At 35.5% G+C, this 144179-nt stretch overlaps 2 long non-coding RNA genes and 1 pseudogene across 2 annotated transcripts; 2 read left to right on the top strand and 1 right to left on the bottom strand.

Annotated features, from left to right (window-relative positions):
* The first annotated feature begins 30897 nt into the window (after positions 1-30897).
* Positions 30898-31687, top strand: LOC134758357 (small ribosomal subunit protein eS1-like; annotated as a pseudogene).
* A 9983-nt stretch (positions 31688-41670) lies between these two features.
* Positions 41671-57445, top strand: LOC129529506 (uncharacterized). Its single transcript, XR_010133468.1, has 3 exons — positions 41671-41778; positions 53758-53820; positions 56980-57445. It is a non-coding gene; the product is annotated as an uncharacterized lncRNA (long non-coding RNA).
* LOC129529507 (uncharacterized) lies at positions 52350-67356 on the bottom strand. The gene is made up of 3 exons (XR_008675049.2): positions 67217-67356; positions 54233-54324; positions 52350-52394 (listed from the first exon to the last, which is right to left on the bottom strand). It is a non-coding gene; the product is annotated as an uncharacterized lncRNA (long non-coding RNA).
* Between the last annotated feature and the right edge of the window lie 76823 nt (positions 67357-144179).

The raw sequence follows: 144179 nt of genomic DNA, 5'->3' as shown, positions 1-144179 counted from the left end.
TGGTCTCGAACTCCTGACTTCAGGTGATCCACGTGCCTCGGCCTGCCAAAGTGCTGGGATTACAAAAGACATATAGATGTAAACAAATGGTGGCATGAGCCACCGCGCCCAGCCGACAGTGATTCTTGATTGCTCCCTCAATAATCATTCTTCCCTTTTTCTATGCCAACAAAATGTTTAGCTGGACACCTGACTATCTAGAATAAATGCTAAACTTTCCATTCCTTGTTTATTTTATATATATATATATATATATATTTTTAAATTAGCTCTTATGAATGAGTATGTAATCATATCACCATTTTGTGAGGTTTCCAGGTTGGAACACAATCAAAGTGAAATTAGAGGTCTGGGAGAAAATCGTGCTCTCTAATAACCATTTCGCATAGCAAGGGTGGGTCTGTTGGGCTGTGTGTGTCCCTTACCTACTCACAAAGGCAGGGTAATGGAATTCCGCAGAATCCTGTAACAACTCATAGAGATATGAGATGGTTTTTTGGTTCAATTTCTAGCATAGCTGGCCAGTCTACCCTGAATATTAGCTGGAAATCTAAGCCAAGTATTTACCATCTTAAAAAATATTTTGAACTATCTGTCTCAGTATTGATTGATGGAATGGAAGATAAAGAGAGAGAATGGTGAAACCAAAAAGCTATTCAAATTCTGAATAATCATACATTTTATACATGTGGCTTTGAAATGTTCATTATAAAACAAATAAACATCTTTCTTTAGACTTAAAAAAAAAAAACCTGGGACATTCTGGCATTAAAGAACGGGTTCCTAGTCTGATGGGAATTAAGGTGTAGTTTTACAAAAGGGAGTATAAACAAAATCTAGAGGAGGAAGAGAGTGCATTTACGCTGGGTCACGACAAGACCCTCCAGATAGTAGTGTTTTAGCTACAGTGTTTCTCCACTCATTATTTGCTTTCCCTCATTGAATCAAATAGATGGTGCTTCAAGAAACAGAACACTAGTTACAATAATTATGAGCTCGCTGTTATGCTTTGAACATCAAATTATTATTTTAGTTTGTATGGGATAATAATATTAAAATTGGGTTTTGCAATGAATGCAGAAGGTAGTTCTACATATATTGATTTCCTTTACATGTCTTGTAAACTCAGATCGTAGAATCTTTCTATGACTTGTGGAGGAAGAGAAGTAAGGATACAGTCGCTTCTACTGCATGGAGCCCATAACATGGGTAGTCAGGACTAAGGAAGGAGAAAGAAGAATGAAAAGAGATATTTCTCTGTGTAAAGAGGAAGTCATAATTTGCCAGTTTTTTCCATTTGTTTACATTTATGTCTTTTATTTGAAAAACAAGGACTTAGAAAAACAGCATTAGTTTTAGATCTTTATTTTAAAGCATGTTATTTTTAGCTTATCTGAGAAACATTTACAGACCAGTAATAAAACGAAGGAACAAGAAATCATTAATGCACAATTATATCAGCTGGTGCAGGAAATAAGCAATTAGAACGCGCATGAAGAAAAATCAATACCCACATTTAACTTTTTCCAACAACAAATTTCAAAGCAATGAAAGTAAGGGCTTACTTTACTAATGAAAGTTAGATAACCAAAGTTGACATATTCAATAGCATAAGATAAGAACAATTCCTGGCTGTTAAACAATAACTAGAGAATTTAGGTAGATATATGCTGGTTTAAAGCAGTTATATTTAAACTAATTTTTATTGAATCCATATAAATGTAATATAAACTATATTCTTTAAGCATATTTTATAATTTTCATGTAATATATTTTGATTAAATTAAATGCTAGTAAGTTCTTGGTTCAGTGTTCTTTGAACTTTAAAAATAAATTTTACGTTACGACAAAATCTAAAAATAGAATTACCATTCAATTCAGCAATCCCAGTATTGGGTATCTACTCAAATGAAAAGAAATCAATGTATTTCTCAATAATACTAAAAAGAACTAAAAAGAATACAAATTGAGAGATTAATCAGTCTTCACAAATAGAAAGATTCACAATTGTTAATATGTCATTTTATTCCAATATTTATCTCAAAATTCTAGCAGTCTACTTGCAGAAATTGGCAAGCTGTGTTTGAAATTTATCTTATACTTAAAGAACATTAGTCATTCTTGAAAAAAATAAGTCAAGCAGAGAGATTATACCAGTTGATTGTAAGACATCATAGTTTTATAATTATCAAGAGACTATAGTGTTAACATAACAAAAGAAAAATGCAGAAGCCATTTATATGTTCAGACACTTACCTGGTCAATAATATTATAAACATCATGCCAGAGCTATTTAAATGAAAAAGGAAAATCCTTGAAATAAATTGTTAGATAGTTACACAGATATTAGCAGCTTGGAGGGAGTGAGAGAAGAAAGCACAAGGGCTGTCCAAAGACAGGCCCTGGACCACCTAAGTTCAGCCCCAAGACCACGCTAACTCTGCCCTAATGGATGGAGTTTGTGGTAAAGTCTGTGCCCAGCACATCCTGGAAGATGAAAACTTGGGGCACAGATGAAAATCCACTGAAGTGGCACATGCCCAGTCCATCTAGGCTGTAACCTCGGGTAACCCCATCCTCCTTATACAGGCATTATAATAAAATTTACATGCAGTTTTGCCTCCTGAATAGGCTTTTTAATGAATTATGGGTAAAATACATGTGGAGTTTAACTTCAGTTATAAAACCATAAACTGCCAATCAACTGACATTATCCTGTCACTCAAACACAGCCCAAGCCTCAACTCCTCCCCACCAACCCCATAAAAGCACCTTGTGCTCTGTTAAGGGGAGCTGATTTCACTTCTCAGAAATCAACCCGCTCTCCTGCTGAGAGTGTATTGCTGTGCTTCAATAAAATTTGCTTTGAGCTTGCATTTTGGTGTTAGTTTGCAATTCTTTGCTCATTGTCACAAGAACTGAGATTGCTGGTCCAGAGCTCTGGCTCTGTTGATCTCAGTTAAAGGATCCATTGCAACACAGGACTCCTATAAACATCTTTGGGGCCTTGACTCGGATGCTTTCAGGTATGTCTCGTTATTTGGAATTACAAGCTTCTTTACCTACTTCCCCTTCTGTTTTTGACTGCTGCATTGCCACCTCTCTGTCTGGCTTTATTGAGTTCCTCTTACAATTCTTCCACCATTGTTTAGCATGCCAAATAAAAGGTGGTTGTTTTTATGCCAATGCAGGAACACTTCACCCCAACTATTTCTGTCCCCAGATGGGCACCTATTTCTGCCCCAATCCAAATTCCCCTCTCCAGACCCTTCTTGCCTAACTCCTGGCAGTGTATGGGAGTCTCAGGTAAATGAAACACCAAGTCTTTTACTCCTCCTGTATATTGCTACTGGGAAGGTTAGACATTTACTCATTCCTTTTTTGGTCACACCAGAATGCCCCCGCCCACTCCTGGGAAGGGACATGAATAAGTTGGGAACTCGCCTAGTCTTGGGAATCAAGCTGTCTCCCTGCTCTAGCTTTTAATACTAGAAACTCCTCCCATATCAGATAATCAAGCCTTAATCAAGTTGCCTGTTAATCCCCAGGCCTGGGCTTATGGAATGTCAAGCAAGGCCATTACGGCTACCCCTGCACTGTTCTCTTTAAATGACCCAACTTCCTTCCCTAATAAAAGGCACTGCTTGATCCCTTCAGAAGTTAAAAGGGAACTTCACCCCCTAGTTTCTCTAAGTTTTTAAAACATAGGCTTCTCATTCCCTATATTTCCCTTGTAAACTCCCATTCTGCCTGTTTAAAAGCCTAACAGGGAATATAGGTTAGCATAAAATTGGACAATTACTAATGAGGCCATAGTACCTCTCCACCCAGTAGTTCCAAATCATTATAGCCTACTGGGAAACAATCCTGGTACACCCTCCTGGTTTACTGTTTTAGACTTAAAAGATGCATTCTTTAACATTTCTTGAATCCTCAGGCCTACTTCTCGTTGCCTTTGAATGGCATGAGGAAGGGGGTGAAGGACAACATCTTACTTGGACTGTCCTGCCCCAAGGGTTCCAGAACAACCCCCACCATTTTGGCCCAGCACTGGGCCAAGAGTTACATCCAGAGGAAAGGACTATTCTCTAATATATAGATGATTTCCTTATCTGTTCACTCACCCAGGAAAAGGCACTAACCCATGCCACAGAGACCCTAAACTTCCTGGCCGAAGGGAATATAAAGTCTCCACATCAATGGTTCAACTAGCTCAGCAAGAAGTCAATAACCTTGGAGTTGTTTGCTCCCCTGGAGAATGAAGAATTTCCCCTGACAGAGTCCAGGGAATTCTAGACCTGCCTGAGCCAACTACCCAGAAGAAACTTCAAGCTATTTTAGGTCTCACTGGGTATTACAGACTTTGGATCCCCAATTACAGCTTAAGGACTCAGCCATTTCTACAAGGCTTTAAAAGTTCATTTTGACTCTGAGCCTTTAATTTGGGGTCCACATCAAATACAAGCCTTTCAACAGCTAATGGCTCTGCTATCCCAGGCTCCAGCCTTAGGAATCCCTAAGGTCAATTGGCCTTTTCAACTCCACATAGCAGCAAAGCAAGGAATTGCTCTTGGGGCATACTTGCAAGAACTAAGACTCCTCCAAAGACTTGTTGGATACCTGTCAAAGAGGCTGGACCTAGTGCCACAATGATGGCCTAGTTGTCTAAGGGCTATTGTGGCTCTCTCCCTGCTAATAGAAGAAGCCTCTAAGCTTATTTTAACATAGCTTCTCACTGTATACATTTCTGATCAGGTCACTTCCCTTCTAGAAGGAAAAGGCCATTTCTGGCTAACGGGCAGCAGAACCCTTAAATACCAAGCTCTGCTCTTAGAAAATCCAGATCTAAAAGTTTCAGTTTGCCCTTCCTTAAATCCCTCTACTCTGCTCCCACTCCCTGAGGAAGACTAGACTGTCCACTTGTCTGAGGACACAGTATCACAGTTCACAATGCCTCAACCAGACTTAACTGACATACCTTTACAGAACCTTGAAGAAATCTGGTTTTCAGATAGGAGCAGTTTTCTTTATGAGGGCACTAGAAAGACTGGCTATGTTGTGGTCTCTCTAACACAGGTCATTGATGCCCTAGCTCTTCCTCCAGGAACTTCAGCCCATTTAGCTAAAATAATTGCTCTAGCCCAATCCTTAACTGTGGCTGAAAACAAGTTGCTTAATGTTTATACTGACTCCAAGTTTCCTTTTTTTTACATGCCTGTGCTGCCATTTGGAAGGAACATGGCTACCTAAATGCCTACAACAGCCCCATAAAGTATGGGCCTCAAATTCTCTCTCTTTTAAGAGGCAATTCTTAAGCCCTCCCTAGTGACTGTAGTACACTACCAAGGCCACCAGAGGGGAATGAATGAGGTGGCTAAGAGAAACCAGTCTGTGGACCAGACTGCTCGCCAAGTGTCCTTGCAGTCTCTGGTTCTCCAAAGTACCCTGGTCTCCTCTCTCCAGCCCCTTCCTCCACCTGTCTACTTTCCAGATGAAATCAAGTGAGCTATTGCCCATGGGTTTCACCCAGATCCAGATGGATGGTACCACAACAATTCTTTAACTCACCTGGCACAGTCTTGTTAATGGAAATTTATCAAGTCTCCTCAGGAAGCCAGCTGCATGGGGAGAGATGCCTTATTTCAAATGGTTACACCAATCTTCTTGGAAAAGGACTATACCGTGTTGTCAGTAGGGTAGTTTCCTTGTGCCCTGTGTGTATAACCAACAATCCCCATGGAAACAAAACACCTTCTTTAACTAGTTCCACTCAAAAACATGGGTCCTACCCTGGGGAAGACTGGCAAATGGATTTTACTATGGTACCTCCATACCAAGGACATAAATATATCTTAATGTTTGTGCATACTTTTACTGGCTGGGTTGAGGCCTTCCCTTCATGAACTGAGAGGGCCTCAGAGGTTGCTCAGAAACTTCTATCAGATATTTTTCTCAGGTTTGGACTTTTATTGTTCCTTGAAAGTGACAACACACCTGCTTTTGTTTCCTGTGTTGTTCAACAAATCTCCAAAACCTTGGGGATTAAATACCACCTCCATTTTGCTTGGAGGCCTCAATCCTCAGAAAAGTAGAGAAAGCCAATCAATACTTTAAAAATACCCTAAGAAACATAACTCAGGAAACTTCCCAAAATTGGAAGGAAGCTCTCCCCATAGCCCTCCTTAGAGTCAGGATGGCTCCAAAGGCCACTCTCAACCTTGGCCACTATGAAATGCTTTATGGCAGGCTATTCCTGCAAGGATATCATCTTGTTGACATTGATACTTCCTCCATTGTCACATATGTCACTTCCCTTGAACAGTTTCAGCAGGCCTTACAGGAATACGGAATAAAAAAAATCTTCCTTCCCCAAGGCCTGCTCTTAATTTTTATGCCCAGGAACTTCAGTACTTACCAAAACCTGGAGATATGGTTCTCCTGCTTCCCAATTCCAACATGCTTGGAAAAGACCATATCCTGTTTTACTTTCTTCTCCCACAGCTATTAAAGTGCCAGAGATTGCCAGCTGGATCCATCACTCCTGCGTAAAACCATGGATGGCTGCCAAAACTGATGATGCCTCCACAGACGAATACACTTGTGAGCCTTTAGAGGATCTTAAGCATCTATATAAAGACAGCCAAAAGATAAGTAATGCCCTCTGAATTTCTCTGGTGCCTTTTTGCATAAAGCCTCTGAGCTGGATTGTTATGATTATTTTCACATATTTGCAATTCAATTGCCTCCTTTCAAGTGGGTGGAATCACTTTTTTAATGCTAAAATGGCTCTTTTAAAATCAGTAACCAATACTTTTGCTCTCTTAACTATATTAACCCTTACAATCATTCTAACATCTTTTCCCAACACTCATACTGACCTACCATCCAAGAGATTTTAAACAGACTACAAAACCTCACAAATATTCTTGAGTCTGCACTAACACCTCCCCTAGTGAAGTTTATTAACCATTCCCATTCCTGCTTCTGAATGGAGTCAGTTAGAAACCTTCCCAGCCCCCACTTATTTTGACCCACCAGGATGGGCTATCAATCCCAAGGTCAAGGCCACAGTCAATCACATACTCCTCAATAGTCTACCAACAAAACCATTACTACCTCCAAGGACCTGTATTCTCATCTGTAATGCTTGCAGGACAAGCACTTTTTTGTCTCATATCTTCGTCGATCCATCACTTGGATCTTTTCCTAATATTTCTCAGGCTTGTGATCATACTTTTGCCCTATCCTCCACCTGACTATGGGTCAACTTAATCATTGATATAAAAGAATATGGACATACTTACTATTCTGAATCTGCTTTCTATTTTATTCATTTCCCCAATCCCCCTAACATAACCAACCATAGAGAAACAAGCCAGCTACTTTGGTACTACTATTTGCCCCAAACCCTAACCAGAATGTCCTTTTAGACATCACAACTTCTGATTTCAGCCACATAATTCCAGGTGAAATAATAATTGCAAAAAACTCAGCTCCCCAAAATTTCAAGTTAGTGGCTGGGATGCCACCATTCCTTCTTTTAGTTGGGTCTTCAAGTCCTCTCTCATCCCATCAAGTCCTGCCTGTTTTTCCCCATTACCTGGCATGGCCTTGGCTTCCACTTTTGAGGGTATTGAAGCTGACTCACACAGCATGGTGTGTGAGTCACACTTCAATATCACTGTTGATGTTGTCTTAACCTGGCAAATCCCATTTACTTTCTGTGTGGAGACAGGGCATATCTCTGCTTACCTGCTCGCTGGACAGGAACCTGCACCCTAGTTTACCCAAATTCACTGTCATCAACAATAGCATTCCCTTCCCTGTACACACTCAATAGCTAGAGCCAAAAGGGACATTTTAACAGCACTGACTGCAATTGGCGTTCTGGATGGTATGGGAACAGGAGCTGGAGTCCTCAACTCCATTTTTACTGCCCCAAACTCTGTAGAAATTATTCAATGAATCATTTATCTAGCTGGCCAAATCAATATCATTCAAGAACAGATCACTTCATTAGCAGGCATAGTCTTACAAAACCAATGAGCTTTAGATTCTTTCATGACCAATCAAGAGGTAATTTGCATAATGCTTAATGAAGACTACTGGTTTTTGGCAACCAATCAGGTAAAGTACAAACCAACTTAAAAACCATTACAGACAAGGTCAAAAATTTGTGGAGGAATGATTTTTGGGAAGCTTTGACTGATGAAACTTCAACATCTGGTCCTCATTTTGCTAGTTAACCCCTTTTCTCAGTCCTATAGTAGTCTTTTTACTACTTGTAGTTTTTAGGCCATACTTATTTAATATATGAATTTGTTTTGTTTCTTCCCGTCTAGAATCCAAAAAACTCCAAATACTCCTACAAGGTTACCATGAAGTTCCAGTCATGTCTCATGGCCCCTTGGACCATCATCACACTCCTCTGCCCAACCTCCCAGCAGAAAGAAAGCAAGAGGAGGGACCCTGTCAAACCACTGCCTCCCTGCCAGGTTGAAGTAGCCAGAGTAGTCATCATTCATATACACAAAGAATTTGGTCTCTTTTCTCTTGAGGGGGAAATATTAAGTAGTTAGACAGACATCAGCAGCTGGGAAGGTGTGAGAGAAGAAAGCAGAGGGGCCGTCACTAAGACAGGCCCAGCATCACCTAAGTTCAGCCGCAAGACCACCTTAACCCCAACCTAATGGATGGAGTTTGTGGTAACATCTGTGGCCAGCACATCCTGGACAATGAAAACCTGGGGCAAAGATGAAAATCCACTAAAATGGCACATGTCCAGTCCATCTAGGCTGTAACCTCAGGTAACCCCATCCTCATTATACAGTCATTATATGCAATTTATATGCAATTTTTGCCCCCTGAATAGGCTTTTCTTAAGGAATTATGGACAAAAACATGCACAGTTTAACTTCAGTTATATAATCATAAACTCCCAATCAAATGACTTCATTCTGTCACTCAAACACAGTCCAAGCCTCAACTCCTCTCCTCAAAGCCCATAAAAGCACCCTGAGCTCTATAAAGAGGGGCTGATTTCACTTCAGCCTGCTCTCCTACTGAGAGTTTATTGCTGTGCTTCAATAAACTTTGTTTTGAGCTTGCATTTTGGTGTTAGTTTGCAGTTCTTTGCTCACTTTAAAAAGAACTGAGATTGCCAGTCCACAGCTCTAGCTCTTGATCTCCTTGGTTAAAGGATCCATTTCAATGCAGAACTTCCAGTAACAAAATTACCAGAAAAATGTATTACATAAAGAAAAAAAAAATTGAACCTCATTCTTTACTTCACACCATATAACAAAAACTAACGTAAAATGAATTATTGAGCTAAATATAAATATAAGTATTATAAAGCTTTCAGAAGAAAATAGAGAACAATAGCTTCCAAAACTTGTGGTGGCCAATTTTCTTAAATTGGACCCGAAAGCAAAAACTATGGATAGCATAAATTTTCCACGAAAATTAAAATATTATGTTCACCAAAGGATATTTTTAAAAGACATAGGCAAAACACATATAAGGGAGTATATGTATTATATATATATCTGTTAACACCATCATCTTGGACCTGTAGCCTTCAGAAGTCTAAGAAATAAATTTATGTTTTTTTTAAATCACCTAGACTGTGGCATTTTACCATAACCAACTATATATATGTTTATCTCTATACACAGAGATAAACTTCTCTCTATATAACATATATTTTATATAGAAGTCTTTCTTTCTCTAAATATACGCTTTCTAGATATTGAGATCCCTCTCTCTCTCTATATATATATATATATAGAATTACTTTATATATATATACTTTTTTCCAAAGCATATAAATATATTTAGATACCCTAGAAATGAAAAATGAGACAAACAATCCCAATAAAATGGAATAAGCACTGACAAAAATTTTTGACGAGAATGTGGAACAAGAGGCTGGGTGTGGTCGCTCATGGCTATAATCCCGGCACTTTGGGAGGCAGAAGCAGGTGGATCACCGGAGGTCAGGATTTCAAGACCAGCCTAGCCAACATGGTGAAACAGCATGTCACGTGAATATACAAAAACAAAAAAACAACAAAAAAAATTACCTGGGTGCGGTGGCAGGTGCCTGTAATCCCAGCTACCTCGGGAGGCTGAGGCAGGAGAATTGCTTGAAACTGGAAGCAGAGGTTGCAGTGAGCCGAAATCCTGTCATTGCACTCCAGCCTGGGTGATAAGAGTGAAACTGTGTCTCAAAAAAAAAAAAAAAAAAGAAAAGAAAAGATGTGGAAGAAGAAATCTCCAAACATGCTAACAGAAGTATAAAGTAGAAAAATTACTTTAGAAAAAAAACTGACATTCAGTGCCTTATGTACTTTTAGCAAAATAACCCTATGACAGCATTTCCACTCCTAAGAATGTACACAGGACAAATGAAAACAGAAATCCTAAGGCATGTACATTTAAAGCACTTTTTAATGTAATAGCCTTAAATTGAAAACTATCTTAATACTGATTCACCAAAAGAGGATAATCAAATTGTGATATATGATGTAAGAATAAATAAATACATTACTGATTCATGAAGCAATGTGAATGAATATCCTGATTATTATGAGGAATGAAAGAAGCAAATACAAATGAGTACACGCAGTAGAATTCCATCCTTGTAAAATACTAGAATGTGTCAAACCAATCCATTTTGATAGAAATCAATATAGTAGAAGTCTTTATAAGTGATGAAATGGAAGGAATGTTCATGAAGAATCTTTTTAGGCCAATGGGTGTTTTCTATATTTTGATAGCAGTGTGGTTTACATAGTTGTAAGAATGTATTTAAAAGCATTACAGAGGATATCAAATACATGTGTATTTTTACTTTATGTAAAATATTTATCAATAAAAATTAAAATACAAGTACATGAGTAATTACTACTTAATAAAAAGTGAAGTGTTACTGTTAGAATTCAGTGTAATGAAAGAAAATGCTCAACTTAGAATTTGCACTACAACCAAGCAATGACTAACTTACCCAAATACCAATTTCAGTTTATCAACTGTCTTCTATCAAAAAAGATGAACAAAACAAAATGTTGGACAGAACCAACTGTGTGTCTTCATCACTGACCTATTCAGTGCTAATTAAGACATTTTCACAGCATCTGTACATTTACTTTCCAATATTGCCTCCACACTCTCCAGCAATTTAATTTCGCTAAGCTTATCAACTATCTCCCGTCATAGATCCAAGTCCCTCCACCTCAATTTCATTTTTTACATAAATATGAATAGTGATTAATAAAGCTTTCATATTTTCAAAGAAAAAGTTTTTTAAAAAGGAAAGGTTCTTTGGGGGCAGAGTTTTTATTGGTTTTATTTTATTTTATTTTATTCAGTTTCCTGCTACTAAATATGCAAAACACAGGTACAGTACTTGAAGCCATTCTTTCCTAATTCTTTTTGATTACGGTGTAACAAGATTCTCTTCTCCTAAATTCATTGTAACCATCTGTGCTTTTATTCATATCCAGTCTTTTTCAGCCACCTAAACATTTCAATGAGCTTCTTTTCCACTTATGGTTACACACATTTCCCTTTATTGACTTTTTTCCCTCAGTATCCCTGCCGACACCAGGCTCTTCTATTCTTCTTCTAACAACCAAATTTCTTTGAAAAGTGTTTACATTTACTCTTTTTCCCTGTCCTCAGCTACCTCAAAGCATCTCATTACATCCTCACGTTCATTCTCTTTATTTAAACAAAGCTAGTTTTATTAAATCCATGACAAGGAATTCAATGGACAATTTTCAATTATTACAAATTTCACCCCCTCAAAATGTTAGAACTGTTGACATCTTTCTTCTGAAAACATTTATTTCTTTGTGTCCCGTGAAATACCTTAACCTGGTTTTCCATCTGTCTCTCTGGCTGCGTATCACACACTCTTCATTTGCTTACTGGTTAATGTTGAGGAATTATTAGGACTACAATTAAGGCCTTCTAATTTTCACTCATCAGAGCTTCCACAGATGAAGGCACCTACTCTCAAGTAACCTATTGTCATCTCATACCGAGGTCACCCAGATCTACTTCTATAGTCCAGATCTAGTTCTTGAGACACACACCCTTATATTTAACTATTTCTCAGAACTTGACACTTAAGTGTTCACTAGCACCTCAAATAGAAGTTGTACCAAATGAAACTCTTTGTTCTAATTTTATGCAGCCATTCTTTCATTCAGGTTTATAAGCTCTCAATCTTGTTTTTTTTAAAAATAAATCATGTCTTCACTAATGTCCACACTTTCGGGATTTTGTACTTTCCTCCTAACCCCTACAAAGGTTTAGGTCTCCTATGTTATATCCCAGAAAGCCTCCGGTTCTTCCCTCTTTATAAGGTATATTATTTTTCACTTATTTAACCTATAACTATATATTCTAACTTTAACATAAACTTAATGTGGATTCAGTATCCACTTTAGCCACTTCTCTAGCCTCAGTTCTCTTTCAAGTCCATATCCCATAGCAGGAATTCAATGCTATATATTGAATTAATTAATTAAAAACTTGTTAATCACCTACTACATAAGAGCCTAGGAGGAAATAGAATCCAATATGCGTACTAACTTGATGTTTGTTGAATTCTGTTTGGGGAAGGTGGCAATTTGTTTTGCCTTCTGCATTTTAGCAATAAAATACAGAGAATTGTTAGTTAATAATAGCATTGCAACACTGACAGTTTGTGGAAGAGCAGATTAAATATAATAACAGCAAAATCCATGTTGCATGGTGTTAAAGTGTGTGGTTCATAAAGCAATGAAAGCAATTGGTAGTTATGTTATTTTGAGAAATATGATGATGAAAGCATAGACAAACCCAAGATAGCAATTTGAATAGAAGACCAAGGAAGGTATTCATTGAAAACATATTTTTTGCTTATACTATGTTTCACACATTTTACTTTGTGCTGGTAATATAATGATGAGAAAGACACGGTATCACCTCCTATGAATTCCTTGTCTACATGTGTAAAAGACAAGTGAATTGGCAATTTTAATACCATGACACAAGGGGTAAGCTAAGGTAAATAAACAATTGCAAGATTCTCACAGAATATTATTTCAGAAGGAGAAAATGCCAGGGACAATGAGAATAGTAATGAAAAAATCTGCAGCAATTCAAAAGAGGGATAATAATGACTTAAAATAGATAGAAACAATTATAATAGAAATAGTCTTTGGTAGGGAATGAGGAATACGCAAGACAAAGAAAGACTATTCCAGGGTTGGCAAAAACAAACAAACAAACAAAACAGAGGTATCTGGAGCCATAGGCCAAGGGAAGAGAGCACTGGAGACTGAAGGATAAATCAATAGAAACTTATCTTGAAGATGTCATCTAAAGATTCAAATTTGAGTGCATTATTTGACAAGGATGTGATTATTGATAATGCAATTAGAAGACATAAAAAAAATTTTAAAAAAAATGTTTTTCCCTTTAAAAAGAAGATCCTATTAGTAAATTAGAGATCGGATAAAAATGTGAGAATACAAATGTAATGGAGTTGTGGAGCAGTTAAGAGCGACAGTATAAAGAACTCCAAGTGATCTAAAAATGAAGAATATTTCTAAAAATTGACCAGGGGATGTACAGATAGACTAATGTGTAACTTACAAAATAAGTAATTCATGCATAAATTATCAGACGCTGAGTACCTTAAAATTTTATTTCATCTAATAGTATTTTGAGATTCGTACAATGATTTTCCCTATGGGAAGGGGGGAAGCAAACAACTTCAATATAAGCAAAGGATTTCTGTTACTGCAGTCACTTTATTGAACACTAAATAGAAACATGATAGAAACATGAGAAGTATTAGAAAGGTCACAGGAATTATATCAGTGTCAAGATATATTGACTAAGAATCACAATGATGATGCTATATGCATACATAAAGGAATAACTTTACCCCAGAACAAAAAGTTGAATTTTTTTCTAAGTTAAAACAGGCAGAACTTGTACTAAAAATAATACAGAGTTTTACTTTTTTTTAATTTAAGTCATTTAATTCTTACTTTCACATCAGCAACCACACAACTGTATACAAAATAATATAAGCAGACAAGATGGGACTGCCCAATAAATGATTGTAGCATCATTTTTAAAATGTTCTTTTAAGAATTTTTCACATGTTCCTGTTATCAATATGAAACCTTTGCTAGATAAGGACATACATATCAAATAATCTAATAAATTATAAATTTATTTAATACACCATTTAAGAAAAGACAAGCTAACATTCAGAAATTTAATTGCTATTCAGTAATGTGACTTCACGATTTTTCTATTTTTACATTTATTTAAACATTTACAAAATATTAAACCTTACTTGTAATTACATGGCAAAAACACAGCTGAGGATCTAAACATATAAATTGGTTCTGTCATATGCACAAATATATGCAGCTTTAAATACCCAGAGCATACACAGAATGCTCATGTAGTATAAACAAAAAAGTAATGAATCTGCCTGAAACTACTGTAAATATTATGATATTCAATTTCATTTTTAATTTAACTAGAATATACCAACAATAATTTGCATCTCTCAGTGCTGTTTATATTATGTATAGTTAAAAAATCATTTTACTATAGCTCTGCTTTCTAGTTTTTGCTTTTGTTTCTAAGAATTTAATTATAAACTTTCTTGGGTATAGAAAAATAAGAATCTACCTGACAAATCAGTGTTACAGGTTTTTCAAGAATACCAAACAATCTGACCATTAATAGGCACGTTTTTCTAACATAAATTATATTTCTGTAAAATTGAAATCAAGTATAAAATGCTTTATTATCTTCCACAGTGATCTTAAAAACAGTCAAGTTTATTTTTACTGCCCTATAAATATGTGGATTTAATAATATATATAACAATATGAAACTGATAGGTTTTATTTGATTAAGGCAATATATTTGTATATTACACTGTGTTCTTCAATGTGCTTTTGTGTATCCACATGCAGTATTCTTCAGAAGTATAGGTATAATTAATAAAAGTTTGTGTATATAATTTAAGCACTATATATGCAAATGTTGGGTAAATGGAAGCAAAGCATTCAGCTTCAAAGTAAAATTCCAGTACACATTTAGGTGAATAAATTTGTTAAAATTATTATTGAATTAGTGCTTTTGCATTATTAGTAGAAGACTGAGAATTATGATATGATAATGAGAATTTGTTAACAAAAAACACATCAATATTTAGATGAACAAATGTGATTTTCACAATATTATAGCAATTTATGATAAGGTTTGGATAGATACAAAAAGAGACAAATGGAAGTAAATTATATGTGCTGTCCTAGAAATCCTAGGCATTATTATAGTAGTCAGTCACCCCTCATCTACGGTTTTGTTTTCCACCATTGCCGTTACCTACAGTCAACCATGGTTTAAAAATATTAAATAGAAAAATCCAGAAATAAACAATCGTAAGTTTGAAATTTTGTGCCATTCTCAGTAGCATGATTAAATCTCACACTGCCCCACTCTCTCCCATCTGGGACATGAACCATCCCTTTGTCAAGCATATCTATGCTACATATGCTACCAGCCCCTTAGTTCCACATAGGTTATCAGATAGAATGTAGCAAATATTGCAGTGAGTGCTAGTCTTCAAATAACCCTTATTTTACCTAGTATCTCCAAAGTGCAAGAGTAGTGATGCTGGCATATTGTTATAATCGTTCTATTTTATTATTGGTGTTGTTAATCTGTTACCCTGCCTAATTTATAAATTAAACATTATCACAGGCGTGTATACATTAAGAAAAACAAGTATATGGAGAATGTAGTACCATCCCTAGTTTCAGACATCCACTGACAGTCTCAGAATGTATCCCCCATGGATAAGGAGGGACTATTATAATTGTTTCTGTTTCTGTAAGGCAAAAATACATTATACGTGATGACTCTAGATTTTCAATTATAGATAGAAAACATTATAGGAACATTAACAAAAAACGTTTTTCTGGATAGCATAATTTATCCTAATTTTTCTTAGAATTTGTTGGTATAAGCTATTTGTGTTTAAGAAGTGTTATTTTTACTTTTGTCTAATCACATAATATTAGATTTTGGCATTTTTTCTGTGGAGAATTCAATGGAAATCTCTGTAAGTATTTTGTTTTTGATAGATTTTGGCTAATTGTAGGATATGTTTTTGATTCTATATTTAGTATAGTTTGCTCTTTAGACAGTCAAGAGTTGGTGCCATGTTGTGTGTTCTATATTAATCGATAATTTCTTGCAACTATAATTTTGAGAATATTTTAAGAGCCTGAGTAATCAGTATTGATCGCTTACTTCTACAGATTTAAAATTGCTTGGCAAAAACTGGAAAAGAAACTTAAATACAGTAATACATAATGTAGGTGCATCATGAAGATAATATAATACTTTGATGTTACCTGGCCAACTATTTAGTGAAAGAGATAGACATGTAAACAAAACACATTACAAAACTACTATAGCTTGCTGTAACTGATAAGGTGACTATAGTCAACAAAAATTTATTGTAGATTTTAAAATAACTGAAATAGTGTAATGGGATTGTTTATAACACAAAGAAGGAGAAATATTTGAGGTGATGGATACCTCCTTTACCCTGATGTTATTATTATGCATCGCAAGCCTATATCAAAATATCTCATGTGTCCCAGAAATATATATACCTACTATGTACACATAAAAATTATAAATAGAAATAAAATTCTATATTATTACAAAATAAAATATATTTTATAATATATATTTTATCGTATATAACATATTATTATATATTATATATACCTATTATATATATTATATATATATCTATACCTATAATTTTTCCTGTTCCTAAAAGGCAAAAATGTGTTATATGTGATGACTCTAGATTTTCAATCATAGATAGACAACATTTTTCTGGATAACATAATTAATTCTAATCTATATATATACCTGATAAGGGACACAATTTTTTAGAACAGTTTGGGAGAGTTTTACTCCACTAGATTGACATAATTTTGAATTGGCTAATTCATGTCAGTAAGATATTTATAATTTTACAATTACATTGTGTTGTGCCCAGAAAATGCAGGTGGTAAGAAAGCTAAAAACCCCAGATAAACTCCTTGCAGTGAATAGATGCAATAACTAAATGGTATAACCATAAGAATGGCTCATACATTTATAAGATATCATTGAGCTCTGGATTTGCATTCTGATTGCTGGCTTGGCAGAAAACATTAGAAAACAAACTAAGAGCATTTGGATTACTCTGTTTTAAAAAAGAGAAAAGTAAAGCTTTGGGGAAAAATTAAGAAGAGTTATTTTACCTAGCATCTAATTCAGCCAAAAAAGAACTTAACTTTTCTTGCAGAGTAAACTTTGAGTAAGTTTATAAGGATAAATTTGACTTTATCAGGTTTTGCTCAAGTGAATTTCAGGCAAAATATTTTTTCATAGCTCTTCTCTTACACACACATACACACACACACACTCACACATACACAAATCACCTCTCCTAGAAACTAATGACCATTTAAATCATACAGTACTGTGTTTATTTTCAGATTTTTCTTTCCCACAAATTGTGGGTTCCTTTTTATATTCACTTTTGCCTCTCATCTAACTCTCTTTTAGACCACAGTATTGGCAACTGGTTATTTCTTTAAGAACTCTTGATATAATATTATTGATTTAAACTAAGGCATCTGTTTTCTCCACAACCTCCCCAACACTTATTATCTTTCATATTTTTGATAGTAATAATTTCAATAATAACTTTTGTGAGGTTATGTCTCATTGTGGTTTTAATTTGGATTTCACTAACAATGAGCGATATTGACCATTTGTTTCATATATCTGTTCACCTTTTTTTTAAGTAAAAGCAAGTTTATTAGGAAAGCAAAGGAATAAAAGAATGACTACTCCATACACACAGCAGCATTGTTTGCTATTTGCATGTTTCCTTTTGCGAAATGTCTATTCAGGTCCTTTGCCCATTTTTAATAGGTTTTTTTGTTTCTGTTTTTGTGCTATTGCATTGTTTGAGTTTCTTATATATTTGGGATACTAACCCTTTACAAGATATTCAGCTTACTAATGTTTTCTTCCATTCTGTAGATTGCCTCACATTCTGTTTTGTTGTGGTTGTTTGTTTATTTTATGAAATCCCACTTTTCTATATTTGATTTTCTTGCCTTAACTTTTAGGATCAAATCCAAATAAAAATAAAAATTATTGCCTGGACCAATGTTGTAGTTTTTCCCTATGATTTCTTCCAGTGATTTCATTTTGTTAAGTCTTCCATTTAAGTATTAGATGCATTTTGAGTTGATTCTAGTATGTGGTATGAGATAGGGGTCTAATTTCATTCTTCTACATATGGATATCCCAGTTGTCCTAACATCCTTTCCTGAAAAGACTGCTCTTTTGCCTTTGTACATTCTTGACACCTTTGTCAAAAATCAACTGTCTATAAACGAGTGAGTGCACTTCCAGTCTCTTTGTTCGGTACCATTGGTCTACGTGTCTGTGGCAAGGATGTGGAGAAAAGGGAATCCTTGTTCACCGATCTTTGGCAACATGGATAAACGTGAAGGGTATTATGTTAAGTGAAACAAACCAGGCATAGAAGAACAAAAGCTGCATGATCTCACTCATATGTGGAATCTAAAATGATCAAACACATAGAAATAGAAATCAGAATGGTGTATACCAGAGATTGGGAAGTGGGGGAAATGGGGAGATGTTGGTCAAAAGGTAGAATGTTTCACTTAGACAGGAGGAATAAATGATAAGTATTTAAAGTGATGGACAGGTTTATTAGCTTGATTCAAACATTGTACATTGTACATTGTACATATATATATATTTGCATCAATTTGTTCCCCATAAATATATACAATTATCATTTGCCAATATCTAAAAAAAATAATAAAAATAAAGTAAGATAGCTGGCATTCTTTATAACCACATTTCATTCTGTGGTTTATATTAAGATCCAACTTTTCATCTTCTATTTTACAATACAGAAAATAGGGAATCAATCAGAATATTTTAAAGTCATATTCAACACAAGAGTATAATCAGCCTATTTCAGAAGCAAAGCTTTTCCTGAGATTTATTATAAATCACATTGTGTGCTTTATTACAATAATATGTAAATACACACATACTTCAGAACATTCTTGATGTTTGTGATAAAATAAGAGTAAATATTTTACTAAAACTTTCATAATCATATTTGTACAAGGTGTGAATATATTTAATAAGGAAAATAGGATATGTTTAGAATTTGACGGGTCGTCTAAAAGCAAATATATGTGAAATATGTTTTTGCAGTTTGAACAGTTCCTACAAATGAATTTCACATATTCCTTGCTTCCTTTGAGATCCAATACTTCTAATTAAACTGTAAGTATATGTCTTTCAGAGGTGTACTGAACTAAAGATAAGCAAATTCAGGTGATGAGTCTGCAGTTCTGGGAACTGAAGTCATTATTTCATGTTAGACATTTTGTAGTGAATAGTTTGCTCTGCATACCCACTACAAAGTAAAAAGTAAATAAATAAATAAGTTGCATAAATACATTATATCATTTGGATTTAAATTTTAATGTGTATACATTTAGTAAAATGCTAGTAATAGCCTATTTAGTTTAAAAGGTTAGTTCACAAATATTTATTAAATTCTAACTTATTCTAGAAAATGTGTTAAGCATTGTAAACTAAAAAAATAAATTTTATAAATATTTCTAATAAGCAAGACCAACTTTTAAATATGCATACAGTAAAACTTCTTGTATGCATACAAAAACAAATGTACACAATAAAATTTGTGTAATTATTAAAATAATGTCTTGAATGCAGAGAGAAGAACACTTACTCTGGCCTCAGAAGACTCCTAGACAAATGTGTGGACTGACTCATGGAGGCTGAGTAGGGGTCAGTTGGGTGAAGATGGGCTGAAGAGCGTGCCAGGCAAAGTGACCAGAGTGACTAGAGACATGGAAATGTGACTTAGATTGATGTAGGGGCTTACTATAAGCTACAAAATAATACTTTAACATAAATTAGAGATCTGAAAGTTAAGAGCTAAGTCTGATTCATGGATAGCCTTTATGACATGCTAACTCTGTAGGAATTTATCAGTGGTTCTGAAACTTTAGTATGGGTAAGAGTGACCTGGGATACCTATTAAAATATAGAGTCCCATGATCTACTCTCAGACATTTTAATGTGTTCTAACGTAAGTCTGAGGTGCAGTTTAGAAATTTCTATCTCTGTCTGGTAAGCAAGATGATTCTTAATTATGCGGTTTTGACAATCGGTCATCAAAGGATTTTAAACAGGAGAAGTGACATTTAGAAAGATTGTTCTCATTGTAATGTGAAAAATGGATATGAGATAAACAAAATTGTAGTAGAGAAATTAGTTGCAATGTAATACAATAATTCCGATGAGACATAAAGCATTACATTATGGCAGTAGGGCAGAAACAAACAGGAGAAATGGTTTCTAAAATAATTGAGAAATTTATATTTATGAAACATAAGGATTGCATTTTTCAATTTAAGAGATGAAGAGAAAAAGGTTGAGAATGGCTGCTAGTTTTCTGGCTCATGTGATTGGGTAGGTAGTCATCACATTACATTAAATAAGGCAAATGGCAAATTTCTGGGATTAAGTTGGTGGATTAGTCATATGTTTCTCTCTTCTTCCCATACGAAATTCAAGATAAAATTTTTATTTAAGTAAGTAAATAAATAAATCTAGCAAAACTCAAACATTTAGGCAAACTATCCATAAATTAAAAAGTGGAGAAATTTTCTGAAAGGCAAACTGCAGGCAAAGAACAACAACCAGACATATGTAGAGGAGGTTTTCTTCTATGCGATGGGAACAGCATTGATAAGTTCCAAGGACATATACAGAAGAAACTGGGAGGTGAATGTGTGTATATGGCAAACACCAGACTAACTAGTTGATGTACATACTTCATTTCCAGTGACAGAGTTCAATCCAGATAAAGACCTCTTCTGTCACCCTGAACCTCTACATCTTATACAGCAGCATTCCCCAAACTTTTTGATACTAGGGCCCAGTTTTGTGGAAGATAATTTTTCCATGGACTGGGGCAGGGAGGGGTCGGGGGACGGTTTGGGAATGATTCAAGCTCATTATATTCATTGCACAGTTTATTTTTATTATTATTACATTGTAACACATAATGAAATAATTATACAACTCACCATATGTAGAATGAGTGGGAGCCCTGAGCTTGTTTTCCAGCAACTAGAAGGTCCCATCTGAGGGCAACGGGAAATAGTGACACCCAAAGTGTGTTGCTGTGTCCAGTCTACTCCATAATCTTGTTTTGGTTGCTGTCACCGCAGAAACCCCTCCTTCACAAAGACAGGAAGGTGGAAATAGAAGCAGACTTTTCAGTGCTTCTGTGGCAATCACAGAGTATTTCTCCTTGACTTTAATCCAGGATGTATGGAGATTTAAAATCTCAAATATACTTTTGAGGTCGCTGTCATCTGTGATCTCAAGCAATTGATCCTTTTCTAGAATACAAAGTCCATTCACCTGGCTTATTCACAAATGATTAGTGCATCCATTCCTCCCCAGTTTGGGAGTCTTTTGTGGTTAGAAAATAATGCTCAAATTCTTCCGAAAGCTGAGATAGGTGATCATGCACCTGCTAGGAGAAAGAAGGCCCTGGTTCAGTCTCTCAAAATCTCTGCTAATGTTTGAATCATGTCAAAAATCCCAATGTTCACTCATCATCCCCATAATTCCAATTTGGATTGGAATGCGGCCACTTTATCTGCCGACTTGAACACAGTTGTTCTCTCCCATAGTGACAGATTGAGTTCATTGAGCAGGTTGAATGTGTCACACAAACAAGCAAGTTTTGCAACCATTCTGTGTCACTGAAATATGCTGTTAGTAGTGACTCTTTTTCTAAAAGAAATCTCTGGAGTGGCCCTTGTAACTCGAAAACCCATGCCAGTGATCGACCTTTAGAAAGTCATCTCACTCCTGTGTATAAGAGAAATGTGTGTGCTCTGCATTCATCTCCTCATGGAGCTGCACAAACAGATGCGAGTTAAGGGCATGTATAATACTTTAATATGGTTAATAATTGTAATCATATCCTGTCAAACGTTATTAAGTTCTGGTGACATTTTTAGACTAGCCAACACTTCTCTATAGATGACAGTGTGTAGACCCACATTCAGAAGTGACCTCTTTAACCCCAGTAGTGAAAGCAGAAAGCTGTTCAGTCATGGCAGCTGCTCCATCTGTGCATATACTGACAGAAAATGACCAGTCCTGTTTTCCTGATATGTAATTATTCAAAGACATGAATGGTTCTGCAGCTGTGGTGTTGGTTGCCAACAAAAGTGCACATAACATCTTCATGAACATCCTTTAGAAAAATATATCAAACAAAACAAACATTGTTGCCTTGTTGTCAACATTGGTAGGCTCATCAATCTGAATTGTGTATTACAGTAACTCATTTAATCTTCTCTTTTTAATCTTAAGCACCATTGTGCTTAAGATTAACTCATTTAATCTTAAGCACCATTGTGCTTCAATATCCTCTCCTATTTCATCAATTCACTTAGTTTTTGTGCTAGCCAAAATAGGAACACGTGCCACCCTTTGAAGTGCAGCCTCTCCAAAATTTCATGGCAAATGTCCTTAGCAGCAGGCAGGATCACCTCTTCACCAATAGTAAAGGGCTTCTTATCTTTAGCAATGCAGTTAGCCACTAAGAATGATGCTTTCCATGCAGACACATTTAATGAAGCGGTGGCCTTCAATAATTGCTTCTGTTCTTCATGTTCAAGTTTCTTTTCTTTGAAAAACTCCAAAGCCTTGTCTTTTACTGCAAGGTGTTTGTCTTCTTGCAGAGCAACAGGTGGTGAAGCAGTTTTGAAGCTTTCATGGCTTAATTGGATAGCCAGTCACCACATATTATAGAGATAGGGCCCGGAGAATGTGAATCGCATGTTGGTATTTTCTTTTAAGTGCAACTTTCTTTTTGTTGGCAGTCTTAGAGTCTTCTGCTGTCTCATTATTGGGTCTTTTCCTCTTTTTAAAGAAGCTCTCCAGTGATATTTGTTTTTCACTCATTTGGGATAAGGTTAGCTTGTGGGCTTACCAAAACTGTGACTGAGACAATTGCATAGTGTGGGAAAGAGGCATAGATGGAAGTGGTAAATAAAATAATGAGTGGGCAACACATGGACTGAAATAAGTGTTGGATTCTGACTTAAAGCCTGCCACCAGATGCAGCTGTACAATTGAAGTACATCAACTCACTGGCCACTATAAAGCCTGCCACCAGATGCAGCTTGTCACTTGCCACTCACTGATAAGAGTTTTGATATGAGTCTGCAAGAAGTCGATTTATCATTGTCTCTGTGCAGTCAAACCTCTCTGCTAATGTTAATCTGTATTAGCATCACTGCCTCTGCTCCACCTCAGATCATCAGGCATTAGATTCTCATTAGGAGCATGCAACTGAGATCCCTTGCATGCACAGTTTGCAATAGGGATCATGCTCCTATGAATATCTTATGTTGCCACGGGTCTGACAGGTGGTAATGCAAGCAGTGGAGAATGGCTGTAAATAAAGATGACAAACTTTGCTCACTCACCCACCACTCACCTCCTGCTGTGTGGCCTGATTCCTAATGGGCCACAGACCAGTACAGGTCTGTGTCCTAGGTGTTGGGGATCCTTGTTACACAGGACACAGTAATTCATAGGTTTTTGTGTGGGATAGAGAAGTAGATGTGTGCTCTGGAGGCAAGGATATACAGGGAAATTCAATAACCAGGTAATTACTCACTAAAGTAACCTCCCCTATGGTTACTTTAGCATGGCATATTACCTAACTCCACACTTGGGAAATACAGAAGGATATGCTATTGTTTGGACATATACCTGAATAAGCAGAAGCAAAATATTTATCAAATATGAGTGCAAAATAAAGATAGTACATACATGAGTAAAAGTAACACCTTATAAGATAAGTAGGGGATTCAAGAGGAGGAACACATCTTAGAGATAAAATGGAGTTAAAAATTTCATTTTGGGTATGTCATTTCAGGTGAATGTAGAAGATTTGTAAAAGTATTATAAAAGGTTGTCCAGCGAAATAATATATAAGTTTCAATCTCAAGAAAGCGAATAGATCTTAATATATTAATTTTAAAGAAATATTCATGTAGTTGATGGATATATGTATTGATATTCATGTAAATGATAGATTATTGGTGAAACTGTCAAGGAATAATACATATTAGGAAAGAACGGTGGATCCAAGTAAAATCTGGAGTAGTCCTGGATATAGCATCTATCTTTCCACCTCATAATTTTGATCACATATCTGAATTTGTAATTTTCCAGTAAAGCCTGCCTGATACAAGGATTTGAGAACAAAGAGTGTATTTGCGGACTGAGCCCAGACTACACCAGCAGTGAAGTCGCAGTCTGAGAGGGAAGCCAGTGTTGTGTTATCAGAGGAGTCTTCCCAACAGCAGCTTGATCTAGAGGAACTCTGGAAGATTCAGTATTTATGCAACAACTGCAATGGATAAAATTTTGAGAAATTTTTTAACATAAATATTTTGCTATATCAAATCTAGATATAGATTAGAGAACTTCTCATAATTTCATGACATGGATAATGAAGTAACAAGTGAGTGTAACTTTTCTAAAGATAACTACTTATAACATTTTAATGCATGTATATACACATGTACATACACATATATACACATATATATATATGTAAGTGCATGTATTTACCTAATTATATGTAGTCATGTTTTTATTGTTCTATTGAAGTATTTTTGGAACAGTCATCTGTGTTCATAAATATTCTTTATAATAATTATTAAAAGCAAAATTGAAACTTTATTTAATTTTAATAAGCTGTGTTTTACAAAATTGAATTTTATTTGCTTTTAATAAGCTGAACTACATCATAGTGTTTACTTATCCATTTCCCTTTTGTTGACTATTTTGTTTTATTTTTCTTCCAAGTGTTAACAAACAGCATCACAATAAACATTCTTAAGTATAATTCCTTATTCTTATCTCTCTTTATTCTCTTGAATATATTCCTAAATGAGAGGTATGGATTATTATGTAGACGGTTATACAGATATTTTAAGGTAGTTTGATTCCATAATGTACTTCTAACAGCAGTCTATTAAAACACATATCAGATCTTTGTACTTCTTTATATCAGATGAGCAGCAAACATTTTTGATATATAACCTGTTAAGCAGGATGCTTTGATCAACTATAGTTATTTAAAATTATATACATTTATTACTATATGAACATAATGTATAAATCATAATATAGTACATAAAAATGAAGACATTAATATAAAATTAACATGAGAATCATAGTATTTTCCTAAACATTTTTGTTATTATCTTAGACCCTATCTTTTCCACATTTTTTATTTCCACTATTGGTACTCACTTTCATCTATAAGTCTTAGAATTTATGTAATGGGGCACAAGAAAAGTTAGCAAATGGGAATGTCAATTTAGGGGCAACTATTCATAGGTTTGACATGATGATATTAATTATCATAAGAAATCTTTGTTTAATGTTTCATAGTTTACAATGTATTTTTACACAAAACATCTGATTTATTCTTCACATGTACTTTACAATCTTAACAGAAAAGTAAGTATTATCATCCCCCTTTGCAAATTAATACAATTAAGATCACAAAGCCCTATGTCTTTCTTGGCCATACAGCCAATAATAATATACCCTGTTTTCATAATAAGATCTTTCAAGTACTGGGTGTTTGTCTGAAATCAGGGCTTAGAATCAGAGTTCCCTGGGTGATAGAAGCAGGATGAAAAGGGCTGTTAAATCCAAGCACAAAATTGTGCTGAATGTGGTCAAGAACATGGAGCTTAAAACTAGGGGTTGCAGTGGACCTAGGTCAAGAAGTGGATCTGGAGCAAAGGCGATGAAACAGCGGATCAGGACACAGGCAACATTGAAAGGCAATGCAGAGTAACAAACCAAGTACAGAACTCCTATGTGAGTGGTTGTTAAAAGTGTGTGTGTGTGTATGTGTGTGTGTTTATAGGAAACACACAATCTCTGGATCAGAAAACAAACAGTTTATCGATCATGGAAAATCAGAGTGCTTTTTCCCTCAAACCCTGATTCTCTCTCACGGAGTGACACAGTGAGAGCCAAATGTCCAGTTGTTCGTGCGTCACAGGAACCCTGCTGTTATGTGAGTCAGACCTCACAGATGGCAGCTGGTGTGTGGGCCCAACCTCCCCTTAACTGAAAGAAAGGTGCCTAGATTTTTACTGCCCTGGGATATGAGCAAACGGCTCTAGGGCAGGTGAGTTTTTTTGTCTCTGTGGAGTAATACTCTATCAATTGCTAAGGCAATCATTCTTTAATCAAGCTTGCCAGTGCTTTTTTGGTCAGAAAGCCCAGGCCTTGAAGGAACAAAAATATTTACAAAGAATTGTCCCCTAAAACTGGTAACCACAGGAGCAAGGAAGGAGAATGCATCTTGACCAAAGCCTCCAGGTTTGAGATTTGTCAGATATTTCCTAGATTGCTTATTAAGCTCTTTAGCTACAAAAAAGTCCTTGTTTCAGTCCATTCTTGTAACATTTTTATTAACTTTATCATTTCCTCTCAATTATGTCTTTATTCAATTGCATTTCCACAAAATATTCATTTTACCTGCTGCGAAGATTTTTTTAGACAAGGTCACCACATTGAAAATGTACGTTCACTTCGTATTGTTTGAGCCCAACTACTGGCTGCTCATTTCCAGGTATTCTTTTTTTAAAATTTATTTTACTTTAAGTTCTAGGGTACATGTGCACAATGTGCATGTTTATTACCTATGTGTACATGTGCCATATTGGTGTGCTGCACCCGTTAACTAGTCATTTACATTAGGTATATCTCCTAATGCTATCCCTCCCCCCTCCCCCCACTCCCCGGCAGGCCCCAGTGTGTGATGTTCCCCACCCTGTGTCCATGTGTTCTCATTGTTCAATTCCCACCTATGAGTGAGAACATGTGGCGTTTGGTTTTCTGTCCTTGCGATAGTTTGCTCAGAATTATGGTTTCCAGCTTCATCCATGTCCCTATAAAGGACATGAACTCATCCTTTTATATGGCTGCATTGAATTCCATGGTGTATATGTGCCACATTTTCTTAATCCAGTCTATGATTGATGGCCATTTGGGTTCGTTATTTCCAGGTACTCTTAAAGGGACAACAACAATGAGACCACCTGTGAGATCTGTGGTCTGGATTTCCGATGTAACACAGGAACAAGGGAAAGAATAAGGAAGGGGTCATGCAGTCGGTCCCATCACCATGGTGGGGGGCAGGGGGCTAAGCATTTTGATGCTCTATTTGATCCAAAGCATCTTTTTCTTCCCCTTTAATAAGTTTTGATAACTTACAATAGCTCAAAATATTATGGGCATCTATGCACCTTAAAAACACTAAACTGTCAATGAATATGCTGAGTCAGTTAAAAGCTCAAGCCTGCAAATCATTACTATTTAAAAATTACAAAGCGTATCATATTTTTAAATACAGGACTATTTTTTTTTTTGAGATGGAGTTTCACTCTTGTCGCCCAGGCTGGAGTGAAATACAAGACTATTATTAAGCAATATTAACAAAAGTACTATTTTGCTTATCAGAGTTGAGTGAAGTAGTTTTAACAAGTTAGTTTCTGTGAAAGCTTCAACAAGATGAAAGGACTTACAACACTGTCAGATACAGCTAAGAAAAACTTAAAAATAACTGACAAAAAAGGAGGCCCAAGAGACTTTATCCATTCATCCTTACCACCGCAAATACTGTCTGACAGCACATCTAGTTTCTCTGATGTTCAGTACAAGAGATTACATATCTGAAACTGGATTTTTATAGGTAAATACAAGAGTTTCTTGTTATAAAATGGTCTCTTAAGAAGTTTACAATACCTAGGTGTCGCTTTCAAGTAGAAACAAAGCCTCAAAAATTTAACTAACTGCAACCGTATACATTTTACCACTCTCCTACCTCTTACTATGAAATTTGTAACAACTAAAATACAGGATGCATTTTATTCCCTTATGGTTGTTTATAGCTTTATGTATATAATAATACTAGGTAAAATGTTAATGGATCCCATGGTTGAATGAAAATAGATGTAGTTATTAACCAAATAAAATTTTAGATAAACTATTCTTAATATGTGAACAAACAAGAATAAACTCATTCAATATGCTTTCTTTTGCTTAGTGTATTAGAAATACCTTGATTTCATACATTTTTACAAGATGGAAAGTAGATGAATTTGATTGAGTTTACCATGCAAAAAAATGCTATTTGTTTGTTAATTTTGTTAGTTCACTAACCAAATTATTTTTCATATTGTATAAAGCATAAAAGCTTTCTAGAAAGTTGTAAGGATTTTGCTTCTCATTTACGTAATCCTTAGCACATAGAAATTTTAAAATAAATGTTAGTTATTATACTCATTGCTATATTATTTCTTCCACTAATGCTCTGCATCTCATGCACTCCTCCATTTTCAGAAAACATTGTTTATATTTTTATTTTCTTATTCTCTATTGCTTCCATTTCATTAGTATTAGTATTTACTAAGGATCAATTTTTGCAATGAAATGATTGACACATTCCCAACTCAAATGTTTGTGACTCCCCACTGCCCCTCCTGGTGCCATTCTCCTATGTCACATAAAGTTGCTCTGCTCATTTCTAGGACAGCTCGAAAGTGCAAGGGATTTACCCTATTCATGAGACTTCTCAATACGAGAGGGAAGAGAGAGCATAGATCAATGTCCAAGCTTTCCTCTCCCTCAGTCAGACCATTATGAGGCATGATCTCCATGATATCTCAGAGGCCCCCTTGCTGGATGAAGCCCTCATTGCCCACAATGATAATCCACGCCTTAACCCACACATTAGTGGTATTTCTCCTTTTCGGATTATACTTTCTTTTTTCTAACTAGAAATTGCTTGAATCCCTATTCAAATATACTATTTGCCCCCCACCTCCTTATTTCTGGGTCAGCTTTTAAGAGGAATCCAATCTAAAAGAATCTCCATGACACTAAATTCAATATATACACTTTGACTTTTACTTTGCTTTTCCTTTGAGTTATGTTTGATATATTTGACAATTTCTGCATTTGAAGAACACTATTTTCTTTTGTTTCATTGACACCACATCCCCCTGCTTTTCCTTCTGTAACTTGGATCAGTTTATTTCCTGTCAGCCTTTTACCTGTAGGGTTCTGTACTGTGGACTTTTCTCTTTTTATGGTTCACTCTTTATGACCTTCTTATTCTGAATCTTCAAATACTATCTCTAGATATGTCATTATCAACTGTCTTCTTTCACACTACACATCTCTTGTAGATTCTTTTTATTTATTTATTTGTATTTATTTATTTATTTATTTATTTACTTACTTACTTACTTATTTTGAGACGGAGTCTCGCTCTGTCACCCAGGCTGGAGTGCAGTGGCGCGATTTCTGCTCACTTCAAGCTCCGCCTCCCGGGTTCACGCCATTCTCCTGCCTCAGCCTCCCGAGTAGCTGGGACTACAGGCGCCCGCCACGATGCCCAGCTAATTTTTTGTATTTTTAGTAGAGACGGGGTTTCACCATGTTAGCCAGGATGGTCTCGATTTCCTCACCTCGTGATCCGCCCGCCTTGGTCTCCCAAAGTGCTGGGATTACAGGCGTGAGCCACCGTACCCAGCCCTCTTTTAGGTTCTTTACCCAAATTATCAGCATATTTTAGAAAATCATTCATAACAGAATTTTGAGATGTTTATTGCCTGCAATCTTACTGTCTTCTAGTACTTATTTTTCTCTACATCAAAACATAGCACCACCACGCACCCCTTCACTCTCAACAGCAAAATGATAGGCATTGCTATTGCCTCCTTCTCATTCACATCCCACATTTAATCAATTATCAAATCCTACTTAGTAAAGGTTCTATATGTGGTTTATGTGTGTGTGAGTGTGTTTCCACTTTTTTTAGGTTTTATGTTTTTAATTGATATGGAATAATTAGAGATTATACATATCTATGGAGTACATTGTGATGCCTCACATTAAGTAGATGCTGTTATCATCCGTATAACAACGTTTGCCAGTTCCAGAGTATGAATTGAGAATGTGGGAAAGAATTTCTTCAGCACATAGTAATGTGATTAGGGTTGTTCTCTTTTTTTTATAACAGCAGCAATTTTGATATAGAGAGATAATACTAAATATTATATGTAGATACAATCTCAGGATATTTACTTTCTTTTCTAAAATTTAACTAAACTATGTTGTCTACATTGTAAAATCATATAGTTGGCCATAAATACACTTGAAAATGATGGCCTGTGTTTTTCTGGCACCAGTAGAAAAGTATCAAGGGATGAAGACTTGGCCATGCCTAAAAGCCCTAGTTTATTTCTGCAACTCAGTAATGGTGTTTACTCCTGAAGCATACCACATTGCTGCTTGTTGCTTTGAAAAAGCACAGGTAGTGTGTACATAATATGCATAATGAAAATATTTAATTTTTTACTTTCCTATGCTTTCTTACTCCTTTTTAACTTTTTAAATTTTTTACAAATTTAGGAGGAACATGTAAAAGTTTGTTACATGTATGTAACGAGTAGTGATTAAGCCAGGACATATAGGGTTTTCATACCCTGTGTACAATATATTTTGGTTAACTATATTCACACTACTTTACTATCAAATATCGGTTTTAGCCTTTCTGGCTCTCTGAGTGGCATCATGGTGGTTGGCAAAAACAACCACCTCACAAAAGGTGGCAAAAAGGAGCCAAGGAGGAAGTGGTTGATTCATTTGCTAAGAAAAATGGTGTGACGTAAAAGCACCTGCTATGTTCAATATAAGAAATATTGGAAAGACACTAGTCACCAGGGCTCAAGTAAATAAAACTGCATGTCACAGCATCAAGGGTCATGTGTTTGAAGTGAATCTTGCTGATCTGCAGAATAATGAAGTTGAATTTGGAAAATTCAAGCTGATTCCTGAAGATGTTCATGTCAAAAACTTCCAAACTTCCATGGCAAGAATCTTACCAGTGATAAAATGTGTTCCACAGTAAAAAAGGGAAGACCATGATTAAAGTTTCTTTCGATGTGAAAGCTATTGATGTTAATTTATTTTGTCTGTTCTGTATTGGTTTTACTAAAAAAATGCAAAAAATTAGTTATAGAGATGTCTTACGCTCAGCACCAATGGGTCCACCAAGTCCAGAAAAAGGTGATAGAAATCATGACCTGAGAAGTGCAAACAAATGACTTGAAAGAAGTGGCCAGTAAATTTATTTCATACATAATTGGAAATGGCATTAAAAAAAACCTTGTCAATCTATTTATCCTTGCCATGATGTCTTTTTTAGAAAAGTAAAAATGCTGAAGGAGCCCAAGTTTGAATTGGGAAACTCATGGAGTTTCATGGTGAAGGTAGTAGTTCTGAAAAAGCTACTGGGGATGAGATAGTTGCTAAAGTTTAACAAGTTTATGGGTATGAACAACTCGTCCAAGAATCTGTTTAAAGTTCAGACTTTTAATATGGTAAATAAAAAGTCCCATTTGTGATAAAAACAACACATGGACCTTAATTTTTCTATCTAACTGTATGTTTTTATACCCTTTAACCTACTTCTCTTTAGTCCCCTTTCTACCCTCAACTCACCCTTCTCAGTCTGTTATCTATTCTGTTATCTTTCCACTCCTTACCTGTATGTGATCATATTTTTAACTCATAAGTGAGAATATGCAACATTTTTTTTTGTGCCTGGCTTATTTCACTTAGGATGATGACCTCCAGTTCCATCCACGTTGCTGCAAATGACATGAATTTGCTCTTTTTTATGGCCAAGTACCATTTCATTATGTATATGTACCACATTTTCTTTATCCATTCATCTGTTGATAGACACTCAGGTTGATTGTGTATTTGGTATTTTGAGTAGTGCTGCAATAAACATGTGAGTGCAGGCATCACTTTGATTTATTAGTTTATTTTCCTCTGGGTTGATACCTAGTAGTGGCATTGCTGTATCAAATGGTAATTCTAGTTTTAGAATTCTAGAAAATTCCATACTATTCTTCCTAGTGACTGTACTGATTTACATTCCCACAAATGGTGTTTGAGAATTCCCTTTTCTCCACATTCTCACCATCATCTGTTATTTTTTGGTCTTTTTAGATGCCTAATAGACATTCTGACTGGGATAAGAGGATATCTCATTTTGTTTTTCATTTGCATTTCTCCGATGATTAGTGATGTGAAGCTTTTTTTTGTATACCTGTTGATCATTTGTATGTCTTCTTTTCAGAAATGTCTATTCATGTCCTCTGCACACTTTTTAACAGGATTGGGGTTGTTTTTTTGTAATTTATTGAGATGTTTGAGTTCCTCAAATACAAATATTAGCGCCCTGTCAGAGTAATAGTGTGCAGATATTTTCTCACATTCAACATATAGTTTCTTCACTCTCGGTTATTTATTTTGCTTTGCAGAACCTATTTAGTTTAATTAAGTCCTTTCTATTTGTCTATCTTTGTTTTTGTTGCCTGTGCTTTTGAGGTCTTAGTAAAAAATCCTTTGCCTAGATCAATGTCCAGAAGAGTTTTGCTTTAGTTATCTACTAGTATTTTTATACTTTCAGGTCTTATATTTAAATCTTTAATTTATTTTGAGTTAATGTCTATATGATGAGAGATAAGAGTTCAGTTTTATACTTCTGTAGCCAATTTTCTTAGCAAATTTATTGAAGAGAGTGTATTTTCCCCGGTGTAAGTTCTTGTCGGATTTGCCAAAGATTAGTTGGCTGTAAATATGTGGCCTTATTTCAGTGTTCTCTATACTGTTCCATTGGTCTATCTATCTATTATTATACCAATACTATGCTGCTTTGGTTACAATGGCCTTGTAACATATTTTGAAGTTAGGTAATATGATGCCTCCAGATTTGTCCATTTTGCTCAGGAATGCTTTGGTTATTTGGGCTCTTTTTTGTTTTGTTTCGTTTTATATTAGTTCTAGTTTTTTTTAATCTTTGTGTAAAAGAATGAGAGCATTTTTATAGAGATTGAATTAAACCTGTAGATTGCTTTGAGAAATATGATCATTTTAGTGACATTAATTCTGCTCCATGACCATAAGATGCTTTTCTATTTTTTGGTGTTCCCTTCAATTTCTTTAATCAGCATTTTGTTTATTTTCCTAATAAAGCTATTTTTACCTCCTTTGTTAATTTTATTGCTAGGAATATTTTTGGCAGCTTTTACAAATGAGATTAGCTTATTGATTCTTTCAGCTACATTATTACTAATATATAGAAATGCTACTGATCTGACCAGTCGAGGTGGCTCACAACTGTAATCCCAGCACTTCGGGAGGCCGAGGTGGGCACATCACTTGAGATCAACATGGTGAAACCACATCTCTACTAAAAGAAAAATACAAAATCAGCCCGGCGTAGTGGCACGTGCCTGTAATCCCAGCTACACAGGAGGCTGAGGCAGGAGAATAATTTAAACCTGGGAGGCAGAATTTGCAGTGAGCTGCAATGCTAAGATTGTGCCCTTTCAAGTAAGAGAAGAGAAGAGAAGAAAAGAAAAGAAGGAAGAGAGAGAGAAAAAGAAAGAAAGAAAGAAAGAAAGAAAGAAAGAAAGAAAGAAAGAAAGAAAGAAAGAAAGAAAGAAAGAGAGAAAGAAAGAGAGAAATGCTATTGGCTTTTGCAGGTTGACTTTCTATCCTGCAACTTTACTGAATTCATTCATCAAATATAAGATATTTTTGGTGGAGTCTTTAGGTTTTTCTAGATATAACATCATATCATCAGCAAAGAGGGACAATTTGACTTTCTCTTTTTCTATTTGGATATCCTTTATTCTTCTTTTTTTTTCTCTCTTGAGATGGAGTCTTGCTCTGTCGCCTAGGCTGGAGTGTAGTGGCACCATCTTGGCTCGCTGCAACCTCTGCCACCCAGGCTCAAGCAATTCTCCTGCCTCAGCCTCCTGAGTAGCTGGGATTACAGGCATGCACCACCATGGCCAGCTAAATTTTGTATTTTTAGTAAAGATGGGGTTTCGCCATGTTGGCCAGGCTGGTCTTGAACTCCTGACCTCAGGTGATCCACCTGCCTCAGCCTCCCAAAGTGCTCAGATTACAGGCGTGAGCCACCATGCCCGGCCGCCCTTTATTTTTCTTTCACCTGATTTCTCTGGCTAGGACTTTAAGTGCTTTGCTGAATATGAATCCTGAAAGTGGCCATCCTTGTCTTGTTCTAGTTCTTAGATGAAAGGCTGTCGACATTTCCCCATTTCATATGATGTTAGCTGTTGGTTTGATATACATGGCTTTTATTATTTTGAAGTATTTTTCCTTCTAGGCATAGTTTGTTGAGAGGTTTTGTCATGAAGTTATGCTGAATTTTGTCAAATGCTTTTTGTGCATCTATTGAGATGATCATATGGTCTTTTTCCTTCATTCTGTTGACATGATATTGATTCGTGTATGTTGTACCATCCTTGCATCCCTACCCATAAACCCTATGTCATTATGGTTTATTATCTTTTTCATGTGCGGTTGGATTTATTTAGCGAGTATTTTACTGGTTATTTTTTTAGTCTGTTTTCATCAGGAATATTGACCTATAGTTTCGTTCTTTGTTGAGTCCTTGTCTGGTGTTGGTATCAGGGTAAAGCCGGTCTCACAGAATTAGGAAGAATTTCCTCCTCTTTAAGTTTTTTTGAAATAAAAATCCTCTTTTTTTTGTTGTTGTTGTTTTTGTTTGTTCCTTTCAAGAGGATTGGTATTAGTTCTTTGTACATTTGGTAGAATTATTATTGGGAGACATTTTATTATAGATTCAAACTTGCTATTTATTGGTCTGTTCAGGTTTTCTATTTCTTCCTAATTCAATCTTGGTAGATCTTATATTTTCTGTAACTTATCCATTTTCTCTAGGTTTTTCAGTTTATCAGTGTGTAGTTGTTTATAGTTGTCTCTTGTGACCTTTTCTAGTTCTGTGGTATCAGTTGCAATGTCTTCATTTTCATTTCTGATTTTATTTATGTCTTCTGTCTTCTTGGTTAGTCAAGCTAGTGATTAACCAGTTTAGTTTATCTTTCTGAAGAACCAATTTTCTATTTTGTTGATCCGTTGTAATTTTTTAGTGTCTGTTTCATTTAGTTCTGTTCTAAGTTTTATTGTTATTTTCTTCAGCTAATTTTAGGTTTGGTTTGTCCTTTCTTTTCTCATTCCTTAAAGTACATTGTTAGACTGTTAATTTGTAATCTTTCTACTTTTTTAATGTTGCAAACTTTTCTCTTAGCACTCCTGTTGCTGTATCACATAGGTTTTGCTATGTTGTGTTTTCATTTTCCTTTGTTTCAATAAATTTTTTACATTTCCTTCTTAATTTCTTTGTTAGCCCAGTGGTCATTTGGATGTATATTTTTTAATTTCCATGTATCTGTATAATTTTCAAGATTCCTTTTGGTTGTGATTTCTAGTTTTATTTCATTGTGGACTCAGAACATAGTAGATATGATTTTGAATTTGTTGAGACTTTTCTGGAATCTAACATATGGTCTATCCTGGAAAATGTTCCATGTTCTGATAAAAATAATATACATTCTCAATTGTTGGATAGAATGTTCTGTAAATGTCTGTTAGGTCCATTTAATCTATAGTCCAGTATAAAGTCAATATTTCTTCACTGATTTTCTATCTAGATGATCTATGTAATGGTGAGAGTGGGGTGTTAAATTCTCCCACCATTGCTAGATTCAGTGTATCTCTTTCTATAAATCTCATAATAGTTGCTGTATGAATCTGAATGCTAAGTTTCTGGGGACATATATAATTGTTATATCTTAGAACTATATTTATCTCTTTATTATTATATAGCGACATATTTTGTCTTTTTGATACTGTTTTGATTTTAAGAGTGTTTTATCTGATATAAGTACAGCTACTTCTGCTTGCTTTTGTTTTATATTTGAATGGAATATTGTTTTCTATCCCTTTAACTTTAGTCTGTATGTATCTTTACTGATAAGGTTCATTTCTTATAAGTAGCCCGTAGTTGGATCATTTTTTTATCCTTTCAGCAATTATTTCCTTTAACTGAATAATTTAATTCATTTGCATTCAAGGTCATTATTTGCATGTGGGGCTTTGTTGCTGTAATATTGTTAATTATTTTCCGATTGTTTTATATATTATTTATTTATTTTTCTTCTATTGTTTCTCATTTAGGTTTGGTGGATTTCTGCAATGAGTCATTTCTCTTCCTTTTTGTGTGATTACTTTACCAGCGAGTTTTATACTTTCATGTTTGTTCATGATGGTAAATGTTATCCTTTAACGTCTAGGTTTAAGACCCCCTTAGATATTTCTTTTAAGACCTGTCAAAATGGTAACAAGTTCCCTCAGCATTTGCTTGTCTGGAAAATATTTTATTTATCTTTCATTTATGAAGGATAATATTGTTGGATATAATCTTCTTAGCTGGAAGCTTGTTTTTTTTTCAGTACTTTTAATATATAATTCCATTCTCTTCTAGCCTGTAAAGTTGCTGCTGAGAGATTTGATATTAGTCTCCCCGAGGTGACTCAACATCTTTGTCTTTCTGTTTTTAGTATTTGCTCTTTATCTTTGACTTCATACATCTGCTTATAATGTTCCATGGAGAAGAAATTTTTGCATTGTATCTGCTTGGGGATCACTGAGCCATTTTCATGTATTATTTTATTCAATAAGTTTTCTAATTTTTTTGTTATCTCTATGTCTTTGGTGATTCTGACAATTTTAATATTCAATTGCTTTATGCTGTCTTAAATATCACAGAGGCTTTGCTCATTCTTTTATATTATATTTTCTTTATTTTTGTCTGACTGGGTTATATCAAAAGACCTGTCTTCAAGTTCTGAGATTCTTTTTTTCTGCTTAGTCAAGTCCATTATTGAAACTTTCAAATGTAAATGTAATTTGTATTTTCTTTAATAAATTCTTCATTTCCAGAATTTCCATTTGATTATTATAAAAACATATTGTAAATATATATTCTAAAATATATATTTTAAAAATATCTATTATTTTTGAAAAAATACATCTTTGGTAAGTTTCTCATTTAGATCCTGATTTTTAAAATATTTTATCTGTAATTTATAGAATTCTCTTTATCTAACTAAGTTTCTTTACAGAATTTTTTGAATTATTTATCTATTATTTTGAGAATTTCCGTTTGGCTAAGGTTTATAGTTGGATAATTATTGGGTTCCTTTGGAGGCATCATATTTCCTTTTTTCATGAGTCTTGTGTCCTCACATTGACATCTGCACATCTGGTGTAACAGTCACTTTTTCCTATTTTTAAATTTACTTTCATAGGAGAAAACTTTTTCCTGAAGATGTATCTATAATGTGGGTTGGATAGGGCATTTGGCTATGATTCGGGATACTTGCAGTAGTGTAGTCTCTTTATGATTTCTTTGACTGTAAACAATTTTCATAATGTTTGTGATTTCCTCAGTGGCTTGGGGTAAACTTATCAGTGAAGATTATGGCAAAGTCGTGCTGGGGACTAGAATGTCAGAAGTGCCAGTATTCAAGGACTAGTGATTGCACCTGTGGGTTTAGCATGCCTATTTTTGTGCTGCAGGGCAATATACATTGGCATCTGTGTTGGTAGTTACCAGTGAGCCAATTCTTGGGCTTTCAAATTGTTTGCTTGGATGGTGGTTGTGGCAGAGATGGACTGAGTGGGTGGGTGGGTTATAGGTCCCTAAGCAGCCAGAGTAGTAGAGGAGATGGTGATAGCAGTGGCAAGACAAGTCTCTGAGTCCCAAGTGGTGTGCATTGGTAGTGGTGGTGGCTGTGATGGTCTGGACAGCCTAGTCTTCAGGATTGCAGATGGTGCTTGCATTGCAGATAGGTGCCAGCTGGGTTGGTAGCAACCAGATGTTTAGATTCAACCTCAGGCCCTCTGGAGGAGTTTTCAGATGCTGCAGTGGTGGATTAAATTGGGCAATTCCCAAAACCCTGGCTATGTGATCTGTCTTGGAAGGATGGGTAAAAGCCAAGTGGGAGGGCTTGTGCTCAGGCCCAACCAGTGGTGAGAGAAGGCACCAGTCATGATGGGTCGGGGCAGAGTGAATCTCAGGCCCCAAGCGGAGTGCTCAAGTAAGGAGTGGTTGCGGCTGTGCCGAGACCCTGCCACTGGAGTGGATGGCGCAGGTTTCACTGGACACACCCTGGGTCAATGTTGGGGCAATATTCGTCCCTCTCATGCCATAGTCCCAGTGGGGTTCAACTGTCAGTCCTGGCGAGAATAGCACATGCCTAGTTCACACCTCAACCCAGCTGTAGGAACTGCCTGCCCAGTTTGCAATTCAGTCCTAGCAGCAAGTTCTACCCCATTCGCATCCTAGTATCAGTCACTATGGAGCTCACTTACCAGAACCAGCAGCTGCAGTCTGTGCCTCATTCAATTATCAGCTCCAAATGTGTGAGTTTGTTCCCAGATCACAACCCAGTTCCTGCAGCAACATCCCAAGCTTTCCTAACACCTCAGTGTCAGTGCCACTGAGCTCCAGGGCAGAAAGCTAGGATTTAAATTGGCACTTGGCTATAACTATTTACGTCAGAGAAAGGGTGTGGGACCAAGCACAAACTCCGTCCTCGAGCAATTCTTTCTCACAGTCTCCTGGAAGCTCCCTGTGTTAGTTTCAAGGCTTCACAGGGTCAAAGGGCCTTCTGTGGCAAGATTCCATGGTGGGAATGCGGACTACCTCAATTCTCTCATTTACACTTTCTCCATGTGGGGAAGACACTCCTGTCTCCCAGCCAATCCCAGCCAAGCACACTGGCTCTTTCTGTCTCTTCTCCTTCCTTGATTTCAATGTTTCCTGTCACTTTTCTGTTGCATTCCAGTGTTCTTTCTTATATAATGTATTCAATGTGATTGTCTACATACTATTTTCGTTCTTCTGAGTAAAGGAAGCAAGCATGAAATTCTTCTAGCCATCTTGAAGCCCCTCCTTGTGTGTTTTTTAAAATATCACTTCTCTTTGCCACTTCTGCTTTCTCATGTTTAGAGTTAAAAGCAACATGGTCTTAATTGACATACTGAAAATCCTAAATTGTAGTCCATGATTGTTGCTCTTAAAATAATACCTGTCACTGGGTAATTTATAAATAAACAAAATGTATTTCTTACAGTTCTGGAGGCTGGAAAATCCAGGGTTAAGGGAGTGCACCTGGTGGGAACTCTACAGAGTCCCAAGGTAGTACAGGATGTTATATGAGGAGGGGCCTGGGGATGCCAGCTCAGGTCTCTCTTTTACCCTATATAAAGCCACTAATGCCAATCCCATAATAACCCATTAATTCATTAGCCCATGAATCTATTCATCTGTGAGTGAATTAAGTCATTAAAGACAGCAGGACTCCCATGACACAGTTATCTGTTTAATACCTCGCCTCTCAATACTGCCATATTGAGGATTAAATTTCAACATGCATTTTGGAAGGGACAAATGTTTAAACCATAGCATTCCGCCCATGGTCCCTCAAGACTCATGTCCTTTTCATATTCACCTAATCTCGTTGCCCCAAAGTCTTAACTCGTTCCAGTATCAAGTCAAAAGTCTAAAGTTCAGAGTCTCCTTCTGTAAACCTGTGAAATCAAAATAAGTTAGCTACTTCAAAGACACAATGATAGTACAAGCCTGACATACGTATTCCTATTTCAAATGTAGGAAATCGGCAAAAGAAAGGAGGAACAGTCCCCAAGCAAGACAGACATTAAATCTTAAAAGAGGAGAACAATTTCTTTTGACTCTATGTGCCATTTCCTGGACAGACTGGGGGTCAGGTCCCCAAGGCCTCAAGCAACCCTGTCCCTATGGCTTTACTGGGTGCAGCCAACACAGCTGCTCAAACAGGCTAGAGTCAAGTACCTGAAGATTTCCCAGGCAAGTATTGCGTATTGCCAGTGACTCCACAGTTCAGAGGTCCTGGTGGCAATCCTACTGTCATGGCTCCACTAGGCACTGCCGTAGTGGTAAGTCTCTGACCCTGCCTTTCCACTCTGTTTCACTTTATTTGGGTCTCTCTATGGTAACTCTGCCTCTGTGACAAATCTCAGGCTTGGCTCCCAGACTTTCAGTGACATCCTTTGAAATCTGCATAGAAGTTGGCTAACCTCCATAGCCCTTGCTTTCCGTAAGCCTGAATAATTAACACCATGTAGGTGTCCCAAGGCTTATGGCTTGTATCTTCTTGAGTGAAGGGTAGTATCAGTCTCTACCTGGACTTACTTATGTAACTGCAGGTTTGGCCAAGAAGCGCTGGGTGGGATTTCAGGAAGCAGAATCTGAAAGTGGCTCTGGAAAGTGAGCCTATGGAGCAAGACTTGGACCTATGCCCCAAACCATCCTACCCTCCTAGGCTTCTGAGACTGTGATGAGAGGGGAAGCCTCAGAGTTTTCTGAAATGCTTTTGGGTCTTTCATTGTCTCTAGAAATTGCAGCTGGCTCCCTTCTTTTTTTTAAATTATTGATTCAAGGAGCACATAGTCTTCTTAGTTACATGGGCATTATATGTGTAACGGTGGAGGTTGGGCTTGTAGTGTACCCATCACCCAAATATTGAACACTGTACCCAATAGAAACATTTTCAGTGCACACATCCTTCCTACTCTCCCCCCTTTTGGAGGGAGTCCCCATAGCTTATACCCTTCATTTTTGTGTCCCTGGGCTAATCCCATTACCAAATGATCCCTGGGCCACATCCTTGGTTTCCTCTCCTGAACACAGTTTTCACTATTTACATGACCAAGCTGAGAGTTTTCTAAACCTTTTGTTCTGCTTCTATTTCAGATTATAAATCTATCTTTAAATTGTTTATTTGCTGCTGAATCAGTGCAAGCAGCCAAAAGTAAACTTGCAACTCCTTCTAAACTTTGCTTAGTAATTTATTCTGCTAGATATGTTAGTATTCATCTCTCTCAAGTTCGTCCTTCCACAAAGCCCTTATGAACATAGTTCAGACAAGTTATTTGCCAATTTATAACAACATAAAGCTGCTCTTTACTCCAGCTTCCAATACCTTGGTTCCTCAGTTCTATCTGAGACCTGGTTGGAATGGACTATAGTGCCTATATTTTTATCAGATTTTTGGTCACAACTAATTAACCAATCTTTATGAAATTTCAAACTTTCTCTAGTCATTTTGTTATTTTTTGATCCCTCACCAGAGTTACCCTTAATATACTGTTTAAGCCAATGCAGGGTTTTTCTAGCCTGATCTTCTAAGCTCTTCTAACCTTTACCCATTATCCTATTCCAAAGCTATACCACATTTTCAGATATTCTTTAATAGCAACGGCCCCATTATCAGCACCAATTTTGTGTCTTAATCCATTTTACTGTTGCCTATAACAGAGCACCTGAAACTAAGAAATCAATAAAGAAATTAAATTTGTTTCTTACAGTTATGTAGGGTGAGAACTCTGAAGTTGAGAGACCACATCTGGAAAGATTCTTCTGGGTTGTGAGGACTTTCTGCAGCGTCCTGAGGTGGTACAGTGCATCACATGGTAAGAGGAGTTATACAGCAAATTCAGGTATCTTTCTCCTCTTATAAAACCACTATGGCCACTCCTGTAATAACCCATTAGTAAACTAAGCCACCAATCCATGAATGGATCAATTCACTCATGAGAATGCTTCTCTTATCACCCAATTACTTTTTAATGGCCCTACAACTCTATATAGCCTCACTGGGGGTAAAATTTCAACATGAGTTTTGGAGCAGACAAATATATAAAATATAGAATTTTTTTTTCAGTATTGCTCTATCTACACCCATTATTTCTGTTTTGAAAAAAAAAAACAAAATGTTTCATATGGTTGCCTATTATCACTTTTCCATTTCCATGCCATTTCATCCATAATTTGATTAGTATTTGGATGATCAAAAGATCATCCTTTCTGTAGTCCCTTGAACATCCTGTGCTCCACACTTCACTGGGAATTTTCTCATTTTCTCACTTTGCCTAGAATATTCCCACCCAATTTCTCTTTATTTTGGCCAACAGAAGGTTTCATATAATATTATTTCTTCAGAAAGGATTTCTTTTTGTTTCATAGATACCTCTCTCGTATAGGTTGACTTAGCATCCTGCAATCTTCCTTTCATATTACTCTTCAATGTTAACATTTCTCAATAACTTCTTGTTACATTAGGCTATACATTTGATAAGAGCAAAAGCCATATTCATATTGTTCATCACTTTATCTCAAAGGACTAGAAAGTGACTAGTCTAATAGGAATGGATTTTTAAGTCCATAAGTTATAAATCTAAAAGTTTGGATTTAAAACTTTGGAGATTGAGTGACATTAGGCAATTAGAAAACAAAAGTCCTACATAAAGAATAAACTGTCTCAGTTCACTTTTTGCTGTTATAACAGAATACCACAGATTGAATGATTTATACACAATACGTTTATTTGGCTTGCAGTTCTGGAGGCTGGAAAGTCCAAGATCAAGAGGCCAATTCTGGTGAAGATCTTCATTCCCTATCACCTGTGGGAAAAAGGGGATGAATTCCTGAGACCACTGACCCACTCCCATGATAACTGCATTAATGCATTAAGGAGAAAGTATCTAATCACCTCTTAATGATCCCATCTCTTAATACTGTCCCAATATCAATTAAATTTAAACCCGAGTTTTAGAGAGAACATTCAAACCATAGTAGTGACTGAAGGTATATGAATCTGACATTTTGGATTAAAAATTTGAACGTAATGAAACTTCCATTGAGACTAATAAAAATATAAAAGAGAGAGAGATGAAGAAAAAGGCACTTATACACAGTATCATAAGTAAATCACTCAATATTTAGCCAATCAAAAATGAAATTTAAACAACAAACTATTCACTTATCAGCATGAATAAATCTTAAAAATATATAATTCATCAAAAAATTTACCCTAAGTAATTATGTTTAGAAACATATAGAACTTAATATTATTCATAAATGTTTAAAATCTTTTTATTTTTGAGACATGATCCCACTATGTTTCCCAGGTTGCAGTACAGTCATATAGGGTAATCATAGCACACTGCCTCTAGAGGAGCCAGAATTATAGGTATGCGCCACCACACCGAGTAAATCCATAAATTTTAAATCGTGCACTGTTCTGAGTAGCTTGATAAAAATCTCAGTTACTGCTGCATCATTTCCTGTAGGTGAATCATCCCTTTGTGTAACTTATCCATGTTACGTGCTACCAGCCCCTTAGTCACTTAGTCATCATCCAGGTTATCAGATTTATTGTTGCAGTACTGCAGTGCTTGTGTTCAGGTAACCTTTATTTTACTTAATGATGACCCCAAAGCACGAGAATAGTGATGCTGACAATTTTGCTATGCTACAGAGAAGCCATAATGTATATTTCCTTTAACTGAAAAGGCGAAAGCTCTTGACTTAATAAGGAAAATAAAAAAATATATGCTGAGGTTGATAAGATCTGTGGAAAAAACAAACCTTCTATCTGTGAAATTTTTAAAAAGGTAAAATAAATTTCTGCACAATATATATAGGGTTCAGTACTATTTGCAGTTTCAGGCATCCACTGGGGATCTTTGAACGTATCTTTGGTGAACAAAGGGGGACTACTGTATAATAAATATGTATATATAAATATAGAAAAACACATATTACCTATTTATGGGAACGGTAAACACTAAGTGTGCTGCCGCTGCGAATTAAGGAAAAAAATTACAGAGAGGTGCCGAACAGAATTCAACTGTATCTTTAATGTTTTATGTATTAAAACAAAAGAAAACATGGATTTTAAGTATATAAGGCTTAATATTAGCAGTTGTAAAATGATTGGATAGTTTATGGTGTCATTCACATTATTCTCTATAATAGTCTAAATATTTGAAATATTTTACATTTTTAAAATTAGATAAAACTACACTTCCAAGAAGATGCATTAGATATATTTTCCCCTGTTCTTCCTGATATGTGCTGCTGAAAACTCTTGGTATTATGTATAAAATATAAGAAGACCCTGAAAGCTAAAAAGAAGTCAGACTGCTTAGGGGTCTCAGAACAAAAAATTTGGATACACAGTAAGCTTCCTGAGCATTATTTTTGCCTTATATATTTCATGCAGGATGCTGGAGAAGCCTAGAAGCAGAATTGTCAATGGACGCAGACAAAATAAGCCCCTCAAAAGCCTGTTCCTTTGACACAAATAAATAGGAAGGGGAAAGCCTAAGGAAACAAAGGTTTGAGAAAGTAACCTTTCTGTTACCACCAAACACCACCAACAATTGTCGAGTTAGTGTCCTAGACTTTCACCTTTGCCAGGTTATAAAAAGATGTCCCAACTCCCCTGCTGGGGAGGTTTTGGAGGGGGCTGCATAGGGAACTGGAACTCTATCTCCACCAGGTAATAGCCAGCTCCAGTACTACCTCTTCCATGATGGCAATGGAAACCATGCAGAGAGCCTGGACTTTCACCCCCACCAGCATTAACAAGGACCCCTTCTCGGTCCCCAGTGTAGAGTCAGAGGAGGTATTGGATAGAGTCAATACTTTCACCATCACCAGAGGGTAATAACACCATTCCCACTGCAGTGTCAGTGGAGACTACTTAGGGAGCAGTGACAAGACACTTCCACCCCTCTTAAGCAGCAAAGCATCATTGGATACCTGGTAGGGAACAGGAACTCCCATCACTGTCTAAGGTAACAAGGCATCATTCCCTTTGGTCTCAATGGAAACCCATTGGAGAGTCTGAGTTGCTATCGTCATCTAGTTATAATAAGGTGGCTCCTCTTCCCCAGCTGAAGGCATGTCAAATTATACAGCTAAAAAGAAAATATGCAAATAAGATTGAGAGTCTCATAACACAACACAAAAATGTCTTGGGTTTAATAAAAAAAATCTGGTGTTATACAAAGAATTAGAAATATCTCAAACTGAATGGAAAAAGACAAGCATGGCAAATGCCAAAGTGACAGAGATATTAGAACTATCTGACACAGAGTTTTAAAGCAGAAATCATAAAATGCTTCAATGAGCAACTACAAATGTACTTCACCCAACTGAGAAAAAAAATAGAATGTGTTATCAGAATAAAAATGGACACGCTTGTGTTAAAAAACCTAACAAATGGAGGTGGAGAAGGCTGCGAGGGGAGGGTTTTCGTGCATGCATCCATAATAACAAGAACTATCACAAAAGACTGCAAACACCACAACCTTGCATAAAGGCCATCACGGCCTTACACACAAATAATACTTCTGTGAGGATATCTGCTTGGCAACTCCTGTGCAGCCTCAGCCTGGTGCTATCCTTGCTATTAACCCTATAATTATCTCAAAATAATTATATAACCCTTCCCACTTTCTCTTTAAAAACCTTTGTCTTCCTTTACCTCCCTGAATATGCTTATTATTTACTATGACATGTATACTCTCATTGCAATATTCACTCTCAAATAAAAATAATTTCCTTTATAGAGGCTCTCTCTGTTCATTATCGAGGCTTTGACAAAAGCCTAAAATAACTCTTAGATCCATACAAGAATTGACATCACAGAGCAAACAGCTGCCAAGAAAACTGAAGAGAGCGGAAAATACATTGTAGTGTTTGTGGGGAGAGTAGGAGGAGAAGCCTGCTGCTGTAGTATAAGTGCTAGAACCAAAGTGAGGACTACCTGGAGAGTTAAAAACTCCCAGGACTCATTCCTGGTCTGGGGTGGGAGTGAATCCTATATTTTTTAAAGTTTTTTCCTCTGGGACCTTCACCAGGTTCTCATTGTGAGGATCAGAGGAAAACTTTGTCATGCTTTGAGTACAAGAAAAAAAAAGTACCACCAGAGGCTTTGGTCTACTGGGAAACACACATACACGTACACACACACACACACACACACACACACACACACACACAGAGAAAACCCCCTCTAAAGACTTAGTCATATTATTGTAGAACACTTCTCCTCCCCAGTATCTTACCACTACAACAACAGAGCTCCAGGATAATAACAGTGAACCACAATTGAACAAGCTGCAAGACACAAAATCCATTTATGAAATCTCCAGGGAAACTCAAAGTTAACAGTGGAGAAAAAGCAAGGACACTAGATACTATTGAAGACTGATATCTACAGGTATAACAAACACTAAACACTTTCTAACTCCTAGTTAGATAAACATAAAATTTCACACTAAAGGATTGTTTATCTCAGTTCCCACTACTTGATGTCACATGTCTGGCTTTCAATAAAAAATTAAACACAAGACATGGTAAAAGACAAGAAAAAAACACAATCTGAAGAGAGGAAGCGAAGCAAGCATCAGAACCAGATTCAGATACAGCGGAGACATGAGGGTAAAAAGAACCAGGAATTTAAAATAACCATAATTAATATGTTGATGGTTCTAAAGAAAAATAAAACAGATGACATGAAAGAACAGGTAGGTAAGGTAAGCAAGGAGATTGAAACTCTAAGAAAGAATAAAAAGAAAATCCTAGAGGCTAGATGAGGTGGCTCACGCCTGTGGAGGCCAAGGCAGGCAGATCAACTGAGGTCAGGAGATCGAGACCATCCTGGCTAACATGGTGAAACCCTGTTTCTGCTAAAAATACAAAAAATTAGCCGGGCGTGGTGTCGCGTGCCTGTACTCCCAGCTACTCAGGAGGCTGAGATAGGAGAATCACTTGAACCTGGGAGGCAGAGGTTGCAGTGGGCCAAGATTGTGCCATTGCACTCCAGCTTTGGCAACAAGAGCGAAACTCCATCTCAAAAAAACAAAACAACAACAACAACAAAAAACCCCACAAAAATTAGCGGGGTGTGCTGGCAGGGGCCTGTAGCCTCAGCTAACTGGGAGACCGAGGCATGAGAATCACTGGAACCAGGGAGGCAGAGGTTGCAGTGAGCCAAGATTGCAACACTGCACTCCAACCTGGGTGACAGAGCAAGACTTTGTCTCAAAAATAAAAATAAAAAATATAATACAATGCTAGAAATTAAAAAAGAATTGCACAGAAATAAATAATTCCTTTGATGACTCACCTGTAAATCAGACATGGCCAAGGAAAGAATCAGTGGGCTTAAAGATATCTTGATAGAAACCTCCAGTACTGAAATGCAGAGAGAAAAAATAATGAATAAAGCAATTGAGCCAAATAGTCAAGAATTGTTGGATGTTGATAAAACATAAAACATGAAATGGAAGTATCAGATGGGTCAGAAATAGAAAAATGAGCAAAACAAATATTGAATTATTTGAAATATTAATTGCTGATAATTTTCCAAAATTAATGACACACTGAAAACCACAGATTTAGGAATTTCATAAAATACCAAGTATGAAAAACCTCAAAAAACTGATGCCTAGGCATATCATATTTATTACAAAACAGAAGACAGAGAAAACGTTGTGAAAAGCCGGTGGTGTGGAGTGGGGTCATGTGAAACTTTATATTTAGAGAAACTAAGAATTACATTAGACATCCCTTCAGAAACCATACAAGCAAGAATAGAGTGCAGTGAAATATTTAAAGTGTTTGAAGAAAAACCAAGCAATCTAGAATTTTGTATGAAGTTACATTACCCTTAGTATTGAAGAAAAATTAAAGTCTTTTTCAGACAAACCGAAGGCATTTGTTGGCAGTAGATACAACTTGCAATGTGTCAAAAGGTATTCTTCAGAGAGAAAGAAAATAATATAGGTCAGTTTTTCATGAAGAAAGGAAGCACATCAGAGAAGGAAGAAATGAAGATTTTCAGTGCAATGCTGAATAGAAGTGTTGAGAATGGATGCCCTAGCGTTTTTCCTGAACTTATTGGGAAGGATTTAATGTTTTATCTGTAAATATTACATTAACAGAAGCCATTTTGAGGATGTCCTTTGTCATATTGAAGTTTCCTTCTATTCATACTTTTCTGGGTGTTTTCAATAATAGATGGATGTTGAACTTTGCCAAATGAGTTATCTGCATATATTAAGATATCATATTATTTTTCTCTTTTATACTCTTAATACAGTAAATTACACTAATGGATTTTTTAATGCTAAGCCAATCGTGCATTGTTGAAACAAACCCCACTTAGTAGCAAGTTATATTTATTTATATAGATTGCTTTGGATTATTTTGCCTCTTTTTTCAGGAATATTGAATCTATTGTAATAATACATCACTTTGTTTACTTGTAATACTTTGGTCTGTATATCAGTTTCTTAGGGCTGCCATAACAAAATATTACAGACAAAATGATATCCAACAACATAAATTTATTGTCCCACAGGTCTGTAAGCTAGAAGTCCAAAATTAAGGTGTCACCAGGACCATGCTCTCTCTGAAATTGGGGATAGAATCCTTCTTTTTCTCTTACTAGCTTCTGGTAGTTTGCCTGCTATCTTTTATTACTTTGGATCTCAGGCGCAGCATTTTTATCCTGCTTCTCTATTCACATATCAGTATCTTTTCATGCGTGTGTCTCCTGTTTTTATAAGGACACCACTTCTACTGGATTATGGGCAATCCTAATTCGGTATGACCTCATTTTAACTTGATTACATCTGCAAATATCCTGAATCCACATAAAGTCACATGCACGGGTACTAAAGATTAGTATCTCAGTATGTCTTTTTGGGAGATATTCTACCCACAGTACTGTTTTTGTATTAGCATTATGCTGGCTTTATAAAATGTAGTGGGGATTTTTCTTTTATTCTAATTTGTGAAATATATGGTATATAAATGCTGTTAATTTTTCTACAAATATTTAAGATAACTCAGCTGTGAAAGCATATGGCTGTTGAGTTTTCTTTATGGTAATGTTTCTGATAATGAATTTTTAATTGACACAATGACATTATTTTATCATCAAAATTGCTAGAATATTCTATGTTGTTTTGGTAATAAGGTGGTTTGGTAGGCGGCATAAATCTATGAATATCTTTACTTATATGGCAAAAAGGACTTTGCAGGTAAAATTAATTATCTAGAGATGGAAAGATTATTTTGCATTATCCTGGTGGCCTAATGTAATTATGAGGCTCCTTACAAGACAGAGTCAGGAGAATCAGCATCAATAATAGGAACGTGGACAGCATTTAGAATCTGGAAAAGCTAAAACATGGATTATCTTCTAGAACCTGCAGGATACAGCATTATCAACTCCATGACTGTAACCTAGTGAAACTGATTTTGGACATCTGATTCACAGAGCTGTAAGACAGTACACTTGTACTTGTTTAAGTTACTGAGTTTGTAGTAATTTATTGCACTAGCAATAGGAAACTAACATAAGGTAGATCAAAATCATTTTGACAAACTAAAAAAATAGATTTTCTTCTTATATTGCCATGTCAAAACAGGAAGAATTAATAATAAAAACATTTGAGCTTATGTATTTGTGCATTTGATTTTCTTATTTTTATGAGAGGTTTTACTTTGCTAAAATTTATTTGTTACTTGCTTTCTACTATGCTGTTGTCATTGGGTTTTTAGTCTCAAAGGATTTCATTATAGCAAATATCTTGCCTTTCCTTTAGAGATCTGAAAGAGGTCACTGGATGCTTATACTATGCTGAAGTATCCTTTCTACAATTCTTTTTTCAATTGCTGTTTACTCAACAAGTGAATGTTTGAGCTATTCTGTTGAGTGATGATTTGTTTTGTTAAAGGCATAAGAGAGCAGGATATTCTCCTTTAGGAATACAGCTCAATGTTACACAGACATTACTTTTATAACCCTAATTGCAGTGTGGTTTTCTTTGTGTAATTCTAGATTAGGATCTGACATTTGTAAACTCATTGATCAAAAAAGTAAGCTTTCTTTAGGGAAGGTAGAAGCAATAAGGCAAATAAGGTCTTTATGAAACAGAAAAACCACTTTGATTATTTTCTCATTCAAACAAATATGTAGGAACTATGGAAACTTAATGCAAATATAATAGCAACATTTTCTCTCTTGCATTTCGCTCTTTCAAATAAAACTTGTTTTCAGGCAAAGTCAAATTGTTTAGTGCAGCACTGCTGAGTAACAAGTTAATATAACCAACATATGTAATTCAAATTTTTCTAATAGTCTCATTTAAAAAAAAAGTAAAAATAAGAGGCTAAGATTAATTTTAGTTATACATTTTATTTGGCATGCTGTATCTAAAATATTGTCCTTTCACAACCAATTTATAAAACATAATTGAGCTTTTACATTTTTTCACACAAAATCTTTAAGATCTGATATGTATCTTATATTTACGTGACATCACAATTAAAACAAGCCACATTTTAAGTTCTCAGCATCTAGTTACTACTACAGTGGATGACATGTGTGTATAGGTAAAGTAATCTAGGGAAAAATAATCCATAACCAAATAATTGTAATTAACATACTTAAAAGCCTTAGAGGTTTAAAACAGTCTTAAATACTACTCCACCAAGTATAAAATTCTCCGATTTTTTTCTTATATGTTTCATCATTTTTATCCTAAAGAATATATTAATCATATTTCTTGCAAGGACTTGACGAGATAACATCATTTTGGAGACTATGGGGTTTTAAAGAACATTAAGCACGAGAAATCGTAATATAGATTTGCATAATACAAACAAAGAGATAGGACAAAAAAAAAATCAGGTAATTAGAAGTAGTAGCCTTTCCCCAGTAATAAGTAGTGGCAAATATTTTGCACAGTTAATACAATGACATATTTTTATTCAAATGCTATTATAAGTGTTTTATGGTTAAACATTGAATAATTTCAGAAACAAACAAAAAAAGATAACCTTGTTGGATATAAAAATACTAGAGACCCATAGGCCAAAGCAACTTCACACATTAAAAAAAAGCACATCAAAATTATTTGAAGCATATAAAAACTAATCTGCTGTAACATAGGAGACTATCCTAACTGTAACAGTGTTTGATGTTAGTATTTAGAAATGGTACATAATTTGTCTCTACTGTATTGACAAAAAGATGTTAAATTCATGCTATGGATAAGAACATTTTTACCAAATTTTTATAAATATTTTATATTTTAAAAATATAAACATTTTAAAATTATTTTATAAACATTTTTTACACTTTTGTCGAAAAATCCTTTCTAGAAGAAACTCCATTAAGGCAACTTTATTAATTCTTACTTTATGGACTAATTTTTGACACAAACTTTCCTGTGCCTATGAATCCATTCTTGTACACGCTAAAGAAGTGCGTGAGACTTGGTAATTTATTATATAAAGAAAACTAATCTGTTCTTGCACCGCCATAAAGAAATACCTGAGACTTGGTAATTGGCTCATGGTTGTGCAGGCTGTACATGAAGTATGATGGTAGCATCTGCTTCTGGGGAGGCCTCAGGGAGCTTTTACTCATGGTGGGAGGCAAAGCAGGAGCAGATGTCTTACATGGCAGGAGCAGGACTAAGAGAGAAAGTGGGGAGGTGCTACACACTTTTAAAACAACCAGATCAAATGATAACTCACTCATTCACTGTCATGAGGACAGCAACAAAAGGATGGTGCTAAATCATTCATGGAAACTTCACCTCCATGATCCAATCACCTCCCGGCAGGCCCCACTTTCAACACTGGGGATTACATTTCTACACATGATTTGGTGGGGACACAGAATCAAACCATATCACTTTGTATAAATTAAAATTCAAATTTTCGAATTGATTCTTATTCAATCTATACCTTATTTATGCCTTCTTTTATTATGATTTTTATAGGAGCTATTACCAGGAAGTCTAAATTTGTGAGCAAATTTTGTCAAAAGAATTGATCCTTTATTCAACTAAAAGATTGAGTTTCAACATGTCGATTTATATTGATGTTAATATTAAATAATTTTTGAGATAATATTTATTGTTTAAATGCTACTTCACTAACAGTGACAATTTTAAAAGGTTTATTATAGAAAAACTATATCATAATTAGATAAAAGATATGCAACACAGTCAAAGGATATTACCAAGCCAGGGATCTGGTGACATTAACAGTAGCCTCCTACTGGCCTCCCTCTGTAAGAGCCTTGGCAGAACGCATTTTCTCTCTGAGATCAAATACAATAGATGTGTGTATGGAACACCTGGAAACCAGGAAGATAAAAGAATGGAGTTTCTTCCAGGTGTTTTTATACAGTCCTTCTTATTATTCCTTCTCTGCAATCAGCCTCAACAGCAGGGACCTGGAGGAATGGGGGAAGAGGTGGGAAAAAAGGGAAAAGCTATCTCACAAAAAACAAGCAAAAAATGTCACTTTCACAGTCATCAATAAAAATTCTGATAAGTTGGGACAAACCTCCCCCAACTCTTTATAATTATAGATACACAAACATTTACACAGTATGTTTCGTGCCTTGACCAGGAGTCAGTGCCACAAAGCTTCATTATTTTATTAGCACAGGTCAAGCTGATTCCAAGTCATTTGGAATTAATCCTCGTAGTATAGCCACCACTAAGCCATAATAATTTGGTGAATTAAAAAAATCATGGCCAATTCATTAAAGGCAGGTTTGAACATTGCCAGTTTCTGTTAGTATAGATTTTTAATTAATTAATATTCACTGAAAATTTAATTAAAGTAATAGTTTTTATTTATTTATTGGAGCAAAAAGCAAAGGCCATTAGTAAGCAGATAAATGTTATTGGGTACCTAAATGGATCTAAATATTGGGGTCAAATACCTTAATTTTGAAGTACTATTATTTCTTACTTCAATTTTTACACATCTATTTGTAACCTCTGATGTTATCTCCTTTCATAGTGTAAATTATGCCACTCAATAGTGATTCTTAGTATTGTCATAAACAGATATTATAACTTGGTGATTCCCTAATGTGAACCAGTTATGTAGTCATTTTAGAATGTCATGATAACAGGAAATACTTTGCACAGCGAAGCCTTGAATATAATTCATATTTGTTTTAGGGGTAGATGGAAAGATAGCTGTAGATAGATAGCTCTGGATGGACAGAGACAGACAGAGAGAGAGAGAGAGAGAGAGAGAGAGAGATAATAAATAGATAGAATCCTCCCAAATAGTAATTGCTTCACAAAGCAACAATGTATTTATAATAAATAAAAGTGAATAATGAATATATTTGTACACAACACATTAAACTATTTATAAATAATGAACTAAATTATACTCCAATATTATGCAACATGATATCAAATAGCATTTGCTCTGTTTTTAAATCATAGAGAATGTATTACTAGTAAAGAATTGAGCATGTAGACTGAGCACATAGATTGAGCACATAGACTATGATTTTTGAGACTGAATCATATTTCCCTTTCAAAAAGAACTGTCACACATATTATTTCAAAAACCTAGAAAAATGCTAAATTTATCTAGAAATGATATAGACACATTAATCATAGGAGGCCCTTCAATTCATAATTCCCAAACTAATGTGAATTTAGGAAAAAATTATTAGCATTTCTGTTCCAGAAAGAATATAGTCTTTTATTCTAAAAAATAGTGACATAAAATTACGTATATGTGTGTGTGCGCGTGCGTACATTTGTTTTTCTTTTTTTCCACAGGAGTTGATTTTTATTCAATTTAGAAATACATCTTAGACACTGAGGAATTGATTCCCATATTTGGTATGTAAAATTTTGAGGACAGCAAAAGAGATTTGCATTACATTTATTAGAGTTAAAGAGTTTGCTCTGAAGATTTTGGCAACAAACTCTACCAATTCTTTTACAAAGAAGAGTGAAAAAAATGGCTTTTTCTGGTGAAATTGGTTTCCTTTCCAAGTGATTTTGAAGCAGTGAGATGCTCATGAACAATATTACTCATGAAAATTTGTAATGAGAAAACAGAAACAGAAACTAAAACTAAGCTTACTCTCTCACCATGGCAATAGAAAATACAAATACTCTACAAGAACAACATCGAACATTGACGCAACATTCAATTCATTTCTAAAATTTAAAAACAGTCCAAATATTGGATATAGCTCTTTAGAAACTTAGGTGACAAGGAATGTTCCCATTCTCATGGTTAACTTACTCAAATGATTAATTTCTAACATTAGGATTCTGATGTTGCAGTCCTTCTTTTAGGGGATGTTTGGCTTTTATCGCACAGGTGTTTTGAGGCATCTGAAAATCAGAGGGAATGGAGAGATAATATTAAAGAGATGGAATGTGTTGAGATAGAATATTGCCCTCTTGAATTCATTATTCATATTAACTATTAGAAATAATTATGCTACACCAAAAGTAACCATTTATTAACTGATTTTATTTTTTTTAAATATTGTTATTTCAATAGTGTTTGGGTAACAAGTGGTGTTTGGTTACATGGATAAGTTCTTTAGTGGTGATTTCTGAGATTTTAGTGCACCCATCACCCAAGCAATATACACTGTACTGGATGTATAGTTATTTACCCCTCACCCTCCTCCCACCCTTCCCTCTTAAGTCCCCAAAGTCCATTGTATGATTATTCTGCCTTTGTGTCCTCATAGCTTAGCTCCCACTCATAATAAGAACATATGATGTTTGGTTTTCCATTCCTGAATTACTTCACGCAGAAAAATGGTCTCCAGTTCCATCCAGGTTGCCATTATTTCTTTCCCTTTTATGGCTGAGTAGTATTCTAGGCTGTGTGTGTGTGTGTGTACATCACAATTTCTTAATCCACTTGTTGATTGATGAACATTTGGGATGGTTCCATATTTTTGCAATTGCAAATTGTGCTGCTCTAAACATGGATGTGCAAGTGTTTTTTCGTATAATGACTTCTTTCCTCTGGGTAGATACACAGTAGTGGGATTACTAACAGTCTAAAAGTGTCCCCTTTTTACCACATTCATGCCAACACTTAACTTATTTTTATTTTTTAATTAACAGCCATTCTTGAAGGAGTAAGGTAGTATTGCATTGTGGTTTTGATCTGCATTTCCCTGATAATTAGTGATGTTGAGCATTTTTTCATATGTTTGTTGGCCATTTGTATATCTTCTTTTGAGAATTGTCTATTTGTGTCTTTAGCACACTTTTTGTTGAAATTATTTATTATTTTCTTACTGATTTGTTTGAGCTCCTTGTAGATTCTGGATATTGGTTATTCGTTAAATGCTTAGTTTGTGAAAATGTTCTCCCAATCTGTGGGTTGTCTGTTTACTCTCCTGATAATTTCTTTTGCTACATAAAAGCTTTTTGATTTAATTAAGTCTCATCTCTGTATTTTGGTTTTTGTTGTATTTGCTGTTGGGTTCTTGATCATAAACTCTGCGTAAGCCAATGTCTAGAATACTTTTTCTGATGTTGTCTTCTAGAATGTTTATGGCTTCAGGTTTTAGATTTAAGTCTTTGATCCATGTTAAGTGGCTTTTTATATAAGGTGAGAAATTAGGATTCAACTTCATTCTTCTACATGTGGCTTGCCAATTATCCCAGCACCGTTTGTTGAATACAGTGTCCTTTCACACTTTATGTTTTTGTCTGCTTTCTTGAAGATCAATTGGCTGTAAGTATTTGACTTTACTTCTGGGTTCTTTTCTGTTCCATTGGTCTATGTGCCTATTTTTATACCAGTACCTTGGTGTTGTGGTGACTATAGTCTTGTGGTGTAGTTTGAAGTCGGGGAATGTGATGACTTCAGATTTGTTCTTTTTGCTTAGTCTTGCTTTGGCTATGCCGGCACTTTATGGTTCCATATAAATTTTAGGATTTTTTTTAATTCTGTGAAGAATGATGATGGTAATTTGATGGGAATTGCATTGCATTTGTAGATTGTTTTTGGCAGTATGGTCATTTTCACAATATTGATTCTACCCATCAATGAGCATGGGATGTGTTTCAATTTGTTTGTGTCACTGTGATTTCTTTCAGCCGTGTTTTGTAGTTTTCACTGTAGAGGTCTTTCTCCTCCTTGGTTACATGTATTCCTAAGTATTTTATTTTTATTTGTTTGCAGCTATTGTAAAAGGGATTGAATTATTTATTTGATTCTCAGTTTGGTCGCTGTTGGTGTATAGCAGTGCTACTTATTTGTGTACATTAATTTTGTATTCTGCTACTGGTTTGTTTACATTAATTTTGTATCCTGAAATTTTAAGAATTCATTTATCAGATCTAGGAGCTTTTTGGAAGAGTCTTTAGAGTTTTCTAGGTATGTGAACATATCATCAATGAACAGCCACAGTTTCACTTCCTCTTTGCTGACTTGGATACCCTTTATTCCTTTCTCTTGTTTGATTGCTCTGGCTAGGACTTCTGGTACTATGTTGAACAGAAGTGATGAAAGTGGGCATCCTTGTCTTATTGCAGTTCTCAAGGGTAATGCTTTCAACATTTCTGTGTTCAGTATAATGTTGGCTGTGGGTTTGTCATAGATGGCTCTTATTACCTTTAGATATGTTCGCTTCTATGCCGATTTTGGCGAGGGTGTTAAAAACCAATGCTGGATTTTTCAAATGCTTTTTCTGCATCTATTGAGATAAACATATGATTTTTGTTTTTAATTCTGTTTATGTGGTGTATTATATTTATTGACTTGCATATGTAAAAGCATCCGTGCATCCCTGGTATGAAACACATTTGATCATGTTAGATTATTTTTTTGATACGGTGTTAGTTTCGGTTAGCTAGTATTTTCTTCGGGATTTTTGCATCTATGCTTGTCAGGGATATTGATCTGTAGTTTCCTTTATTTTTTTGTTATGTCCTTTCTTATTTTTGGTATTAGGTTTATACTGCCTTCATGAATGACTTAGAAAGGATTCCCACTTTTTCTATCTTTCGAAATAGTTTCAGTAGGATTGGTACCAATTCTGTCGAGGAACTAGAGAAACAAAAACAAACCAAACCGAAGCCCAGCAGAAGAACATAAATAACAAAGATCAGCGCAGAACCAAATGAAATTGGAACAACAACAAAAATACAAAAGATAAATGAAAGAAAAAGCTGACTCCTTGAAAAGACAAATAAAATTGATAGAACATTAGTGAGATTAACCAAGAAGAGAGAAGATTCAAATAAGCTCTACTAGAAATAAAATGGGAGATATTACAACCGATAACACAGAAATAAGAAAGATTATTCGAGGCTACAATAAATACCTTTACACACAAACTAGAAAACCTCAAGGACATGGATAAATTCCTGGAAATATACAGCCCTCCTAGATGAAACCAGGAAGAAATTGAAACTCTGAATACACCAATAACCAGGAGTGAGATTGAAATGGTAATCAAAAAGCTTGCCAATAAAAAAAAATCCAGCACCAGATGGATCCATAGATGAATTCTATTTGACTTTAATATTTTTAAAAAATTTTTGTTTTATTTATGCAAAATGTTGCTTTAATTCAATATCAAATACAAGATCATACCCAGGAGCGTCATCCTTCCAGGTATATTTATTTATTTATTTATTCCTAATTTTTATTAACACTTTGAACAAGTATGTTAGATAAATACATAGTTGCATGGCTAACTTATGTTCATATCTATCTCATTTATTTCATGTTAATGAATGAATACCAATGTAAAGAGTGAGGCTTGAAAATAATTTAATATTTTTTCCTTTTGAAAACTTTTTTTAATGAAGGAAAGACTGTATTCACTCTACTTTTTTCTCTCTTGTCTCCAAAAACTGAGGTCTTTTAAAAATGTTTTATGGCCACCAAGAGGTACTCACTATAGATTCTCATCCAGGATTCTTTACTCTGTTAATGCTTCATCATGTCTCTGTGTGTGTGTGTGTGTGTGTGTGTGTGTATGTGTTTATGTCCACATGCATACAGGTGTGTGTGTGTTGGGAGGGGGTATGTATCTCATTTGCCATCAAATTTAGCCTTCCTATGTTTTAAATTTTATTTTTACTAGAAGTTATAGTTGATGAATTAATATTATATCATTTATGGCTCGTCACATTTTGAAAAGTGATTTTCTTTTCTAATAAATGATCATCAGGTTCTCATTTCCCCGATTCAAAGGAGTTAAAAATTACAAATCTTGATGCATCCTCACAGGATATTTGAGAAATTTGTCCCTAAATCATCAGTGTCCCTGAAATCATAGTAACTTTTCTACTTAATTCTATATATGACTACTTAGATACTTGAATTCGGCATTCATGCTAATTTTTAAAATAAGTTTTAGAAAGCCAAAGTCAATTTATTAAGCAGCATGTCTATGATAAAAATTCTTTACACTACATCTGTATTTAGAAAAACAAGTATCTTTTCCACTAACCAGGAAATTTGAGTTTAAGGGTGAATTAAACTGATAAACCTGTTTGTATTAATTTTTGTCTAAGTGGCTTAATATTAAGTTCAAGTATTAAAAATGGGAAAATTATATGAATTATATTACATAATGTTAGTTGAAAATATATCCTGTAACAGTAAAAACTATCAGGGATATGGCTGTTTTATATATCATTGGAAACCTTTAATTGGTTTCAATGGGTATAATGCATAATATTTTCAGCAATTTATAAATATATCAGAACTTGTAAAATAAAATGAGGTAGCAATTTTCAAGCTATGGATTGCTTTTCTTTGTGCCTCATTCTTCGTTATACTTATTTTAGAACTCATTAGCAGTGTTTCCACTAGAGAACTATTCAAAAATCATGTTGATATTTTAAAAAATTACCAAGATAAAAATACTGAAACATAAATTTCCTAAAGTTATTTCAATATACAATAAATTACACCAATTAGAAATATTACCAATAACTGGAGTATCATTCAACAGTAGTAGGAAATATGTGTTATGGCTCATAATTTTTTAATGATTATAATATTTAACCATAACTTCTAGAATTGATAACAGTCTCAAAAGTGAGTTACATGAATAATTAAGGCTGTCTATATTATAAGCAAATTAATAAATCTAAATCTATGAAATATTAAAGGCCATAATATACAAGAGTTAATTTATATAGATATATAATAGAAGAATCACATACTATACTTATCAGTAATAATAACCTGTCTTCCTATCTCAGAATCCAAGGAAGCTGAATATTCAAAAGTTTTGTAGTCAAGTAATTTTCATTAAGTAGGAATTTCCAACTTGCAAGATAGTTTTTACGTGGAGCATTATCTCTTTGTAATTTGTTAATTTATCAGGATATTATAGTTATCTTTAATAACATCTATCTTAAAATATCTTACATTAAAACCACATCTTCTAATTTATATGTACATTGTTTTATATTTACTAAAATTTCTAATATGAGGATATTTTCCCTATTTTGTTCTTTTCTCATTTTGCAAAATATAGATTTAATTTCTGTTTGTATCATAATATTTTCATGTTTTAGGTCCTATATTTATCACTCTGTCTTTTCCTTTGCCTACATCCAAAACAAAAGGATATTTCCTTTTACATGTTGCACCTGTCCTTTGATCATAAAACTTTTCCTGGAGACAGTCCTACTCTGTCACCCAGGCTGGAGTGCAGTGGCATGATCTTGGCTCATTGTGACATTCCCCACTGCCCTCAACCCCCATCCGCCAGGTTCAAACAATTCTTGTGCCTTAGCCTCCCAAGTAGCTGGGACTACAGGTGCGTGCTAACACACCCAGCTAATCTTTTGTATTTTTAGTAGAGATGGGGTTTCACCAAGTTAGCCAGGCTGGTCTCGAACTGCTGGCCCTCAAATGATGTGCCTGTCCACCTCATCCTCCCAAAGTGCTGGGATTACAGGCTGAGCCATCATACCCAACATCCTTTGTTTTTTTTTTTTTTTATGTTTTGTTTTCCTATTCAGTACTCTATTATTTCAACCTAACACATATCTATCCTTCCATCCCCGAATACACTGGATTATTTCATTCTGAATCATCACACTATTTCCATTAATTATCAAAACTGGCTGGGCATTCACTCGTGTTCATTTTTCTCTGAATCCCCAGAGTTAAAGCCTGACCACTTTAGTAAGAAGAAAAGAAAAAAGGTGTTGTGGCTCACTAGATGTGAAGATCCTGAAAATGATAATTATACAGTGTTTAAGTAATTGAAGTCACTTCCAAATGGCCTATCTTCAATGAAATTCACATAACACATGCAATAAATTATTAAACTGAATCATATTCTATTCTGGGGGGCTCCCTGGCATATGAAGTATGAATCATATCCTAGCATACCATTTTTCTTATTTTAACAGGACAAGGTCCTGGTAATCAGATTTGACATGCTTGAATAAAATATCAAGTGTCATTTTTCCAAAAAAAAAAAAAAATAGTGAATTTCTATTACTTTTGAAGGAGTCTAAACAACATGAGGAATGAAGTGGCAAACTACCATGAATAAAATGTTCATAAAATATCACTGATCATGATGATAGTTCCTTAATAGAACCCACCTAAGAGGAAAACATTGTTAAAATTGACATCCCCTGACACTTGTAAGATAAACCTATTTGAAAAGAGAGCAGCAACAAAAAGACATCGCTCAGCAGCTGCCTGCATGTCTCAAGTTTTCCCTTTGCCTTTCACAATATATTTTCACCATAGGCTCCTTCATTTGATGTAAAATTGATTTCTTGAAGGTAGTTTCAGACAATTAAATGTGTATTTTTAGATTAGATAATAGATCTTTGCTATGCTAAACTGGAAATTTTTTTTACCAGTCAATCTACCATTTAAAATGATGTCTTAATTCCTTTATGTGCGGTATGAGAATTTAAACTTGGATTGGTAATTTTGAGACATAGTACACAAAATATAGACAAAAATCAACAAATAAGAGTCGTAATTTTGTACCTCAGAAAGACTGGGTTCATTATTTATTTTGAAATTTTATTTTATTATTTATTTCTTTAAATTATTTCAAAATTTTATTACCTAACATGGATGACTCTAACTGAAAATCACTATGACTTCCGTTCTTTCTGCTGTAGGCAGAATAATACGCCACACCCAAATGTCTAGGTCTTATCACTGAAACTTCTAAATATGTCATGTTATATGCTGTGGAGTAATTAAGTGTGCAGATGGAATTAAATTTGCAAATTAGATGAAGATGTGGGAAATTATTATGATTGGACCAATATAAGCACAGGTATCCTTACGAGTGAAAGAGAGAGGTACAACAGTCAGTGTCATAGTGATGAGATGTGACAATAGGACTGGCCATGCTAATTTGGTTCATAAAGTCATTTGTCTATGTCTATCTTTTACTAATTCAATACATAATATAAATAATGTAATCAAACACAATGATCCCACCATAAACCAAACAATTTCATGTATCACTAATTCTAAACTATGTATTTTTTTCTTCCTATTTCCTTAGCTTCCTCTACAGGAACAAGTACCCTTAACTCTTCATTAAATTTATGTGTGCATTTTTATTTATATTCATATTTATGTTCCCATTATTTGTATTCCCTTAGACACATATATCAAATACATCTCTACCTCCATATCTATCATCTTCTCTTTATCTAGATATAAATATAGGTGATATATATTTTTAATATCGCTCTTCATTTTTATACTGCCCTACGCAATATAACCTTCAAATTTTAGTTGCTATCAAAATGTTTTAAAGTATGCTGCTCTGTATTTAGCCTGTAGGTATTTGCTTTGCCACTCAAAAAATTATGTGCATGCTTGTGTAAAAGTTTGTCTGTGTGACTGAAAACAGCAATAGTTCTTTTGTTTGTATTGTTTTATGTTATCCTACTAGTGTTATTATACTCAGATTTATCTATTCACCTAGCAACAGATTTTATGTTTATAATATTATCTTATGAACTACACCAAAATAATAGTCAGAAGCATTTTAAAACATGTAATTATAGAAGACTTCATGCATACTAAATATAATATATAAATATGTAAATAACACAGGTATATAACAATATACTAAAATAAACACCATCACTCACCATAATTTGTAATAGTTTGTTGACTATAGTTATTCCTTCTTTTTGAAAGATTAGTAAATTCACCCCTGAAATAATTTGGCACTGGTGTTTAATTTTGAAAAAAAGTTTAACAAAGCTTTTTAAAAATTTATATCACACATTTTTAATAACACTTAGGCCTCCCATTTTTTGTTTATAGTTTTATTCATATTTTCTTGTATTTTTGTGTCAGTTGTAGGAAGTTATATTTCCTAGAAAATTGTCAATGTCAGGTAAGATTATAATTATTTTGAATAAATTTGTTCACAATTTCCCTTGTTGTATTTAATTTCTGCTGTATCTTTAGCTATGAAATGATTTTCTCTCCCAATATTATTTATTTGTTCCTTATTTGTTTCTACTGAATCCATTTTGCTTCAGATAAACATTTGGGTGTGTTAGTCTTGTCTAATTTTTTTGTGTATTATTTATTAATATCTGCTTTTATGTTTATCATATCCTACTTAGTAATTTCCCAGGAGTTATTCTGATATATTTTCCTCACTTTTGAAGTATTAAATGTATTAAATTTCTTTTCTTTCTTCTTTGCTAGTTAATAATTTAAAAATATATATGTATTTCCCAGTATATAACATTTTTATACCATTATTTTTATATTCATCTATAAATATCTTCTTATTAACATGATATTTCTCTTAGGTTCAATAATAATTCTGTTGTATTTTAATATATCAACCACTTTTAGACAGTTTTGTTGTCAGTGTTGTTGTTTTTGTAGTTGTTGTTTTGCTTTCTAATGTAATTTGCATTATAGTCAGATAATATAAATTTCAGAGTAAAAGTAATTGGTAACTTGTTGAGACAACTTATGGTGCAATGAATTGTAAGTTTTGTATATTATTAGAACTTTCAGGGATGACAACTGTCATTGTTAAGTCTTGTGTTGTAGATATATTCAATAGACTAGTGGTTTTAAAGTATGTCTCATTATTAAAACGTTTAAATATCTCAATGTTTAAAAGCATAAGATGTATTTTTAAAACTAAATCCTACTGATATTCATATGCTTATCTACCACTTCCTGAAAAACGTGTATTAATATCTTCTAATCAATATTCCTTGTTCTGTCCATATTCTCTGTATATTTTTGAAAGGCTTATTTGTATAGACATTTGTAATTATTTTTGTGTTCTTGTTAATTAAAAATTTATTTTCAATATAGCAAACCTTTTTTCTCCTATTTATTTACAACTTTTTAATTTATATTTCCTTTTTATGTTTTAAATGTGTCTCTTGTAGCTAAAATAAAATCATGTTTTAATTTTTTTTTTTTTTTAGAAGGAGTCTTGCTCTGTCACCCAGACTGGGGTGCAATGGTGCAATCTTGGCTCACTGCAACCTCCACCTCCTGGGTTCAAGCGATTCTCCTGCCTCAGCCTCCCGAGTAGCTGGGACTACAGGTGTGCAACACCATGCCTGGCTAATTTTTGTATTTTTCTTAGAGACAGTGTTTTATCATATTAGCCAGGCTGGTCTCAAACTCCTGACCTCGTGATCTGCCCTCCTCGGCCTCCTAAAGTGTCATTTTTTCTTTCATGCTTTCTCTGTGATTGGAACAATTTACCATTAATATATTTTTGGTGATAATATGTCTTATTTATTTCTCTCAAGTTATTCTTTTCTATAATATTCATTTGCTATTTTTTCTGTTTTTACTGAGATTGTATTTTCCTTTATGTTATAAATCTCAATGTTTTTAATTACTTATAGTATTTAATTTAAAATTGATCTTAATAGTATTGTTCTGATCCGTATAGGACTCTTAAATCTGTATAATGCAGAAGTCTCCTTTTCATTTCGTATGATCTTCTCTTTTATTATTATTATTATTTTGAGACAAAGTCTGACTCTGCTGCCAAGGCTGGAAGACAGTGGTGTGATCTTGGCTCACTGCAACCTCCTCCTCCTGGGTTCAAGTGATTCTCCTACCTTAGCTTCCTGAGTAGCTGGGACTACAGGCACTCACCACCACACCCGGCTAATTTTTCTATTTTTGGTAGAGACAGAGTTTCACCATGGTGGCCAGGTTGGTCTCGAACATCTGACTTTAGGTGATCCACCCGCCTCCACCTCCCAAAGTGCTGGGAGTACAGGTGTCATGTTAAGATTTTATGCAGGTCAATCTCTCTGTAGAATTGCCTGTTTATTATATTCTATATTGACATTTCTGCTTGCATCTTGAATTTTCCCTCTATAATAATTTATTCTTGAAATATATATTAATTTTTTTTTTAGAGATGGCATTTTGGAAGTTAATTTCTCTGTGGTGGTTCTTTGAAATATCTTGATTATTAACCCTACAATTGAAAGAGAATGTCTTTAGGTATAGAGTTTTAAACTGACAGTTATTTCATTCTTAGGACCATAATAATAACCAATACACAGTTTTCAACCTTTAATTGTGTTGTTTTGATATCCTACACAAGTTTCAGTTGTTTATTTGGAAATAAGATAGATTTTTCTTATGTCTAATTTTAAGATATTTGCTCTGTCCTTGGTTGAACAATATTTCTCAAAGATATACCAAGAATAGATTTATTTATTTTTTTCTACTTCAAATTTGGTGACTTTGATGGATCTCAGGAATCATGTCTTTTATCAGGTATATGTTAGCAATTATTGGCCTAAGTAGTTGATCTTTCCTTTCTCTCTATTCATTTAAGAACTCCTTTCACAGCTGGGCACAGTGGCTCATGCCTGTAATCCCAGCACTTTGGGTGGCTGAGGTGGGTGGATCACAAGGTCAGGAGTTCGAGACCAGCCTGACCAACATGGTGAAACCCTGTCTCTATTAAAAAAATAAACAAACGAAAATAAAAAATAGCTGAATGTGGTGGTGCATGCCTGTAATCCCAGCTACTCCGGAGGCTAAGGCAGGAGAATAACTTGAACCCGGGAGGCAGAGGTTGCAGTGGGCCAAGATGGCACCACTGCATTCCAGCCTGGGCGACAGAATGAGACTCCGTCTCAGAAAAACAAAACAAAACAAACAAACAAACAAAAAACTCCTTTCGCATATGTCTTATCACTTTTCACTCGATGCTTTTTACCTTTCATTGCTTAGTTTTTATTTCTTTTTCGGAAAGAATTTTAGACAATGTATTAGGCTTTACCTTCAGTCACCAAATCTCTCTTCAGCTGAGTCTAGTATGCTAATCTCATCTCCAGAAATTTTTATTTTTGTTACTTTTTTTCGCGTTTTTTAACTTCAATATTTTATTTCTAAAATTTATATTTTGTTTCCATTTTTTCCAAATATCCATGCCATATTTTATAGTTTTTAGTGCCTTGATTCATTCTCTTATTTATTTTTTAGTTATGATAAACATAAATACACAGCTGATATTTCCAATAAAAGAATTGCTCATTGTTCTGATTCTGTTGTTTAGTTGTTGTTCAGACTCTCAGTCACATTGACTTTCTCATTTTTCATAGAATTTATCGAAGAATTTGTATTCATTGCTGCTTTACATGTTGAATACCATAAGATTTAGTTTGAGGCTTGAATTATTGATAGAGAACTCTGCTTGCTTCAGTCAGACACAGAGGGCACTAAGCCATTTGGCACTACCTTAAATTCATATCTATATTTATAGTTATTTGGATTGTGATATGGAATCCAACCCAAATCCTATGTAAAATCTGGTTGTTATAAATTTGCAAGGATATCTTGTCTTTCAAATGAAGATTTTAGTCTAGTTTATCCTTTCACTGGAGGTAGGGATCTTTGAGGATCTCAGTTTTATACTGAGGTCACTCTGCACTACTGCAGTTTTCCATATTGTATGCTCATGTGTTTGTATATTGTCCACTGACGAATTTTTTTTTAAAAGAAGGAAACAAACAACCTCTGAAATGTCCTGAGATATTCAAGAACCTCATAGTTGCTACTGGCTTTGACTTACTTCCGTTCTATATTTGTCTTCATCTTGCTCATTTGTTGTTTGTAATTTCCTTTTCTGTCTTTCAAATTTACTCCCATATTTTAAAATATATGTATCACCATGTTTTATCATATATTTAAGTACTTTATAGCAAGAAGGTGTATTAGTCAGGATTCTACAGAGGGACAAAACCAATAGGATAGGTGTATATATAAAGGGGAGTTTATTAAGGAGTACTCAATCACAGGATCACAAGGTGAGTTGCCATAATAGGCTGGCTGCAAGCTGAGGAGCAAGGAAGCCAGTCTGAGTCTCAAAGCTGAAGAACCTGGAGTTTGATGTTCGACAGCAGGAAGCATCAAGCATGGGAGAAAGATGTAGGCTAGAAGACAAAACCAGTCTAGTGTTTCTGCAGTTTTCTCCCTGCTTTTATTCTGGCTGTGTTGCCAGCTGATTAAATTGTGCTCACCCAGATTGAAGGTCTGGGAAAAGTCTGCTTTTCCCAGTCAACTGATTCAAATGTTAATATTTGGCAGCACCTTAACAGACACACCCAAGAACAAAACTTTGGATCCTTCAATCCAATCAAGTTGACACTCAATATTAACTGTCACAAGTCCACCCTTTGTCAACTTGAACCCATACACATCTCCTGAAATCATACCTAATCTTCAAATAAAGACAATAATAAGGTCATAATTATGGCTAACATAATACAGCTATTCCTTGTGCAATTGGAAATGTGCCAACCCCCAACCCAATTGCAATTCCATAATGTTAACATTGAAATGCTGATATGAAGTCAATAAATCTTATGTCACATGACAAAAGAAAAAGAAGGAAACAAAATGAAGGTATTTTCTTGGTACAAGTGTATACATGCACAAATATGTTCTTAACAAAATAAGGAGGAGATACTCATGACAATTATACTTCTTGTTTCTGCAACTGGTCATGTGGTAGTAGCTGGTATGGATGACTACCTTCCTCTACTGTGTATGCTATATTCCCTTTGCCTTCAGCAAGCAACTCAGCAGGTGGTGGTTTTTTACCTGCTGAAGTGACCCAAACTTTCATTCTGGAAGTGTCTGGGCCATTTGTAGTCCTGCCTGGATTGGGCTGTTGTAGTCTGTCATTGACCTTAATCACATGGCAGCGTAATGGTAAGAGATGCCCTAATGAATCTCCTGTATTCCACAAATATTCTTCCTTACCTCTATTGTGAAATAGTAGATTGATTTCATCTTGATAATCCAGGTCAATCACCCCAGCTAACACTGTAACTCCCTTCTTAGCTGTTTTACTTAGAGGTAGGAGGAGCCCAAAGTGGCCAGGTGGCAATCTTGACTTCCAGATTTGTTGTGTCTCCTGGCAACAGTGTTCATCCCTCTGGAACTAAGACCTCTAAGCCGGCAGAACTAATGTCATGGAAACAGGAAGCAAAAATTGTGCTAGTGGATCACTAGGAGTGATGGTGAGTGGTGCCACTTCCACTTCCACCCCTTGCTTCCTGGACCCATGAATCCTGGCTATGGGAGAAAGAGTACCATATACTGTATGCTGATTCAAAGCATACACAGCCTTCTGGGGAACTCTGCCCCAGCCCTGCAAAGTATTGTTGCATAGTTGGTATTGTAATTGTGACTTTAAAAGGCCATTACTCTTGTATCAATCCAGCTGCTTCTGGATTGATAGGATGACAGGGAACGTGGTAAGACCAGTGAATTCCATGAGCATAAGCCCCCTGCTGCACTTCTTTAGCTGTAAAATGAGTGCTTTGGTCAGAGGCAATGCCATGTAGAACACCGTGATGGTGGATAAGGCATTCCGTGTGGCCACAGATGGCAGTCTTGACAGAAGCATTGGGTGTAGGATAAGCAAACCCATATCCGGAGCATCTATTCTGGTGAGGACAAACTGCTGCCTTTTCCATGTTGGACGAGGTCCAATATAATCAACCTGCCACTAGGTAGCTGGCTACCTAGTGGATACCTAGTGGATAGCTAGTGGATACCATCACCCTGGAGGATGGTATCATATGGAGGGCACAGTGTTGGTCTCTGCTGCTGGCAAATTGGGCACTCAGCAATGGCTGTAGCCAGGTCAGCCTTGGTGAGTAGAAGTCTATGTTGCTGAGCCCACGTGTAACTTTCATCCCTGCTACCATGACCACTTTTTTCGTGGGCCCATTGAATGATGACAAGGAGGCTGAGGAAAGAGGTTGAGTGGTGTCCACAGAACAGGTCATCCTATCCACTTGATTATTAAAATCCTCCTCTGCTGAGGTCAAACTTTGGTGGGCACTCACATGAGATACAATATCTTCACACTTTGTGATCAATCAGAGTGATCCATCCGCATAAGTCTTTCCCAAATTTCTTTGTCACCAATTTTCCAATCACGCTTCTTCCAAGTCCCTTACCATCTGACCAAACCACTGGCGACAGCCCATGAATCAGTATATAATCGCGCATCTGGCCATTTCTTTTTCCAAGGAAAGTGCACAAAGGGGAGCACTGCTCGAAGTTCTGCCCACTGGGAAGATTTCACTCCACCACTGTTCTTCAGAGATGTCCTAGAAAGGGGCTACAGTGCTGCAGCTGTCCACTTTTGGGTGGTACCTGCATATTGTGCAGAGCCATCTGTAAACCAGGCCCTTGTCTCCTCTTCCTCTGTCAGCTGATCATAGGGAACTCCCTGTGAGGCGATCAGTGCAGGCTGGGGGACAGAAGGCAAGGTGGCAGGAGTGGGGACCATGGGCATTTGAGCCACTTCCTCATGTAACTTACTTGTGCCCTCAGGACCTGCCTGAGCCCAATCACATATATACCGCTTCCATTTGATGATGGAATGCTGCTATTTACTGTATTCGTCTGTTTTTGCGCTGCTGATAAACATGTACCTGAGACTGAGTAATTTATAAAGAAAAAGAGGTTTAATGGACTTACAGTTCTGCGTGGCTGGGGAAGCCTCACAATCACAGCAGAAGGTGAAAGGCAGGTCTTACATGGCAGAAGACAGGAGAGAAATGAGAACCAAGTGGAAGGGGTTTCCCCTTATAAAACCATCAGATCTCATGAGACTTATTCACTACCACGAGAACAGTATGGGGAAATCTGCCCACATGATTCAATTATCTGCCATTGGGTCACTCCCACAACAGGTGGGAATTATGAGAGCTACAATTCAAGATGAGATTTTGGTGGAGACACAGCCAAACTATATCAGTAGGTTTACTGGATAGTCTATAAGATAGGGGAAAATGTGTCAACTGCACTTTACATAAGAAACAAAAACATGTTTAATTTAATGCCTTTAAAAATAGTCAATTACAAATCTCAGGATGCTTTGAGTGAGCATTGTGAGCTGGGACCCACCCACAAAGTTGGGTGTGATATTGAAAATTCTGTTTTGGGATGGATCCTTTAACAAAGGAGATTAACAGAGCCAGAGCTCTGGACCAGCAATCTTGGCTCTTGTGATAGTCAGCAATGCAAATTAATACCACAATGCAAGCTCAAAGCAAAGTTTACTGAAGCATAGCAATACACTCTCAAAGGAGAGTGGGCAGATTTCTGCGAAGCAAAATCAGCTCCTCTTTACAGAGCTCAGGCGCTTTTATGGCATTTTTGAGGAGGAGTTGAGTTTTGGGCTGTGTCTGAGTGACAGGATCATGTTATTTGATTGGCAGTTTATGGTTATATAACTAAAGCTAAACTGTGTGTGTTCCTATCCATAATTCATACAGAAAAGCCCACTCAGGGGCTAGGAGGTAAAACCATCTGTAAGTTTTTCTATAATGATGTATGATGAGTTTGGGGTGGCCTTGAGGATACAATTTTATGTTATTGGGCATTTGTTACTTTAGGGAATTTCCACCTGTGCCCTAGTTTCTCCTTCTACAGGATGTGCTGGCCACAGACTTTTCCACAAACTCCATCCGTTAGAGTGGAGTTAGGGCTGTTTGGCAGCTGAATTTAGGTGGGCTGGGGGCTCTTCATGACAGCTTTTCTGCTCTCCTTTCTCACCCTTTCCTTGCTGCTAATGTCTATCTAACTACCTGACAGGTGAGCTTACCTAGGAAGTTCTGGAGGGTTCTTTTGATGTATCAGCTAAACTCAATAGCAGCAAGAGAGAGTGTTCTTAAAATTCTAGGTGTTCATTCTAGGTCCTTCTGCTCACTACACAAAAAGCCAATCTCTGACACAATGAGTATTGTCAGGGAAGAAGGCTTTAATTGTGTGCTGCAGCCAAGGAAATGAGAGATCAGTCTCAAATCCATCTCCTTGATCAACTAAAATCAGGGGCTTCTATAGCAAGGAAGAAATGTGACTACATGCAGCAAAACAGAAATTAGGGAGGAGAAAGGAAGAGGACTTGGTCAATAGGAAGGACGTAGTCAGTTAGGCAATCATGATGGATGAGGGGTCTGGTGTCTCATTGTCCAGATGTGGTGATCTGGTAAGTTTCAATTCCTTGATACTATCTGTGGAGGCCTGATGGTTGGTTTCCTGAGAAGGGAACCCAGATAAAAAAAAACTGTGACTTTCTCAAACTTTAAGATTGAGAAGATAAATTCCTATGTTTATTCAAATAAACCATAAACATCAGTTCTATGGGAGAGCTGGTTTCAATAGCAAGGCTATGGAAAAAGAATTTTTTAAGCTATCGATCCCATCATGTTGCCTATTATCCCACTGGTCAAGGTAATTAACATAGTTAAGTACAGAGTCTACAGTTAATTAAAAAGACTCCATCCCCTTTAGGAGGAGCTAAACTATCATATTGAAAAAATGCCTCCATACAGATAGGGGAAGAAATCATTGCCAGATTTGCAATTTGCCTCCAAAATGAAATTTCTTTATTATTGATTTATATGTAACATTTCTCTTTACTTGACATTTATGCCACTCTTTAAAATTATTAAAATAATAATTATTAGTCATGTAATGATCTTGAAAGAATAACATAGGCTTGTAAGCTGGTTAAAACTCCGTAAGGATAGATGAATACCATATTGTTAATGTAATATTATTTTAAATGAGGAAATGTTTACATATGTATTTTACAAAACTTTCAATTAAAATAATTTTTTAAAATATATATTACATTCTGTTGTCAAAATTTGGTCAGATTACATATTCTGAAAAGCATACTAATTCTTAAATAAACATATATAATAAACTAAATGAAAATAAAAAATGATAAACAAAATTAAGCATATTCATTAGTTACAAAAAGTGGAATGAAAGGTTCAAATCAGGGATAGACCCAAAGGGACTCCAAATTAATGATAATAATTTGTTGCTTAAGCTGGACAGTCAGTACCTGAGAGCCCATTGTGTGTTTTATGGTAAAATATAACATTGCAGTATTGCGGTATAATAAGACATTGATTTTGTTTTCAATACATGTTACTGAGTCAAATGGGGAGCCACATTGAAAAGTTTGATGCTTTACCCATAGTTCAAATCACATGCAAGACAAACTGTGGTAAAATTGTTAATATGGATATTAAAATAAAATAGTGTTGCTAAGACAAAAATAATATTTTCATGACCTTCAGATAGGTATATTTTATGATCATTTTAATTTGTATTTTCTCTTTCAGTTATTTTTAATGTTTAATTTATATAAATTTGCTTTATTTTGTTTGAGTGTACCTGAGTAGATTTTCTGTTAGCTTCTTACTAGTATTTAGTCATTTCTCATAGTTACTAAATAATAGTGTGTGGAGAGTTGGATGGAATATTATGTCAGAGCAGAAAATTGTAAAGGAATTTCAACAAGCCTCAACTTAAGTCTTACATAAATAAAAGTATATTATGTAACAATATTAAATGCATCTAAGAAAAGGAGAGTTTAGCGATGAAGTCAGAAGAAAAAAATATTGCATTTTAGTAATTCCGACTATAGTTTTGTAATATCTTGAACCAAAATTCTTGATGACTTCAATAATGTTTATACTATCTTCACCTGATCAGAGGCCACATTTTCTTTTTCAGTCTGTTATTAACTTTTACTGCTACTGTTAGCGAATTGTCACAAATTTCATGGCTTAAAGCAACACAAACTTATCCTTCTACAGTTTCAGAGGCCAGAAGCCTGAAATTAGTTCCACTGGGCTAAAATCAAGGTGTTGGCATGCTGGTTCCTTCTGGATCACTAGAGGCAACATGTTTCCATGCTTTCGCCACCTTCTGGAAGCCATCTGTATTCCTTGGCTTGTGTCCCTTTCCTTCGTCTTCCGATTATATAACTCCAATCTCTGCTTCCATTATCACATCACCTCTTCTGACTCCTTTTATGTCTCATATTTTGATTACATCAGGTAAACTTTGATAATCAAGACTATTCCAGGTAACCCATCCAAAGAGCTTTAACATAACAACAAATACAAAGCAGCGTTCATAGAACCAGTGATTAGGACATGGACATCTTTGTGGGGAGGGAGAGCATTATTCAGCCTACTATCTTCAAAAAAAATTATTCTGCATATTGCAAATGAAAAACAAAGAAAAATTTTGTGCGTGTATGTTGGTTTTTAGAGCAGCATTAGTCTTAGTCAAGATTAGTCTCAACATTATGATTTTTAACAAACTAATTATTTAAATAAATATCTGCAATTGTTGTTAAAGCATGTGAAATAATTACCTTGATGTAAGAACCTGGAAATAATTCTGTAAAACTAATCTTAGTTTTTAAATATAATTTCACTTTAATGCTGCAAGCTTATAGATTATCTACTGCCTAAACAAAACTGTGAACAAATAGGCAGAAATAATAAAACAGGAAACAAAAAAGGTGTTACAATGATGGCAAAGAGAATGAAGGATTTGGCTATGAACTGCTCTTTTAGTTGGTGTTTTTCAATCGGATTAAATAGTGACTCCAAGGGCAGCATCCATAAAAGCTATTATTTAAGCATTAAATTATAATTCTACTTCAAAAACATTTTGGGGACTTAAGCAGAAAGAGTGCTGAAGTCTGAAAAAAATTTTATATCAGTGTCAGTTGAGAAACTTAAGGAAAGTTATATCAGCTTTCAAATTTCAACGATTTCACTCACAAATCTCTACTAAATTTAACTACATTTTCAGTTTCTTAATTGCAAGTCTTAATAGAAGGAACTAACACTTCAGAAAATAAGAATCAAAAGTCAGTAAAAATGAATAACCCTGAAATAAATATAAAATATCTAAGTGTTCAGGACCTATGTTTGAACAATTATAAAACCTGTTTCAGGATTTAAAAATACATAAAGGAAATGCAATGTTGTTTAGGATCGGAACACTCAATGTTGTAAAGATTTTATCTCTCTAAATTAACCCATAAATACAAAATATTTTAATTAAAACCGTTATAGGATGTTTTAAAGTTAAGTAAAATATGACCACAATTCATTCAGACAATGAAAAAGTAAGAAGAGGTTAGACAAATACTTTGATGTGACAAAATGTCATTTTAACAGATATTCATACTCAATATCCATCACGTTACACACTTGCAGAAATAGAATGACATATCGAATTAAAAAGAAATTAAAATTCAAACCAGACTCAGGAATACATAGGAATGTAATGCATAATTCCCTATAATTATGTAAATAATTTTATTTGTAATTCTTAATATTTGTAAATTAAAATGATTATGTAGAAAATTAAATACCTGATCGAACAAAAATCCTATGTGATGGTTAATTTTATACATTTACTTAACTGAGCCACCAGGTGCCCAGATATTTAGTTAAATATTATTCTGAGTATGCCTGTGAGAGTGTTAATGGAGGAGATTAACATTGGAATTCGTAGTCTGAGTAAAGTAGATTGCCCTCCCTGATGTTGGTAAGTCTCATCTAAATCATTGAAGGACTGTATACAGCAAAAAATATATAATCAGGTAGAATGTACTACATCAACCTGACTGTGTTCAAGCTGGGACACTGGTCTTTTCCTGCCTTTGAACTCAGGCTTTGGAAATTACAGAACCAGCTATCCTGGAGTTCATTCAGATTCAGACTGTAATTACATCATCAGCTTTCCAGCCTGTGTATTTCTACATCTAAATATAGATAGAGATATATATTTTTTGTTGTTTCTCTGGAAAACCCTGACTTATCCAACCTAAGAACTTTTTTTAGATGCAATTACATCGTTTGTTCATTAAAAAAAAAATACTATTTAAAATACAGTTGACCCTTGAATGAAGCTGCAGTTAGAGGGGGTAACACTTGGTGCAGTTAAAGATCCACATATAAGTTTTGACTCTCTAAAAACTTAACTATGAGTGTCCTATTCTTGACTGAAAGTCTTATTGATAACACAGCTAATTAGTACATATTTTATGTTATATATATTATATACTGTATTCTTACAATAAAGTAAGCTAAAGAAAAGGAAATGTTTTTTTAGAAAATTGCAAGGAAGAGAAAATATATTTTCTATTTATTAAATGGAAGTGAATCATCATAAAGGTCTTTATCCTCATTGTCTTCGTGTTGAGTAGGCTGAGGAGAACTGTGAGGTACCACCTTTTGCTGCTATAAGCAATTTACCTGAGAGAGGAACTTCTTAGGCAGAGATAATTGGCATTTGAAGTAGATATCTACAACACTTGAGCTCACTGCAATAGCAACAATAGGCAGCTATGAAATTTCGACAGTAGCACATTACGTACTACAGTTAATTTTATGCAGTTATGATTTAATATTGAATCTTTACTGTTGTTTACATTTCTCTCCATTCTGAATGGTGCCCATGAAATGTCTGTAAGTATTTGCGGGCAGGTTTTGACAAATTTTAACTTTTTATCATAAATGCATGGTTTTATGGTAGAATAAGACAAAATGGACTTGTACCTCCATATGTCTTATGCCTTATGGCATACCTATTTTTTCTTATTTTTGATATTACTAGGCTACACAATTTGTGAGCTTTTTTCAAATTGTTGCACATCTCCAAAAATTTTTCCAATATATTTATTGAAAAAAAATGTGTGTAAGTGGACCTGTGCATTTCAAACCCACATTGTTCAAGGGTCAACTGCAGTAAAAATAAATAAATAAATAAATAAATAAAAGGTACAATCAACACAGGATTAATGTAATCTCAGCAATGACTACGGCCATCTAAAAACAGAGTAACTATATCTTCTTTTCTTTAAAGTTAACAAAATATATTAAGCTAGAAAAGAGCCATTTTAAAAGATCTCTCATACTAACTAATGTATACCCCTACCCACTCACATTTTATGTATCAAATGCATAGGTGTGTAATTCAAATAAAACCCATCAGTAGTGTAAGATAATTCATTTTACAGTATAGTCTAGTTACCAACATATTTCTAGTGTGGGCTTACCTCTTGATAATAAGCCAAAGAACATCCAGTAAGAACTCACTTTCATTTCAGATTTATATAGCATGACTGAACAAAATACAACCAATATCAATGGGAAAGGAAAAAATTAAAACTGTCCAAGTTACATATACATTTTTATATAAACTATATACAAGCAGAAATGAAAAAGGAAGGAAGGAGAAAAAAGAAAAAGGAAGGTAATCAGATAGATTAGAGTGCTCGCTCACTAAATAGATAGATGAATACAGAGAAGGAAGGAAGATGCTTACATTTTCATCACGGAATGTTTCCACACTCTTCTTTAGCTCTATTAGAGTTACACAGTTGTAACCAGTAAAACAGATAATTTTATTCCCCATGCTGTGGAAAACTAGAATCAATGGAATCAATGTCGAGGCTGTAATAGAACAGCAAGATGTGGGGACCGAACTTTTGTATCTCTATAGTACATACACTTCATACACTTATTTATTTGCTGATCTATATCAGCATTTTTACACCTAAAATTTGGGCTGATTATTATTTTGTGTGGTTCTTAACCTTGTCTACACATTAAAAGGAAGAATAATATATTTTAATATATCAATGTTTGTGCTCTATGCCAGACCAATTAAATCAGAATATCTGGTGAAAAGGCCCTGTCAAGAATATTTTTGAACTTTTAATTGATGTATAATAAATGAATAAACAAGTACACACATCATTCATATAATTGACATTTAATTTAAAATGTATGATAAGGAATTGTTTCAAAATTAACATTAACATTGTTTTTATGGTTAGAGTATAAAGAGAAAGACTGAACTACTTATGTTTTCCTGTCGTTTTCTATTCCCTTAAGATCAATTGAATTGAACATAAAGAGATCAAAATGACTCTAAAAGTTCAAATTAACTATATAGTGATAGTATATGCTAATTTTAATCTCATATTAGTAAAATTTTACATACTCATAGGCACACTAGCATAGAATTTGAAATATGTTCAGCTTTCCATATCCATGGGTTCCACATCCATGAATTCAGCCAACCAACCATGGATTGAAAATATTCAAAAGAAAATTGTATCTTCTCTGAACAGGTACAGACTTTTTCTTGTCATAATTCTCCAAACAATACAATAAAACAACTACTTGCACAGCATTTACATGTGTTAGGTATTATGCACAACCTAGAAATGATTTAAAATTTAAGAGAGGATGTGCATAAGTTATGTACAAATCCTATGCCATTTTATATCAGAGACTTGAGCATCCATGGATGTTTGATATTTTTAAGAGATCTTTGAACGAATTTAGGGATTTTGTTATATAATACATAATACATAATAAGGTTGTAGTGTCTCTTGTGACATACAAAAATAATTTTGTAAGATGATAGGTATGTTATTCTGCTTAACCACAGTAATCATTGTACTATCTATATGTATCTTTATAACTGTATGAATCCCATAACATTATGTTGGAAACTCAAATGTATACAATAAAAGAGTTAAAAAAAAAAAACTAAAACAAAGTTGACAAAAAGGTTAAATATCTTTAAAAATTTACATAATTATTGACTTATAGCATATATATCATGAAGTCCACATTAAAAGGGTACAAATTGTACATGTGTACTAATTGATTATGTATTCTATACATATATACACATATTATTTTTCTTATTAAAGACTACCAGATGAGTACATAGAATATTGAAACCTTCCAAGATACAAGAAGTCTTCAATGTCCACTTCTTAGTCAAAATCCATGAATCAGAATTAACTAGTTTTCTGACTTCTATCACTCTAGATTACACTGTTTCTTTTTTTAAAAAAATCACATAAATTGAATTATATATTGTTTTATACCTGGCTTCTTTTGTTCAATATTATGCTTGTGAAATTTATTCATGAGTTTACATAGATCAACCTATTTTTAATTGTAAGTTATTCCATTATTTGAGTATAATACAATTTGTTTATTCTATCTACTGCTTATGGACATTTCAGTGTCCACGTAAGCCAAGTAAACCAAAATGACACGGCAAAGATTCTGAAAATTAAACTATCATTGGACCCTCAGCCCAGAAACTAGGCCAAGACTCACATGCTGAACCTAAACAGGGTGACTGCCTGATGAAATAAAATATTTAAATCAAATTCAGGGTGTCCTAACATAATAGACCAGATGTCTAAGATATATTTTTTAAAAATAAGCTCACACGTCTTAAAAAGAAATAAGCAAATCACAACTTGCATAAGTAAAGATAATCAACTGATGTTAACACCATGATGAATCAGATGCTGGTATTTTTTGAACAAGAATTTTAAAGTAGAATCTGAGTTTCATAATAAAGGTTAGGAAATTGTCATACTATATAAAACACCAATGAAAAATCCTCAAATTTCTTCCACACATGCATTTTAGCTATTTAATCACTTACAAATTAAAATACATATTTAAAAACTTTATCTGCCTAAAATAATATTATTGGGCTGGGCACGGTGGCTCACGCCTGTAATCTCAGCACTTTGGGAGGTCAAGACAGGTAGATCACAAAGTCAGGAGTTTGAGACCAGCCTGGCCAATATGGTGAAACACTGACCCTACTAAAAATACAGAAAAATTAGCCAGGCATGGTGGCACATGCTTGTAATCCACTTGGGAGGCTGAGGGAGGAGAATTGCTTGAACCTGGGAGGCGGAGGTTGCAGTGAGCCAAGATCGCGCCAGTGTACTCCAGTCTGGGTGACAGAGAGAGACTCGGTCTCAAAAAAAATGAGCAAAGGATCTGAAGAGACATTTCTCAAAAGTTGACATACAAATGACCAAAAGGTACATGGAAAAATGTTTCACATCGTTAATTATCAAAACAATGAAAATTAAAACTACAGTGACATATCATCTCACCCCAGTTCAAATGACTTTTATCCAAAAGACAGATAATGAATTGTGGAGAGGATTTGAAGAAAAGTAAACCCTCTTATGTTGTTGGTGATAATGCAAATTAGTACAGCCACTATGAAGAACAGTATGAAGGTTCCTTAACAGAACTGAAAATGTAAGTATTATATAATTTCAGCAATTCTACTGCTGGCTATGTGTACAAAAGAAAGGATATCAGTATATTAAAGAGAAAGGTGCACTCCCATGTTTACTGTGGGACTATTAGCAATAGCTAAGATATGGAATCTACTTATATATCCATCGATGAAGAAATGGAAAAATAAAATGTGTTACATATACACAATGGAATATTATTCAATAATAAAAAGGAATGAAATTCTGTTATTTACAAGAACATGGGCACTACTGGAAGGCATTATAAGTAAAGCAAGCTTGGCACAGAAAGATGAATATTGCATGTTCTCATTTACATGTAGGACCTAAAGCAAAACAGTGGAACTAAAAACAAAAAATAGAACTCATGGAGGTAGAATGATGGTTACCAGAGGCTGAGAAAGAAGGGAAGCAGTTAAATGGAGGAGATTGTCAGTGGGTACAAAAATACAGTTAGATAGAATGACTAGTGTTAGGTGGCTCAATCTGGTGTCTGTAGTTAATAATTTATTGTACATTTCAAAATAACTATGAGTGAAATTGAAATTTCCTGTCACAATGAAATAATAAACCTTTGAGGTGATGTACACCTCAATTACCTGATTTGATCATTACACATGTTACACTTGAATCAAAAGGTCACATGCAGTCCATAAATACAACAGCTATTATGTATCCAAAATAATTAAAAACAAAAAAAAGAAAATTAACATTTTGGATGAATGTTTAGTGGCAAATTTCAAAATCAGAATTTGAAGCAACTTGCTCTGAAACATAAAATTGCATGCCATCCTAGTTAAGGAACAATAAAGTCTAGTTGGAATGGTTTTTGCAACAAATTTAGAAGACTATTTGGACACCACAAATGCAAGAGGAAGAGGGAAATCGAAATACATTATGTGAGATTTGCAAACAAAATAAATGAAAATAGCAACATTACTATTGTGACTTGTATTAGGGCACTCAACTTCTCCCATATCCATAAAAAAATTTCAACCCTAATTTTAAGATGTTCCTTTCTTTTTTTAACTTTTACTTTAGATTTGGGGTACATGTGAAAGCTTGCTAGATAGGTAAACTTACTTCAGGTAGGTAACCTTATATCAGTGTTTTTTACAGATTATTTCATCACTCAGGTATTAAGCCTAGTACCCAATAGTTATCTTTCCTGCTCCTCTCCCTCCTCCCAAACTCCACCCTCAAGTAGACCGCAGTGTCTGTTGTTTCCTTCTTTGTGTTCATGAATTCTTATCATTTAGCTCCCAGTCTAAGTGAGAACGTGCAGTATTTGGAATGTTTACCTTTCTCATAGGTAATATGAAAATGCTACATCACTGGCTGTGGAATGGCTTCCATAAAACTATCAGTTCAAATATTCCTTTAGAACATGGGCCTGGAGTTTCAAGTAGTTTATTCCATGAAGGACTTCTTGCAAAAAGTATCATATGCAGTCAATTTTCGCCTGTTCACCATTCTCCATTTCTATAACATCTGTATTATTGTCACTGGCAAAGGTTAATCAGTTGATGATAGATTTTAGGCAGATGAGTCCACATTTTCTGTACAGTGCTTTAGCAGTGTCTGTATAGAAGACATTGAATGGAAAGTTTACTAAAGATTCCCCACCTGAGAATTGTGCACATCTTCTAGATACTGAAAGAATCATAGGATAGGAAGACTCCTACACATGACATTTAGATTTACATCAGACGGTCAAAGAAATAGCAGGATGTGACCAGACATTATTCTTGGGTTCAAAATGTTTGCTCTGATTTAGACAGTCATAAAATTGCACAGAAAAAAAAAATGCTTGTATTCAAGGAAAAACAAAAAGACCAGTTCACAAATGGGCTGAAGTTAAATCCAAAATATGCAAATTTATAAGTAAACTGAGGAAAGTATGAATTTTGTATCATCTTTGAAGAAATACAACATCATTCTAGACTCAAGTATTCCTAGGCTCAAGTTATCTCAATTTTTTATACACAATGTCATAGATTAAATTTAAAACAAACAAACATGTATTCACCAAAGCAGATATGAAAATAAATCCAAGAGAAGAAATTTACATTAATAAAAAACCAATAGGAAACCAGGTAAAGGAGTTTTCAAATACGTCAAAATAACTGCATTTAATATATCAAGAAAAACAAAACATGTAAAGAATCAAGGCAGATGACTGGAATCTATATAGCAGAACCAAATGAAAAATCCGAAACTGACAAAACAAATAACAATTTAAGAACTCAAGGGATGGAAGTAAAAACACATTAGACAAAGATGAATAAAGAATTTCTAAACTGGAGAATAAATGAGAAGAAAATCTAGACTGAAATTTTGAGAGAAAAGCTACTCTAATAATAACAACAAAATAGAACAGAAAATCTGAACAACAGTCCAAGTAAAGGGAAGCTTTAAGAGGTCTACAAGTTGACCTATTAAGGTTACAGGAAACCAGCTGAATATAAAATGCTATTTTCAAATCACCAAAAGAAAATTACTGGCAACAGGAGGCCGAGGCAGGCGGATCATGAGGTCAGGAGATTGAGACCATCCTAGCTAACACGGTGAAACCCTGTCTCTACTGAAAATACAAAAAAATCAGCCTGGCATGATGGTGGACGCCTGTAGTCCCAGCTACTTGGGAGGCTGAGGCAGGAGGATGATGTGAACCTGGGAGGTGGAGCTTGCAATGAGCCAAGATAGCACCACTGCACTCCAGACTGGGCGATGGAGTGAGTCTGTCTCAAAAAAAAAAAAAAAAAGAGAAAAGAAAATTACTGGCAATATTGGATACTATTGCAGTACAAGTATTCTTCAAATTATAAGTGAAATGAAGCTATTTTTATTCAAAGTAAATCTGAGAAATTTAATACCAGCAAATGCATAATTAATGAATTACCTGAAAACAGAATATATAAAATTCTCAAATCATTGAGAAAAAAAGACAACTTAACTTAAAGGTGTATAATACTTGAAGCAGCACTTTGCAATTAGGACATCCTCTGGCTAGTGATAAATTCTGTTGAGGAAATTCGTGAAGAACTGACCTGAATAAAGTGGAGTTGGACAGTGGCAGACATTAAACTAAGACAGTTAATACCATGCATTCCACGGCCAAATTATTCAGGCTTTCAGAAAAACCTATAATTAAGTAAGTTTTTTTGTTTGTTTGTTTGTTTTATACTTCTAGTCAGCCTACTCAAGGGCAAATGCCACAATCTTCAATTTTTACATTTTCTTATGTTTTCATCATTATGAACATTTTCTCCCACTCAGAAGGCATAAACCAATTATGTAATCATCATAAGATGTAGCTTAGCACCTATATCTTTTAATCTTTAAAAATGTCCAGATGCAGAAAAAGTAAATAAAATATCACTGAGGAAATTAGATCTGCTGGCAATGTTTTTTGTGAATGTCTTGGGAAAACTTTGGCAAGGAAAGTGCTCCAAAAAGCTGCATTGTGGAAGAAATGCTATTTTTCAAAAATAATAATAAAGAGTTTATCAATTCTTGGCAAAATTCAGAAGCAGTTATCAAAAACGTCATTAACAAAGATGAAAAATCTTTGGCCTTTGAAAAATTAAAAGTAACAAACTTTGGGTGAAAGCGAAAACTACTCAAAATTGCATAAATTTTAAAGGTCATAAAGCTCAAAAATTGTGCCAAACTCTTCACGTGTGCTCTTAAGAATTATTTAACAAGTCTAATTTTGAAACATGTTAACATGTATGCCTATATATTGTTGTTACGCAGATTGCACATTATGCAAACATTAACATTACCCCCTCAATATATGTTGGCACATGGCCAAAATAAATGTGGATCTTTAATGACAATTCAAAGGTTTATATTTTTGCCTGATATGAAACTAATAAAAATGACATTTTGATGAAGGCATTTAATGCATGCATAATGGGGGGTTATAGAAGTCTGAAAATACACAAATATTAAATAATATAAATAATTTCTAAATCATTATTAAATGTCACTATTAGGTTATTAGGTTTACAGGATTACCATTAAAAATACTTCAAATATGTAATGAATAAAATACAATCTTTGAAATTTATTAAAGATTACAGAAAGTCTTTAATATATGTTTTAAAATAAGAGATTGCATGAGTAATATATTAATGATATGATTAACAAAAGAGAAGAAAATGATTTCAGGATCTGGTGGTACCAGTTGTTGAAAAGTTTAATGAGTGAATCATTTAATGCAGATGGTAAAATAGCAGACATAATCTTCTTTGCATTAATGTAGTGTAAACAACATCACAGAAAATAATCATCCAACAGCAATCAGTGTTAAATAAGACAACCCCAGGAGGATTATATTCATTAATAAGAAGCATGCTATTCATCATTAAAGCAGTAAACTTAACATAGTTCAGAGCCTCGAGTAAATATTCCACTAATGTTTGTGAACTTGTGTCCTGAAAAGCATTCAGAAGTTAATAATGCAAATGGTAAGAGGTGAGAAATCCATGTCACATAGACATCATTCAGAATAATTAGACATGCTTAAAAAGACAAGGTTCAAGACAAAGTGTAAAAACAATTTAAATATTGAACTGCCATCTCTTCCTTTAAAAATATTCACTAGTTATTGCCTTAATAACAAGCATGGTGATCAACATAACCCATTAGAGAGTAAATTAACTCTATGTTGTTTCAAATTGCAAAGCTATGACAGGTTTTATTCATACATGAGGTAGAACTAATAATAATAGATTTAGCGGCTTTCTCTCTCCTGAATTTCAAATGTTTGTGTAAACACTGAATGCCCTTTTGCTGTACTATAAGTCAGTTGAAGATGTTTGTTGTGGGACTTAATGGACCTGTATATAACCTTATGTTAACATTATATAGTTTGGTAAAACTTTCGTCACTAGTTGCATTTCCAGGCATAATTATGTGTTAATTCCATGGCTTACCCAACACTCAATTATCTAACATTAAAAATCCTTGGCATTATTTTATATGCTTTTCTTATTGTTTTCCATAATTACTTCTTGACAGGTGTAGAACTATTCTAAAATGTACTCTCTTAGTCTTTTTTAGTTTATTTAAAATACTACTACTTTCATCTTTTTTCTTGAATCTCAAAAATGAAAATAAAGGTCTCACTATTAATTTTATGATCTCCATTTTATGGCACATGTATTTTCCACTTCATAGCCTACATTTTTTCACCATTAAAATGTAGTATTTTAAATGCATATTTTTGTCTGAATGACCCTGGAAATTCCTGTGTAGGAATAAGCAGAAAGACTTTTGCAGGCTTGTTTTTGAAGAGTGAGTGGCAGGCAGGGTTTGTAGGCTAGAAATAGGCTGTTAGAAGTTTGATTACAGTAGTTTCTCTTTAATTGTCATTTTGCTTTCTGCAGTTTCAGTTACCCATTGTCAAGTGTGTTCCAAAAATGTTAAACTACAATATTCCAGAAATCAGCAATTCATAAGTTTTAAATTGCATGCTCTACTTAGTAGCATGATGAAATCTTGTGCCCTCCTGCTCAGTTCCTTTTTAATCACAAAACAGGTGATATGGTTTGGCTCTGTGTCCCCTCCCAAATCCCACGTTTAATTGTTGGAGTATTGGAGGTGAGGCTTGTGGGAGGTGATTGGATCATTGGGGTGGTTAATAACGGTTTAGCACCATTCCCCTAGTGCTGTCTGGTGACAGAGCTTTCACAAGATCTGGTTGTTTAAAAATGTGTAGCACTTCCCCCTTTGCTCTCTCTCTCTCATCTGCTCTGGGCTCTTGAAGACTGACTGCTTCCCCTTCACCTTCTGCTGTTTTCCTGAGGCCTCTCCAGCCATGCTTTCTGTACACCTGTGGAACTGTGAATCAATTAAACCTCTTTTCTTCATAAATGTCCCCGTCTCAGGTATGTCTTTATAGCAGTGTGAGAACAAGCTATTAATACAGACAATTAGTACTGGGAGTTGGGCATTGCAATAAAGATACCTGAAAAATGTGGACTTTCAAACTGGGTAATGGATGGAGGTTTAAACAGTTTGGAGGGCTCAGAAGAAGATAGGGAGATGAGGGAAAGTTGGAACTTCCTGGAGAATTGTTGAGTGGTTGTGACCAAAATGCTGGTAGTGATAGAGACAGTGAAGTCCAGGCTGATGCGGTCTCAGATGTAGATGAGGAACTCATTGGGAACTGGAGCAAAGGTCACCCTTGCAATGCTTTAGCAAAGAGATGGCAGCACTGTGACCCTACTCTAGAGATCTGTGGAACTTTGCACTTGAGAGAGATGATTTAGTTTATCTAACAGAAAAAATTTCTAAGCAGCAAAGCATTCAGGAGGTGATCTGGCTGTTTCTAAAAGTCTGCACTCATCTGCATAAACAAAAAAATGGCCTGTAACTGGAACTTATATTTAAAAGGAAAAAAGAGCACAAAAGTTTGGAAAATTTGCATCCTGACCATGTGGAAGAAAAGAACAAAACCCATTTTATGAAGAGGAATTCAAGGCTGGAGAAATTTGCATAAGTAAAGAACACCCAAATGTTAATAGCCAAATCAACAGGGAAAATGCCTCCAGGGCATTTCAGAGGACTTTCTGGCAACCCTTCCCATCACAAGCCTAGAGGCCTAGGAGACAAAAATGGTTTCGTGTTCCAGACCCAGGGCCCCACTGCTTTGTTCAGTCTTGAGACATGGTGCCCTGCATTCTAGCTGCTCCAGTCCAGTCCTGGCTAAAAGGGCAGAAGGTACAGCTCAGTCCATTGTTTCAGAAAGTACAAGCTCCAGGCCTTAGCTGTTTCCACTAATGTTTGTAAGCTTCTGTCCTAAAGACAATTCAGAAGTTAATAATGCAAATATTAAGAGATGAGAAATCCATGTCACACAGAGATCATTCAAAATAACTAAACATGCTTAACAAGACATAGTTTAAGACAAGGTGTGAAAACAATTTAAATATTGAACTGCCAAACAATTTAAATATTGGACTGCCATAAAATGTTTTAAGCTAAAAATATTTATTAAAGGCATTTTCTTTATAACATTCTTGTCAGCACACATAATTCTAATTGCAATGTTTTTCACCATTCATTCAGATACAGTATAACAATACACAATATAACACAAAATTTTACAAAGATACTAAAAAGTTTCTGACCAATTAAGTCATGAGTTCACAAAGCAGAAACTAAAGATTCAATGCTGAATATTAAGGTGAAGATTACTATACAGATACTTCAGGAAATTCGAAAGAAGTACACTGCCAGGAAAAATCCTTATATGTACATCTATACTACACCAAACTTGACAGCAAAAGTGCTACTTCCCAGAGTGAAATGCCTAACCTTATTTTTACTCTAACTCGTTACTTTGAATTTTATCCTGCTTGTCTCTTTAATCACCTAGCCTTGCTTCTCATGTAAATAAGACTTTCTCCAGCTGGGAAAGCTGGACAAACTGCAATTGACCCCTTAATTTACAAGACACTAAGGGCTCCTTACCCAACCCCCTTCTGTAAGGAGTTGGCCTGTGTAAACGATCCTCAGCATTTCAAAGGAGCCCAATTAACTGATAAGGTACTAACACCAACAATGTATGAAGTTCCCAGGATTTTTCTCAAGCAGATAACAACATAAAACCTTGAGTTCCTGTCTGGCATAGACCCTGTATCTAATTACAATGAAAGATTTAGAAACTTGCACCTGGTACCACTGCTCTTTTTGTAACCATTTGTCTTTTAAAGTGTTTATCTCTCTGTAACCATTTTGCTTCTTTTGATTCTTGCATGTTTTTACTTCTGTAGAATTATTGCATTTGAGTCCCCCTCCCCTTTCTAAACCTAGGTATAAAAGTTAATCAAGCCCCTTCCTTGGGGCTGAGAGAATTCTGAGTGTTAGCCGTCTCTTTGGCCGCCAGCTTAATAAAGGATTCTTAATTTGTCTCAAAGTGTGGCGTTTCTCTAACTCACTTGGGTACAACAAGAGCATTGAGTAGTAAAAATATATATAGAACTTCAGGCCTGCAGGTGCATGGAAAGCAAGAGTTTAGGTTTGGGGGCCTCCACCTAGATTTCTGAGAATGTATAGAAACACCTGGATGTCTAGGCAGAAGTCTGCTGCAGGGGCAGAGCTCTCATGGAGAACCTATCCTAGGACAGTGAAGAATGGAAATGTAGAGTTGGAGCTCCCACATAGAGTCCCCACTGGGGCACTGCCTAGTGGAGCTATGAGAAGAAGGCTATCATCCTCAAGACTCCAGAATGGTAGATCCATCAACAGCTTGCACCATGCACCAGGAAAAGCCACAGACACTCAATGCCAACCCATGAAAACAGCTCTGGGGGCTGTACACTGCAGTCACAGGGGCATACCTGTCCAAGACCTTGGGTGGCCACCCCTTTCATCAGTGTGGCTTGGATATGAGACATGAAGTCAAAGGAAATTATTTTGGAGCTTTAAGATTTAATGACTGCTTCTCTGGGTTTCAGACATGTAAGGGGCTTGTAACCTCTCTGCTTTGGCTAATTCCTCCCTTTTGGAGTGCGAGCATTTACCCAATGCCTGTACCCCTATTGTATCTCGGAAGTAACTAACTTGTTTTAATTTTACAGGCTCATAGGTGAAAGGGGATATGTCTTGTCTCAGATGAAAATTTGGACCATGGACTTTTGAGTTAGTGCCGAGATGAGTTAAGACTTAGTGTACTGTTGAGAAAGGATGATTGTATTTTATAATATGAGAAGGACATGAGATTTGGAGGGGCCAGGGGCAGAATGATATGGTTTGGCTCCATGTCGTCACCCAAATATCATGTTGATTTGTGATCCTGAGTGATGGAGGTGGAGTCTAGTGGAAGGGAGTAGTTTCTAATGGTTTAATACTATCACGCTAGTGTTGTCTCATGAAAGAGTTCTCATAAGATCTGGTTAGATAAAAGTGTGTAGCACTTCCCCCTCCTCTCCCTTTTTCTACTGCTCTGGCCATGTGAAAACCATGCCTGCTTCCCCTTTGCCTTCCTCCATGATTGTAATTTTCCTAAGGCCTCCCCAGCCATGCCTCTTGTGTAGCCTGTGGAACTGAGTCAATTAAATCTTTTTTTTTTTTTTCATAAATTACCCAGTCTCAAGAAATGACTTTATAGTAGTGGGAGAATGGATTAATACATAAGGTGAGTACAGTACAATAATACATTTGGAGAGAAAGAAAGAGAGAAGGAAAGACCATATACACCTAACTGTTATTACAGTATATTTGAAGGGATGGGTTGCCCCTCCACACCTGTGGGCGTTTCTCGTCAGGTGGAACGAGAGACTTGGAAAAGAAAGAGACACAGAGACAAGACATAGAGAAAGAAAAATGGGCCCGGGGACTGGCGTTCAGCATATGGAGGACCCGCGCCGGCACAGTCCTCTGAGTTTCCTTAGTACTTATTGATCATTATCAGGGGTTTCCCAGAGAGGGGGATGTGGCAGGACAATAGGGTAATAGTGGAGAGAAGGTCAGCAGGAAAACATGTGAACAAATGTCTCTGCATCATAAACAAGGTAAAGAAAAAAGTGCTGTGCTTTTGATGTGCATATACATAAACATCTCAATGCCTTAAAGAGCAGTATTGCTGCCAGCATGTCCCACCTCCAGCCCTAAGGCGGTTTTCCTCTATCTCAGTAGATGGAATATAGATGGATAGATGGAATATACAGAGACATTCCATTGCCCAGGGGGGAGCAGGAGACAGATGCCTTCCTCTTATCTCAACTGCAAAGAGGCCTTCCTTCCTCTTTTACTAATCCTCCTCAGCACAGACCCTTTATGGGTGTGGGTGTCGGGGTGGGGGATGGTCAGGTCTTTCCCTTCCCACGAGGCCATATTTCAGACTATCACATGGGGAGAAACCTTGGACAATACCTGGCTTTCCTAGGCAGAGGTCCATGCGGCCTTCCGCAGTGTATTGTGTCTCTGGGTACTTGAGATTAGGGAGTGGTGATGACTCTTAACAAGCATGCTGCCTTCAAGCGTTTGTTTAACAAAGCAAATCCTGCACAGCCCTTAATCCATTTAACCCTGAGTTGACACAGCACATGTTTCAGGGAGCACAGGGTTGGGGGGTAGGGTTACAGATTAACAGCATCTCAAGGCAGAAGAATTTTTCTTAGTACAGAACAAAATGGAGTCTCTTATGTCTACTTCTATCTACACAGACACAGTAACAGTCTGATCTCTCTTTTCCCCATATATATTGTTATAATTGTTATTTTTGTATTACTGTTAAACTCTTACTCTGCTTAACTTATAAATTAAATTTTATTCTACATATGCATGTATAGTAAAAAACACAGCATATGCAGGGCTCAGTATCATCTGTGAATTTAGGCATCCCCCCTAGTGGTCTTAAAATCTATTCCCACAGATAAGGGTGTACTACTCTACTTGAGGAGAGTTAGAGTTAAACCACATGAAAATCTTTTCATGATACCTGTTTCATGATATTTTAAAATCTGTTTCATGATATCTTAAAGAATATCTACACTAAAACAAAGTTATTGTACCTCTATGCCCCAATACCAATAAATAAAAAAGGTATTTTTATGGCTTCTTCAGATTTAGAAGGCAGCATGTGTTACGCCATGGGTATATTGTTTCAACCCAATTATCAAGTGATAAATAAGTCTGCCAATTTTGAGTGGAGCCTGGAGTAATAGAGGGCTCTGCAGCAGGCCCAGACTTTAATGCAATATATCCTCTTTTAGCCAGATGATCAGCATATCCATATGGTACAAACATGTCTGTTGGATAGGGATACTATATGGAGTTTCAGCACAGGCCAGTAGGGTTCTAGATGAAAGTCATTCTTTCCATTGCAGAATACTACACTCTAAATGAAAAGCAAATTCTGATGTGTAAGGCTGAATATCTGCCCACAGCACACAAAGTGACTATGCAGCCAGAGTTGAATGTCATGAGCCAAGTGTTAAGAGATTCAACAAATCACAAGATCAGGAAGACAGAGCAAAAACACATTGCACAAATGAAGTGAGAAAACATACATTTGGGGTCAGGCGTAAGCAGATCCCTAATGCATGAATAAATTGCATTAATATGATCAATGATGTGGAAGTCAGCCAATATTTCTCTTTGACTTCTCAAATATTTGCACAATTGGCCCATAAGTGGAGAAGCTATGAAAATAAAGAGTTAAAGCTTTGGGTTCAAACAGAATGAAATTCCACTCAGTAAGTCTGACCTACAAGGCTGCTATCTACTCCTGAATGACTAACCTATCACCAACAGAGGCTGATGCTAAACCTTCAAAATCACACTGTTTTCTAGGAGAAAAAGCCAATTGCTTAGTGGCAAGTGGATTATATTGGATAATTTTCATCACAGAGGGAAGATCTGTTATTAAAATGGAAACATACTTTAAAAAATATATGTGTGTGTATGTGTGTGTGTGTGTATCATATGACTCGTTTTATTTTTCTATATATATTGGTTTATCTATTATTATTACAATCATAAAACTTACAGAATGTCTCATCTATAGACATGGAATCCCATATGGGTCTAACACACCTATTTTACACTCAATATGGCATAGCTATTGGCCATGGTATTCACTAGTCTCATCATGTACCCTATACCCCAGAGCTTGATGGCCTAACAACATGGTTGAATGACTTGTTGAAGGCTCAGCTAAGGCACTACATTAAAAATTAATGCATTGTATCTGAAATGATTATTGAACCAACTTTTAATAGATTGTGCTATGTGTCCTATAGTTAGAATACATGGTTCTGAGAACTAAGGGATTGGATTTGCTCCTTAACCATGATTTCCAATGGCCAACTGAATTAATTTATATTTCTAGTCTCTGAAACAGTCAGGTTTCCAATATAAAATTCTTGTGGAGAAGAACAAAACAAAACAGAAGACTCTAACAGCTATCAGTAGGTAGCTTGTCTAACTTTAACAGCTAGCCCATGGTATTCTCCTGCTGAATGTAAATACATATGCATTTTGAAAATATACATATATATTCAAAATCCTGTATGAACACAGAAAAACTGTACAGACCTTAAAAATCATCAATCATCCCCACCTCAAGTGCCTTCTGATATTTTTATTATCCCTAATTTTTATTATCCTTAGTCTCCTTCTTGAGAAAAAAATTATCAAAATACCAATATTTGAAATGCTTGAACATTATATTAGCACTTAATCCTACAGCAAAGCCCAGACTTCCTGAACTCTTCCTCTGATGCATATAACAAAAGCTCAGCTCAAGTAACAAGCTCCTTCCCCTGACACCTTCATTCTCTTATAGAGATTCTCCATGGCTACCCATTATGGGTAGTCTCTCTTGATGCCACAAGTACCAACTAACCCAAATTTGTGACTTATAAGTACATTCCAACTGATCTTTGGTTGAATGGCTGAAAGTTCCCAGGAGGCTTGGGGGTTTTATCTTCCTCCTTCACAGTGTAAATGTCTACTGAACTCTGAGCTGCAATTACCATCTGATCACTTAAATTTATTTATTATGTTTTAGTTATTATGGTTGTATAGCAAACCATCTTTTGTCTCACATATAAATGTATTTTCACAAATCTGCAGGAAGGTTAGGCCTTAGAAAATACAGCTCATCTCTGCTCCACATGGAGTTAGTTGGGATGCATAAAGAAACTGAGGGTTATTATTTGAAGGTTTGGTAACTCACATTTTTCACTTCTGAGCTATAAAAACTCAACAGTTGGGTACTTGGAACAGGCAGATGTCCTCAGGCATCTTTTTTTTATCATCTGTATTTCTATATGACCTCTAGAAACGTTCTCTCAGCACGACGGCTTAATTGTATATGGATGTCTTACACAGTGTCTCAGGGCTACAATGAGCAAAAGAGATGGCATGGGAGGGATTGTATGAACAATTTTATGACATAAAGTCCGAAATAATAGTGTCACTTTCTTATCATTCCCTTTGTTAGATGCAAGTCACAAAGACAAGACCATGTCCAAGCAAAGGAAAATTACGCTCACCTCTTCTAGGGGCTGAAATAATTTGTACATATATTTCAAAATCATCTCAGAGGATCAGTAGGCAAAACACAGTGTTGCATTATTGTCTAGCATAATCAGCTCTGATAACCATGTGGAATTTGAGTTATTTTTACATATTGTGTGAAACTATTTGTACTTACTAAGGCATTTGTACTGCTTCAAGCCCAATTAGATTCATGACTGGCTAATTGTTGCAACAATGGCATGAGGATTGGGAGGCAATTTAGGGCTCAAACACCTAGGAGATTTTGTCTGGATTTTGTCACGAGGCAATTGACCCAGACCGTCCAAAGTCGTGCTGAGGAGAAAGAACAAAATGATGGTTCCCTGCTATGGACTTAGTACAAACTGCAGCAGTGAAGACTGTTCAAGCTTAAGCTGTCTTTACAGCTTTATTAGCAGGTAGCAACAGGCTACCATCTTTAGGGATTGGATTTGGAATTCAACTCAGGCAAGAAGTGAGGACACCTTGATCTCAGATTTCAGAAAGAAGTCCACTTATTAGAAGTACCTATGCGTGAATATGAGTGGCAGAAGAAATAGACTACAGAACTCCTCAGGCTTGTTCCCCTCTCCTGCTACTGCTTGCTCATTGGAGAGCCACCACTGTTGTTGCCTTAACCTCTACTATTACTCCATCTCTACAACCTCTATGGTGAGAGCCAGGTCTGGTATGCTGTTTATCAGTACTCCTCTACCTCTTCCCCCATGAGTGAAAGATACAGCAGTATCAGCACCAAGGACTGAGTGACTAAACACATATTAAAAATTTTCTATTTTTTTTCCATAATTGGTATGTGGAGAATTTTCACTCTCTTTTGAATTGTTTTGATAAATCAATTTTAAGCAAATCAGTTTTCTGGCCTAAACAAATGACCTAAAACTTAGTGAATTAAAAACATTTTTTTTTTCTATCACAGTTCTGAGTCCAGAAGTCTGAATCAGTGTCACTGAGCCAAAATGAAGGTGTCAGCAGAGCCATGCTGACTCTAGCTGAAAATCTATTCCTTTCCCCTTTCAGCAAACAGTGGCTGCCTACATCCCTTGATTTGTGAGTACGTCTCTGCAATCTCTGCCTCCATGGTCACATTTCCTCTGCCTCTTTTGTGTATATCAAATCTCCTCCGGCCTCTGTCTTTAAATAACACTTGTGATTTGATTTACAGCCCACAGTGACAATAGAGTATAATCTCTCCAAGTCAATAATTTAATCACATCAGCAAAAATTATTTTCCTCATAAAGTAATACAAAATGTTTCAGGGATTGGGTGCTGATGTTTTTGCATAGTCATTGTTCAGCCTTTTACATTCCTTTTAAAGGTATTTCAAATATTGATAAAAGTTTTTTCGTAATTTGGTTGTCTCTTACTCTAAAGTCATTTTACCTCATCCTTTCTTGTTTTTAATCTATTCCATTTCTTCCTATTTTTTGTCTTATCTTTGCTTCAATATATGGCTGTTTTTACATATTTAAACTAGCTCTTAGATATAATTATTTGTTCCATTATTTTACAGTTTTCTACTTTATTAATTTCCTGTTATTTTATGTAAATTATAGTTTACTTATCTCTTTGTGTATATTAAATATATTTCTTAACTTACTTATTTTTTATTGTATTTTAACAAAAGTGAATACTATATTTTTTGACATTTTCCTGCAGGTTTTCTTGAAATAACATGTCAATTATCACTATTTTCAAGATATTCTACAATGTTAGCATGTATTTCTTATTTTATACATGTGATTTGAGAGTAATTAATCGGCTGTTAGATGCTCTTTGTTTCCTTGTTTTGCAACTAATTGCTAAATTTAGTTTTCCTGATTTCTGGAAATTTTAGAAATAAAAATTTTAAAATAATTTCAGATTTACTGAAAAATTGTGACGGTATTATGGAAGGTACCCACATATCCAACACCCATATCCCCTAATATTAGCATTTCATATTGGTATACTGTATTTGTCACAATTAATGAATTAATATTGCTTCATCATTATTAATTAAAGTCCATACTTTATATTCAGATTTCCTTGGTTTTTACCTGAAGGTTTTTTATTCTTCTAGCAACCATCCAAGATATGACATTGCATTTAATGGTCATGCCTCTTCAGGCTCCTCTTAGCTAAGACAGTTCTCAAACTTTTGTATTTAACACCCTTGACAGAGACTTTTAAGGTGTACAAATCAGGAATTTTGTAGAATGCCCTTCAATTTGGATCCTCTTGATATTTTCTCATGATTAAACTGGAGTTATATTATTGAGAGGGAAACCACAGAGATAGCTAGAAATTTCTGTCTTACGACATAAAGGCCATATGTTATCAACATAATACAATATATCACAGTTAATGTTGACCTTAATCACCTAACTGAGGTAGTGCTTGCCCTGTGGTTTCTTCCCTAAGCTTACACCCTGTCCCACTGTATTCTTCAATGAGTGAGAAGTTATGATTCACCTTTTTGAGATTCATAATATCTACATAATTATTTGGTATTCTCCACAAGACATTATCTCTTATCTCTTAGTTGTTTACATAATCCTTTCTTTATGTTAGTATGAACTTATGGATATTTATTTTATACTTTGAGTTACAACTCAATAGTACTTCATATTCTTGCTTTTTTTTTTTTTTTTTTTTTTTAGATTTTGCCATTGAGGCCCCTTCAGTTGGCTCCTATATCCTTTTGACATACTCCAACCACTGTATTACTTTTAATACTTTCTTACTTCCTAGCACTACAAGATGTACCAGGCTCGTCTTGCATAACTCTTTGCCCCAATCCTAGAACCAGCCAATTCTCTAAAGATCCCTGGTGCCTTTTAAAGAATAGTGTTAGAAACTCAGTGCTGGGCTCTGAATGGGCTCATTGTTACTTGGTGTTATTGTCCTCTTAGCCAGCTGTCATTGTCTTCTAAGCCCTCAAAGATGACGGAACAAGAACTATATGTGCATATACTGACCGTGTGTGTGTGTGTGTGTGTGTGTGTGTGTATGTGTGTGTATGTGTGTGTGTGTGTGTATACATATCAAAATTTATATCTATATTTCTCTATGTAATCATCTGTGTCTATATTAAACTAAACACAAGTTCATAATGAAGTTGCCTCTAATCTATTACCACATGGATCATTCCAGCCTCCTAAATTGCTTATCTAAAATGATGAGAAACCTGGCTACCACTGTCCACTACCCATTTACCTTAACTATTCAATTCCAGTATACATGAATACAATTTATATCTCATACAATGTGAAAACAACTTTATCTACTAAAGAAGAGTGCTTCTGTACAGTTCCATTTGCCTTTAGTTTTAAGACTACTCATTTCCCTTTATTTAGGTCACTTCCATACACATTTCAAATGTATATATTTATTATTGTTTTACTTACAACCTAATGTATATAATATTACATATATTTATCATTTTTATATTAAAACATTTATATTCTGTGATATTGATATTGATTTAAAAATTGGTACATATTAAATAAATTAACCTGAATAATTGTGGTATTTCATTTTGGAAATCCATATTCTTTCAAGAGATAATTTAATATGTGACTTTGTTGTTTATATCTATTTTCTTCATATTCCTTGTATCTTTTCATGTAAATGTTGCTGCTAAGTTGTTTGCAGCACACATTTTTATTTGGTATGTCTTATTATAAATTTGATTAGCATTTATATCTACATTTAAATTTCTTCAATAGGAAGATTGGAATAACTGATATGTGATTGTTGTTAGCCTTTGCATATTACATCTTTTCATTTTCTCTTCACTTTGATCTTAGTAACACCCTTTATTTAGGTCTATATCTTCTACACTTTAAAGTCATCTTTTATTTTGTTATGAAATCAGATAGTGATTATTTGTTAAATATGTGAGTTTAGCTCACACCCATACACCCATATGTAAATATGTTAGATGCATCTATTTAATCTTTTTTTCTTTGTAATTTTGTGATTGCATTTATTTTAAGTACATTGTCCTCCCTGCTTCCTTTACCCTAACATACTGACTTTTACACAGATACCCCCATGGAAAACAAACAGGAAATACAAATTTTAAAGCAGCTTATTCTTATTGCTAGTTCCTGATACATGATTTTTTAAAACTTTTATTTTGGGTTCATGGATACATGTGCAGGTTTGCCATATGGATAAACTCATGTCATAGGGGTTTGTTGTACAGATTATTTGATTACTCAGGTACTAAGCCTAGTACTCAATAGTTATTTTTCTTGACACTCTCCCTCCTCCTACCCTCCACCCTAAAAGTAGACCTCGGTGTCTGTTGTTCCCTTCTTTGTGTCCATGAGATCATTTTTTTTTTCAATGGCCACATAGCATTCCGTGGAGTATATGTACCACATTTCTTTAGCTATTCTGCCACTGATAGGCATTTAGGTTGATTTCATGTCTTTGCTATTGTGAATGGTGCTGCAATGAACATATACATACATGTGTCTTTATTGTAGAATGATTTATATTCCTTTGGGTATATACTCAGTAATGGGATTGCTGGGTCAAATAATAGTTTTGTTTTTAGCTCTTTGAGGAATTGCCACGCTGCTTTTCACAATGGTTGAACTAATTTACACTCCCACCAAGGGTACATAAGCATTCCCTTTTCTCTGCAATCTTGCTTTCCACTTCTTTATCTTTTTAAATAAACTTCACATTGTAGTATCTCTTCTTAATTATGTGATTTTATTAAAAACAAAACTTAGGAAGGCTTGTAGTTTCTTAACAGTTGTATTTATAACAATAAATACAACACAATATGATAGCTAATAGAAAAATAATCTCTATGACTTTAGATATCATCCATTAACACCTTATTGTAAGTCTTTCCATTCTCTTGATTTATCCCTCTGATTTTATTTGATTGAATGATCACTCTTCGTCTTTACCTTCACAGTCTTATATACAATTAAAACTCTTTTTGATTGCTCTCTTTTAAATAAATCATTTATCAAAGTGCAGTGCACATGCTGAAAAGTTCACAAATACATATGCACAAAGTATACTTATCGGCATAAACACCATACACAATTACAATTATTACTTTAATGTAATTTTGTGATACAATCATTAAGACTACGTTGAAGTAGTGTTAAACAGCATGCAATATGCAATTTAAAATAAGATTGAAAACATTCTGTATTAAGTTATCTATCAAGCATATGCTCAGTTGCCCTTACTCTACTCTTAGGCTTGTTTCTTCAGATGGTAGAATTTGGCTTGTGCCTATGGACACTTGAGGAGCCATAGAGTCAGGATAATTATTTAATTTTAAAACAAACTATAGTAGAATATATACCATGCTAACAAGGACAGTTAAGTAAAACAGAAGTAACTGATAAATTGGTAAATGACATTAGTCGTCAGTGTTCACCATATGTTTGAGAGAGAATTAAATTATCTCTATGCCAATTTGTCTGGTATTATAGCCAATAATCATTGTAGTGTATTACTTCTATTCTTTAAAGTGAAAATATATTTTAAAACTTTATATTCTAATAATTTAATAATTCTAAATAATTTAGAATAATTTCTAAATATTTGCAATGAGTTGAGTGTCTCAAAGCTCCCTTTAGAAACTGTGCCTACAAAATAGCAAAAAGTAATCAAAATAGAGCTTTCCACAAAACACACACGTTATTATCTAACAGAAAGTTAATAAAAACAATGTGGCTATCTCCACTTCCATAAATAAGTTGAAAAAAGCACATACAATTGTAATACATTTTGTTCCCTTGATAAATTAATTCATTAATTTTTCATGACACAAATTTGACCTTTTGTTTCTGTCAACTTATTTTTAATTAATATAATCACTCACCTGAAATGACCTTATTATTTGGTTTGTTTGGATGTGTTAATAATGTAAATAATGCAGATAGGAAGCAGATTTAAAAGTAGTTGTTGAAATGAATGTATCTCTTTCTCATTCAGAAATATTAATGTTTAGCATCTTAGAATGACCCTAGGAATTCTTTAAGTAATTACCTAATTGCTTAATTGTTCATTAGATACTCTAATGCTAAAGAAAGCTATTGACCATTTATTTACAAATGGTTGTGCCTGGCACAGAGTAGTATTTAATTATTTCTCTATGGATTAAAATGTTGGCTTTAGACTATCGCAGTTAATCAACTTCTGACTATACATGTCTAAATTAGGATTGAGGATCGTCTCTAAATAACCACTTTTCACTATATAGGTAGTCAATTATCTCTACTCCATTACTCATCAGGGGCTGACTTTCCTTCACTGACTCTGTGTCTCAGACAAAACCACAGCTACTATCAGATTAAACTTTGCCTTTCTGTGCTGATGTATTATTATAACAATATGAATATTCAAGAGTTGACTGGCAGCATAAAGTGAACTCAACAATGTATTCAAGAATATCAAGGGATGTGTTGAATCCATTAGGAAAAGTCTAACCTTATCTATTGAAGTACATTCCTGCACATCCTTTTCAGCATTCAGTTATGTCTTCATGATAAATTACATCAAAGATGTTTTCTTTTAGCAATTTTCTTTTTCTGATAGTCATAGATCTATTCATTTTGTAAAATTGATGTCACCTTATTACAGAATTTAATCATTTTCTGTTCTTCTATTAATTAACTTGACCTGTTTACTTATCAATATTTTATTGCATCAGATTTTTTTAACCAATAACTTATATTTGTTATTATAATTGAATATCGTGCATTATTGTTCTGATTAAAATATTTTTTCCATGGTAGGAAATAAAAATTGCTTATGATAAATCTGTGGACAAGACAAAGATTCTGATCTCATACAGCTTAAATTTATATATATAATTAGTGCCAGGAATATTCTATGAAGAAAATATAACAAAGGTTGAAAGAAAAATGTCGGGGGGGGGCCAAGATGGCTGAATAGAAACAGCTCTAGTCTGCAGCTCCAAGAAAAATGAACGCAAAAAAGGTGAGTGATTTCTGCATTTCAAACTGAGGTACCCAGTTCATCTCATTGGGACTGACTAGGCAGTTGGCGTGACCCCTGGAGAGCAAGGCAAAGCAGGATGGGGTGATGGTTCACTATGGAGCTGCATGGGGCAAAGGGACCTCCCTTCCCCAGGCAAGGGAGGCAGTGAGGGATTGTGCTAACTGCCGGGGTACACTGCTTTTCCCAGATTTTTTTCAATCTGGGAATGAGGAGGTGTCTCATGAGTCTAAACCACCAGGGCCTTGGGTCTCAAGCACAAAACTGGGCAGACCCAAAGCAGCTGCTCCCATCAGCAGTTGTTTGGGCAGGCACTGAGCTGCAGGAGTTTGTTTGTTCGTTTGTTTGTTTGAGAAGGAGTCTCGCTCTGTCGCCAGCCTGGAATGCAGTGGCGGGATCTCTGCTCACTTGCAACCTCCGACTCTCTGGTTCAAGTGATTCTCCTGCCTCAGCCTCCCGAGTAGCTGGGACTACAAGCGCACGTCATCACACCCAGCTAATTTTTGTATTTTTAGTATAGACGGGGTTTCACCATGTTGGCCAAGATGGTCTGGATTTCTTGACCTCATGATCCGCCTGCCTCAGCCTCCCAAAGTGCTGGGATTACAGGCGTGAGCCACCGCGCCCGGCTTGCAGGAGCTTTTGTATACTCTAGTGGCACCTGGAACTCCAGTGAGGCAGGAGAACCATCCACTCCTGTGGAAAGAGAGGTGAAGCCAGGAAGCCAAATGGACTCTTTCAGTGGGTCCCACTCCCATAGAACTCCGCAAGCTAAGACCCACTGGCTTGAAATCCCCACTGGCCAGCACAGCAGCCTGGAGTCGGCCTAAAACGACCTAATTCCCAAGGGTGGGGGCAAGCACCATTACTGAGGCTCTAGTCCATGGTTTTCTCCTGATAGTGCTAGGGAGACAGGGAGATTTGGACTGGGTGGTACTACCCACAGCACAGCACAGCAGCTGTAGTAGATTGCGGCCAGACTTCTTCTTTAGGTGGGACCGGGATCCATCCCTCCTCAAAGGGCAGGGCCTCCCTGCAGGAATTCCAGCAATTCCAGCCGGGGGTTTACAGACAGAACTCTAATCTCCTTGGGTCCGAACACTTGGGGGGAGGGGCGGCCACAGTCTCAGGTTCAGCGGATTTAATATTTCCTGCCTGCTAGCTTTGAAGAGTCCGGCTGATCCGAATGAAGGGGAGTTCCCCAGCACAGTACACCAGCTCCGCTAAAAGACAGTCGGCTTTCTTAAGTGAGTCCCTGACTCCGTGCCTCCTGATTGGGTGAGACCTCCCAACAGGGGTGGCCCGAAACCTTATACAAAAGAGTTCCAGCCAGCATCAGGTCAGTGCCCCTCTGGGACTAAGCTTCTGGAGGAAAGAGCAGGCAGTAATCTGCTGTTTTACAACCTCCACTGGTGATACCCAGGTGAACAGGGTCTGGAGTGGACCCCCAGCAAACTGCAGCAGACCTGCAGAAGAGGAGCCTGACTGTTAGAAGAAAAACAAACAGAAAGCAACAACACAACAACAACATTAACAAAAAAGACCCCACAAAACCCCATCCAAAGATCAACAGCCTCAAAGATCAAAGGTAGATAAATCCATGAAGATGAGGAAAAACCAACAAAAACGCGCTGAAAATTCCAAAAGCCGGAATGCCTCGTCTCCTCCAGTTGTTGCAACACCTCTCTAGCAAGGGCATAGAATGGGGCAGAGGCTGAAATGGAGAAATTGACAGAAGCAGGCTTCAGAAAGTGGGTAATAACAAACTTCACTGAGCCAAGGATTATGTTCTAATGTAATGCAAAACAAACAAACAAACAAACAAACAAAAAACTAAGAACCATGATGAAAGATTAGGGTAGCTGTAAACTAGAATAACCAGTTTAGAGAGGAACATAAATGACCTGATGGTGCTGAAAAACACAGCATGAGAACTTCATGGTGCAAACACAAGTATCAATAACTGAATCAACCACATGAAAGAGAGAATATCAGAGCTTGATGACTATCTTGCTGAATTAAGGCAGGCAGACTAAAGAAAAAGAATGAAAAGAAATGAACCAAACCTCTGAAAACTATGGGACTATGTAAAAAAGCTGAACCTATGACTGATTGGATTACCTGAAAGAGATGAGGAAAATGGAATCAAGTTGAAAAACACACTTCAAGATATCATCCAGGAGAACTTCCCCAACCTAGCAAGACAGGTCAATATTCAAATTCAGGAAGTCCAGAGAATTCCAATAAGATACTCTGTGAGAAGATCTACTCCAAGCCACATAATCATCAGATTTTCCAAGGTTGAAAAGAAGGAAAAAATGTTAAGGGCAGTCAGAGGGAAAGTCAGGCCACCTACAAAGGGAAGCCCATCAGACTAACAACAGACCTCTCAGCAGAAACCCTACAAGCCAGAAGAGATTGGGGGCCAATATTCTTAAAAAAAAAAAAAAAGAAGAATTTCTTACCCAGAATTTTATATCCAGCTAAAGCTTCATGAATGAAGGAGAGATAAAATCCTCTTCAGACAAGCAAATGCTGAGGGATTTTGTCACCACCAGGCCTGCCTTGCAAGAGCTCCTGAAGAAAGCATGAAAAGGAAAAACCTTTACCAGCCACTACAAAAACACACTGAAGTAGACAGACCAATGACACGATGAAGCAACTACATTAACAAGTCTAAAAAATGAACCACCCAGCATGAGGATGACAGTATCAAATTCACACATAACAATATTAACCTTAAATGTAAATGGGTTAAGTGCATCAATTAAAAGACACAAAATGGCAAGCTGGATAAAAAGGCAAGACCCATCAGTGTGCTGTATTCAAGAGATACATCTCACTTGCAAAGATACACATAGGCTCAAAATAAAGGGATGGAGAAAAATTTGCCAAGCAAATGAGAAGCCAAAAAAATCAGGGGTTGCAATCCTAGTTTCTGGCAAAGTAGACTTTAAATCAACAGAAGTCAAAAAAAGACAAAAAGGACATTACATAATGGTAAAGAGCTCAATTCAACAAGAAGAGATAACTATCCTAAATATATGTGCACCTAATAAAGGAACCTCCAGATTCATAAAACAAGTTCTTAAAGACCTACAAAGTGACTTACACCCCCAGAAAATAATAGTGGGAGACTTTAATACCTCACTGACATTAATAGACATATCATTGAGAAAGAAAATTAATGAAGATATTTAGGACTTGAACTCAGCTCTGGGCCAAGTGGATCTGATAGTTATCTATAGAAAGTTCCACCTCAAAACAACAGAATATGCATATTTCTTGGTACCACATGGCACTTACTGTAAAACTGATCACATAATTGGAAGGAAAACACTCCTCAGCAAATGCAAAAGAACTGAAATAATAACAGTCTCTGAGATACCAGTGCAATCAAATTAGAACTCAAGATTAAGAAACCCACTCAAAACCCCACAACTACATGAAAATTGGAAAACCTGCTCCTGAACGGCTTTTTGGTAAATAACAACATTAAGGCAGAAATCAAGAAGTTAATTGAAACCAATGAGAACAAAGAGACAACATATCAGAATCTCTGGGATGCAGCTAAAGCAATGTTACAAGACACATTTATAGCACTAAATCCCCACATCAAAAATCTGGAAGGATCTCCATTGACACCCTAACATCACAACTAAAAGAACTAAAGAACCAAGAGCAAACAAACCTCAGAGCTAGCAGAAGACAAGAAATAACCATGCACAGAGCAAAACCGAAGGAGATAGAGACAAAAAGAAAAAAAAAACCTCTTCAAAAAAATCAAGGAATCCAGGAGCTGTTTTATAAATAAATGTAATAGTATAGATAGGCCATTGGCTAGACTAATAAAGAAGAAAAGAGAGAAGATTTAAATAAACATAGTCAGAAATGATAAGGGGGATAACACCACAGACCCCACAGAAATACAAACAACCATGAGAGAATACTATAAACACCTCTCTGCAAATAGCCTAGAAAATCTAGAAGAAATTGATAAATTCTTGGATACATACACCCTCCCAAAACTGAACCAGGAAAAAGTCAAATCTCTGACTAGACCAATAAGAAGTTCTGAAGTTGAGGCAGTAATAAATAGCCTACCAACCAAAAAAAAGCTCAGGTCTAGATGGATTTACAGCTGAATTCTATAACAAAGAGGAGCTGTTACTATTTCTTCTGAAACTGTTCCAAACAATTGAAAAGGGGGGAAGGGGGGACTCCTCCCTAACACATTTTATGGGGCCAGCATCACCCTGATACCAAAACCTGGCAGAGACACAACAACAACAAAAAAAGAAAACTTCAGGCAATATCCCTGATGAACATCGACGCAAAAATTCACAGTAAAATACTGGCAAATGGAATCCAGCAGCACATCAAAAAGCTTGTCCACCACAATAAAGTAGGCTTTATCTCTGGGATGCAAGGCTGGTTCAACATACACAAATCAATAAATCTAATTCATCACATAAACAGAACTAAAGACAAAAACGACATGATTATCTCAATAGAAGCAGAAAAAAAGCCTTCAATAAAATTCAACATTCCTTCATATTAAAAGCTCTCAGTAAACTAGGTGTTGAAGGAACATACCTCAAATTAATAAGAGCCATTTATGAAAAACCCACAGCCAATATCATACTGAATGGGCAAAACCTGGAAACATTCCTTTTGAAAATTAACATAAGACAAGGATGCCCTCTTTCACCACTGTTATTCAACATAGTATTGGAAGTTATGGCCAGTGCAATCAAGCCAAAAAAAAAAAAAAAAAAAAGAAAGAAATGGTATTCAAATAGGAAGAGAGGAAGTCAAACTCTCTCTGTTTGCGGATGACATGTTAATATATCTAGAAAAGACTTTTGATTCAGTCCAAAAGCTTCTTAAGCTGATAAGCAACTTCAGCAAAGTCTCAGGTTACAAAATTAATATACAGAAATCACAAGCATTCCTATACACCAATAACAGACAAGCCAAGAGCCAAATCATGATTGAATTCCCTTTTGCAATTACCACAAAGAAAATAAAATGCCTGGAAATACAGCTAACAATGGAAGTGAAAGACCTCTTCAAGGAGAACTACAAATCACTGCTCAAAGAAATTAGAGAGGACACAAGCAGATTAAAAAAAAATTCCATACTCATGGATAGGAAGGATCAATATTGTGAAAATGGCATACTTTCCAAAGCAATTTATAGATTCAATGCCATTCCCATTAAATTACCATTGTTGTTCGTCACAGAAAGAAAAAAAAAAGCATTTTAAAATTCATATGAAAGCCAAAAAGAGCTCGTTTAGCTACGACAATCCTAAACAAAAAGAACAAAACTGGAGGCATCTGTTATGCAACTTCAAACTATACTACAAGGCTGCAGTAGCCAAAATAGCATGGTACTGCTACCAAAGCAGACACATAGACCAATAAAACAAAATAGAAAATTCAGAAATAAAACCACATATCTACAACCATCTGATCTTCAACAAACCTGACAAAAGCAATTAATGAGGAAAGGATTCCCCATTTAATAAATGGTGCTGGGAGAACTGTTTAGCCATATGCAGAAAATTGAAACTGGACCCTTTCCTTACACCTTATACAAAAATTAACCCAAGATGGATTAAAGACTTAAATGTAAAATCCCAAACTATAAAAACCCTAGAAGAAAATCTAGGCAATGGCATTCAGGGCATAGGCATGGGCAAAGAATTTATGATGAAATAGCCAAAAGCAATTGCAACAAAATCAGAAATTGACAAATGGGATCTAATTAAACTGAAGAGCTGCATGGCAAATGTAACTATCATCAGATCCAACAGACAACATATAGAATGGGAGAACATTTTTGCAATTTATCTATCTGACAAAGGTCTCATATCCGGAATCTACATGGAACTTAAGAAAATTTAAAAGAAAAATAAAAACAAACAATCCCATTAAAAAGTGGGCAAAATATATGAACAGACACTTCTCAGAAAAGACAAACATGTGGCCAACAAACATATGAAGAAAGCTCAACATCACTGATGTTGAAATGCAAATCAAAACCACAATGAGATACCATCTCATGCCAGTCAGAATGGCAATTATTACAACTCAAGAAAAAAACAGATGCTGGTGAGGTTGAGGAGAAATAGGAACGCCTTTACACTGTTGGTGGGAATGTAAATTAGTTCAACCACTGTGAAAGACAGTGTGGTGATTCCTCAAAGATTTAAAACTGGAAATACATTTGACATAGAAATCCCATTACTGGGTATAAACCCAAAGGAATATAAATCATTCTATTATAAAGATATGTGCACATGAATGTTCATTGCAGCACTATTCACAATAGCAAAGACATGGAATCAACCAAAATGCACACCAATGATAGACTGGATAAAGAAAATTTAGTACATATACAGCATGGAATACTATGCAGCCATACAAAGGAAAGAGATCATGTCCTTTGCAGGAACATGGATGAAACTGGAAGCCATTATCCTCAGCAAACTATTGCAGGAACGGAAAACCAAACACTGCATGTTCTCACTTATAAGTGGGAGCTGAACAATGAGAACACATGGACACAGCAGGGGGAACAGCACACATTGGGGTGTGTCTGGGGAACCCAGGGGAGGGAGAACATTAGGGACAAGTGTTAATGCATTCTGGGCTTAATACCTAGGTAATGGATTGATAGGTGCAGCAAACCCCCATGGCACACATTTTCCTATGCAACAAACCTCCTGATATGGTTTGGCTGTGTCCCCACCCAAATCTCAACTTGAATTGTATCTTGCAGAATTCCCACATGTTGTGGGAGGGACCCAGGGGGAGGTAATTGAAACATGAGGGCCAGTCTTTCCCATGCTATTCTTGTGGTAGTGAATAAGTCTCACGAGATCTGATGGGTTTCTCAGGGGTTTCCACTTTTGCTTCTTCCTCATTTTTCTCTTGCCACTGCCATATAAGAAGTACCTTTCACTTCCCACCATGTTTCAGACACCTCTCCAGCCATGTGGAACTGTAAGACCAATTAAACCTCTTTTTGTCTCAGTTTTTAATATGTCTTTATCAGTAGTGTGGAAACACACTATAACAGTAAACTGGTACCAGTATAGTGAGGTGATGTGAAAAGATACCCAAAAATGTGGAAACGACTTTGGAACTGGGTAATAGGCAGAGGTTGGAACAGTTTGGAGGGCTCAGAAGACAGGAAAATGTGGGAAAGTTTGGAACGTCCTAGAGACTTGTTGAATGGCTTTGACAAAAATCCTGTTAGTGATATAAACAATAAGGCTGGGGTGGTCTCAGATGGAGATGAGCAACTTGTTGGGAACTGGAGCAAAGGTGACTCTTGTTATTTTTTTAGCAAAGAGACTGGTGGCATTTTGCCTCTGCCCTAGAGATTTGTGGAACTTTGAAGTGGAGGGAGATGGTTTAGGGCAGCTGGCCGAATAAATTCCTAAGGAGCAAAGCATTCAAAACTGACTTGGGTGCTGTTAAAAACATTTCATTTTAAAAGGCAAACAGAGCATAAAAGTTCATAAAATTTGCAGCCTGAAAATGCAGCAGAAAAGGAAAACCAATTTTTTGTGGAGAAATTCAAGCTTGCTGCAGAAATTTGCATAAGTAGCAAGCAGCCAGCTGTTAATCCCCAAGACCATGGGGAAAATGTCTCCAGGCCATGTTAGAGACCTTCATGGCAGCCCCTCCTCTCATAGGCCTGGAGGCCCAGTAGGAAAAAGTGGTTTTGTAGGCCAGTCCTAGGGTCCCCATGCTGTATGCAGCCTAGGACTTGGTGCCTTCTGTTCCAGCCACTCCAGCTGTGGCTGAAAGGGGCCAACATTGAGCTTGGGCTGTGGCTTCAGAGGGTGGAAGCCCCAAGCCTTGGCAGCTTCCACATGGTGTTGAGCCTGTAGGTATAGAGAAGTCAAAAATTGAGGTTTGGGAACCACCAACTAGACTTCAGAAAATGTATGGAAATGCCAGGATGCCCAGGCAAAAGTTTGCTGCAGGGGTGGTGCCCTCATGGAGGACCTCTGCTAGGCCAGTGTGGAAGGGAAATGTGGGGTTTGAGCCCCCACACAAAGTCCCTACTGTGGTACTGCTTAGTGGAACTGTGAAAGAGGGCCACTGTCCTCCAGACCCCAGAATGGTAAATCCACTGGCAGCTTGCACCATGCACCTGGAAAAGCTGCAGACACTAAACAGCATCCCATGAAAGCAGCCAAGAGGGAAGCTGTACCCTACAAAGCCATAGGGGCAGAGCTGCCCAAGACCAGGGGAACCCACCTTTTGCATCAGTGTGATCTGGACATGAGATCATTCTGGATCTTTACAATTTGACTGCACTGCTGAATTTTGGACTTGTGTGGGCCCTGCAACCCCTTTGTTTTGGTCAATTTCTCCTATTTGGAATGGGTGTATTTACCCAATACCTGTACTCCCATTGTATCTAGGAAGTAAATAGCTTGTTTTTGATTTTACAGGCTCATAGATGGAAGGGACTTGCCTTGTCTCAGATGAGACTTTAGACTGTGGACTTTTGGGTTAATACTGAAATGAGTTAAGACTTTAGGGGACTGTTGGGAAGGCGTGATTTGTTTTGAAATGTGAGGACATGAGACTTGGAGGGGCCAGGGGTAGAATTATACGGTTTGGCTGTGTCCCCATCCAAATCTCAACTTGAATTGTATCTCCCAGAATTCCCACCTGTTGAGGGAGGGACCCAGAGGGAGGTAATTGAATCATGGGGGCTGGTCTTTCCCGTGCCATTATTGTGATAGTGAATAAGTCTCACAAGATCTAAAGGGTTTATCGGGGTTTCCGCTTTTGCTTCTTTCTCATTTTTCTCTTGCCACCACCATTTAAGAAGTGCATTTTACCTCCCACCATGAATCTGAGGCCTCTCCAGCCATGTGGAACTATAAATACAATTAAACTTCTTTTTGTTCCCAGTTTTGGATATGTCTTTATCAACAGTGTGAAAACGAACAAATACACCTCCATATCCCGCACATGTACCCCAAAACTAAAAAAAAAATTTAAAAATAAAACACAAATGTGGTGAGTATTCATGTGTATGACTAGGTTAACTCATTCTGATAGTGTGAGGAATTAGTGAAAAACTGAATGAAATAAGAATGAGAGCCATGCGATATCTGAGAAAAAATGAAGAGATATATATAAAGACATATATATACATATAAAGACATATATATATATAAAGATATATAAAACAGCTCAAGGTAAAACTGAATATACATTAGGAGAGCAGCAGAATAGCAGACCTGCATCCCTGAGGGTGGCGTTTGTAATCAAATCTAATGTAAGAGGGAGGAGGTCTACTCCAGAAAGATGTTAAATTTTGGCTGAAAGATCTCTATTTTGACAACAAAGATACATTTTGTGACCTTGACAAAAGTTATCTCCTTGGGATTTTAAGTTAATTTTAACTTGCAGTCTGTTTTTTAATTCATTAGTTAATTTATTTATTATGTATTTATTTATTTTCCTTAGTGAATCCTGTGTCCCTTTTGTTGATATGTGTGTATTTTCTTTAGCAAAGCTTGGACAATTAAGCCTGTGGTTGAAACACATTTTTATTAAATTCATCACTGGCTCTTAATTCATATATGTTTATCCAAAATTTAATTTCAAAATATTGAAAGTATTAGTAGGGATTTAAGTTTTATTACTCTTCATCAAACTGGATTTCACACTTGCCAGTTAAAAATTGTGTGCATATATCTAGCTGTATTTCAGATTCCTTAAGTTTTTCAAAACAAGTGGAAAGTTGAAAATGGCCAATGATGGGGCAATGAACATTATCTGCTACAAACAGTTCCTCATTTGCCACTCCACAATATTAAAAAAAGAAGGAGATACCTTTCCATTGTCCAGTGTTCAGGATTTGGTTGACTCTAAAACTTCGATACCTGGGCTCTCAGGTTGTGCTGCATACTTGTAGTCAAAGTCTGCAGAGATGGGTGTCTTCTCTAGTTATCTATGAAACTTTGTTTAAATTTTACCATCTATAGCAGATTTTACTTCTTATAATTTTTACACTTGTTACTGTCTTTTCATTTAGGGCTAAATTTTCTGCACTGATTTTCTTTTTTAAAAATTTAATTTAAAAAATGGACATTAGGGTAAGGAGCAGACATACAGCTTTAATGTTTTGTCTTTATATGGATATTTTTCTTCAGTTCATACCATACTATGAAAATATTGGTATTATAATGTCTGAATTTTGTATTCCAACACAATTAGCTTTGGCTCAATTCATATATTATATGCTAATATTTTTTCACTGTTGACATTGGCTAATCATTAATCAACACACGAAACTGTATAATGGTCAAATATGGATAAGTGAGGAGAACACTTCAATTAGTGTCATTTGCTTGAACATGTCAAAAGTGAATTTCCTTTTACTGCCAAAAGAACATCATGCCACTTATCTTTACTCAGACATTTATTCAGACTGTTTATCCACCGTATTTGTTACTACAATGATTCATTCTCAATATAAAATGACTATTACAAAAGGGAAGAAAATTTTACTTTGGGCATTTGTTTTGACACTGTTCCAGAGAGAATGAGCCCATATAGTCAGCTGCAAAGACTTCATAGAATTTGACTTATATTTCTCAATATAATGAGAATATAAGAACATTTATCTTATTTCTGCCTTTGAATCTGCCTGATATGGTTTGGCTGTGTCCCCACCCAAATCTCATCTTGAATTGTAACTCCCATAATTCCCATGTGTTGTGGGAGGGACCTGGTGGGAGGTAACTGAATTATGGGGGTGATTTCCCCTATACTGCTCTCATGGTAGTGAATAAGTCTCATGAGATCTGATGTTTTTATAAGGAGTGTCCCCTTCTGCTTAGCTCGCATTCTCTCTTGCCTGCCACCATGTAAGATGTGCCTTTCACCTTCCACCATGATTGTGAGGCCTCCCCAGGCACGTAGAACTGTAAGTCCATGAAACCTCTTTTTCATTATACATACCCAGTCTCAGGTATGTCTTTGTTATCAGTGTGAAAATGAACTAATACACTGCCTAAATAAAATATTAATTATTTGAATGTAGCATTTTTTCCTCTTTTACCTTACTCAATACTATTATCTTTTGCTTTAGATAGATGTAAACACTAATGAGAGAGAAAATTAAAATTAACTTCCAGCACTCATATCTGAAATGATTGATCAATCTAGACTTAAGCTCTAATAATTCTAAGTAGGTACTCTTAAGAATTTTCACTGATTTTAAAGTGTAAACAGTATGATTGTTGTCTTTACATAATTATTATCAACTTTATACTTCTCTAAACTTCTTTATTATCTTACTAAAGTTAATTAGGTAACAAACATAAATTTACAATATTATATATCCTATTGTTGTGCTGCCAATACAAATATAAACATGGCCTACTATCTGAGTTCACTGAGCTCTTCTTATAGTGAAAGAGACAAGATAAATAGAAAATGTCAGTATAATTCCTTGTGTGAAATAATAAATGTGTTCATGGCTTCTTCAGAATGTTTTCAGTATAGTATTACTTATTATTGTATTTTTAAAGGAGCATTAAAATTTCAATGAATGTACAATAACCAACGTTTTAATTTAGTTTATAAAATTACATCAAATACCAATTTTTTGATTCTCTTTTATTCTGCTTTAAAGATCCCCAAATTGATAATCAGAAGGCTGCTTTGAAATACTTATTCAAAAAATGTGCCTTAATTGTCATAGCTCACTTAGGCAGATGAGCCAAAGCATAAATATTACAATTGCTACTTATTTAAAGGAAAAGGACAAAACTCAAAGGTTTAAGACTAATTTATGCTACAGGCAGCACATCCTGAATATAAAGCAAAAGAATGTTGCTGAACTCGCTGAACTGTTGTCAATCACTTGTCTCAGTCTTAGTTTTAATACTTGTATTCACATAATTTCCTAAGGAATAAAAAAGCTTTCTGTGCTCTATTTATAAGAGAAAGAAATAGCTTGTATTCCCCCAGGCTGACAATGATATTTTGAATTAAATATCCTGTTTATCGAAGTTATCAAATTAAAATCATGTAAACGCTTCAATTTAATTTATTTTATATTGTTGTGTGAAAATACATTCGAAAAATTTAAACCATTAATAAGAAATCTCTAATGTTATGTTTCAATGATATATACAAATTTAGAATTATCATGTTTCTAGTTTTTAATAAGTTGGATTAACTTTCTCCTGCTTCTCATCACATGCATGGTTGGAGAAAAAAAAGGGGGGCTGCAAATAAAAAATGATTCCATAATTTCACCATTGTGAAGTAGCCATATTTTTATATATTGGCAAATTTTCTTTGTTAATCTCTTTATTTTCTCTTTCCCTGCTTACCCCCAGGCTGTCTCAGCTTCCCTTCAGTGTGTCCCCCTATCTTCTAAGAGGTCTATGGGGCACTGACTAATATGTGCTTATAAGCAGGATATTTGAGGCCTTGTGCTTTAATCTCCTATTCATGAGCTTGCTTTAATAGTTTTGTGATCACCATGCCACCAGAACCCAGATCTGCTCGATTACTACTCCCCACTACTGCCACTGCAGTCGTTTTCCAGTTAATTCTGAAACGATGAGGAAAAGATTGCAACATCTCAAGTTGGTATTAAGAAATGTTTGAGAACAATTAAGGCAAATAATATATGGGTGTTTCAATTGCCAGCAGTTTAAAGGCCCTTTGTGGAGCCATCTCTTTGATGGCTGGCCACTCCAGTTTGGTCAGGAGAAACTAATGTTCTTGCCCCATTCCCCTCCCTGTCAGCAGTCCAGCCAGAACTTGAGCAACAGCTTGGGGCAAATTTATTTTAGTACTTTAGTACTTCAGTTTTAGTACTTTAATACTTAAGTTTTAATAGAAATGTAATCTTTTTAAAAATGCTTTATTTAGGTGTGATGACCTACAAAAAGCTTTAGATATTTAATGTATACAACTTGATGTGTTTGGGAATAAGTATATATTTGTTTCTTGTAGTAAAAATTTCTTAAAACCCACAAGTTTATGGTCTGTCCACATATGACCCCAGTAACCATTACATCATAATCTGAACTTGTTAAAAAGTTAAATTATTCAGTTTTACATAAAAGTATGTATGAATAACATCATGTTGGGCTGTGAAAATCTGAATTGAATATTCTTTTAAACTATTTTCATTAAATATGTGATTTAATTTTTTGTTGTTTTCCCTACCTTTGTCTTTATATACATTTATATGGTCTTATGCGATTTGCACTTAAAAATGTATTTTAAAATGGTTATTTAACATTCATTTCTGTTAAAATGATTGTTTAAATGGCAAAATACATGTTGGATTATTTCTTAAGTCTTTTACCAGTCTCCAATACCTTTAATAATCTATAGTAATATTAAACAATAGGATTAAAATGGTGACATATTTTAATGGTTCCTATTAGCTCTTCAAAAATGTCTGTAAGAAAAAAATATACTTTCCTTAGCCATAATTGGCAGTGGCAAGTCAATTTTGTAAAGTACCTTACCATGTTTACAAAATTTTGATAAATGCATAAGTAAAATGTTATGACATTTAATTGATTTTAGCATTAACAAATATAATTATATTTATGTATTGTTTGGACTATTATATGCCTATGCGTGAATAATATATTTATAAACTTTATCTTTATCATAGGGTTATTTATATTTTAAATGATTTTTATAGATGATTAAATACAGGTACTAATATTTATAAAGACTGTATTTTGCTATTTGATTTATTGGTTTTATTTATGTAATTACTAATGTATACATATTACAATGTTTTTTTATCCAAGCTTATGGGGTTTTTTAGCTTTTGTTTTTAAAAAGATTGTATTAGTTATCTATGCCTGCGTAACAAATCATCTCAAAATTTAATATCTTATTAACAGTAACATTTATTATCTAACATTTTCCATGTTTGAGGACACGGATGTCTTTTCCCGGGCCCTGTGACTCTGGATTTCATGAAGCTACAGTTAAGGTGTCAGCCAGGACTGCAGTCATCTGAAAGCTCAACTGGGAGATTATCTTCCAAGATCATTCAAAGACTTAGCGGTTCCTCACATGTTGCTGGACACAGGACTCAGTTCCCTCACAGGCTGGAGTCTTCTCCACAGGAGAGCTCATGAATTGTCATCTGTTGTCCACCAGAGGGGGCAAGTAAGAGAGCAAGCGAGGGTGAGAGGTAGCCAGTAATATGGAAGTCACAGGTCTTTGGTAACTAATGATATCCCATTAATTTGTTATATTCTGTTGCTTACAAGCAAGTTACAAAATATAGCACACACTCAAGGGATAGATAGATATAGATGTAGAAATACATATAAAAAATTATAAGCTTGGAGATACACACACACATACACGCTCACACATTATACTAGAAAACAAAAATCACTAGGAGCTATGTTAGAGTTAGAGGCTACCTCTTGGACCTTTCACAATCTTATAAGAATTTTGTGTGTGTGTGTGTGTGTCTGTGTGTGTATGTATGTGTGTATAACATTCTTTCTTAGACTTTTGGTTTTTCAATAGATTTTTAAATTTAATTTGTTGTATGTTTTTGTTAAGACATTTTAGTGTAAATATAAAATCTATTTGGATGATGAAATCATAGTAGACATACCATACATATACTCAAATATAGCAAATAATTGAATAAAGTTTCCATAAACACTGTCAACAAAATAAACACTTTTCCTGTTAAATTGATTCATGTTTACTATGTATTTCTTTTTCTTCTTTTTTAATGTTGCATATTCCAATTCTGGGGATTTATTTTTAAATGTTAAAATGGAAAGTAGAATTATCTAACTCTGAGCAGAGGAATATTAAATTATGGGCTATGCTACACCGAAATCTTTCAGTGTTAATTTACCAATGCTCTGCAATAATACCTTATCATGGTTTTATAACTGTTAGGGATGAAGTTATTCAAATTAAATAAAAGCCTGGAAAGAAGAATTATGTTTTTCTAACTATGCATAAATGTAAAAGATAACATTTAAAATAATTAAAATAAATAAGACTGATTATTAAAGGCAGTCATAGCCTTGTTATACATGTGATACTCTAAAGAAAATATGCTGCTATTCTGAACTTTTAAAATGTACTTGAGTGAAGTATATACATGTAAAAGTAATTTTAAATAAAGGTCCTTCTTAACCTTCTTTATATTGACACAGACAAACAATATCTACTCTTAATTACCCATAAAAAGAAGGCTTTTTTAAAAACTACAAAGTTGAACTATTTTCTTCCTTCAATTTTAGAGACAATCATGTTGTAAGAATATGTGTAATTTTTTTTTTGGAGACAGTCTCACTCTGTTGCCCAGACTGGAGTGCAGTGGCAGGATCTCGGCTAACTGCAGCCTCTGCCTCCTGGGTTCAAGTGATTCTCGCGTCTCAGCCTCCCAGGTAGCTGAGATTATAGGCATGTGCCACCATGCCGGGATAATTTTTTGTATTTATTGTAGAGACAGAGTTTCGCCATGTTGGCCAGGCTGATCTCAAACTCTTGGCTTCAAGTGATCCACCCGCCTGGGCCTCCCAAAGTGCTGGTATTACAGGCGTGAGCCACCATGCCCGGCCTGTTTTTATCATTTTTTTATTTCAAGTATTTGGCTTAAGCCATCAATATTGGATAGTATTTTCTATTCCTAAAATTATACTCCATTGAATAAACTCCAGGTGTATTATTTATGATGCTTATCTGTAACACTATAAAATTACTATGTCTATCTAGGGTGTTTAGTATATACATCTTTGAAAAAACATTAAACAAACAAAAACAAAAAATAGACTCATCACACTAGGCTATTTATTGAGTTGACCTCTTAAAATATCCTTCTGTCCATTTAAACCTTTCAGTATTTTGTAGAATTTCTGGATACTTTTTAACTAAACAAAATTTTCAAAAAAATTCAAATTTCTTAAATTTACATTTCAACCTTTCACTCTAAATTTATTCTGGCCTCTACTATGCCACAATAATTTAAACATGGAAAATATTCTGGTGCCCTCCCTGCTTACAATTTATGAATAACATGTCAAACTACTCACTAGCTTGCATGACCACAAGATTTTCTATAATACTTATAATTCCTTATTTTTCCCAAGACATAATAAGTGGCCTCTCCTCCATGTTCTTGTGGTTACTAATTTACCCCTTCATCTAATTAGCCACACATTCGTTTATTCATGAATTACTCAATAGTGTGGTATGCACTAGGGGTGCAATGTTGAGTGAAAGCAGAACTTACCATAATTAATTGGATAACTTATTCACACATAATGTTTACAACTCTTATTCTCAAAAAGTTTGTTTTAAACCCCGAAGAAAACTCATCTATCTACCACAATTGGCATAAAGCCTTGCATCTAAATTTTGAATAAAATAAACCTGAATTGTATAATCATGCAAGAGTCACTCCATATGATTCCATTTCAGATTATTATTTTATCTTTGTGACACTATCACAGAAAATATTTTCATGTCTGTCATTCCTGTTGATTCTCCTGTGTGAAGAAATTATTTCTCTTTTATTCAGCACTGTATTTTTTGTATAATAGTTGTTGGGCTTAAAATTTAGTAATTTTTTACTAAAACTTTCTACACATCCAAAATTTCTGTTTTAAGAGATACCCAGGCAAGTTTCAGGTCACTGAATAATAAGTATCAATGTGCCAAGCAAATGACTAGATGCCTAAGCATATCAGTAAGTGACTACATATCCTGCTGTACTTTTAGATTTCCTCTATTTGCAATTAGTTACCCATGACTGTTCATACCAACTTTAGCATTAGATAACATTAGTGAAAAATTACATTTCAAATTTAGTAAATTTGTGCTAAATTACAACCCAAAACTCTTTGAATATGCTAAGATCTACAGGGTTGTATTATATAAAAATGAAGTAAAATACTATAATTCTTTTAAATAATAGACAGATTGCTTTATGTTGTCCTAATTTACAAAAGTGAATAAGCAATGTTGTTATAAAGAATTAACAGAGCCTATGATAATCAGACATTTAAAATAATATTTTAGTTCTAAAATTGAACCAAACTTTTGTGCTGATCATTTACTATAGTTGAGATTGCTAAGTTTCTATAAAGACAAATATAATTATTAAGGCTGTTTAAATTGTATTCTTTGTTTTTTAGCATAATGTTTCCCCCACTCTATTGAGCAATAAATCATATCATAAAGTAGATACAATCATATGTTATGTATCATATAATATTATACTCTTTTGGCCAGTGTCAGTATAACCAGTTCAAGTCTTCAGGGCCAAAAGAAATAATCTCATCATTATAGGAGAGTTCATAAACCCAGTGTGAGGATATCAGGATCTCTATCACATTCATCATTTTAGCTTATTTTGGTCACATAACTAGACTTCGTATACTTAGGAATCATCTATATTTAACTTTCAAAATAATACTTCAAATAAAATTGATGAATAGATGCATTACATAGTTAATTAAGATTTTCACACACAATCTTTGGAAATTGCTTCTGGTTTATTGGGATTACCAAATACATCCAAGAGAAATAAAAAGAAAAAATATATAGAGTTATTACCTTTGGCCAAGGATAAATACTTAGACATTCTGTTATTTAGTAATAGTTTCACAGACTTAACATTTTGTTGAACTTCTAGGTTAAAATAGAATTTTTCATTTGAAAGCTAATGTTAAACTCTGTATATTTCATTGTAGGGAAAGCCAAAATACTTTCACCCCAAAGAAAAGGTGACATTTCCATTTTGTACAGTCTGCTAAAAATGCCATATGAGCTAGAGTTTTAATCCATGTCAGTGAGTTATGCACAGATTGATTTTAAATGTAGCATTTTATTGCTATAGAAAGAAAAAATAGCATTTCCTTCAAAATCAGATTAAATAGATATGTAATGGGATTTCAGTTACAGAGTTGAATTTTTACACGTATTTGTTGAGTATGCTTTATGAAATGTTCTTTCTACATTTACTGTCTGCTTAAAATATCAGCTATAAAGACCCTGAAGGGCAGGTGCTGAAACTGCAGACTGAGACTTTATTCCATCTGTGAAAAAGGTTAGTACCACATTGCAATGCTTAACATAACCTTAAAAATCCACAACTTCAACTCTGTTTCGAGGCCACCTTATCCTTTAAATATTATTACTGAAATGTATCCTAGCAAGTTAAATATATATGGGATATCATCTTATTTTCAAAGATGATTAATCACACACTGTATAGTTGCCATAATTTCATTAACTCAGAGTGGATTACATGTACATTTGTGCGTATATGTACAGGCTAAAAATTCTCTCAGCAAAATGGTTTCCCATCAATTATATTTATTCATAATGTATTTATCCTTAAAGATCATTCCAGTCACTTGCAAACACTGAAATCAATATAAAAATGGGTATAGAAAAATGTTATTTATTTCCCAGCTTAAATAAGCTTTACTTCATAAAAGCAGTAATCACAAAAGTGGTATAGAGCCAATGCCACAAATTTCAACTATATATATTCTCATATTATATAACCCTTGCAGGTAATTAGGTATTTCAATGTTCATTTGATGTCTTCCATTTTGGAGGTTTCTCTTGTTAGTACAAAGGCAAGTTCATTAGAAATATTACAAAAGTTTTGCTTGTATTTTTCTCTGTATCACATGTAATTCCATTTCCATTAGGTTAAATTTTATTTTTGGTATTCATATCTTTTGTTTCAATATGTTCTGCTACAATGCTAGATAACATTTACTCATGATCCTATTTCTTCAGATTTGGAGCCCACCCTACTCTACCCATTTCTACACATAATTTTTCTTTTCTCAATCCTATTTCCTGTAATATTTTGTTGGATCTTCTCAGTCTTTCCTCTTGATGTTATATTTTCTTATTCAGCTGAACAAGAGAAAGTCCTCTCAATTTGATTCACTAGATATGCACACTTCATTAACTAAACACATCAATCCTTGAAACGAGTTAAAATATTTTAAAAACACATGTTTTTGTTTAACATTCTGTACATGCTGAATCACATTTATTGATTTGTATATGTTTGACCAACCTTGTTTTCCAGGAATTAATCCTACTTGATCATGGTGACTTAACTTTTTGATGTGCTATATGCTACTGAATTTGGTTTGCTAATATTTTGTTGAGGATATGTGTGTCTATGTTCATAAGGGATATTGGCTTGTAGTTTTCTTTTTTATGTCTGATAGAATTCAGCAGTGAATCTCTCTGGTCCGGAGCTTTTTTTGGTTGATAGTTTTTGTTTTGTTTTGTTTTGTTTTTCTGATTCAATTTTGGAACTCAATCATGGTTCAGGGTTTCAGTATCTCTCTGATTCAATCTTAGGAGGCTGTGTGTTTCCAGGAATTTATCTATTTTCTCCAGATTTTCTAGTTTATTTGCACAGAGGGATTTATAATAGTTTCTAAGGCTCTTTTGTACTTCTGTGAAATTGGTTGTAATGTCACCTTTGTCATTTCTAATTGTGCTTGTGCTTTTTTGGATACTCTTTATTTCCTTGCAGATATAGCCAGCAGTCTATCAATATTGTTTATCCTTTCAAATAACCAAATTTTGTTTTCATCGATTTCTTGTATGGATTCTTGGGTCTCAATTTCATTCTGTTCTCCTGTGATTTTAGTTATTTATTTTCTTCCATTGGCTTTGGGATTAGCTTGTTCTTGCTCTCCTAAATCCTCTAGGTGTGATGTTAGGTCATTAATTTGAGATCTAAAGTTTTGATGTAGATGTTTAGTGACATAAACTTTTCTATTAAAACTGATTTTGCTGCATTCCAGATTTTGGTATACAAACAGGTAAAAGCTGGAAGCATTCCTCTAAAAGACAGGAAAAAGACAAGGATGCTCACCCTTACCACTCCTATTCAAAATAGTGCTGGAAGCCCTAGCCAGAGCAATCAGACAAGATAAAAAATAAAAGCCACCAAATAAGAAAAGAAGAAATCGAATTACCTCCCTTTGCTGATAATACAATTCTATGTCTGGAAAACTCTAAATAAATATCTTGCCAAAGGCCTCCTAGAACTGATACATGACTTCCGTAGTTTAGGATATAAAATCAATGTACAGAAATTAGTAGCATTTCTATATATCAATAATGTTCAAGGTGAGAACCAAATCAAGTATGCAATCCCATTTTCAATAGCCACACACACACACAAATACCTAGGAATACATCTAACCAAGAAGGTAAAAGATCACCTCAAGGAGACCTACAAAACACTGTTGAAATAAATCATAGATGGCTGAATTAGTTCGTTCTCACACTGCTATAAAGAAATACCTGATATTGGGTAATTTATTTAAAAAAGAAAATTAATTGTCTTGTAATTCCATAGGCTGTACAGGTAGCATGGCTGGAGAGGCCTCAGGAAATTTTCAACATGGTGGAAGGTGAAGGGGAAGCAGGCACATCTTACATGGTCGGAGTAGGAAGACAGAGAGAGGAGGATGGTGTTACACACTTTTAAAAAACCAGATCTCATGAGAACTCACTATCAGGAGTACAGCAAGGGGGAACTCCTCCCCCTTGATCCTACCACCTCCCACCAAGCCCCTCCTTCAACATTGGGGATTACAATTCGACATGACCTTTGGGTAGGTCCACAAATCCAAACCATATCGCCATATCAGTGGCACAAAACAAACAGAAAAACAAGATGGGTGCAGTGGCTTAGGTCTGTAATCACAGCACTCTGGGGGGGGCAAGACAGAGCATCACTTGAGTGCAGGAGTTTGAGACCAGCCTGGGCAACATAGCAAGATCCTCATCTCTAAAATAAATATTTAAAAAGTAGCCAGGCATGGTGACACATGCCTACAGTGCCAACTACTCAGGAGACTGAGATGGGAGGATCAACTGAGCTCAGGAGGTTGAGGTTGCAGTGAGCCATGATCATGCAACTTCATTGCAGCCTGGGTGACAGCGTGAGAGAGGGAAGAAAAGAAGGAAGAAAGGAAGGAAGGGAGGGAGGGAGGAAGGAAGGAAGGAAGGAAAGAAAGAAAGACAGAAAGAAAGAAAGAAAGAAAGAAAGAAAGAAAGAAAGAAAGAAAGAAAGAAAGAAAGAAAGAAAGAAAGAAAAAGAAAGAAAGAAGGAGAAGGAAAGAAAAGAGGGAGGAAAAGATTCCATGCTCATAGAGTGTAACAATCAATATTGTTACAATGGCCATCTGCCCAAAGCTATCTAAAGATTCAACAATATTCCTATCAAATTACCAATGTCTTTCTTCACAGAATTTAAAAAAATATTATAAAATTCATATGCCACCCAAATATAGGCTGAATAGCCAGAGTCATTCTAAGCAGAAAGAACAAAGCTGGAGGCATCACATTACCTGACTTCAAACTATGCTCTAAGGCTACATTTACCAAGATAATGTGGTACTGGTATACAAACAGACACATAGACCAAAGGAACAGAATAGAGTACCCAGAAGTAAAGCTTCACACTGCAGTTATCTGATATTAAACAAAGTCAACAAAAATAAGCAATGGGGAAAAGACTCCCTATTAAATAAATGGTGCAGTGATAGCTGGCTAGCCATACGCAGAAGAATGAGACTGGACCCCCCATCTTACAACACATATGTAAGTCTTCAAACTAGAAGAACTGAGAAGAAAACCTAGAAAATGTCATTTTGGACATAGGCCTTGGGAAAGAATTTATGATTAAGTCCTCAAAAGTAATTGCAACAAAAACAAAAATTGGCATGTGGGATCTAAATACACTACAGATTTCCATACAGCAAAAGAAACTATCCAAAGAGTAAACAGACAACTTACAGAATTGGAGAAAATATTCACAAACTGTGCATCTGAGAAAGGTCTAATATTCAGAATCTTTGAGGTGTGTCAACAAATCAGCAAGCATAAACAAGTAACCCCATTAAAATGTGGACAAAAGACATGAACAGACATTTCTCAAAAGATGACATACAAGCAGCCAACAAACATGAAAACATTTTCCACATCACAAATCATCAGAGAAATGCAAATCAAACCGGAATGACATACCATCTCATACCAGTCAGAATGGCTATTAAAAAGTCAAAATACAGCTGGGAATGGTGGCTCGCGCCTGTAATCCCGGCATTTTGGGAGACCGAGGTGGGCAGATTGCTTGAGCTCAGAAGTTTGAGACCAGCCTGGGCAACACGATGAGACCCGGTCTCTAACAAAAATCCAAAAAATTAGCCAGGCAGATGGCATATATCTGTAATGCCAGCTACTCAGGAGGCTAAGGTGGGAGGATTGCTTGATCCCGGGAGGTTGAGGCTGCCGTGAACTGATACAGTGCCAATGCACTCCAGCCTGGGTAACAGAGTGAGACCCTGACTCAAAAAAATTCTTAAGTAAAATAAATAAATAGTCAAAAAACAAGACATGATGGTTTGGACAGCTGTGGAGAAAAGGCAACACTTATACACTGTTGGTAGAAATATAAATTAGTTCAGTCACTGTGGAAAGCAGTTTGAAGATTTCTGAAAGAATTTAAAACACAACTACCATTCAACCCAGCAATCCCATTACTGGGTGTATACTCAAAGAAAAATAAGTTACGCTATCAAAAAGACAGATATAGTCATATGATCACTGAAGCACTATTCAAAATAGCAAAGGCATGGAATCAATCTAGGTGTCCATCAACAGTAGATTGCATTTAAAAATGGAGTGCATATGCACCATGGAATACTATGAAGTCATAAAAAAGAACAAAATAATGTCCTTTGGATTAACATGAATACAGCTGGAGGCCATTTTTAAGCAAATTAACACAGGGATAGAAAACCAAATATTGCACGTTCTCACTTATAAGTGAGACGTAAGCATTGGGTCCAAGAGGACATAAAGTTGGGAACAATGGACACTGGGGACTACTATGAGGGGAGAGAAAAAGGGGAATAAGTGCTGAATAACTACCTATTGGGTACTATGCTCACTACCTGGGTGATGGGATCATTGACACCCCAAACCTTAGTGTCACACAACATACCCATGTAACAAATCTGAATGTAAACCCCCTAATCTAAAATAAAAGTTGAAATTATTTTTAAAAAATATATTTCCAATGGTTTTGTAGGTCATTGGAAAATTACTCTGAAAAATTTTCCTTTGCACTTCTATCCCACCTTTCTTATTTAAAACATATAAAATAATTCAAATAATGCTAATTATTACAAGTACTACATTAGATTTAAATCGTGTACAAATTTGTTAATAACCAACTAAAGATAAAAGGATGTGATACTATATGACATATTATTTAATACAGAAGTAGAATCCATGCACATAATTGCTAAGTAATTAAATAAGTTGTATACTTAACCATGGTCTCTTGAAATCAAATCAAATTTTGATTAAGAATAGAAGTAATTTCCTTTGAAGGTGGCACTAAGCAAATTAAAGTATATTTAATAATATTAACCATTATCTTATACTTTCCTTACATGTCTTTAAATGTGGTAGTGGCAATGTTTTAAATAATTAATGATCCGAAATTTTCAACATCAGTAGCAACAAGTCCATTGACATATGGTATTACAAGTTCTAGTAATGTTTTGTTATTTGTCATTCTGGTGGAGTCCATCCAAGAATTAACTTTAATTAGATAAAGCAGTCAAAAAAAAGGGACACACTACCTGATGCCCACTTTCAGTGTTATGCTATCAGTCTCTCATTCCATGAACAATGAGCATTGGCACCATAGCTGTGTATTTATCGTTCTGAGGTCAAGGGCACAGAGAGAATGACTATGAGCACGTGGCATAGCTTCAAAGAAAGGCAAATATATTAAATTTTATAATCGCTAAAATTTCAGCAAATAGTCCTAAGGCTAGTCTGAAACAATGTAATACGATTTTTAAAAAATATTGAACAACTACATACACAAATCCAAAATAGGATACTGGCCTCTCAAACATTCAGTAATTAATACTCTTGGACCTCATTGTTATAATGAGGAACTATATATATGGTTGTGTTTATATATAATCTGATTATATTTAGCTAAGGATAAGTCAAGCAAACCTATTGTCAAACAGAAAACAAGACCCAATAATGTGACCCAGGCCTAAGACAAGAGTGCTAACTTGGAAACCATAACTGGGTGGCTTTTTAAGTAAGCATTAGACAGGTACTATCAAAAGTGAAGAAATAGGCAGGTTCCCCAATGAAGTGAAGTGTGCTATAAATGACACCACATTAACCATATACTTGTGGATCATGCTCCCTAATTAGTGGTTGGTATGTCTGGCTCTGTGCTTATTTATCTTCTGTGATCATTCTTCTCACCCTATTGAAGATGATTTCGGCAAAAGAAAATATTAAATGGGTAATGAATATTGAGTTTTCTCCTCTAAAAATCATCCATTTCATTAATTAAACTCAAGTTTACAAAAAGAAAAAAAAAGTTAACGTGATGGATTCAGTCAGGCTTGGATTAACAAATTCTTCAGAGTAACATAGGGTAAATATCCCATAACACTTCTTCTTAAAACAAAAAGAAAGATTGTCTCTAAAGGAGGCATTTGACATATTACCCGTCATTCTATGAGGGAAGAAAACACACTGTAGAGTAATATTGTGAAAAAATATTAATATAAAAATTATTGGCTCTATATAAACTCCAGCTCTAAGGGCAGTTCTGCAGTTGAAGTTTATGTTTGTTGTTGTCATTTGTTTGTTTGTAGACATGGGGTCTCGCTATGTTGGTCAGTCTCAAACTCCTGGCCTCCAGTCATCCTCTCATCTCAGCCTCCCAAAGTGCTGGAAGTACAGGTGTGAGCCACCACGCCTTGCCTGGAAGTAAGTTTACATTATTTAACTTTGTATTGCCTCCTATATTTTCCAGTCTAAGAAATGGTCTTTCTTTGTAGACTCAATTTTGGAACATTTCTAATTTTGTATTGGAAATTTGTGAGAATAATTTGTGAGTAGATAGTATCAAGTTTGTGTGGATTGGTCCATAGGAGAAAAATGGTAACAGGTGTGTTTAAAATAGCACACACAAATGGTAACCCATCATGCAAAATAGTGCAGCATGAATGTGATGTGTGTGTGTGTGTGTGTGTATGATGTGCAGAATGATTCATTAAGAGGGACAAAAGAAATTAAATTGCTTGGATTAAAAAATGCATTTCTGGGGTAGGAGAATTGGAGGTTACTAGGAGAAATAAAGTGATATAAAACATTAAGACTTTTTTGGTTTCTCTTTCCCCAGAAAAGCACCTCTTTATGGGATGAGCTTAATTCTCAGTCTATAGCAAGAAGAGGCAAGTGTGTCCAGGGAATAAAGATTTCAGTGATTGTCAGCTCACTTCAGGTCAGCTTCCTTCTTCTGGAACTGCAAGTCATCTGTTCCACATCTCTCCACTATATTTTGATATGTAATTAATGTGATTTTTCAGGCTTCCTTAATTCTTGGTGTAGTAGTATTGGGCTGTAGCAATTTACTATATCTTAATAAAGGGAGAAAGGTCTATAGAAATATTTGTGTATATATGGGACTCTGAAAATTAAAAGTAGCATAATTGCTATACCGTTCCCAGAAATTGAAGATTTCATAATGGAACCACTAACTTTGGAATCATATGCAACAATATAACTGTTTAAAATAGATTGTAATTGTTGAATAGTGAAAATGAGTTTTCAGTCGAAAATCTGACCTTGGCCGGGCACAGTGGCTCACAGCTGTAATCCCAGGACTTTGGGAGGCCGAGGTGGGCAGATCACGAGGTCAGGGGTTCAAGACAAGCCTGGGCAACATGGTGAAACCCCATCCCTACTAAAAATACAAAAATTAGCTGGGCATGGTGGCGCATGCCTGTAATCCCAGCTACTAGGGAGGCCGAGGCAGGAGAATTGCTTGACCCGGGACCCAGGAGGCGGAGGTTGCAGTGAGCTGAGATCACGCCACTGCATGCACTCCAGCCTGGGGTACAGAGCGAGACTCTGTCTGGAAAAAAAAAAAAAAAAAAAAAAAAGGAAAGAAAAAAGGAAATATGACCTAAACCTCAAGCTTAACAGTTAATCTTGTTTCAGAGTTAGTTCTTCTTTTCTTCCTCAATAACGCTAATTTATTTGGAAAAGCAAAATGACCAATGATATACTTTACCATTCAATGTCTATTTTTACATCTACAAATGAACAGCAATTATATGAACATTAAAAATCTTATTCCATTATTATAGCCATCTCCTACTACCTCAAGTTCACTAATAAATTTATTTGGATATGCATAGTTAATAATAAAAAAACCCTAAAACTAACAAGCAAAAATTGAATCAGTTGTCAATTTGGCTAAATATAACCTGCAGGCGGTTTATATTTAGATGGACTTTTTAAAGAGTAATGTAAAAGCCACTTTACTATTCAGTAAAATAACTAAAAGAATTTAAAATAAAATTTTGACCATGTGGATTTAGAAATACACAACTGAATTTTATATACAACACAGCTGAACTGCTATTTTTAAATGTTTCATGTGCTTTATATGATGGTGGTTATTTTATTTTTATTTGTGTTTGCTGCCTTACTTAAGACACATGCTTTATTGCTTTAATAAAAACTTTTCTCTTAAAACAGCTGTTTATAAAAAATGATTATTTTTCACTCACACAAAATTTTGAATATAAACAAAACAGAGCTGATATGGCAGCTCTGGAGTGTTTGGGATACAGGTGACAGTTGTGAAATTCCTCTGCTGTCCTCATCATAGGTCTTCTTCCCACAGCTCAAGATGAGATGCTCCTACAACCATTTCTACATTGCAGTCAAATATTAAAACAAGGCAGAAAAGTAGAAGACACAAGGCTTCTATTTGCTTAGAAAGAAGGCTGGGGAATGTAACTTTCAGTTTCATGCCCATGTGAAAGACTAAAACTGGTGAGTTCCTTTAACAAAAGCAAGAATGCAAAATAGATTAGAAGCTATGAGCTTTGCCAATTACACCTGAATGCTAATTTTATTTGAAAGATTCTTCCTTCTATGTCTTTATGTTTATATGTAACTTTATTAGCTGGAAAGTTTATAAATTTTGGTATGTTGTTTATTCACATTCTGCTTAATAATACTTAAAATAGATTTACTCATATGCCAAAGCCATCTCCAATATCTCCAATTTTAAAGATTAAAAATGTAACATTACACTAAATAACACTGATACAAGTTTATCACTCTGAATTTAAAGGGCAAATATATATTTTATAATATTCACAAGTTTTTATTATTTATTCTATCAACTCCTTGCATAAATCCTCCATTGCACTATCGAAGAATAGGCCATTTTAATCTTTCTTGCTGTACTCTCTTGCTCATATCCTTGGAAGACACCACACTGTCTTCCACAATGGTTGAACTAATTTACACTCCCACCAACAGTGTAAATGCATTCCTATTTCTCCAGATCCTCTCCAGCATCTGTTGTTTTCTGACTTTTTAATGATCACCATTCTAACTGGCATGAGATGGTATCTCATTGTGGTTTGGATTTGCATTTCTCTAATGACCAGTGATGATGAGCTTTTTTTTCATATGTTTGTTGGCTGCATAAATGTCTTCTTTTCAGAAGTGTCTGTTCATATCCTTTGCCCACTTTTTGATGGGGTTGTTTTTTCTTGTAAATTTGTTTAAATTGTTTGTAGATTCTGGATATCAGCCCATTGTCAGATGGATAAATTGCAAAAATTTTCTCCCATTCTGTAGGTTGCCTGTTCACTCTGATGATAGTTTCTTTTGCTGTGCAGAAGCTCTTTAGTTTAATCAGATTCCATTTGTCTACTTTGGCTTTTGTTGCCATTGCTTTTTGTGTTTTAGTCATGAAGTGTTTGTCCATGCCTATGTCCTGAATGGTATTGCCTAGGTTTTCTTCTAGGGTTTTTATAATTTTAGGTCTTACATTTAAGTCTTTAATCCATCTTGGTTAATTTTTGTATAAGTTGTAAGGAAGGGATCTAGTTTCAGCTTTCTGCATATGGCTAGCTAATTTTCCCAGCACCATTTATTAAATAGGGAATCCTTTCCCCATTGCTTGTTTTTGTCAGGTTTGTCAAAGATCAGATGGTTGTAGATGTGTGGCGTTGTTTCTGAGGCCTCCGTTCTGTTCCATTGGCTTTCATATCTGTTTTGGTACCAGTACCATGTTGTTTTTGTTACTGTAGGCCTTGTAGTATAGTTTGAATTCAGGTAGTGTGATGCCTCCAGCTTTGTTCTTTTTGCTTAGGATTGACTTGACCATGCTGGCTCTTCTATGGTTCCATGTGAAATTAAAAGTAGTTTTTTCCAATTCTGTGAAGAAAGTCATTGGTAGCTTGATTGGGATAGCATTGAATCTATCAATTACTTTGGGCAGTATGGCCATTTTCATGATAATGATTCTTCCTATCCATGAGCATGGAATATTTTTCCATTTGCTTGTGTCCTCTCTTATTTCCTTGAGCAGTGTTTTGTAGTTCTCCTTGAAGAGGTCCTTCATTTCCCTTGTAAGTTGTATTCCTAGGTATTTACAAGAAAACAAAACAAAACAGAACAAAAAAATCAAAAAGTAGGTGAAGGATATGAACTGACATTTCTCAAAATAAGACATTTATGCAGCCAACAAACATACAAAAAAAAGCTCATCATCACTGGTCATTAGAGAATTGCAAATCAAAACCACAATGAGATACCATCTCACGCCACTTAGAATGGCAATCATTAAAAAGTCAGGAAACAACAGATGCTGGAGAGGATCTGGAGAAATAGGAATGCTTTTACACTGTTGTTGGGAGTGTAAATTAGTTCAAACATTGTGGAAGACAGTGTGGTGATTCCTCATGTATCTAGAACCAGAAAAACCATTTGATCCAGCAATCCCATTACTGGGTACACACCCAAAGGATTAAAAATCATTCTACTATAAAGACACATGCACATGTATGTTTATTGCAGCACTATTCACAATAGCAAAGACTTGGAACCAACCCAAATGTCCACCAGTGATAGACTGGATAAAGAAAGTGTGGCACATATACACCATGGAATACTATGCAGCCATGCAAAAGGATGAGTTCATGTCCTTTGCAGGGACATGGATGATACTGGAAACCATCATTCTCAGCAAACTAACACAAGAACACAAAACCAAACACCGCATGCTCTTACTCATAAGTGGGAGTTGAACAATGAGAACACATGGACACAGGGAGGGGAATATCATACACCGCAGCTGGTTGGGGGGTGGGGGGCTACGGGAGGGATAGCATTAGGAGAAATACCTAATGTTGATGATGGGTTGATGGGTGCAGCAAACCACCATGGCAGGTGTATGCCTATGTAACAAACCTGCATGTTCTGCACATGTACGCCAGGACTTAAAGTATAACAATAAAAAATAAATAAGTAAATAAATAATAAATCAAGGTGCAGCAGATTCACAATTGGCAAAAACAAAACAAAACAAGTATAAAATGCCAACTAGTTGCATTAATTGAGCATTAAGCACTGTATGCTCCAATTATAACAATTATGACTGTTTACAACGTTTCCGTACTTTTTACATTCGAGATGTTTGCGAGGAGATAAGCTATTTTCTTAATTCTTTTTGTTTATTTGCTCATTTGTTGGCAGGTCACGTAACTGCAGGTCTAATTAAACATTTATGTATTTAGTTTACTTTTTTGTGAAATTTCATTCCATAAACAGTCTAAAGTATATCAACTCCTAATCTCTGTTGTCCATTTTTGCAGGGGATTCTGTTATGCTTCTCCTCTAGTACCTTATATGCCAGGAATCCTTATCTCCAACAGAATAGCAGTGTTGGTTCTTACTGACCACTATGAGGCCCACATTTGATCTCTGGAAGCTGAAGGACAGTATACTCACTGCCTCAAATCCTGGAAGCTTCAGAGGCCGACATGGCCAAATAAAGCAGAAGATTGTTGGTGGTGTCACTCGAATATTAGTTTAAGTCACTTTTTAATTGTTTCCAGATTCCTCTTAAATATTACCCATCTCCAGCTTCACAGTAAACGGGCATTGATGGTCTCCATGCTGGATATCTCCCAGTATGTATATATTTTTTTCAAATATATCATCTGCAAGATCTACCCATACAGTCCCATTTCAAACTTCATCTCAGCCTCCTTCTTATTCTGCTTCTGATCAGCAGCAGCTCTTCCTCATGAGTTCAGGCTCAGCACCAATTAAATCCAGAGTTTAATGAGAAGAGTGAATTAGTTTTCCTCAATACCTGTATAATATTTTTCTATTACATGGAAATTCTAAAAGAGAAGTCTGCCTCCAAAACCCCACTAAGGAAGGCAAAGAATCATACAACAATCATACATTTATTTAATGGTTTTAAAAATATTTTCTGGCCGGGTGCGGTGGCTTACGCTTGTAATGACAGCCCTTTGGGAGGCCAAGGCAGGTGGATCATCTGAGGTCAGGAGTTCAAGACCAGCCTGGTCAACATGGTGAAACCCCATCTCTACTAAAAATACAAAAAAATTTAGCCAGGTGTGGTGGCAGATGTCTGTAATTCCAGTTACTTGGGAGGCTGTGGCAGGAGAATCACTTGAACCCCAGAGGCAGAAATTGCAGTGCGCTATCGTGCCACTGCACTCCACCCTGGGCAATAGAGCAAGACTCTGCCTCAAAAAAAAAAAATTCCACATTCTTTTTACTATTTTAAAATACAATATTCTTAATTATGAAATTCTTCTACGACATAGTTATATATTAAATTACTGTTTAACATTATTTTATTAAACTATGTCCCCTCAAAATTGACACTGGGCCTATACTTTCCTATTTTTGGTTCATGGTATGTTAGTAGTGGCAAATCTGTGTGGGTCTGCGGCAACCTCAATTCTTGCCTCCTCAGAAGAAAGAATTTCACTAAGGTGCATAAGGCAGGAGAGTCCAAGGCAAGTTTTAGATCAGTAGTGAAAGTTTGCTAAAAATTTTAAAGCAGGAACAAAAGGAAGTATAGTACACTTGTAAGAGGGCCAAGTGGGTGACTTGCGAGATTCAGTGTGCGGCTTGACTTTTGACTTGGGGTTTTGTACACTGGCTCACTTCCAGGGGATTGGGTCTTTTCTGCCCTGATTCTACCCTTTGGGTGTACTGTTCACATGCACGGTGGCCTGCAAGCACTTGGGAGGGGCGGCATGCCCAGTGTGTTCTCACTTGGGGCATTCTTCCCTTGCCCTTTGAGTGTTCTGTAACAATTATACTGATTTCTCCAGGACTCTAGCATGTTCACTCCTCTTTATGCAGTAAGATGATAATTTTTGAAAGATCTTTACTCTTAAATATCGTTATTAAAATAACCTTTAACTGATGCCATATATTACCCTATTCCTGCTTTTAACCTACACTTTTTACTACTTCGAAGTACATCAAGATTTATAGATGCCAGTCATTATCACCATATTTTTTGGCTCCCTGCTGATCAGAAGAAAAATATCCTTATTTTGATATTTTACAGGCTTAACAAGTTATATGTGACATATAATATTTGACATATCCAACCATAAAACCACTATCATAATTGAGATAATGAACAAATTAGTCACCACCAAAAGTCCCTTTGTGCCTCCTTTTAACATTTTTCCTCTCACTCTCTTTGTTACCAGGCAACCACCAATCTGCTTTTTGTCAATGTAGCTTAGATTGAAATTTCTAGAAATTTATATCAGTGAAACCATACAATACATACTTTTTGTACAAATAGAAAAGAAAGATAAGGATAACATCAGATTTTTTTTTATGAGAAAGAATGTATGCTACAAAAGAGTGGAATGATATCCTTGATGGAGTGAAAGGAATAAAAATCAAACAATTATTTATACTATGATAATACTTCAAAAAAACAAAGAATAAATAAATAACTTTTCAGATACAAAAAAGCTAAAGAGTTCATTACCAAAGTATCTATATTAAAAAAATTAAAGGGGCCGGGCGCGGTGGCTCACGCTTGTAATCCCAGTACTTTGGGAGGCCAAGGCGGGTGGATCACGAGGTCAGGAGATCAAGACCATCCAGGCTAACACAGTGAAAACCTGTCTGTACTAAAAATACAAAAAAATTAGCTGGGGGTGGTGGGGGGCGCCTGTACTCCCAGCTACTTGGGAGGGCTGAGGCAGGTGAATGGCTGGCGTGAACCTGGGAGGCGGAGCTTGCAGTGAGCCGAGATAGCGCCACTGCACTCCAGCCTGGGTGATAGAGCGAGACTCTTGTCTAAAAGAGTAGACTTTAGACTCTTGTCTAAAAAAAAAAAAAAAAAAAAAAAAATTTAAGGAAGTTTTTCAAGCAGAAAGCAAAGAATACCAGATGGAACTCTTGACCTACACAAAAGAATGAGGAAAGCTGGCAAGGGTAACTTACATAACTCTTCTTAAAGGATTTACATAATTTACTCATGAAAAGACTTGGAGGAACCTTAAATGCAATGCATATTGCTAAGTGAAAGAAGATAATTTAAAAAGACTATGTACTGTATGATTCCAGCTATATGATATTCTGGAAAAAGAACCAAAATTATGGAGACAGTAAAAAAAACAATGGTTGCCAGGGATTCAGTGGAGAAGGAGACAGGCATGGATAAGAGGAACATAAGGGATCTTTAGGGAAGTAAAAATACTCTGTATGATATTCTAATTCTGGACACATATCATTCCGCATGTGGCAAAATCCATGAACTTGTATAACACAAAGAGTGAATCATAATGTAAAATAGGACTTTAGTTAATAATAATGTAACCATACTAGTTTATGATTGTAAGGAATGTACCATATTACTGGAAGATGTTAATAAGAGGAGAAACTGGGAAGGGGGTGTTGCGGAGGTATTTGAAATATCCCTGCACTTTTCTACTCATTTTTTTTCTGTAAACTGCTCTAGATTTTATGTTTGGTAAAGCTGCTCTAAAAACAGTGTGTACTAATGTACAAACAGCTAATTTATTTGAAGTAAAATAACTAGAAATAATTCGTGTTATTATGACTTATATAGAAGTATGTGCCACAAATATTTGGGGAGGAGTAATAAGTATGTACTTTTAAAAGGTGCTTATACTAGTGAAGTTGTAAATTTGTCACTTGAAGTTCAATAGTGTATAAAATAATCCTTAACATAAAAACTAAAACAACCCAACAAACAGTTATAGCTAATAATTCAACAATGGAGATAAAAGGAAGTTATAAAAATGCAGAATTTAAAAGAAAATATAAAAAAAGGAGAAAAAATCACACGAGAAAACAAGCTGAAAATGAACGATCTAAATGTGTTTAATCACATTAAATGTAAATTGTTTAAATATTCTTGCCCCCCAAAAAGACAGAGGTTTTCAAATGAAATAAAACAGCAAGGCCCAAATATTTGCTGCCTACAAAACAAAAGGCAAAAAAAAAGAACAAACACAAAAAACTTTAAATGCAAATATTCAAATAAAGTAATAGCAAAGAAAGTAAATTATGGAAAAGACCAACCCTGCCAGCCCAATTAAAAGCTTTAGAGTAATTAATATCAAAGAAACTAGATTTCAGAACAAAGAATATTACCAGGAATGCAAACAGTCATTTTACCATAATAAAGGAATAAATTCATAAAAAGTATGTAATAATCCTAAATGTGTATTCACCCAATATCAGAGCTTCAAAACACATATAGCAAAAAATGATAGAACTTGCATAAGAGACAGACAAATTCACAGTTATATTACTCTCCCAATAATTGTTAGGAAAAGTAGAGAGAAATTAGTAAGAATACCAAAGATGTAGGTAATGGTATTAACCAACTCGGTTAATTGATGTTTATAATGTTCTCCACACAAAACTAGCAAAATAGTTTCTGCTGTATTGAAACACTTCTAAATAACAGCCCATGTGTTGAGCTATAAAGTAAGTCTCAAAAGATTTAAAATTATTCTAGCCATGACAAATATGTTTTCTTTATTTCTTTCACACCTCAAGAAATGTAATTTATTGATTTATTTTCTTTCTGAGACAGAGTCTCACTCTGTCACCCAGGATGGGGAGTGCACTGGTGCGATCTTGGCTAACTGCAACCTCTCCCGCCCCTGCTCCCCAGGCTCAAGTGATTTTCCTGCCTTGGCCTCCCCAGTAGCTGGGATTATATGTGTATATTACCACGCCCAGCTAATTGTTCTATTTTTAGTAGAGACAGGGTTTCACCATGTTGGCCAGGCTGGCCTGAAACTCCTGACCTCAGGTGATCCACCCACCTTGGCCTCCCGAAGTGCTGGGATTGTAAGTGTGAGCCACTGGGCCTAGCCAAGAAATTTATTTTATTTTATTATATATATATATATATATTTTTTATTATACTTTAAGTTCTAGGGTACATGTGCACAACGTGCAGGTTTGTTATGACAAATATGTTTTCTAACCACAATAGAATTAAATAAGAAATCAATATCTTGAAAATTCTCAGAGATGTGACAAACAATTGCCTCATGGTTCAAACAAGAAATCAAAAGGAAAATTAGAAAATATTTTGAACTGAGTGCATATGAAAACACAACTGTCTAGTTTGATTTTTAAAGTTTATTCTGTGAAGACAAATTCTTCTTCAAATCTCATATTCAATTACTCTAAAACAGAGGTTTTTCATCACAATATATTTTATATCTTACAGTTCTTTTTTCATTTTTGCTTTAAGGTTTGGCTCTTGCTCTGAATTCATGTCCATATATTTTAATTAGCATAGTATTAATAGGTAAGTCAGATACAGATATTTTTCTCACAGAAACTAGGTATATGACATTGTTTTTTAACAATACTAGAAATGCTTAGGCCTTAACTTGCCATATGTAATAAATGATGTTTTACAATCTATACAAGTCCTAAACATTTTTTACAATTATGATATGGCATTATCTATGTATTAGATATAATATTTTGCCTGAGATTTGTGAGTTTGATCATTCGTTTCCCTTACGTTTTGTGATTCTCTGATTATTTATGTAGCATTCCAAATTTGGATTTTTTTTTTTCTGATGAGTAGGTCTTAGAATTAAATACTTGTTTATGTGTAAATGTGACTTAGACAGTATCATCTGACATTCTGTTCAGCTGCATGTTCAGTATCTAAATTATAATGACAAATGTTATCAACATTTACAAGTATGTTTTTTCATGGAAAAAATACAGAAATAGGCAGTCCAACATATCAGAAGTTTTATCAATCCAGATCTTCTTTATCTCTCCTCTGATATTGGCTATATTAGCTGTATTATCAAAAAATAAAGGGCATGGATAAAAGGAAGCCTGTCAATTAAACATCACAAATTGTGGTTTCTTAGCCATCCAGTCAAAAGAAAGTTTAAATCTCATCACCAACTCACCAAACAATTGAAAATAATAATAAATTACATATTTTCTTCTATTTTGTTTTGCTTTAACTTAGCTTATTGCTATCAAGAACCATAGATTGTGTTAATAAATACAAAGAAAGAATGTAGACCATTAACTGTGTCTGCTGTGAAATTCTAAAAGGGAGCAATCCACTCTCCAAATAAAGGGTCATAGAGATATCACAAAAGAACTATGTCCTGCTCACATACTTATCCTGCTAATTTAGAGGATACATTGACAATTAAAGTAATTCAATGGCTGTCCTCAATTAGGGGAAACACCGTCTTCATTTTCCCATCTGCATTTAAGCCATGATGGATAATTATTACCACTTCATCAAATTAATATCTCTATTCATCTTAAAGGAGAACACCTGAATTATGAGAATATTCTTCTCTGTGGAAACAAAACTAGGGAATCTGGATGAGGTTGGTAAGTCATTGTTTTTCACTATTTTTTTTTTGTTCCAGAAACCAAATAAATGGGTAAATTTACTCATTATGGGAACCAAATGGTAACAATGATCAATTCAATCATGGGAGGTGTCTGTATCAGATTTAGAAAACTATCCATCCCTCCCTTTAATGCCATTGGTTAATTGAGATGCCAATTGAAAAAGAAAGCTTTCTATTTTGCATATAAAATGTTATAAACAAATATTACGCTGATGTTAAATAAATTGTAAATATTTCTTAATTTTGAGCATGAATTAAATAGTGGCCATTGAAACAGGGATGATCAAGGCTTTTTTTCTTTTCTTTCTTTCTTCCTTTCTTTTTTTTTTTTTTTTTTTTTTTTTTTTTGAGATGGAGTTTCGCTCTTGTTGCCCAGGCTGGAGTGCAATGGTGCAATCTCAGCTCACTGCAACCTCCGCCTTCCAGGTTCAAGCAATAATCCTGCCTCAGTCTCCCAAGCAGCTGGGATTACAAGCATGCACCACCATGCCTGGCTAATTTTGTATTTTTAGTAGAGATGAGGTTTCTCCATGTTCGTCAGGTTGGTCTTGAACTCCCAACCTCAGGTTATCCGCCCGCCTCAGTCTCCCAAATGGTATTACCAGCGTAAGCCAGATGTGGTGGCACATGCCTGTAATCCCAGCTACTTGGGAGGCTGAGGCAGGAGAATTGCTTGAACCTGGGAGGCGGAGGTTGCAGCGAGCCATGATTGCACCACTGCACCCAGAAATCAAGCCTTTTAAAAATATTATTGTAAAGATTGCATAAAGGCACTTTGTTGTTTGAGTGAAAATAAAACGAAATTTATCAGCAGATAATTGAAATATGTACCATGAAAGGGATTGCTTCCATACAGAAAAAGATTATATACACAAAGAACATAACTACGTTTTCATATGATAGTGTATAAGAGAAATAGATAAAAGCCAAAAAAAAATAGATTTCATCATAAAAAAGAAATTAAATCTGAGAATAACTTTCCACATCCTTTGAAGAGGGGATGAACACCTCTATTCAGATTTTTACAATTAATGCAATATCTTAGTACTAAGTTTTTGTTCCAGACAAAAGATACCCTTTGAAGAGTAGGTTAAATGTATTTTAGTAATTTTACAATTTTTGCGGAAACTATAGTTTCACAAAAGGAGTGGAAATAGAAATGTGCTTTATAGGGGCCATAATATTATAATGTGAGCTCCTAGCTTAAAATTATGATAGCTTACATAGGCTCTAATACAGCATCTCAGATCACATCAAATAATTTAGCAAAAGCACATTTTAATGTAAAAGGTTGTGAGGATGACATACAAAATGGGGCTCTTTTGGGATCTATATCCTGAATATTAGATGGCCATAATTATAATTATTTATGTAAAGTTATATAAAGAACATATGCATATATTAAACGTAGTACTTTATTTTTACAGAGAGAACGTTTCCTATGACCAAGAGTCTCAAATTAGTGAGTGACAGACATAGAAAAAGTCATACCTGAGACATTTTACTGTCACCAAAAATATACTTGACTTTTTCTTTCTTCACAAACTGTATGAAATCATGTCACCTTGTTATTATGTTTCCTGTTCATAGATCTTTTATTATTCTATTAATAGTCAAAAAGTCCATCCACTCACAGTCTTAGTTGATCTATGCTGTGTATAATAGGCCATAACAACTTCTTCTACAGGCTAGCAACTTTTCTAAGTGTTCCTTTGTTTTAAACATTGTGGAGACATCACTTAAATTTTTTAAAAAAATATTTTCTATTATATATATTATATTCTGTCTTCTCATAAAAATTATGCTCTTTCTGGCTCCCTAATTTTGCTATATCTTCCAGGATCTCTACTGATTCTTTCTTTTAAGATTGAGACTAGAGTATTATCAGTTAAATCTACTGGTTTTCCTCTCTTGTAGACTATAATATCTACAAGTAATATATATGTTGCTTCTTTTACTTTTAGAATTATTAGATGCATCCCTTGAACTTAATCCCTTGTAATCACATTGATCAGGGAACTGTGCTCTACTGGTAACTGTTGTGATGTGGGTGACAATGAAAATTCTAATTGGGTCATGGTAATAAGGCAAACATAGCCAAAGTTTTCTTACTAAGTAGATGCTATCTGTACATTTTTGGTGTGCAATTTTATCATTAAGACAGTTCATTTTTAGTGATATTTTCTAAGAGTTTGTAGAAAACATAGATGTGGAACATTTCCAGATGCTTTTCTTTTTTAAGCTTAACTTACAAGATTTCTCTAAGTGTCCATCAACAGATGAAAGGATAAGGAAAATGTGGTACATATACTCAATGGAGTACTATTGATCCATAAAAGAGGATGAGATCCAGTCATTTGCAACAACACGGATGGAACTGGAGGTCAAAATATTGAAGGAAATAAGCCAGGCACAAAAGGGCAAACATTGCATGTTCTCACTTATTTGTGGGATCTAAAAATCAAAACAATTGAACTCATGGACATATAGAGTAGAGGGATGATTACCAGAGGCTGAGAAGGGTAGTAGGGGGCAGTCGGGAGGAGGTAGGGATGATTACTGGGTACAAAAAAAAATAGAAAGAATGAATCAGACCTTCAATTTGATAGCAGAGTACGGTGTCTATAGTCAATAATAACTTAATTGTACATTCTAAAATAACTTAAAGATTGTAATTATTGAGGGTAGGAGGAGGGAGAGGATCAGCATAGATGATAGATAGATAGATAGATAGATAGATAGATAGATAGATAGATAGATAGATAAAAAGGCAAAAAAGTGTAACTGGATTGTTTGCAACTCAAAGGATAAATGCGATGGGATGTGTGTCCCATTACCCATGATGTGTTTATTTGACTTTGTATGCCTTTAACCAGAGGCTGAGGAAGGTAGTAGGGGGCAGTGGGGAGGAAGTAAGGATGATTAACGGGTACAAAAAAACAGAAAGAATGAATCAGACCTTCAATTTGATAGCAGAGTAGGGTGACTATAGTCAATAATAACTTAATTGTACATTCTAAAAGAATTTAAAGATTGTAATTATTGAGGGTGGGAGGAGGGAGAGGATCAGCATAAATAAATAAATAAATAGGCAGATAAATAAATAAAAAAGGCAAAAAATGTGTAACTGGATTGTTTGTAACTCAAAGGATAAATGCTTGATGGGATGTGTTTCCCATTGCTCATGAAGTGTTTATTTCACTTTGCATGCCTGTATCAAAATATCTCATGTACTCCATAAATATATACAACTACTATGTACCCACAAAAATTTGTTTAAAAAATAAAAACATATAAGTTCTCTCTCGGAGGCCACTGATGGGGTAAATCACATGGAAATTATGTAGTGTTTTTTCTTTTTTTTTTTTTTTTGCTTACTTTCCTTTTTGGTTAAATTATCCTAACATTCTTTGGGTAACCCCTAATAATATTATATTGTATAATATTTTTAGATTCATGAATGGAATTATATATATGTATGTATATATATTTTCATAAATGAACATGTATTAGTCTGTTAAAACTATAGATGCTATAGTTATACTGCTATAAAGAGCTGCCTGAGACTGGGTAACTTATGAAGGAAAGAAGTTTAATTGACTCGCAGTTCCTGTGCTCCCTATAGCTGGGAGGCCTCAAGAAACTTACAATTATGGCAAAAGGGGAAGGGGAAGCAAGCACCTTCTTCACAAGGCATCAGGAGAGAGAGAGAAAGAGAATAGAGGAAACTACCCCTTTTAAACCATCATATCCTGTGAGAACTCCCTCACTATTAGAAGAGCATGAGGGAAACCGCCTCCATAATCCAATCACCTCCCACCAGGACCATCCCTCAATACATGGGGATTACAATTCAAGATGAGGTTTGGGTGGGGATACAGATTTAAACCATATCAGAATGGTTAATGATATTGTTGTATTTGCCAACTATATTCTTCTTAGTGTTATAGTACAATAATGTAAAAAATTGAGTAAATTTGTTTTCTATATTATTCTGTTTTTGGAAAACATGTATATAGTCAGGGCTGTTTGTCTCAAGAAAATACGGTAAACTCTGCTGTTTTGGTCACTGGTGCCTAGAATTTGGGGATGTACATTGGTTTTGATTCACATGCGCATTTCCTTCTAGTTCACGGTAACTATTTCTAACTATTTCCACGATACCTTGAAAATAATTATTTTTGTTTATTTAATCCACTGGGTCTGAGTTTTCAGATCTTTTTTCTATCCACTGCAATGGTTACAATTATTAATTGTTCCTAAAGTTGTACAAAGAGGATTGGGTTCTCAGACCTAGCTTGTGCCTTTTGGAAGAGAGGTAAGGAGGTAGGAGTAAGGGAGGTAAGAGACATCCATCCTCAATACAAAGAGCAAAGATGTATAACCTCACAAAATATGGACATTTTACAAAAACCTGTTTTTATTACTCTGAGACATTTATTGTTTCTATTCACTTGCATTGACTGTTATCAATCTTCTGGCTCCCCCTTCACTAATACTTTGAAAAACCAATGAAGACAACTGAAAGTGGATGGTTCTTACACATGAGGGAGAATTTTTTATGCATACTCATTATATCCTCATATTGTCCTGGACAGGTAACTCCTTACCCCATCACCACTTTCGGGCAGAAAATGAGAAGTTTGCTTAGCACTGACTAATAAGGCACTGGGCATCAGTGGCATAATCTCTAGTAAGTTCTCAAGTGACACTAAAATTGACAATAGATAACAAAGTGTGGAAACCCACTATTCATGAGCTTTATAATCTAATCAGCTGCATAGAACAAGGGCAAAGTGATCACAATGCACATGAATTGATGTGTTTTATATATTTCTTAAAACAAATACACATATTTGGAAATATTAAAAAGTAAAGACATTAGAGATAAAAATAATCATTTGATAAGGTACTACTCAGAGATGTTAAGTGCTAAGATTTTAAATATACTGGTAAATAAAATTACAGGATGTATCTGACACACACGTATCAACTAAAAAGTTGAATAATATTAATTTATATGATAGTGTATATGCCTACATGTGTATTTACATACGAATACATATATTTATACATAAATACTTTTAGGTATTTTTTTTTCTGTAAGGGCTTGTTTTATTCTGTCTCATAATTGTGTGTTAGAACAATGTAATATTTTAAAAATGATGATAATCATGTATGTTACCTTAAAGCAATGTTTCTAAATAAGTGTTTATTCAATTTCCTGAATTGTCTAATAATACTGTGTTCCCACCCCTCCTTCTCCACGCCAATATGGCACACAGTTATCAGAAGAGAGAACTCTCCTCTTCTGTGGAGTGTGAGGAGAAGTAAGTGGTGCTGATGAGGCTAGCCCTAGATATGGTCTATGTGTGTGGAAACTTCTTGATCTGAAAATTAGTCAAAAAAAAAAAAAAAACACAGCTCCTGGATTTGTTTATTTATTTATTTTGAAGTTTTTTTCATGTCTCTATCTCCTTCAGTGCCACTCTGAGCTTGGTTATTTCTTGTCTTCTGCTAGCTCTTGTGTTTGTTTGCTGTTGGTTCTCTAGTTATTTTAGTTGTGATGTTAGGGTGTTGATTTGAGATCTTTCTAGCTTTTCGATGTGGGCATTTAGTGCTATAAATTTTCCTCTAAACACTGTCTTAGCTGCATCCCAGAGATTCTGGTACATTGCCTCTTTGTTCTCATTGGTTTCAAATAACTTCCTGATTTTTGCCTTAATTTCATTATTTACCCAGAAGTCATTCAGGAGCACGTTGTTCAATTTCCATGTAGTTGTGTGGTTTTAGCGGGCTTCTTAATCTTGAGTTTTAATTTGATTGTGTTGTGGTCTGAGAGATTGTTTGTTATGATTTCAGTTCTTTTTCATTTGCTGAGGAGTGTTTTCCTTCCAATTATGTGATCAATTTTAGAGTAAGTGCCATGTGGCACTGAAAAAAGATGTATATTATGTTGCTTTTGGGTGGACAATTCTGTACACATTTATCAGGTTCACTTGGTCTAGAGCTGAGTTCAAGTCCTGAATATCTTTGTTAGTTTTCTGTCTCAGTGATCATTCCAATACTGACAGTGGGGTATCGAAGTCTCCCACTGTTATTGTCTGGGGTCTAAGTCTCTTTGTAGGTCTTTAAGAACTTGTTTTATGAATCTGGGTCCTCCTGTATTTGATGCATATACATATTTAGAATAGTTATCTCTTCTTGCTTAATTGAACCCTTTAACATTATATAGTGCCCTTCTTTGTCTTTTTTGAGCTTTGTTGGTTTAAAGTCTATTTTGTCAGAAACTGGAATTGCAACCCCTGCTTTTTTCTGCTTTCCATTTGCTTAGTACATTTTCCTCCATCCCTTTATTTTGAGTCTATGTGTGTCTGTGCACATGAGATGTGTGTCTTGAATACTGCACACTGACAGATCTTGTCTTTGTATCCAGCTTGCCATTCTGTGTCTTTTAATTGGGGCATTTAGTTTATTTAAATGGCCATACTGCCCAAAGTAATTTATAGATTCAATGCTATTCCCATTAAAATACCATTGACATTCTCCACAAAATTAGGTAAAAACTATTTTAAAAATTTACATGGGGCCGGGCATGGTGGCTCACACCTCTAATCCCAACACATTGGGAGGCCAAGGCAGGTGGATCACTTGAGGTCAGGAGTTCAAGACCAGCCTGGCCAACATGGTGAAACCCTGTCTCTACTAAAAATACAAAAAATTAGCCAGATGTGGTGGCACACGCCTGTAATCCCAGCTACTTGGGAGGCTGAGGCAGGAGAATTGCTTGAACCTGGGAGGCGGAGGTTGCAGTCAGCCATGATTGCACCACTGCACTCCAGCCTAGGTGACAGAGCAAGACTCCATCTCAAAAAAAAAAAAAAAAGAAAAGAAAGAAAAAGAAATTTACTTGGAACCAAAAAAAGAGCTTGCATAGCCAAGACAATCATACGCAAAAAGCAAGCTGGAGGCATCATGTTACCCAACTTCAAACTACACTACAAGGCTAGAGTAACCAAAACCTCAGCATGGTACTGGTACAAAAACAGGCACACAGACCAATGGAACAGAATAGAGAACTCAGAAATAAACTATACATTTACAACCACCTGATCTTCGACAAACCTGACAAAAACCACCAGTGGGGAAAGGATTCCCTATTTAATAAATGGTGCTGGAAGAACTGGCTAGCCATATGCAGAAAATTGAAACTAGACCCCTCTCTTACACCTTATACAAAATTAACTTAAGATGGATTAAAGACTTAAATGTAAAACCCAAAACTATAAAAACCCTAGAAGAATATCTAGGCAATACCACTTAGGACATACACATGGGCAAAGATTTTATGATGAAATTGTCAAAAGCAATTGCAACAAAAGCAGAAATTGACAAATTGGATCTAATTACACCAAAGAGCTTCTGCACAGCCAATGAAACTATTATCAGAGCAAGCAGACAACCTACATAATGGGAGAAAAATCTATCCATCTGACAAAGGTGTAATATCCGGAATCTACAGGGAACTTAAGCAAATTTATAAGAAAAAACATTAACCCCATTAAAAAGTGGGCAAAGGATATGAACACACTTCTCAAGAAAAGACATACATGCTGCCAACAAACACGAAACAAAGCTCAACATCACTGATCATTAGAGAAATGCAATTCAAAACCACAATGAGATACCATCTCACACCAGTCAGAATGGCAATTATTAAAAAAGTCAAGAAAACAGATGCTGGTGAGGTTGTAGAGAAATAGGAGTGCTTTTACACTATTGATGGGAATGTAAATTAGTTCAACCATTGTGGAAGGCAATGTGGTGATTCCTTAAAGATTTAGAACGGATCCCATGACTGGGTATATATTCGAGGGACTATAAATCATTCTGTTAAAAAATACACACGTGTATGTTCATTGCAGCACTATTCACAATAGAAAACACATGGAATCAACCCAAATGCCCATCAATGATAGACTGGATAAAGAACATGTAGTACATATACACTGTGGAACACTATGCAGCCATTAAGAGAGACAAAATCATGTCCTTTGCAGGGACATGGATGAAGCTGGAAGCCATTATCGTCAGCAAACTAAAACAGGAACAGAAAAGCAAACACCGCATGTTCTCTCTTACAAGTGGGAGCTGAACAATGAGAATACATAGACACAGGTAGGGGAACAACACTTACTGGGGCCTGTCAGGGGAGGGCAGCTGGGGGGAAAGCATTAGGGAAAAGAGCTAATGCATGCTGGGCTTAATACCTAGGTGATGGTGAGAGGTGACAGCATGCTGGCAGCCCTCGGAGCCCTCGCTCGCTCTTGGCCTCTCCTTGGCCTCGCCGCCCACTCTGGCTGTGCTTGAGGGGCCCTTCAGCCCGCCGCTGCACTGTGGGAGCCCCTTCCTGGGATGGCCGAGGCCGGAGCTGGCTCCCTTAGCCTGCCGGGAGGCGTGGAGGGAGAGGCACGGGAGGGAAGCGGGGCTGCGCACCGCGCTTGCCGGCCAGCTAGAGTTCCGGGTGGGCGTGGGCTTGGCGGGCCCGCACTCGGAGCGGCCGGCCGGCTGTCCCGGGCAGTGAGGGGCTTAGCACCCGGGCCAGCAGCTGCAGAGGGTGCACCGGGTCCCCTAGCAGTGCCGGCCCACGGGTGCCTCCACCACCCCCGCCCCCGCCCCCACCCCCACCCCCGCCATGGGCTCCTGCGCTGCAGAGCCTCCCCCGAGGAGCGTGGCCCCCTGCTCCAAGGCGCCCAGTCCTATCTACTGCCCAAGGGCCGGGGAGTGCGGGTGCTGTGGGACTGGCAGGCAGCTTTACCTGCGGCCCCAGTGCGGGATCCACTGGGTGAAGCCAGCTGGGCTCCTAAGTCTAGTGGGGACTTGGAGAACTTTTATGTCTAGCTAAGGGATTGTAAATACACCAATCAGCACTCTGTATCTAGCTCAAGGTTTGTAAACACACCAATCAGCACCCTGTGTCTAGCTCAGGGTTTGTGGATGCACCAGTCGTCACTCTTTATCTAGCTAATCTGGTGGGGACTTGGAGAATCTTTATGTCTGGCTAAGGGATTGTAAATACACCAATTGGCACTCTGCATCTAGCTAAAGGTTTGTAAATGCACCAATCAGCACTCTGTGTCTAGCTCAAAGTTTGTAAATGCACCAATCTGCACTCTGTGTCTAGCTGATCTGGTGGGGACTTGGAGAACCTTTATGTCTAGCTAAGGGATTGTGAATACACCAGTCAGCACTCTGTATCTAGCTCACAGTGTGTAAATGCACCAATCAGCACTCTGTATCTAGCTAATCTAGTGGGGAAGTGGAGAACTTTGGTGTCTAGCTCAGGGATTGTAAATGCACCAATCAGCACCCTGTCAAAACGGATCAATCAGCTTTCTGTAAAACAGACCAGTCCACTCTCTGTAAAATGGACCAATCAGCAGGATGTGGGTGGGGCCAGATAAGAGAATAAAAGCAGGCTGCCAGAGCCAGCAGTGGCAACCTGCTCGAGTCCCCTTCTAGCTGTGGAAGCTTTGTTCTTTCCTTCTTTGCAGTAAATCTTGTTGCTGCTCACTTTTTGGGTCCACACTGCGTTTATGAGCTGTAACACTCACCGTGAAAGTCTGCAGCTTCACTCCTGAAGCAGCGAGACCACGAACCCACTGGGAGGAATGAACAACTCCAGACCTGCCGCCTTAAGAACTGTAACACTCACCTCGAAGGTCTGCAGCTTCACTCCTGAGCCAGTGAGACCACGAACTCACCAGAAGGAAGAAACTCCGAACATATCCGAACATCAGAAGGAACAAACTCTGGACACACCGTCTTTAAGAACTGTAACACTCACTGGCAGGGT

This window comes from Gorilla gorilla, chromosome 1 (genome assembly GCF_029281585.2).
Source record: "Gorilla gorilla gorilla isolate KB3781 chromosome 1, NHGRI_mGorGor1-v2.1_pri, whole genome shotgun sequence".
Taxonomy (NCBI): domain Eukaryota; kingdom Metazoa; phylum Chordata; class Mammalia; order Primates; family Hominidae; genus Gorilla; species Gorilla gorilla.
This window is presented reverse-complemented; position numbering and strand designations above follow the sequence as displayed.